General features: G+C 37.8%; 1 protein-coding gene across 2 annotated transcripts; it reads right to left on the bottom strand.

The window, feature by feature from the left end:
• Positions 1-1262: 1262 nt before the first annotated feature.
• Positions 1263-81852, bottom strand: SP4 (Sp4 transcription factor). 2 transcript variants are annotated; one of them, XM_069586648.1, is made up of 6 exons: positions 81318-81852; positions 80788-80903; positions 78739-80290; positions 37717-37945; positions 27414-27613; positions 1263-4685 (listed from the first exon to the last, which is right to left on the bottom strand). In XM_069586648.1, the coding sequence occupies exons 1-6, from the start codon at positions 81322-81324 to the stop codon at positions 4438-4440; spliced, it is 2352 nt and encodes a 783-aa protein (XP_069442749.1). In that variant the 5' UTR covers positions 81325-81852; the 3' UTR covers positions 1263-4437. The 2 variants fall into 2 exon arrangements, with proteins under 2 accessions (XP_069442749.1, XP_069442751.1); XM_069586650.1 differs by having other exon boundaries at positions 80788-80898; positions 81318-81539.
• Positions 81853-121896: the final 40044 nt, after the last annotated feature.

Here is a 121896-nt window from a genome sequence, read left to right as displayed (position 1 = left end):
TGTGAACTGGACATTAGCATTTGGGCAATAAATACAGTAACGAAAGTCAGATGTACTAAATAATAAAGTATTTCATATGTTTTGCACGTATCTGAAGTCTCTGCACTCTTTTAAGCATCTGAAGTTTTAAATTAAAAAAAGCAAGCTATACAATCTTTTCTTTATATTTTGAAGTTATCATGAATAGCATTATAAACTATACCAAATTATACAGTGTTAGAACTGCTTCAACTTACCTAACTTATTATATCATCAGTTTTATGTAGGATAAGATAAAAAGCATTACTTTTTTGGGGTTTTCTTTGATTCAGTCTAGGTTCCTGGTTCCTGGTTGAGACTGAAGCTCCTAGAAGTCCAAGAATCAAACTCGTACTACCACATAAGAAGTTTACCACTTGCATTATCCCTTTAGTACACTATCATCCTGATGCTTCCAAATGTGAATTTTTCAAATAACTGAAATACATTTCTAGTTTGATACAAATATTTTGAAAAATTTAGTAAGACCTCTTTACTGGTCATTTGGCAGAATAAAATTTACCTGTTTTTTGATTCAGGAGCTGTTAATGAACATATATTATACACTAGCCATGACTTTACCTTACAGTTTTACTATAGAAGGCATCTACCCAAACACAATGTAGGCCCTGTAATACAGATGTAAAAAGAATTTTTGGCATCCTGTGGACCAAAGTATTAATACTTACCTGCTGCCTAAAATTCTCTGCTCCTCACATGATGATATGTAATATAGCCTGGGTTTGGAAATCTGGTAACTAAAGTTATAGCAGTACATTTATTATGTCAGTTAAGGTTCTGTATGAGATTTGCAGAGGTCTCCCAAGAGGAAAAGCAAATAGCTTTTGCTTTTAGACTGTGTCATCTACATGGCATGCATTGCTTCTTACTGCTTCTGTAAGCTTAAATAATATTTTAATTATGTTTTCATTTGCAGCTCTTCCTACAATTTCCTAACATTTACTGCTTAAAAATATCTAAGTAAAAAATGTACCTAAATCAAATTTTAATTTCCACAAACGTCTAGAGCAATGGCTACAAATTAACATGAAATTTGAATTGGTGTTCTTTGGTGATATGTTCAGAGAAATGGTGACCATATCTTAATACTAGGAATTATGAAGAGTTGCCAATACATTTTCTAGTGAGAACATTACTTTCCAGTGTTCATCGTTATAAGAAGGTTGATAGTTCAAACAATTTATTGCTGCTTTATAGTATACATAATTAAATGAAGAAACATGTTAAACTCAAGAGAATTTTTAATAGGTTACTTGCAATTGTTATTGCAGGCAACAACTTGTACATGATTTTATTTCCAAATCCACAAAAAACAAATTTTATACAAATCAGCACTGTAAAAATGTCAATTACAGCCCCAGAGGCTTTGCTGGCAGAATAATTGTCTAAATTCTAGGATATGGGAAACAAGTTCTTTTCTGGATTCATCTTTTTTTTTTTTCTTTCTTTTTTTTTTTTACAAAAAAAAAATTTACAAGTGAAATGTTACTACAAAACTTTTTATAAGGAATTTTTGCAAAACATTTACATTTTACCATCAACTATTTCTGTTTTAAAATCATTATGTAGATTTAATACCCTATGCTGCACATCAATTTATGTGGGATGACAACTTAGTGACATGCATAAAAAAACACCACAAGGCATTAAAATGAAGACTTAAATACAAATATTGTTGCAATAAAACAGTTATAAAATTGAAAAATAGGACCTAAACATCATGCTTATCTAAGTTTGACAAATTAACTTTTTCTCCTAGATTACACACTTTTATTACTGCTCTCATGAGAGTGTGATAAATAATGACTTAACATCAAGTTCTAATGTAATCAGCAACACATACACAAACCTAACCAAAGAAAGTATTCTGTAAGAAAAAACTATTCTAACACTGGAGTTCTACCATGATAAATACATAGCTTTGCACTGATAATTACAATAAAGAAAAGTTTTATAACAGTGGCAAAGGGAATGAACAGTGAAATGTCATTAAACAAGACTCTACTGCACATCTGTGCCCTATTACTTATAACAGCTATATCCCACTGAGTCAAATAAAGGACATTGAAATTTACGATTCTTATAAGACAGAAGAGTGGATTCAGAATGGTTTGCAGAACAGACTGTCAAAATATTTCTAATTTCAGTGGTGAAATGTGCACCTGCTAACACAAATTAATATACTTTATATGCTATAAAGCTATCCAGATTCAGTTTCTTAAATTTATAATAGGCCTCATTGTTGATTAAAAAATAACTTCCACTTCTGAGGCGCATACATAGGTATGCATTAAAAATGGTTCATAGAATAATGGTGCAGAGAGCTCACACTCAGTATTAACAACAACAAAAAGTGTCACTCTGAGGAAACATGATTCAAACATTAGGAAAGTTTCTTTGCATAAAAAAATTTATAGCACTGATTGTGTAGCATAATGATAGATAAAATATATATTTGATGTTTCAGCTCCTATATAATAAAATTAAAATTAACACTACCAAATGCTCCTCTGTACCAAACAAAACAACAAACTGATTCTGATGTTTTAAAGCCAGATACATCAGTTGTTAAGAGTACATTAAATAAAATATACAAAACAATTTACAAAATCCAACTAAAATTTAAAGACTTTGTTACAAGTCTACAAAAGCTTTAAGAAACTTGAAATTTATAACCACAGTGTAAAAATTTTTTTTCCTTTAATCTCAAAGCTTTTTTATACAAACTGAAAGCACAAAAGACCTTCAGTTTTATATAACGCTACAAAGGGCTGGCCTAAAGTGTACATAGTGTAAACAGTGATCATTACAGTATTTCTCCTTCATCAAAAATACAAGAAACATCACAATTTCAGAAGAGAATTCGCATGAGTAGTACTTTTTCTGAAATAATAGAGAATGTACAAGAAAATAACATACACCTATACTCAAACAGTCCCCAAACTAATGGTGTTAATTAACCAAGTATTTAAAAACTTCAGTTTTCAAATGGTGAATTCCAACTGCATTATAATTCACTGTAAATATATTTTTAAATATGAAATATCTTACTAATATTTAAGCTACTGGCATAGTTCAAATTTTTTTATAGGAAACTTTTGGCCATCTTTCCTATTAAGATCCTTGTACAATGAAATACATTTATTTCTTTAATCACTTATAACTGACTGATATTTTTAAAAAATACTTTTTGTTTCATAGCATCACATCTGTTATACATTTGTTAGGATGTCTTCTTAAGGAAAATTCAGTTACTGGTATAACATAAAGTCATTACTGTGTTATAAATCCTTAATCAGCCTCTAAAACAGTGCTAGAAATAAAATGGGATTGGCTAATTTTCAGCAAAGAGGAAAACAGAAATTATAATGTAGGTAAAAGATAATTTTCTGCTGGCCTTAAAAAAAGTGTGATAATTCTTTCTTTGGCTACCATGTCAAAGCATAAAGAATTTTGCACATTGTCAACGTAACTCATATTTACAGACTATGAAACTACAGGACAATTTAAACTCTATGCAAATATTTCCAATATAAACATTTAAAATGAACTTTGTGGTTCAACCTAGTGTTAGGAATATAATCAATCCTAACTTCAAAGCCATACCTGTTAAGTTGCCTCATTTTATTTTTCTGAAGCTATTATGAATTTTGTTTTAACCATTTTCCCCCCAGTATTTTCCTACAGTTTCAATCTAAAATTTAACCTAAGGTTTAGCTCTAAGTTCCTCTTGTGTCTCCAAATGGAGAAAGTAATTGGATTTCACTGATTGTCTGCATACGCACTACTACAATGTAGTGGTAATAAAGATCTGAGATGCCTCTCAGATTATGTTTTTGGAACTTACCTAATTTAACTGTTGAAGAATTTCTAATATTTAGAAAAGACGGCCAAACCTATTTTCAACTGATTTTCCAAAAATCAAGCTAAGGAAATAAAGCATTATCTCTATCATCAGTTAACTGTTTTCTGTGATTTGGGGGGAAAAATCCACATAAATATTACTGACTGAATTTATAACAAAGTACTTTCAAAGAAAACAAGTCCAATTAAGGTCCAGTCTGCAAACTACTGAGGTCTGTCTTTTTAAACATGTTAACACATGATGTTAAGAGAGGGGAAGATTCAGTTTAAAGATTATGTGATATATCTCCAAATAACTACAACGTACATAATATGGAGGAAATACTTTTCTATCTGTTTCCAGTATATCAGTTTGCTTTTGTATTTTTAAAAATTCAACACTTCATGTGCTGACCCAAAATCTTGGAATACTTAAAGAAGCCAAGAATGAAAACATGATTTCCTACTCTGTAATCCACTTGACCAGCCCATTTCCAGATTTTCAAAGGTGTGTAAACTTAAGTGCAGCACTAGAGGTCTCTATTATAAATAACTTCAGAATTCTTCCATGTTGGTTGAAACATTGGGAGTTGCTGGGTTTGAATCTTGAGAAATGGCTGCAACTGTGACAATTCTTGGGGAGCCAAGCACCTCTGTAACAGATGAGTCCAGTTCTCCGGAGGTAACAATGGCAAGAGCTGTCCCACCACCTTTTTTATTCTGGTGCGTTTTGACATGTTTGGAGAGATGATCACTCCGCATAAATCTTTTAGAACATTCTGGACATTCAAATCTCTTTTCACCTAAACAGAAAAATAGTAAATAAAAAGCAATTCACTTTATCTACATGAAATTATCATTTAAAATAATTTCTCTTCTTTTTCAACAGCTGCAAAATACTTTGTTTCTATTTCAAAATGCCAATAAACACACAGTGCAGTATAGGACAAAGACCAGGTGACTGGGAATAAAAGAACTGTGCTAAAGTCCTGATTCTGCTAAGAACTGAAAATAAAACTGTTTCCTCAGCTTCCCTATCTACAAAATAAGAAGGTTTCTAACACATGATCTCAAAAGTCTCCTCCAGTTATAACTGCATAATATCAAAGCTCATATCCACTCTTTCTTAAAAACTATTGTCAAAGTTTTGGACATAATGACCAGAGGCAGGAAATACCTTGAAACTACTTCAAATAAAATCAGTTAATAATTTTACAGTGTACTGAGTTTCTTTACAAGGTAAAAAATGAGAGTGGGGCAAACACTACATTTCAAATTTAATACAGTTTTTAGATCTTGCAGAATTAGACTGTTAGGTTCTGGTAGACAGAGTGATCCTTATCTCTTTAAAAGTTATAAGACAGTTCTATTGGAAGTAACTACTTCTGTATTTTAGAAAAAAATGATTTTGTTTTTATGTATAATAGTCAGGGGCACATAAAAATTCAGTTAATTGATATATCATCACATTTATAATGGATAAATGATTAGCTTTATTTCTCTCCATAAAATTATTATTTAGAGGAAAGAAGCACTATTTTCCCATAATAATAAAACTATTATCCCATAATAATAATAGAACTTAAGAAAATAAGAAAATCCAATTTGGCTTAATTCTTCTACCTGGCCCTCCTTTGGACTGACCAATAGAAAAATCTATAGGTTCAAGTGTCAGATATTATCCCCTCTTCTTTATGTGTTTGCTTTTATTTAAAAAAGAATTGCATGTGATTCACTGAAATTTCCTTTCTCTTTTCAAAGAAAAATTAAATGAATGGATAAAATCCTTAAGGTATAAATAAAGCCAGTTAAGTTTTAAGGCAAAATGACTTGCATTTTATGAATGCTAGCACTGAAGCAAGGACCAAAAAGAACAATTAAATGAGGGTTTATGTTTAGGATCAATCTTGAGCTCCTTTATCTTTCAGGCGTCCCATTTTATTTCAAAAGAAAAATTCAAAGTGTACAAATTTAAAAGCTGGAAGAAATTTAAAGGATCTTATTTTACATTTTCATTTTATAGGTAAGTTGAGCCTCAAAAATTAATTTGCTTGGGAATCCCCCAATTAGTCATCCAATTAATTAATAAAAGAGCAGAATTCAAGACATCTGATTTCTAATTCAGGTATTATGTATTAAATCACCTGTAGTAGAGATCTCTATTCTTTTATAGCAATGATAACCAAGAATAATCAGAAAGATATCAGGTAGTGATGGCTTGAAGGCATGAGCTTTATTCAGTAAACACTGAATCAATGGGTGACCAACTTGTACACACTGGCTGTTTAATAAACATGCGTTAGCTGTGGTATTTATTCACGAACTCAGTTATTTTTCAATAAGTATTAGACTGGTGCAAAAGTAATCGTGGTTTTGCACTGCTGAACTTTGCCATTTGATACTAGAATACATTCTTAAATAAACGTAGTTGCATTATACATCATTTTAATGTGCAGGTCTCGCTTTATTTGTTTTCTTTTTGCTAATGTCTTAGTACTTAATGTTTATATTTTAGACCAGACAAATGATGTTTGACAAAAAGCAAATTTGAGCGATTTTCTTATTCTAGTTTAAATGGGTAGTAAAGCATCAGAGACAACTCATAACATTAACAACATGTCTGGCCCAGGAACTGCTAATGAATACATAGTACACTGGTGGTTCCAAGTTTTGTAAAGCAGAAGGGAGCCTTGAAGATGAGGGGTGCAGTGGCCGGCCATTGGAAATTGACAATGACCAATAAAGAGTAATCATCAAGCTCTTACAACTACATGAGAAGTTGCTGAAGGACTCAGTGTCGACGATTGAAACAAACCGGAAAGGAAAAAGGAAAAAGCTCGGTAAGTGGGTGGGTGCTTCATAAGCTGACCGGAAATGAAAAAAATGCAGGTGACCCTGGTTTGATTCCTGGGTGAAGAAGATCCCCTGGAGAAGGGTAGGCTACCCACTCCAGTATTGTTGGGCTTCCCTGGTGGCTCAGCTGGTAAAGAATCTGCTCGCAATGGGGGAGACCTGGGTTCCATTCCTGGGTTGGGAAGGTCCCCTGGAGAAGGGAACAGCTACCCACTCCAGTATTCTGCCCTGGAGAATTCCATGCACTGTGTAACTTTCACTTCACTTTTCTTATTTTACAAAACAACAAGGAACCATTTCTTGATAGGATTGTGACATGCAACAAAAAATGGATTTTAGACAACTGGTGACGACCAGCTTAGTGGCTGGACTGAGATGCTCCAAAAGTACCTCCTAAAGCCAAATCTGCACCCACAAAAGGCCACGGTTACTGTTTGGTGGTCTGCTGTTAGTCTGACCAGTCACTACAGCTTTCTGAATCCCGGCAGAACCATTACATCTGAGAAATATGCTCAGCAAATCTATCAGATGCACTGAACACTGCAATGCATGCAGCCAGAACTGGTCAACAGAATGGGCCCAATTTCTCCAAGACAATGCCTGACTGCATGTGGCACAAACAATGCTTCAGAACTTGAGCAAACTGGGCTACAAAGTTCCGCCGCATCTGCCATGTTCACCTGAGTGCTCACCAACTGATGTTTCTTCAAGCACCTCAACAACTTTTTGCAGGGATAACGCATCCACAACTAGCAGGAGGCACAATACTTTCCAAGAGTTTGCCAAATCCCGAAGCATGGATTTTTAAGCTACAGGAATAAACAAACTTACTTCTCATTGGCAATAATGTGTTGACTGTAATAGTTCCAATTCTGTATAAAAAAGATGTGTTTGAGCCTAGTTATAATGATTTAAAATTCATAGTCTGAAACCACAAATATGTTTGTACCAACCTAATATTTGTGTTGCTCCAACACAATATTTGGAACAACTGCAGTATGACAGGTGATACAAAAATGAACAAGTCAGAGTCTCCGACTTTAAGCATCCATTATCTTGAGAGAGTCATCTGTTAACCACATGAAACTATTGGTACGAAAAGAGAAAGGAATTCAAGTCCCCAGCTACTCAGTACCAAACTTTAAGATAAATGAGAAATGATGGGAACATGGCTTTTGTGTGGACTTTCTAGTCTACTCCCAAGTGGTGTGGCTATCCAGTTAATTTCAAGCAATAAAAGTTGGCTAGAATCGCAAAATAAGTAAATTATGTTGTACAATTAAACTATCATTAGGGGAATGACATTTTAGTTCATTATCCTTTTTCCACAGAGAAGTGTGTCTTCTGTGGTGTAAGGAGACAATTTCCTACCTCTTTGGCAAACATTATCATTATACTTTATAAAATATAAGGAGGCAGAGAGTTCTTATACTAACTATATATCCTACAGTATCTTTTTTTGTATTTATATTTAGAATTATTTCAATAATTATTTTAGTAGGGTTAACACTTTTTATACTTAATGCAACTAGTTATCAAAACTGTCGATATTAGTTATTAATACTTACAGTGGGCAAAATGCCCCAACTCCCTAAAAAGATGCCCGTGTCCCAACCCCTGGAATTGTGTGTACGTTTCTTTTTTTTTTAATTTAAGGATAATTGCTTTACAGAATTTTGTTGTTTTCTGTCAAACCTCAACATGAATCAGCCATAGGTATACATATGTCCTCTCCCTCTTGAATCCCCTACAAAGATGCCTGGAATTCCAATCCCTGGAATTGTGTATACATTTTATCACATGCCAAAAGGGATGTGACTGAGTTTAAAAAGGTTACTATAGAGAGACTGCTCTTAATTATCGAGTGGGCCCAATCTAATCACATGAGCTCTTGAAAGCAGACAGCTTTCTTCAGCTGGAGTCAGAAAAATGCAGCAGGAGAAACTAGAAGTGTGAGAAGAACTTGACCTGTTGCTGCTGGCTGGCAGTGGGGGCAGTTTCCACGTGGAAAGTATGAGAAGGAATGTGGGTCACCTCCAGGAGCAAACATCAGCCCCCACTGACAGACAGCAAGGAAACAAGGACCACCATCCTACAACCGCGAACACTGAATTCGACTGTCAGTGAATATGTCTGGAAGCAGATGCTTCCCCAGAGACTTCAGTTGGGAACATGACCCAGTCAACACCCTGATTTCAACTTATGAGATGTTAAGCAGAGGACTCAGGCTGAGCCTACTAAGACTTCGGACTTAAACAGCTATATAAAAAAGTGTGTTTTAAGCTGCTAAATTTGGGATAGCTTGTCTTGGGAGCAGTAGCAAACTAATAAAGATAACACCTTGAAAAGATAAAGCATAATTCAAAAAGTAAATTACAGGTGATCTATAATATGGATCAAGATCTATAAAATATCTTCAAGTTTCAAAAGCATGTCAAGAAGAAATTTCAATTTTTTTTTCTCTAAGAAAATCTAAAGGATGTAACCAAACTGACTTTGGTTTAATAAACTGAATATTAAAAAACTGCATATCTTATCTAGATTATTAATAAAATGCCATGCTGTATGACATGATTATTCAAATATAGTAGTATTTATATATACTATATATATTTATACATATAAAAAGGATGTAAGTAGAAGATGCAAACTTAGAAATTATACAGATTATTTCCTAACATGATATAACAGCGTTTCTCTCAGAAAAAAAAATTAGCTGAGATTTTCAAATGGAATCATAGATTTGAAGGGATGAATGGAATAAAACATCTTTTAATTTTTATTTATTTGAGGTACTCCATCAAGAGCCAATCATTTAGCTGTCAGAGTCCTACCTATAATTTCATTTTCATGTTACACTTAAACCTAAGCTAATACAATGTAAAAAACACATTTATGAATATTTTTCAAAGCCTGCCATTTGATAACATATCTGCATATTCATCAACTAAAATAATTTCAAGAGTGACCTAAGAGATTTTATTAGTTTCCAAGGGCTACTATAAAAAACAAAACAAAAACAAAAAACCACCAACTGTGTGGCTTAGAGACAACAGACTCACAGTTATGGAACTAGATGCCAAAAATCAAGGTGTCAGTAGCACAATTCTCCCATCAAAGGCTCTAGAGAAGAATCCTTCCTTGCCTCTTCCCAGCTGTGGGTGACTTCTGGCGATCCTTGGTACTGGTTGGCTTGTAGGTGTAGCTCTCCAGTGTTTCCCTCTGCCTTCACATGGCCTTGTCCCTGTGTATCATCTCTTTATGATACGGATGTCTGTCCTTGGATTTAACGTCCACTAGGTCCTAAATGCTAGGCACTAGGAATAGTTATAACTTCCTCTTAATGCATCTCATCTGCAAAGAACTATCTCCCAATAAGGTCACATTCACAAATTCTATGGAGTAGAAACTGTCTCTCTGGGAGACACAATTCAACCCACTACAGGGACATTTTTAAATGTATGGCATTTGTTATAGCAAAGCAAAAAACATACCCTTTGCTCAATGGATAACTTCAATCAAACATCCATTTGTAGCATCTATACAATTTCTTTCCAGATTTTTATATATAATTCACTTTACAGAAATTATATATTGATTTGTTCTTAAAAACCTAATTATTCAAACTGAGAAACCTGTAGTCCCTGGATCCCTCCAATGCCTATTGGATAGTCCTATCAGTCCCCCCTGGACACCTCTTCATGAGTACCCTTAATTCTCCCCTATCATTACCTGGGGATAAAAGTAAATTAATAGAGGGAGAAATGATAATTTGAGAGAAGTTATGTGGCTTAAGTTTTCTTAAAGACAGATAAAGGAAAGTTAAGTGGGAGTAACAAGAAATAAGACTTGAGGGTGCTAAAGTATGAGAGTGAAAATATTAAGAAACCTATGAGTCACATGGCTGTTATCATTATTATTGATGCTGAATATAATGATTTTATTTTTAAAATAAAACTGTTAAATAATGTGCTAAAAAAAAAAGACTTGAGAAGGTTTAGATAATTACTAAGGCAATGTGAAAGCTGAAGAAAAGAGTAAGATTGATAAGATGTTCTGAGAGACTGGCTGAGATTTGAGACCATGAAATTTGTAGACATCAATCTACATCATGAGAATTTTTTCATTTCCTCCTTCAGCAATTATCTGCTCAAACAGAGAAGCCCTTTTGGTCATTTTCTTATTAATACTTGTTTAAAAGGCAATCTTATCTACTCTAATGGTTTTAACTATCATTTATAAATTGATGGCTACATCAAGATACAGAGTCCTAAAATAGGAATTTGATCTCCCAGATATGCCATAGAATGCATCATTCAACATGTCACAAAAAGAACTCATTAACTTTCCTATCCTTATAATTCTCAGAAATAAAAGGGGAATTCCTCTCCAAAATATGAAAGAGACAATATTAGTAAAGAGAGTGACCAAAATTTAACTCCTCTGTGAAAAGACTCAGAAAACTGGGGGAAAAATAAACAATCAAATCAACTCATTTGGACTCTGTAAATTAATCAAGGGTTCCTGTAACTCAGGGAGTGTTTTATAAGGAAAATGGCTAATTCTTGGTAAGAACAGCAAGTTTTGTGGTGTTCCCAGCAGCCTGGTAGCCACCAGAGGGAGCAGAACAAAGTGAGAGCCCTTTCAAAACTTCTTTCCCAAACAATCATCATTGCTTCTTTGGAAGACTTAAAATATTGTTGCAGTCAACATTCCTTGGAAGTGCTCCAATGCAAAAAGTCTTCCTCCAGGAATAGAGAAGAGCATGTATTTGTCTAAAACAATTATAGACAAGTATTTTAACTTCATGGATACCTGAAACAATGACTAATACTTGGGCCAAATAATATACAGATAAACAAAAAACTTAAAAAGCTCAGAGGTATGAGATAGCCATAGGGGCTCTAAAAAGTTCTGACATACTCCTTGGAATGTAGAAGCCACGTACATGCTTAGGGCTGTGAACATACTCAGGAGAAGGGTTGAAAAGAACCAAACTCTCACTTTTAAGGCCTACCTATCCTTTGAGGCTCCGTAAGAGAAGGAAGAGAACAAGCATTGTCTGGCTGAGAGCTGAGGGTCCCCCAACATGCACACAAAGCCTCTCAGAAAAGAGGGAGAGATTAATTGGTCTGAAAATTTCCCAAATTTGATGAAAAACATTCATATACACATGGAAGAACCACAACTAACTTTAAGCAGGTTAAATGAAAAGAAATTCACACTGAGACACATAATAATCGAACTGTTTGAAGTTAAAAAAAAAAGAATCTAGAAAGCAGCAAGAGAGAAGTGACTTATCATCTACAAAGGATCATCATAAAGAAAATCAGCTGATTTGTTTTTCATCAGAGATCATAGAGGTCTGAAAGCAATGGGATGATATATTCAATGAGGTGAAAGGAAAAGACCTATCAACCAAGAATTTTATATACTGCAAAAACATCTTTCAAAACTAGGGAGAAACTAAGATGTTTCCAGATTGATAAAAACTGAAGGAATCTGTCACACCTATAAGAAATGTTAAGGGAGGGGGGGGTGGTCCTTCAGGCTGAAATGAAAAATACTAAACGACAACTAGAATACACATGAGCAAATAAAGAATGCCACGTGAAGTAACTATACAGACAAACACAAAAGACAGCATAAATACGCTGTTTACTCATTTCCCCCCATCTAGTTTCAAACAAGACTGCATAAGGCTTATAAATCTGTGTTGAGGGGTACACCATATACAAAGATGCAATTAGTGAAAATAACAGCATAAGCAGAGGCAGAACTATGTAGGAGAAAGTTTTTGCATGCTACTGAAATAAAGCTGGTATTAATCCAAATTAGACTGTTAAAAGATGTGAACTGTAATACTCAAAGCAGGAACCACTAAGAAAACTACATATAGATATAAAACATGTATATATATTAATATATACACATACCTATATACATACCTATACCTACATGTATCAAAAAAAGATACAAAGTAATTAAAATAACACATGAGCAGTATTTAACACAAAATGTCAACAATGGAGAAACTCAGGAACAAAAAAGAAGACATGAAGACAAATAGAAAACAAATACTAAAATGGCAGAAGTCTTTATCAGTAATTGCCTTAAATATGAATTAAACTCTCCAAAAGGCAGAAATTGACAGGATGGATTTTAAAAAATGACACACCTTTATGCCATCTAAGAGAAACTACCTTTAAATTCAAAGACATGAGGAGGCTAAAAGGATGGAAAACAGATATACTGTGCAAACAGAGTTTGAATAGCTATACTAAAAATTACTTATTAAAGATAAAAATTACTACTGGAGATAAGGGTACTTTATAATAATAAAAGTATCACTCCACCAAGAAGCTGTAACACTTAGAAACATGTAAGTACCTACACCAAAAGAGCTCCAAACCACAAGAAGCAAAATCAACAGAAGCGAAGGGAGACAGACATTCCACACTATACCAATCCTTTTCCTGAATTCTCCATTTCAACTGCAGTAGTCATCATTGATATCTCTCATCTCTCTTCTCACATTTAATCAGTCACCAACTACTGTTAATTTTATTACACAGACATCTCTTAAACTGGTCCCAAGTATACCTTACAAATTCTGTTTTATTAGAATCTTACCAAAAGTTCCTACTGTCTTTACTAACTGGTCTCAAAATTATTCCCTAGAAATCTGTCTTCCATACAAATATCAAATGGTTGAAAATGAAAAAGTGACCATCTGATTATTGAAAATTTCCAATGGTTCCTCATTTCCTATAACTGCAGAAGAAAAATCAAATATATGTAACATCCTATTGATCTCCGCCTACCTTTTTTAATCTATTGTCACAAACATCATGGTTCCCAAACACTGAACTGCTTGTATATCCTGACATCATATCTTCTTGTATAAGTGGCTTCTAGTTCAAGATAAAAATTCTGACTCTGCTGCACTGACCAATCATGTAATTCCTGGCAACTTCTCTCTCCAATTCTCAGTTTCTTCATTTTTAACTGGGAATAGCAGAAATACCTATTTTATGTTACTGTTCAAAGGATGAAATGAGAAGGTGTATTTTAAAAAGCATTCAGAAACCCAGCACACTGAAGGAGATCAGTTATGTTAACTACTGCTGACTGTCACTGCTTGTCTGAACTTATTGCTTCCATGGCTCTTTCTAACTCATCACTATGTAACTCAACTTGGCTCAAGGAACTAAGTTTCAAGGCTTGATAAGGAAGTCAATCAACCTCTTAAGACTTACGTTTAGTCCTTATTTATAAAATGGTGGAACTACACAAAACTCTTTTCACGAGTCGCTCTGGCTCTAGACACATTGCATGAGGCATATGTGTGAAGCTGAGCAAGAAATTCATTGGAACTGTTAAAATAAAAATTAACTAGAAAATCTCCCTCAATTTTTAGACTGCAATTTCTCAAAGGTAAGTACTGTCTCACGCTTTTGAAAATGTTCCAATTTGCATACAGTTCTACATAGTTCTATGAGTTTTGATAAACACATTAAGTCACGTAGCTATCACCAAAATTCCAATATAGAAGAACTGCTTTCACTTAATAAAATTTCTTCTTGATGGTTTTTCACAGTCAAACTCTCCTCCATCACACATTAGGAAACACTGATCTGTTCTCCATTTGTACAGTTTTGATTTTTTTATTCCATCATGTAAATGGAATCATTCAATTGGTAGCCTTTTGAAGCTGGATGCTTTCACTTAGCATATGCATGTAAATTTCATCCATGTGGTTTTGTGTAGTAATAATTCATTCCTCTACTCTGTGGAGCAGTACTCCAACATATGGGTATACCACAACATTTCATCCATCTACCAGCTGAAGAATATTAGGGTTGTATACAGTTTGGGTGATTACACATAAATCTGTCATGTATATTCAAAGCTAGGATGAATACTTGGCAGGGGATATGGTTAGGTATCTGTTTAACTTTTATAAGAAAATTCCAAAATGTTTTTCAAAAGTGCTGTCATTCTGCATTCCCACCAGCAATGAAGTTCCAGCTCTGTAATTTTGTCAGTACTTCTAATTGTCAGGAGTTTAATGTTCTTACTTTTTGTTTTAGCCATTCTAATAAGTCACAGGTATCTTGTGGCAGTATTAATTTGCATTCCCCCAAATAAAAGATGACGCTGAGCATCTTTTCATGTGCTTATCTGTCACATGTATATTCTCTTTAGTGAAGTGTCTAGATCCTCTGACAATTCTTAACAAGTCTTCATCTAATAATTCTAACATGTGGATCATCTTGACAGGGTGGATACATAGTACGCTGAGTAATTCTGGATTGCCTCCTGGACATTTTTTATACTATTTCATGGTGACTCTGGGTTCTATCACAAATCCTCTAGAGAACAGTTCTATTTTAGCAAAACAATCCCTTTAGGTTCATACTAAAAGCGACAGCTTGCCTTCTTTGATCAGTAATTTCAATATTAATTTATTTTTAAAGACTTCATTATGCTCTTTGAGTATGCCTAGCACATGTCAGAGATTAGGCGGTGGTTTATTTCAGTCTTTGAGGCCTCTGCTATGGTTCTTGGGGATTGTTCTGTGCATGTGCAGTACAGAGTTGAGTCCAGAACTTACTTTATTCTGTACAGAAAATAGGGGATCACCTTTTATAGATCTCTACAAACTTATCCTCATACTCTCCAATCCCCAAGTGTCCTTTCTTTCTGGTTTCTCTGGGCAGAAAGCCAGTATTCTGGGGGGGGGGGGTTCCTTCACTGTCCTGCACATGCATCATGGTTGGCATTACCTTCAGAGTGAAATGGCAAAGAAAGAAAAAAAAAAAAGTAATTCCCCTCATATTCACTGAGGGCCCAATATTTCCTGATTCCTCTAACCAAACATAAAGGTATTTTCTCAATATTTTAGCAGCTTATGCAGACACTACTACAGTGCAACCCACAAACAGGCTGGCCTTGGAGTCAAGCGTCCCTTTTCTCAGTTCTCTTGCCAGATATACATGGTTTCTCCTAAAGTATTTGCTGTTTGTACCTGCTAATCAGGGCCCACAGGGTCAAAGTTGGTAGAACAAAAGGAAAAAAAGTCCTGTGAAACTCACTTCTATTATGCATTGTTATGTAAGTTTAACTGGATCACATTTCTGCAAATAAGAATAGAGATTATCAAGGAAGAGGATATGTTCTAGAAAAGAGCCAATTTGTTTCTTGTAGAACTCTGTAGAGTATGGAACTAAAATAATAAGAGGGAGATATGGAGTATAAAACAGTAAACTGAAGCCTATACATGGAATATTAGCCCTACTGTTAAAAAACTGGGGCAAAATATTTGAGAATTTCTATCTAAAGAAATATGGTCCCACATTGTAGTACTACATGTTGATAATTAGGTCCCTTTCAATATAACACACTGTGCCCCTACTCAATTTCCTAAAAAGAAGGCCACCAGTTAACAATGATTTCACATTCTTTCACTTAAACATATTTGTCAGTCACCTTCATCATTGTCATGATCATCATCATCACCATCTATTTAAACAAAAGCCTGGGATCACTGGACAATGCACGTAAGCCTACCTCGGAAAAAGCGAAATACAGACAAAAAAATATGACCCTGGAGGAAACATGAGACTTCCAGTAAGCTCCTGTATTCATACAATAAGAACAAGATGCAACAAAAAAGAAACAAAAATCACTCTTAGAAATTAAAAAACACTTCAACAAAAATACCTGAAGCTAAAGTTACGGAATTTCATTGAAAATATAAGAAAAGGTAAAAAGACAAGTAAAAGAAAAGGTGCAAAAAAAAATCAATATAGGGAGTCCAACATACATCTAGAAGGAGTCCAAAATGAGCAAAACATAAAAAAGGGTGAATGAGTGGATGTAGGGTGGTGAGGGAGGACCCAGAGTTGAAAATTCCATCCAGAATTGTATCATAAATGAAAACCTACGCTTACATACATTTTATGAAATTCAGTTCAGTTCAGTCACTCAGTCGTGTCTGACTCTTTGCAACCCCATGAATCGTAGCACGCCAGGCCTCCCTGTCCATCACCAACTCCCGGAGTTCACTCAGACTCATGTCCATCGAGTCCGTGATGCCATCCAGCCATCTCATCCTCTGTCGTCCCCTTCTCCTCCTGCTCCCAATCCCTCCCAGCATCAGAGTCTTTTCCAATGAATCAACTCTTTGCATGAGGTGGCCAAAGTACTGGAGTTTCAGCTTTAGCATCATTCCTTCCCAAGAAATCCCAGGGCTGATCTCCTTCAGAATGGACTGGTTGGATCTCCTTGCAGTCCAAGGGACTCTCAAGAGTCTTCTCCAACACCACAGTTCAAAAGCATCAATTCTTCGGCGCTCAGCCTTCTTCACAGTCCAACTCTCACATCCATACATGACCACAGGAAAAACCATAGCCTTGACTAGACGGACCTTAGTCAGAAAAGTAATGTCTCTGCTTTTGAATGTCTAGGTTGGTCATAACTTTTCTTCCAAGGAGTAAGTGTCTTTTAATTTCATGGTTGCAGTCACCATCTGCAGTGATTTTGAGCCCCCCAAAATAAAGTCTGACACTGTTTCCACTGTTTCCCCATCTACTTCCCATGAAATTAACAGAATACTAAAGATTATAAGAAAGCTTAGGATGAGGGCATATCAAAAGGATGGAGGAGCCAATCTGAAACAACTTTCAATGGCCAAAAATAGAACAAAGTGAGGAAGATAATGAACACAGAAATAGCTGGTTTTATAAAGCTTTGCTTTACTGTGCTTTGCAAATAACTGTTTTTTAAAAATTGAATGTTAGTGGTAACCTGTATCCAGCAAGTCTATCAGCACCATTTTTCCAACAGCATCTGCTCACTTCATATCTTTGAGTAACATTTTGGTAACTGCAATATTTCACATTTTTGCATTACTTTATATTTGTTAGGCTGATATGTGATCACTGATCTTTGATGTCACAAGTCACTGAAGGCTCAGATGACACTTGACTTATTCTTTTTCAGTAATAAAGCATTTTAAAATTAAGGTATGTACATTGTTTTTTAGAATGCTGCTGTTGTCAGGCACTAAGCTGTGTCTGACTCCTTTTGCAACTACAGGGACTATAGCCCACCACGCTTCTCTGTTCATAATTTCCCAGGCAAGAATACTGAAGTGCATTGCCATTTCCTTCTCCAAGATGTAACACTTCTGTATGCTTAAATAGACTACAGTATTATGTAAACATAACTTTCACATGCACTGCGAGACCAAAAAATTAGTGTGACTGGCTTTACTGAGATATTCACTCTTCACTGAGGTCTTCACTCTTCACTGAGGTCGTCTGGAACCAAACTGGGACTATCTCTGAGATGTGCTTGTAACAATGAAATTGGATGATAACTCAAAAACCAAATATTCATGAACAAATATCATCAGTTCAATTCAGTTGCCCACTTGTGTCTGACTCTGGGTCGCCATGGACTGGCGCATGCCAGGCCTCCCTGTCCATCACCAACTCCTGGAGTTTACTCAAACTCACGTCCATTGAGTTGGTGATGCTCATCCTCTGTTGTTCCCTTCTCTTCCAGCCTTCAATCTTCCTCAGCATCAGGGTCTTTTCAAATGAGTCAGTTCTGCACATCAGGTGGCCAAGTGTGGGATTTCAATTTCAACATCAGTCCTTCCAATGAATATTCAGGACTGATTTCCTTTAGGATGGACTGGTTGGATCACCTTGCAGTCCAAGGGACTCTCAAGAGTCTTCACCAACACCATAGTTCAAAAGCATCATCTCTGGCGCTCAGCTTTCCTTATAGTCTAACATCCATACACGACTACTGGAAAAAAACATAGTCTTGATGAGACAGACCTTACTTGGCAAAGTAACATCACATTTTAATATGCTGTCTAGGTTGGTCATAACTTTTCTTTCAAGGAGTATGCGTCTTTTAATTTCATGGCTGCAGTCACTATCAAGAGCAATTTTGGAGCCCAAGAAAATAAGGTATCTCATTGTTTCTCCATCTATTTGCCATGAAGTTATGGGACCGGATGCCATGATCTTAAGTTTTCTGAAAGTGGAGCTTTAAGCCAATTTTTTCACTCTCCTCTTTCATCAGTTTAGTTCAGTCGCTCAGTCGTGTCCGACTCTTTGCAACCCCATGAACCGTAGCACGCCAGGCTTCCCTGTCCATCACCAACTCCCGGAGTCTACCCAAATCCATGTCCACTGAGTCGGTGATGCCATCCAAACATCTCATTCTCTGTCATCCCCTTCTCCTCCTGCCCTCAATCTTTCCCAGCATCAGGGTCTTTTCAAATGAGTCAGCTCTCTACATCAGGTGGCCAAAGGACTGGAGTTTCAGCTTCAACATCAGTCCTTCCAATGAACACACAGGACTGATTTCCTTCAGGATGGACTGGTTGGATCTCCTTGCAGTCCAAGGAGTTCTCAAGAGTCTTCTCCAACACCACAGTTCAAAAGTATCAGTTCTTTGACGCTCAGCTTTCTTTATAGTCCAACTCTCACACCCATACATGACTACTGGAAAAACCAAAGCTTCGATTAGACAGACCTTTGTTGGCAAAGTAATGTCTCTGCTTTTGAATATGCTGTCTAGTTTGGTCATAACTTTCCTTCCAAGGAGTAAGCGTCTTTTAATTTCATGGCTGCAGTCACCATCTGCAGTGATTTTGGAGCCCCCCAAAATAAAGTTTGCCACTGTTTCCACTGTTTCTCCATCTATTTGCCATGAAGTGATGGGACCAAATGTCATGATCTCCGTTTTCTGAATGTTGAGCTTTAAGCCAAGTTTTTTCACTCTCGACTTTCACTTTCATCAAGAGGCTCTTTAGTTCTTCACTTTCTGCCATAAGGGTCGTGTCATCTGCATATCTGAGCTTATTGGTATTTCTCCCGGCAATCTTGATTCCAGCTTGTGCTTCATCCAGCCCAATGTTTCTCATGATGTAGTCTGCATGTAAGTTAAATAAGCAGAGTGACAAAATACAGCCTTGATGTACTCCTTTTCCTATTTGGAACCAGTCTGTTCAATGTCCAGTTCTAACTGTTGCTTCCTGACCTCCATATAGGTTTCTCAAGAGGCAGGTCAGGTGGCCTGGTAGTTCCATCTCTTTGAGAATCTTCCACAGTTTGTGGTGACCCACACAGTTAAAGGCTTTGGGATAGTCAATACAGCAGAAATAGATGTCTTTCTGGAACGCTCTTGCTTTTTTGATGATACAGCAGATGTTGGCCATTTGATCTCTGGTTCCTCTGCCTTTTCTAAAACCAGCTTGAACATCTGGAAGTTCATGGTTCATGTACTGTTGAAGCCTGGATGGAGAATTTTGAGCATTACTTTACTAGCATGTGAGATGAATGCAATTGTGCGGTAGTTACAGCATTCTTTGGCATTGCCTTTCTTTGGGATTGGAATGAAAACTGACCTTTTCCAGTCCTGTGGCCACTGCTGAGTTTTCCAAATTTGCTGGCATATTGAGTGAAGCACTTTCACAGCATCACCTTTAAGGATTTGAAATAGCCACCTGGAATTTCATCACCTCCACTTGCTTTGTTCACAGTGGTGGTTCCTGAGGCCCATTAGACTTCACATTCCAGGATCTCTGGCTTTAGGTGAGTGATCACACCATCGTGATTATCTGGGTTGTGAAGATCTTTTTTGTACAGTTCTTCTGTTTATCCTTCCCACCTCTTCTTAATATCCTCTGCTTCTGTTAGGTCCATACCATTTCTGTCCTTTACTGAGCCCATCTTTGCATGAAATGTTCCCTTGGTATCTCTAATTTTCTTGAAGAGATCTCTAGTCTTTGCCATTCTATTGTTTTCCTCTATTTCTTTTTTCCTTTTTTTTTTTTTTAGTTTTTATTTTTATTTATTTTTTTTTTTTAGTTTTTTTATTTTTTAAATTTTAAAATCTTTAATTCTTACATGTGTTCCCAAACATTTGCACTGATTACTGAGGATGGCTTTCTTATCTCTCCTTGCTATTCTTTGGAACTCTGCATTCAAATGGATATATCTTTCCTTTTCTCCTTTGCTTTTTGCTTCTCTTCTTTTCACATATTTTGGAAGGCCTCCCTAGCCAGCCATTTTGCTTGTTTGCATTTCTTTTTCTTGGGGATGGTCTTGCTCCCTGTCTCCTGTACAATGTCACAAACTTCCACCCATACCATAGAGGTGAAAATAAATGATGGAATAAACAAATCATTGGGGAAAAACGTATAAATCTTCATTACACAAGAGGCACAACTAAAAATTATACCAACAGTGAGGGGAATAGTAAATAGTCTTTAGCACATCACAGTAACATCACACAGAACATTACATTGTATCTTCAGGCAAGATACAATGAGGAATGCTAAAAGTGAAAATAGTATTTTTTTTAAAGAAAAAACAGGACATTTGTGTAGACTCAAAGAATAGCCTCCAACATATTTACTAACTACTATGGTTAAGTCCACAAATTCTTTGATGCACTTCCCTCTAGGCTATGGAGCTTAATAAATTTTCCCCTTGAACACTGAATGGACTTAGTCACTTGCTTCCAATAAATAAAACACGGAAAGGAAAAAAGAAAAACTTTACAGTGGATATACCTAGCAAGTACTATCTTAACTAACTCATTAATATTAACATCACCAATAATAAGATATACTGACATCATGTACTCCCTGATATGATGCAATTAAACACAGACAATTCATAACTTCAGTCTAATCATGAGAAAATATCAGGCAAACACAAAATGAGGGATATTCTATAAGATACCTCATCTTACTTTAAAGTGTCAAGGTAAGAAAAAGATCAGGGGAAAAAAAATGAAATTTCACAGACTTCAGGAGTAAAGGTCTATGACAAATAAATGTAATGTGGTACTCTGGACTGAATCCTGCAAGAGAAAAAGTATATTTGTGGGAAGCCTGTAGTTTCATTGATAGACCTGTACCAATGTTAATTTCTTAACACTGTATTATGGTAGGCATTAGCAATAACGGAAGCTAGATGATGCTGAAGCTGAAACTCCAATACTCTGGCCACCTCATGCGAAGAGTTGACTCACTGAAAAGACCCTGATGCTGGGAGGGATTGAGGACAGGAGGAAAGGGGGACGACAGAGGATGAGATGGTTGGATGGCATCACCAACTCGATGGACATGATTTTGAGTGAACTCCAGGAGGTGGTGATGGACAGGGAGGCCTGGCATGCTGTGACTCATGGGGGTCACAAAAGTCGGTCATGACTGAGCAACTGAACTGAGATGAAGGGTATTTGTGAACTCTCTCTACTATTTTTGCAACTCCTCTGTAAATATAGAATTACTTCAAAATAAAAAGTTAAAATAAGCTCTTAAAAGCTAGTGGGGAAAAATTAGGTCACCTACCAAAGAATAAGAGTAACAGTAACTTATCATTAGTAAAACAGTTGCAAGAAGACAATAGAGCAGTGCCATTAATGCTTCAAGAAAATAGTTTTCAGCCTAGAATTCTGTGTTAGCCAAACTATCAGTTAAGTTGAAAAGCAAAAGTAAAGGCATTTTCAAACACATTTACTTCCCTATGCCTTTTTGTAGGAAGCATTTCAGAATGTTTTCCAGAAACAAAGGGAATAAACTGAGAAAACTGAGGATGTAAGATCTTGAGAACTGGATCCAAACCAACAGAGCAGGGATGAAAGGTTTCAGGATTATAGCTGTGCAGCAGTCCTAGAGAGCAATCAGTCAGTGTTTGATCAGAAAGCTGGAGACCTCCAGGAATAAGGAGAAACTGGATGGAGTTGATACTTCTCTTGAAAAGTTAAAATAACAAGAGGAGGTGATAAAGTTAACCAATGCAAGGGGGAAGAAGGCAATGTGAATCTTCGGGTGAAAAAAAAATATACAGGAAACAACATGCAACCCACATAATCATAGTCTATTACATAACCACAATTATTTATTAATTTTCAGTGTTAGAACTAAGTTATATAAAACAGGCTGCTGCTAAGTCACTTCAGTCGTGTCCGACCCTGTGCGACCCCATAGACAGCAGCCCACCAGGCTCCCTCGTCCCTGGGATTCTCCAGGCAAGAATGCTGGAGTGGGTTGCCATTTCCTTCTCCAATGCGTGAAAGTGAAAAGTGAAAGTGAAGTCGCTCAGTCATGTCGACCCTCAGTGACTCCATGGACTGCAGCCTTCCAAGATCCTCCATCCATGGGATTTTCCAGGCAAGAGTACTGGATTGGGGTGCCATTGCCTTCTCCGATATAAAACAGGCAGTGGTTATTAAAGAAAATGTAAGCATTTTAACATCAAGAGAAAGACGAGAGAGTAAAAGTCTAGGTGAGAGAAGTTAAAAGGCGGAAGAGATGGAAGCTGAAGGACAGACATGGCGACACGCTGTTACAGAGTGGTGTGCCGTGATACAACATGTGGCCTACACGCAATCAAAGAAAAGATTCAGAGTCGTTGCTGGTGTGAGGTGAGGTAAATTATTTTGGGAGGAGTGTTGAGTTCTGACAGTTTGTAACTTGGTGTCCCTTTTTTAAGACAGAAGTATATTGATGTACAGTATTATATAAGTTATATAGGAGCATAATATAGTGATTCACTATTGTTAACGTTATACTTCATTTATAGTTATTACAAAATATTGGTGATACTTCTTGTGTTGTACAGTATATTCCTGTAAGTTATTTTATACCTAATAGTTTGTGCCTCTTAATCTCCCACCCCTAAACTGTATCTACCCCCTTCCCTTTCCCTATTCTTAACCACTAGTTTGTTCTCTATACCTGTGAGTCCGTTTCTTTTTTAAAAAAATATTCACTAGTTTGTTGTATATTTTACATTCCACTTATAAGTGATATCATACAGTATTGATCTTTATTTCACATCACGTATTGATGGACAGTTAGGCTGCTTTCATTTCTAGGTAAGTGTAAATCATGCTGATATGAACACTGGGGTGCATGTATCTTTTCAATTCTTTTTCCCAGAACATATACCCAGGAGTGGAAGTGCTGAATCACATGGCAATTCTATTTCTAGTTTTTTGAAACCTCCATACTATTTTCCAGAGTGGCTGTACCAATTTACACTGCCACCAAGAGTATACAAAAGGGTTCCCTTTTCTCCACATCCTCACCAACATGTTTTCACTTGTGTTCTTTTAATGATAGCCACTGTCACAGTGAGGTGGTTTTGATTTGCATTTCCCTGATGATCAGCAACATTGAGCAGTTTTTTATGTGCCTACTGGCCATCTGTGAGGTAAATTCTTAACTCTCACTGCACAAAGTCAGTAGTGTTTAATATTGATATCAATAAATAACAGTATAAGCATATTTTATAGATACACTGAGCCATCACAGGACTAATAAAAAAGAATGCAGAAACAGTTAAAACACATGATTTACTCCAGGGAGCAGAACAGCGTGGGGAGGAGAGACTTGGATTAACAGCTGAAGCTCTTCCACATGATTTCTTTTTTTTTCAAGGTTTTTTTTTGTGTTGACATAGCCAAATAACAATGTTCTGATAGTTTCAGGTGAACAGCAAAGGGACTCAGCCATACATACACACGTATCCATTCTCCCCCAACGAGCTGATTTTTAAAATACCATATGTATGAATCATTTGGAAAATTTTTAAATTTATTTTACAGAAAGCAAAAAGAAAAAAAATCTTCACCACCTTACTTCATTTACAGTAAGGTGATGACTGAGTTTCTACTTAGTGCACTGGTTGGGTATTAAACACTGTTCTTGCCATGAAAAACCAAGGCTTTTAGCTTAACACATTAAATACTTAATCAATACTAATTTATTTCAAAAGATTGTTTCATATTATTTTCAACAACTTTAATAAACAGAGGGAAAACTACTGATATTATGTCCTTAAAAATAATAAGTATCTGATGCTAAGTCAAACATTTTTCAAAATAACATGTTTAAATAAAAAATTTCATGAATGATATATTCAAGATGTTTGAAATACTGAAAATAAACTTTAAGTACATTAAATTCTGAATTATTCAAGTTATTAGAAGATGATAATGATGGGGACCATTTAAAAAAAGAAATTATGCCTCCAAAGAAGTAGGAAAAAAAAAAGAAATAAATTATGCCTCCAAATCATTAAATCTTTTGAAGTAAATGTTTAAATAAATTCTTCAATAAATTAATCTTATGTAATCTGTATGAGTATGGATATACAATAGAAAGGAACTTGAGAAAATCACTGTTTCTCAAAAATGATGAAATCACAACGTGAGAGGTTCCAAATTTTCTCAGCTTCCTTAATCTGTCTCATTGCTAAGCCAAAGTGGAAATACTGCATCCAGTAACTCTGGCAGAGTATTTTTCTATACAGATATCAATATTGCTATGGGTTTAATTTTTAATCACAATACATTTGTCAATATGAAAGGTGAGGTGGTATTACAAACCCCAGTGCAATATACTACAGAAAGCTTTTAAAACTTTAATTAAAAGTCTTATTTTTAATACAATGCCAACTCAGTGATTGAGCCATTACACTAAGATTCATCTGTATTACTAACTTGTGTGCATATCAAACTAAGTAATTTTTATTTATCACTTCAAAGAGATCTAACAATCATTATTTCTTCTCTGAGATTATATTCTAATGGTATGGGGAGGGAGGTGGGAGGGAGGTTCAGAATTGGGAACACGTGTACACCCATGGTGGATTCATGTTGATGTATGGCAAAACTAATACAGTATTGTAAAGTAAAAGAAAAAAAAAAGAAAAAATATATATATAAAATAGAGCCAACTTCCGGCTTACAATGCTTTTGTTAGAATCAAATGAGATGATTTTTTTGAAACACCTGATATTCAGTAGCCGATCAATAAATGTCAGTTCCAGTTCCCCTTTCATCCTTTATGTACCTTGATTCAAGTTAACTGTTAACGTCTAACCGAAAAAAACCGACCGAAATCACTGCTTTTATAAATAATTAAATAGAGTCCCCAAAATATAAACTATACATGTTCTAAATACAGCATATCACTGTTACATGCCCCCCAAAAGGGAAAACTGCCCAACATGATATCACGACTTAATACAAGCTTCTATTAAAACAGTACAGTATCGCTATAGGAAGAGACAAATAGATAAAACAGAGAATCCAGAAATTGAGCCATTCTTAAATGGAACATCAATATATGAGAGAAATTCCATTACAAATCAATGAAGAACGAACTAAACTATTCAAAAAATGGCTTTCCACATGGAATAAAAATAGAATTATATTTCCTTTTTAGGAAATCATCAAAAACACTCTGGGCTAATAAAAGATCAAACTTATGGAAAGAAAACCTTAAAGCCAGCAAGAAAAACATGTTTTTAAAAACTTTATGATCTTGGGATATAAGAAAATCTCATAAAGTAAAAGGGATATATTTACATATTGTTATATTTGACTAAATAAAAATGTAAAACTTCCATATGACAAAAGATGGCACCAAGATAATCACTAGCAGTATGTGAAAACCTTTTGCAAAATATAAATCAGTAAGAAAAAGGAAAACAATAAAAAAGAGCAGAAAACAAAAGATAAACGACCAATAAACATATGAAAAGATGCTTCATCTCACTATAAGCAGGAAGAATGCTAATTTAAAAACTCGGAAACCATTTTAGACTAACAAAAAGTTTCAAAGCCTGAAGCTACTGAGTACTGGTGAACACACAGCACAGTGGAAACTCCTGATCAATCCCTAGAGTAACAGAGATGGTGACAGCCACTTTGGAGGCGCCAGTGTTCATCTAGCAAAATCAAACATACACATTCTCTAAGATCCAGTAATTCTACTTCTTGTACATGTTCACTGTATTTTCAAAGCAGTAAAGTCTGTGACAGCAAAAAACAAACTGGAAGTCATCTAAAGAGTGTGGGGACTGGATTACACAGTGTAGTGAAGTTGTGATACAATGCCACACAGCAGTTCAAAGAAGCAGACATGTATTCAGACACACGCATGTATGTGTGTTTGATATGAACATGGACAGATTACAAAACGTAAGTGAAATTATGATACAGTAATATATCATTTACATGAAGTTTTACAGAACACACAAAACAGTATTTCATATATATATATATATATCTCCATGAACAAAATACGTAAGAGTAAATTCATGGCAGCTATTGTCTTTGGGAGGTAGAAGGACAAAGATGATGTTAACTTTATATGACTTGTTTTGTTAAAAAATAACATGTTAATAGCTGTCAGTTTTGGAAAAGAGTTTAGGTAGGTATTTGTCATGGTTCTTGATACTTCACTCAATTATCTGGATTATAAAAAAACTAATTAAGATCACCAATAAGATGGTAATTCAACTCTTTTAATTTAAACTGACAAAAAGTAATATATGACAGTTCAACACACTAAGAAGAAAAGGAATAAATGGAATAAAATTCCAAATGGAATAAATGGAATAAATTCCAAGTCCTTTAAATTATGCTGATAAACCTTACAAAAAATAAAAAAAAATATATCTCAGAAATAAGGTAAAAAGTTTTGATCTTAAAAATCTTTCATTTAATCACTTAAGTGAATAATCTCTAATTTTTTTATTTTCAATTTCATAGCTCACTATCACTAAAAGTTCCATCTAAGCATTGAGAAAAGAAGTAACAAGACTTAAAATAAACCAACGAACCTGTATGAGTTCTTCTATGTCTCTGAAGCTCATCACTCCTTGTAAATCTTTTGCCACAAAACATCCAGTTGCATATAAAAGGTCTTTCTCCAGTATGCCAGCGAAGATGTGCTCGTAGGTGAGATGTTTTGCCATAAACTTTTCCACATCCTTCAATATGACAGATATGCTGTTTCTTTTTTCCTGGTTCATTACTGCCTCTATCAAAAAAAAAAAACAAACATTAATTACACTTCCAAATGTCATGCTTATAAATTAAGGAAAAATAAAAGGGAATTAAGGTAATTAAATGATGCTTTCTAAATGGGTTTTTGAAATCATGTCACAACTACTGTTAAAAATCAGAAAAATTTCAATTAATGAAAACAGGGCTGTGGAATAAACTCAAAAGTGCAATGAAAACACGTTAATTTTAGAAAATTCTATGTTCTGCCACAGAATTCCTGTTCATTTCCTAGCAGCTTCCTCCCCTGGTAAAAAATCTTTAAGCTTTTCAAGACATGTGAACATTCTTCTCTAAAACAGCAAAATATGGTAATCCTCATTTAAAAGTATAGGTTCAGAGTTTCACTTCCAACAAAAACAGCGTGAAGACCTCTATGGACCTATTCCCCAGTGAAACTAGTGAAAATGATAACAAACAAAGCAAATACTATTTACAATGTCTGGAAAATGGCCCTATTTGAGTATACAACAAATAAAGAAACATTGATTCACGAAAACCAAATAGAATTTGGTACAAAGAGTGAGAGTCTGTTGTATTTGAACCAGTACTCACGCTGTCTCTCCTTCCTCCTTCCACCTCCCTGGATACAGAAACACTACAGACTGGTGCAATCAACAACACTGTTCCCTCTGCTCCCACCTTCCAGTTGGTGGGTTATCACCTCAACACGGGCAGGTCATCAGTATTTCTCTATCTACCTGCTGCTGAGGCTAAGTTTCAGGTGAGTGTGGCTGACAGATGAGGAACAACCTTCTTCCACCCAATTTCAATTCCTGAGACACAGGCTGGACCTAAATACTGAAGTTCAGATTACACTAGAACCAGCTCATATGTAGTTCATAAATCAGAGGTTCCAAGCCTGGCAAGATATAAAATCTAAGGCTACTACTGATCTCCTTGTTCCCAAGTGCTCATCTCCTGGGGCATGGAATGCATAGGGAGAAATGTGCCATTGTCCCACTATCGCAGTTCATCCACCATGACACAGATTTTGGCCAGAAGGAAAGCATACCATAAAACATCAGGATCCAAATCTCTTCCTAAAAAACTGATTTCATTTGCAACTAAGTGTGGAAAGGTCTAAAGATGCTCTTAAAAACAGAATAGACAGGGAGGAAACTAATAGATATGTTGGTGAAGTAAGCTAAACTGCAGACTGTTATGCTGCCAGAAACAACTGAGGGATAGAGGTAGCTGGTAGGAGCCCTACAGGGTCAAAATAAATTTCAGATAGAGACCTAATGTTTGCCCTTTTAAACTATGACTGATCAGTGTGTGTAGCAATATATGCTTCAGGGCATTATTAAAAACAAAAATCAGTAGAGCTGAACAGCTGTGTGTGGTCAGAGAAGGAGACACCCCAAAAGACCCATACCCAAACCGCTGTCATTCCAGGGTAACTAAGGAACAAGAAGATTCATATTTGGGGGGCGGGTTTCACAAGAATAATTCAGCTAGTCACTAAAGAAACAATCAAACAACAGTAACAAGCCAGGGGCAGGAGGAGGACAGAGGGCAATACTAAAAGTTGCTACAATATATTATTTTAACACTAAGTTTCCAACAAAAATTATGAGACTCCAAAAGTCACAAAGAAGGAAAACATGACCTGTACGTGAGCCAAAAAGCAGGCAAGAAAAGTGCCTGTGAGAGACACCAAATTTAATAAGACTTCAAAGTAGCCATTATGAATATGTTCAAAGAAGTAAAGGATATTACGATTAAAGCAGAAAAGCAAGGTATAATGACAATTTCACATCAAACAGAGAATATCAATAAAGAGCTAGAAATTATTTTTTAAAGAACCAAGGAGAAATTCTTGAGATAAAAGGTAAAATTGAAATGAAAAATTCACAAGAGGGACTCAAAAGAAGGAAGAAATAGTGAAACTGAAGGCAGTTCACAGGAATTATGTCATCAATTCGAAAAGCAGACAAGAGACAGAACAATGAAAAAACAATGTCAGAGAAATGAGGGACACCAACATATCAATGAGAATACCAGGAGGAGAGAAGAGGAAAAAGGGGAACAGGTGATGAAGCAGAAAAAATATTCAAAGAAATAACCGCTGAAAACTTATGAAAAACATTAATCTATACTTTTAGGAAGCTCAACAAATTGCAGGTAGGATGAAGGTAGAGATCTACAAATATTGTACAGTAAAAGCATTGAAACCTGAAGACAAGGGCAAAATCTTGAACAGCAAGAAAGATTAAATGCTGGCTTCTTGGCAGAAACAATGGAAGTCAGAAGGCAGTGAGAAAACAGTCAAAGTACAAAAAACAAACACACACCTAAAACCAGAAAGCCTCAAATGAGAATTCTATATCCAGCAAAGTTATCTTTCAAAAATGAAGGTGAAATAAAGATATTCCCAGATACACCAAAAACTAAGAGAATTTGTTGCCAACAGACTTGCTTTGCAAGAAATATTAAAAGAAATTCCTTAAGCTGAAAGCAAGTGAAACCAGGAAGTAATTCAAATATATATAAAGAAACAAAAGTGCTCTAGCAAAGGAAATTATGTAATTATAAAGGACAGTTTAAGTATGTATTTCTTCTCACTTGATTTAAAAAGCAATTTTATAAAACAGCGTGTATAAAATGTATTGTCAAGCCTATAGAGAAACACAACGTATGCAACATACATATGCAACATAGTTGCCAAGCACAGCACAGAGGAGGTGGGTGGGAGCAAAGCCACATTGAACTATAAGGAAATGACCTCAAATTCAGGGGAATAAATGGAGAACCAGAAATGATAAAGTTAACACAGCAAAAGCAATATATACATGCTCATTTTTCTCCACTTCTTTAAGAGATAAATTTATAGAAAGCAATAATTATAACAATGTATTGTGGGGTATGTAACACTTGCAATATCTATGTATAATAAAAATACCACAAAGAGAAGCAGAGATCTACATAGGGGGAAAATTTCTATAACTCACTGGAATTAGGTTACTATCAATCTTAACTGACTATGATAAATTAGGCTATACATGGTAAAGCCTACAGCAACCATTAACAAAATATGTAAGTACAATGAGAAAAATCGTTAATGAAATTAAAATGCTATATTACAAATTAAGATGATATATTATTAATTTAATTCAAAAGAAAGCAGTAAAGGAGGGATAAAGGACATGAGACAGAAAACAAAATATAAAATGGCAGGCATAAATTTATTATGTCAATAATAATATAAAATGTGAATGGATTATATATATATTCATCAAAAGGTAGGTTCTGTCAGATTACATTTAAAACAATACAAGAGCCATTATGCAATGTCTCTAGCTGACACACTTTACACTTAAAGATACAAAAATACAAAGAAATTGAAAGTAAAAAGGTGGAAAAGGTCTCATGCAAACAACCACCACAAGAAAGCTGGAGTGACTATACTAATATTAGACAAAATTAGCTTTAAAACAAAAGACGCTATTAGAAATAGAGAAATTTCTTAAGGATAAATGAGTCAATCCATTAGGAAGGTATAATAATTATAAACATACATTCACTTAAACAACAGAAACAAGAGAGGGCCAAAAGAGAAGTAAAAATGGACAGAAAATGAAAGGAGAAACAGATAATCCAATGCTAATAATTCCAAGTTTCAATTAACTTCAATTATTTCCACAAAACAACTAGGAAGAAAATCAGTAAGGAAGTAAAAGACCTGAATAACACTATAAATGAATTAGATCTAACAGACATCCACAGAACACTTCATCCAACAGAAGCACTCTTCTCAAGTGCACATGGAATACTCTTCATGATAGATCATATCCTACGATGTGAAACAAATTTCAATAAATTAAACAAAACAGAAATAACAAAACTTTCTGATCACAATGAACTGAAACAAGAAATCACTTATAGGAGTAAACTGGGAAATTCATAAATACCTGGAAATTAAACAACATACTCCTAAAGAATCAGTAGGTCAAGGAAAAAATCAAAAGACACTGAGATGAAGGAAAACAAAAACACAACATACCAAAACTTGGGCCATACACATAAACTGATGCTCAGAGGAAAACTTAAAGCTGTAAATACCTATATTTAAAAAGATCTTACCTCAAGCATGTCAGAATGGCTATCATCCAAAAGACAATAACAAATAACAAATGTGGAGAAAAGGGAGCCTTCATGCACTGTTGTTGGGAATGTAAATTTGTATAGCTGCGATGGAAAACAGTATGGATACTCCTCAAAAACTTAAAAATAGAATGACCCTAAGCCCTGGAATGCCACTCCTAGGTATTTAACCAAAGAGAATGAAACACTAATTAGAAAAGACACAAACACCCTATGTTAACTGTATCATTATTCACAACAGCCAAGATACAGAAGCCACCACAATGCCCATCAATAGATGAGTGGATCAAATCTATATATATATATGAATATGTGTATACACACACAAATATAATATTACTCAGTCATCAAAAGGAAAGGAATCTTGCCATTTGTGACAATCCAGATGGACCTCGGTGGTACCACGCTAAATGAAACAAGTCAGAAAAAGACAAATACTGAATGCTTTTACTTATATGAGGAATCAAAAAAAGTAAACAAATTAACAAACATAACAAAATAGAAACATAGTTATAGATAAAGAGAACAAAGGGGTGGCTGCCAGAGTGGGAGAGGGGAAAATGAGGCAAGGGAGACTGAGAGGCACAAGCTTCCAGTTAAAAAAGTAAATGGGTCAAGGGGATGGAATATTCAATGTGAGGAATATGGTCAATAGCTATGCAATAATTTTGTACAGTGATATATCATAGAATTGTGATTATTGTGAAATGTACAGAAACTGTTCAGTCACTTAGCCTCATCTGGCTCTCTGCAACCCTATGGACTGTGCACACCAGGCTTCCCTGTCCTTCACCATTACCAGGAATTTACTCAAACTCATGTCCACTGAATTAGTGATGTCATCCAACCATCTCCTCCTCTGTCGCCCTCTTCTCTTCCTACCCTCAATTTTTCCCAGCACCAGGGTCTTTTCCAGGGAGTCAGCTCTCCACATCAGGTGGCCGAAGTATTGGTGCACCAGCATCAATCCTTTCAATGAATATTCAGGGTTGATTAACTTTAGGATTGAATGGTCTAATCTCCTTGCAGTCCAAGGCACAACCACAGTTAGAAAACATCAATTCTTCCGCACTCAGACTTCTTTATGGTCCAACTCTCATATCCAAACATGACTACAGGAAAAACCATAGCTTTGACTATACAGACCTTGATTCACTATATTGTAAAACAGGAACTAACATATAGTGTTGTAGGTCAATTATACCTCAAAAGCAAACAAACTCACAGAAAAAAAGAGATCAAATTTGTGGTTACCAGAGGATGGGGAAATGGATCAAAGCAGTCAGAAGGTATAAACTTCCAGTTCTAAGATAACTAAGTACTAGGATGTAATACATGATAAATATAATTAACACTGCTACATGTTATATATGAAAATTGTTGACAGTAAATCCTAAGAATCCTCATTGCAAGGAAATTTTTTTCCTATTTAATTTTACAGCTATATAAGATGATGTTCACTCAACTTATTATGATAACCTTTTCATGACATATTAAGCCATATTATTATGCTGTACACTTTACATTTATACAGTGCTGTATGTCAATTATATCTCAGCAAAACTGGAAGGAGAAAAGATCATAAATAACCTAACTTTTCATCTTAAGACAATGAAAACAGCAAATTAAATCTGAAATAAAGTAAGCAGAAGAAAGAAAATAATAAAGAAAAGAGCAGAAACTAATGAATTAGAGAATACAAAAACAGTAAGCAAAGAAAAAAATGAATGGAACCAAAAGCTAATTCTTTGAAAAGGTCAACTAAACTTACAGCTGTTAGAGGGATTAACAAAGAAAAAGGAGAGAGAGAGAGAAGACTCAAATTACTAGAATCAGAAATGAAAAAGGGAACATCACTACCAACCTCACAGAAATAAAAACGATTATATGGGAATACCAAGAACAACTGTATGCCAATTACTTAAAAACTAGCAGATGAACAAATTCTTAGAAATATACAAAGTACCAAGCTGACTCAAGAACAAGATACAATTCAAAACAAGTAAACAGGATGAATTAGCAGTCAAAAAAGTATTCACAAGAAAAGCCCAGGATCAGTGAGCTTCACAGGTTCACAAACACTTTTAAAAATTAATACCAGTTCTTCACACTCTTTCAAAAAAAATCAAACTGGAGAGAAGACTTCCCAATGAATATTCTTCCCAATGAACATCCTTCCAATAAATATCTGGGGTTGACTTCATGTCAATCCCCAAGGAAATCAACTCTGAATATTCAATGGAAGTACTGATGCTGAAGCTGAAGCTCCAAAACTTTGGCCATCTGATGCAAAGAGCTGACTTTTGAAAAGACCCTGATGCTGGGAAAGACTGAAGGCAAAAGGAGAAGGCGGCAGCAGAGGACGATCTCTGTTGAGATACTATCACTAGTTCAATGGACATGAATTTGAGCAAACTCCAGGAGATAGTGAAGGACAGAGGAGTCTGGCATGCTGCAGTTCACAGGGTTGCAGAGTCAGACATGACTTAGTGACTGAACACCACCACAAACTCTTTCAAAAAATGTTCTGGACAAGAAAACTTTCCAACTCATTCCAAGAAGCCAATAATACCCTTGCCAAAACCAAAGAAATTATAAGAAAACCACAAACATATCACTCATGGACATGGATGTAAAAATGCCCAACAAAATAGTGAAAAAACAAATCCAGGAACATATAAACAGAATTACATAGCATGACCAAGTTGTATTTATCCTGTAAATGCAAAAGTACTTTAACATCTGACAATCAGTTAATGTAATATAATATACTGATATAATAAAAAAACAAAACTACATGATCATCTCAACAGATGAAGAAAAGCATCCGACACCATCAAACATGCTTTCATACTGGGTGAGCTGGAAGACTCATACGCCCAAATGTTAAAAGTTACCACAAAGCCAAAGTCATCAACACAGTGTGGTATTGGTATAGAGACAGACATATAGATCACTGAAATAGAACTGAGTCTAGAAATAAATCTATATGTCTGTGATCAACTGATTTTTGACAAGGGTGCCAAAACTATTCAATGAATGAGGAAGGAATAGTTTTTTAACAAATGGTGTTAGATGAACCCTTACTTCACATCATTTACAAAAATTAACCCCCAAATGGACAAAAGACCTAAATGTAACAACAAAAACTATAAAACTCTTATAGGAAAACATCAGATTTGAGACATCAGATATGGCAATGGATTCTTAGATATGACACCAAAAGCAGAAGTATCCAAAAATAAGACTGGACTTCACAATTAAACACTTTTCTGCTTCAAAGGATACTAAAAAAAGAAAGTGAAAAGACAACTCACAGACTGAAAAAAAAATTTATTTCAAATCATATCACTGATAAGGAACCTGTATCAAGAATATATACATGTTAGAATGTCATTCTCCCAAATCATCCCACCCTCTCCCTCTCCCTCTGAGTCCAAAAGTCCATTATACACATCTGTGTCTCTTTCCCTGTCTTGCATACAGGGTCATCATTGCCATCTTCCTAAATTCCATATATATGTGTTAGTATACTGTATTGGTGTTTTTCTTTCTGGCTTACTTCACTCTGTATAATCGGCTCCAGTTTCATCCATCTCATCAGAACTGATTCAAATGAATTCTTTTTAACGGCTGAGTAATACTCCATTGTGTATATGTACCACAGCTTTCTTATCCATTCATCTGCTGATGGACATCTAGGTTGTTTCCATGTCCTGGCTATTATAAACAGTGCTGCGATGAACATTGGGGTACATGTGTCTCTTTCAATTCTGGTTTCCTCGGTGTGTATGCCCAGAAGTGGTATTGCTGGGTCATAAGGTAGTTCTATTTGCAATTTTTTAAGGAATCTCCACACTGTTCTCCACAGTGGCTGTACTAGTTTGCATTCCCACCAACAGTGTAGGAGGGTTCCCTTTTCTCCACACCCTCTCCAGCATTTATTGCTTGCAGATTTTTGGATCGCAATCGCCAGTCTATGTCTGACGCAGGATGCAGCATGCTTGGGGCTGGTGCATGGGGATGACCCAGAAAGATGTTCTGGGGAGGGAGGTGGGAGGGGGGTTCATGTTTGGGAATGCATGTAAGAATTAAAGATTTTAAAATTTAAAAAATAAAAAACTAAAAATTAAATTAAAAAAAAAAATAAAAAAATAAAGGTGATGACCTATAAAGCAAAAAAAAAAAAAAAAAATCAACTATACTTCAATTAAAAATGATTTCTCTCCCTCAAAAACATAGGGAATGAAGATTCAATTCACCAGAGATATCAATAAGAAATGAACATGTAAAATTAGTCTATTTTCCCAGTACTGAAACGAAATACAAATTAGACAAATCAATAAATAACACTAGAATTCAATTTTGCGCATCAAACTTGGAAAAGTAAAAATAATCACAATGCTCAGTGCTAATACGGGAGGTGGTATGGTAGAAAATATCTTTGATTTTTGTGTAAAAAATTATATAGTTTTTCTGAAAAGCAATTTAGGAAATTTAAATGAAATCTCTTAAAGTGTTCATACATTTCGTCTCAAGAACTCGGTGTTTCTAATTTAAACCAATAATCAGAGCCTTAGACAAAGATTTCACTTATAAACATATTCAGTGTTGTATCTCTATAGTGTCAGAACTGGAAACAATCACTAATGAATAACTGACTAGGTCAATTATGACCTAAGTCTTCAGAAAATATCATGTAATCATCTAAGTCTTTTTTGAAGAAATGCTATTGAATAACATCCATGACATAATATTAAAATTAAAAAACAAGAAAAAAAAAAAAAAAAAAAAAAGAATATATAAAGAACTACTCATACTATAATTCAATAATAAAAACAAATAATTAAAATGAACATGAGATCTTAATAGAGAATTCTCTGAAGACGACACACAAATGCCCAATAGTACACACACAGAAGCATACTCTACACTATTTGTCATCATGGAAATGCAAATCAAAAACAAAAACTTGTGTAAGTATTTGCGTGCGTGCCTGCTTAGTTGCTAAGTTGTGTCTGATTCGTTGTGGCCCCATGGACTGTAGCCAGCCAGGATTCTCTGGCCAGGGGATTTTCCAGGCAAGAACACTGGAGTGGGATGCCATTCCATAAATCCAGGGGATCTTCCTGACCCAAGGATCACACCTGTGTCTCCTGTACTGCAGGCAGACTCTTTACAGCTGCTGAGCCACTGAGGAAGCCCATACATAACACAGATAAGAATATTTATAGTAGCATAACAGCCAACAGATGGAGAAATTCCAGTCCACCAACTGATGAATGGGTAAGCAAAATCCTGTTTTATCTATAAAATGGAATATTCTGTTCAGTAAAAAGAATGAAATACTGACATATGCAATAGCACAGATAAACTTTGAAAACATACAAAGTGGATGAAATCAGTCACAAAAACCACAGATTATGTGCTTCCCTTTACATGAATGTCTAGAATAGGCCAAACTGTAGACAGAAATTAGTTCAGTTGTTGCCTCAAGCTGGGAGGGATGAGGGAGTGATGGCTAAAAAATACAGAATTTGTTGTCAGGGGAATAAAATTGTTCTAAAATTGTGGTGATGGATGTACAACTCTGTGAATACATTAAAAACCATTGAAATGTATAGCTTAAATGAGTGAATCATATGGTATGTAAGTTTTACAGCAATATAGTTGTTATAAAATTTTACAAAATAAATGAAAAAAGAAAACCATTAAGACAAAGTATAAGACACATGGTAAAGAACCACTGAAATCCCATTCCTAGAATGGTTCTATTCAATTCCTTTCATAACAATATTATATCTCAACTCTTGGGTTAGAAAGCTAGTGATGTTCCAACAGTCAAAGCACTCAGCCAATGGCTTGGTTTTAACTAACATCCTACGTGCCTTCATTACATGTAACTGTTCATTACATCTTAGTTATTATTATACGAGTTTCCACGGAGTTGGGTGGTGGCAACAGAGCATTTACCTTCCTTCTCCTTCCCTACAATTAGGACAGGAACAGGCAACTCTTCGAAGTCTCTTGCCAGGCTGCACTTCTTGATCAGAAGCCTGCTGGCCTTGCTGCAAATGCACTTGTGTGAGTTGGTCAGGACTAACAGCACCTATCGTTGCATTAGCAATTCCTCCAACTGCTACAGTTACAGGAGCTATGGTAGCTTGTTGGACTTTCACTCCATCTTGTCCTTGCTGCTGACCTAAAAATGAGAGGGGGGAAAAGAGTATTACAATGTTTTATATTCCTAAAAAAAGGATTAAAAAGATTTCCATATGGACACTTAAAAACTATGATATTTATTTTAACAGATAATCTGTGTAAAGTACAAAAGCAAAAGTGTTAATGATTTATACTATGTCAATCCCCCTAAAATTTAATATTATAACCTTAGCAGCTCAGGCTGCCTCTATGTCTGGTTGATGGGACCATACGTAAGTCATTAAATCCTCTTGGGGCTTAATTTCTCCATCTACAAAATGAAGACTAATAATCCTCGCAACTTACCTACCTCACAGAATTGTTGTGAGGATCTATGTGACGCAAGATCCTTGGATGAAAGATGTTACATAAATAGAAAGTATTATTATTACCATTTTCACAGTCAGCAACATACCTCATTCACTCCATGAAATCACAAGAGTAAAAAGTAACTGAACAAAGGATTTAGTTTTATGGACATTTCTCATTCCTAAATACTTTAAATTAAGCAAACAACTCTTTATTGATGAGTCTTTTTATTGATGAGTCTTTTTATTAAGTAGTTATTAACTAAATGCAAAACCATGCATGATTATTAGATTCTATCACTAAAACCACAGATTTTTCTCTGGTGCTCAAACAAATTGAGCTCATTCCCTTCTTAGGGCCTTTGCACACACTCTCCAGTCTGGGCCAAGATGCCTCTGCACCCAGATCTTTGCACAACTGACTCCTTAGTAACAGTCTGATCATAGTTCAAATCTCTCCTCTTTAGAAAATGCCATTCCTGACCACAACATCTAAAATAGCTTCCCCTCAGTCTGTTTCTGTTTCATCATCAAGTTTTGTCTTATTTAAATTATCATGTCTTTTATTATTTTTTCTGTCTTCACCTCACTCCTGGATGTTACAGGTGACGGGAACAGAAATCCTGCCTGTTATGTTCACATAAAATATGTTCACATAACATATGTTATGTATCCTCAGATGTAGGACAGAGCCCAACACACAGCAGCCACTAAACTGTTGTTCAGTTCCTGAGTTGTGTCTGACTCTTTGCGACCCCATGGACTGCAGCATGCCAGGCCTCTCTGTCTCTGACCATCTCCCCGAGTTTGCCCAGGTTCCTGCCCATTCCAGCCGTGATGCCATTCCAGCCATCTCATCCTCTGTCGTCCCCTTCTACTGCCCTCAATCTTTCCCAGCATCAGGGACTTTTCCAGTAAGTCAGCTATTTGCATCAGATGAACAAAATACTGGTCAATTTAACATAAGCCACTCAATAACATAAGCTTAACGAAGAACATTTTAAAAGAAGAAAACATTTTAAGGCCATTCTGATCATACCACTTCCATGCTCAATAAAACTCTCATTTATTCCCCACTGACCAGTCTGCCATTCAAAGGACTCTACCACAGGGACTTGGCTCCTGACTCACTAATTTCTTCCTAATGGCCAAATCCAAAGTGCACTGTCTCAATGCATATAAGTAAGACTGCACTGCTGCATGTTACACCACTGACCACGCCATCCTTAAAACTTGGCTGTTGGAGCTAGGTCCCTACACCTTCAGAAGCTTGTCCTCTGTTAGCTCTCCCTAGCAGCACTTAAACCTAAGCTGACATCACATTCTTAACAGATTTACCTACACTCCTTTATTCCTCACTGCCCATTCTCTTCTTAAACTACTGAAATTAGGTGTCTGACCCATCGCTCTGCTAAAATGATGATGGAACGAACAATTTCTCTGACGGTAGACCCCAAATACTCTTCCCTTTGTTCTTATTTCACCACTGGAGCACCTGCAGCTGCTAATCCCACCCTCTTCTTGAAATGCTCTCCTCGTGCTTCTCTGATTCTACTCACCACTGGCGTTCCTCCGACTTCTCTAACAATTCCCACATAATTCCAACTTCTCATTCTAACTTGCTCCTCTGGTTACTCACCCACTTTCATAATTTTTACTACTATCTATAAGCTGATGTCTCCCAAAACTGCACATTTATGCTCAAATACCTCTCATGAGTATCATAATCTTGTTGTCTGCCAAGGAACATTTCCACCCAGATTTCTCACAGGCAGTCTTTCTAGGAATGAGACAGGTTATCCCACAAAAATGGTGGTCCAATCTACCATTTTCTCTTGCTTGATTATCACAACAGCTTCCTAACTGCTCTCCTGATCACCACTGTTCTCTATAAGTGCATCTTAACACAGTTTCCAGAATCATTCACTGTAATAGGAGTACTCTGTAATAGTCAAAAAGAATGAAAATCTTTATGTACTAACCCAAATAAACCTCTAAAAATATATAGCTGAATTAAAGGAAGTTACTTTTTACATTCAGTTCAGTTCAGTTGCTCAGTTGTGTCCGACTCTTTATTTCCTACACTGATTTTTACACTCACAAATAAATTGGAAAAAGTCTGAAACGATATATAACAAATTGATTACGAGTGCTTTCTTCTAAAAGGGCATCTGAGATTGGAGTGTAGTTAGCAGGAGTGTTCGTCTTACTTAAACTAGATGCACTTTTTTTTAAACAAAGAAAATGTTTCCATATATTACTAACATATTAAAAACTAATTTTAAAGGAAAAATCCTGCTAGTAATTAACAGACCCAATCTGGAACTTCATTATTGCCTTCATCTGCATTTACTTGATTCCCAATAGAACTGAACATGTTTTTCAAATACATACTGGCCATTTGAATATCCTTTCTGAATTGTGTGTTCCTATCCTTTGCCGTTTATCTACTATGGCTTTTTTCCTTTTGTGTAGCTTCTTAATAAAGGAGCCTCTTTGTTTTGCTTAAAATATTTCCTATGATGTATAAATTTTAACCACACACATTAAAAACAAAGGACATAAGGCTTGGTCAAGCCTTGTGAAGTCAGCTATAAATGACATTTTAAAAAACACTGATGCCTTCACAACAGTTAAACACAATAGGAGCACATGGGGGAAAGTCGAAATGGTAAAAGATGAGGTACAACCTTATTGCCCATTTCTTTGGACTGTACTGATTTGATTCTTTTAGTATTTCATACCATCCCTTTGAGGGAAAGAGGACAGAAAATATTTTTGTTTTATAAATGAGAATATAATCTAATTGGTCCTTATTTCTTCTTAGGGGAAAAATAATTTGTCAACTTTTTTTTTTTTTTTTTTTACAGTGAGTGATAGGTAACATTACTGTGTAGGTAAAATAGACCTATACTTTTGAAAAATAAAAGAAGTCCCAATTATCTTATCTGTAAAAAAAATTAATCCAACTACCAATACACTGAAAATGATCTATTTAATAGCAGTCAATAATAATTTAATAATAATGAAGAAGCAGGTTCAAAATACCATTTTAAGTACATGTGTCTCACAACTATGTTTTTACACATAGTCTAGGATGTAAGATTATCTACTAGAATTGATCAGGAAAAATAAAAATTGTTGACTTCTGTACTATAAAACTTGCTGTGGAGGGCTAGATGGACTTCTTACTGTTCTGAATAACTTCAAAAGGTTTCTTAAATCAACCTATTTTTGCTTATTTTCTCTACAAATTAAACTTACAGTCCGTCTAAACAAAAGCCTCTGAAGGAAAGAAGGTACGTCTCCTTACATTGATGCAAATAATTTTCAGCAGCTACACTCCGAAACAGGGTTTATTATAATAAAACAGACAAGAAGGCTGTGCATTCCTAAACATAAAAAGATAACCAGGTATGTCTATGGTTGAGGAGGTGGGGTAGAGATGGAGAAAAGAAATGGGAAGTGACTGCTAATGTGTCACGGGTTTCTCTGAGGTTATGAAAATGTCTAAAATTATATCACGGTGATGGATGCAGTTCTTTGAATACATACTCTAAAAGCCACTGAATGTAAACTTTAGATGCCTGTACTATACGATATATGAATCAAACATCAGTAAAGCTGTTAAAAATTAAAAATTCTACTATTGTTGGTTTTAAGTCTGTTTAAACTAGTTGATTCTCACTTGGCAGTATTTTTATCTTACAGGGGATATTTGGTAACGTCAAAAGATATTTTTAGATATCTCTCCCATCAGGAAGCTTCCACATGCCTCTCATCCATCAAAGGGCAGAATGAAAACCACAATCACAGAAAACTAACTAAACTGATCACAGCCTTGTCTAACTCAATAAAACTATAAGCCATGCCATATAGGGCCATCCAAGACAGATGGGTCATGGTGGAGAGTTCTGACAAAACGTGGTCCACTGGAAAAGGGAATGGCAAACCACTTGAGTATTCTTGCCTTGCAAATCCCATGAACAGTATGAAAAGGCAAAGATATGCCACTGAAAGATGAAGGTTGGAAGGTGCCCAATAGGCTACTGGAGAAGAGTGGAGAAATAATTCCAGAAAGAAATGAAGAGACGGAGCCAAAGTGAAAACACCACCCAGTTGTGGATGTGATTGGTGATGGAAGTTAATTCCAGTGCAGTAAAGAACAATATTGCTTAGGAACCTGGAGTGTTACATCCATGAATCAAGGTAAATTGGAAGTGGTCAAACAGGAGATGGCAAGAGAGAACATCGACATTCTAGTAATCAGTAAACTAAAATGGATTGGAACAGGCAAATTTAACTCAGACGACCATTATATCTACTACTGTGGGCAAGGATCCCTTAGAATAAATGGAGTAGTCCTCACAGTCAATAAGAGTTCGAAATGCAGTAATTGGGTACAATCTCAAAAATAACAGAACAATCTCTGTTGGTTTCCAATAGTATCACAGTAATCCAAGTCTATGCCCCAACCACTAATGCCAAAGAGGCTGAAGTGGGTGAAGGGTTCTATGATGACCTACAAGACCTTATAGAACTAACACCAAAAAACGATGTCCTTTTTCATCACAGGGGACTGGAATGCAAAAGTAGGAAGTCAAGAGATAACTGGAGTAATAGGCATGTTTGACCTTGGAGTACAAAATGAAGCAGGGCAAAGGCTAACAGTTTTGCCAAGAGCAAAAAAAGTTATGACCAACCTATAGAGCATATTAAAAAGCAGAGACATTACTTTGTCAACAAAGGTCTGTTTTTTCAAGGCTATGGTTTTTCCAGTGGTCATGTATAGATGTGAGAGTTGGACTATAAAGAAAGCTGAGCGCCGAAGAATTGATGCTTTTGAACTGTGGTATTGGAGAAGACTCTTGAGAGTCCCTTGGACTGCAAGGAGGTCCAACCAGTCCATCCTAACGGAGATCAGTCCTGAATGTCCACTGGAAGAACTGATGTTGAATCTGAAACTCCAGTACTTTGACCACCTGATGCAAAGAGCTGACTCATTTGAAAAGACCCTGATGCTGGGAAAGATTGAGGGCAGGAGGAGAAGGGGATGACAGAGGATGAGATGGTTGGATGGCATCACCGACTCAATGGACATGGGTTTGGGTAAACTCTGGGAGTTGGTGATGGACAGGGAGGCCTGGCATATTGGGGTTCATGGGGTCACAAAGAGTTGGACACATGAGCAACTGAACTGAATTGACACCAGGAAAAGAAGATTAAGAGTATTCTAGTAACTGCAAAGATTTCTCTCTTAGCGTATACTTAAAACAAAACAAAACAGTATTTGAGTTTATAAGTCAGTCCTGTGAATCCTAAGTTTACGCATCAATTTCTCTAGAATCAGAACCTGAAAACCCTCCTGAAATTGCAAAGCTATAAGCTAAGTCATAGATCTATTTTTCTATCAAAGAACACTTTAGGAAACCCTACCCTAAAAGAGGAAAATTACTACACCATCTTAAATAAGTGTATATACATACTTCAGTAATTCATTAATAATAAGTACATTTCTCTTTAAATGTTAGTTATTTCTATGTACCCTGTCCCTTATCTAGACTAACAGGGCCACTCTTTCAACTCCTTGTCTGTATAAGGAAAAGTTTATGCTGTAGAAACCCTTCCCAGTAAGCAAGCAACTGACCCCAGAAGGAATGGAGTATTTTCTTTAAACAGAATCTATTTCTTTAAGAAAAATTCTCATTTTCCCTCATTCCACTCATTCTTTATTGAAACATACTAATGTAAGAGGGTGGTGGAAAAAGTCAAAGGAAAACTGGACTACTTCTATATGGAATGTTAATAGTTTTTAAAGATGTAAAACTTTTTTCAGTCCTTCCGAGGTAACAGAATCACTACAGGTAGGCCTGAACTGATAGGATCTCTATCACAAACTTTATCCCACATTAGGCTCTCACCTCCTGAAAACAAAACATATTAGTCTTAATAACCTGAAAAATCTGCAACTGGAAACCTCTGAGGACAGGAAAAAGAGTGCACAATCAAATCTGAGTCTCGGGAAAACGCTGGAATGTCAAGTATGTGACAGAGAAGCTACAGGCAGACAAGCCAGTTAAGAAGAACCTATTTACCTTCTAGATGATGAACACAGAAAGAACTCAATATAAGAAAAATAATTATAAAATATAAAACATATAAAAATATATAGATATACAAAATATTAAAAATATAAAATATTAAAAAAATAGTAACAAAAAATGGTTGCTATCACTTAGTGAAAACTCTCCTGTGCTCTAAAGTGTTAGTCGCTCAGTTGTGTCCAACTCTTTGCAACCCCATGGACTGTATGTAGCCTGCCAGACTCCTCCAACCATGGCATTTTCCAGGCAAGAGTACTGGAGTGGGTTGCCATTTCCTTCTCCAGGGGATCTTCCCAACCCAGGGATCGAACCCAGGTCTCCCACACTGCAGGCAGACTCTTTACCAACTGAGCCACCAGGGAAGCCTAAGGACTGTGCTCTCTCTAAGCACTGTGCAAACCACTTTATATTTATTATCTCATTAAAGTAACATGATTATTACCATTTTACAGATGTGGACATCTTATCCAGAAAAACACTTGATTGGCATCTAGGTGGTAAAACCAAAATGTGAATCAATGTCTGTCTAATTCTAAAGTTCAGGCATAAAGCTACAAACCTTAGTGATTTTAGCCACACTACATCACTACAAACTCTGGCTAAGATTAAGTCGGTCCTTAAGAATCCTGGTCTGGGTCACAAGGAAGAGAATGAGCCCATCAACTGAGATAAAGGAATTAAGAAGGGAAGCAGGCCAGGAAAGGAAAATCAGTTCTATGCTCAAGGCATCTCCTACAAGCAGAACCTCAGCTCCAACTCTGTCATCAATTAGAACTGCTTTATGTCCAAGTCAAGTTCCATATGCTTCTTCTCTCATTGATTAACCTGCCATTTTCACTCCCCAAATTGTGAACTTCAACCTCATCCTCACCTTGTTTTCTAGTAATCTGACTGGAAAAAAACACTGGAAAATTCAGCAATCTTTTCTGGCTTCATTTGGCATCCTTTGCCAATTATCTCTTGCCTCTTCGAACTTGTCATGTCCGTTGGTTATTCCCGTCAGAAATACCTCTGAAAACAATCTGGTGTTTTCTACTGCCTCAGAAATCATCTCTCTTCTCTCTCTCCAGGCTTTTCCTCTCCACTAGTTGTATATTCCTAGTGAACCAATCTCCTTGAAATCAGATTAGTCTCCTCCCATCCAAACCCATAGTGTGCAACCTAAAATGTGTATTTGACCACGGTATTCTTCTTAAGGTCCCCTGAAAGCTCCTCCAAGCTTTTAAGTGCTGTATCATGACAAGGGAAGAATCTCCATGTCCTGGAATTTGCCACCATGACCAGTGCACATAAATTCTTGGTACGAACACATAAAAAACCACATGGGTTTCCTGGTCACATCATGCTATTACATGACTCTGACCTTTTGCCTGGAATAGCCTTTCTTTGCCAACCTGGCCACTTTCTTGTCATCCTATACCACTTCCTTGAGAAACATTTCTTGCCAATTCTCTCACTGGATTATACAGTACATTATCTGCAGGGGATGCTCCACAGTAAGAAAAGATACTGCAAGGAGGAGCCCAAGCACTGCAACGAAGAGTAGCCCCTGCTCACCGCAATTAAAAGCATGAGCAGCAATGAAGACCCAGCACAGCCAAAATAAAAGTTAAAAAAAGTTTCAAGCACGAAATCCAATGAACTTATATCAACACTCACTCTCCAAGTCACCTTTTCAATATCCGACATTCTGAGATTCCTCTTAGTTGCTGCCATACAATCTTGTCCTCTTCCTATCTCCCTGACTGATCTCACTTCTCGACTCAACTTTCTTCTTTGTCCCCAGAAGACTGAGTGTAAACGTAAGGCTAGTTCTCATTCTACTGCACTTCAAACTCAAAACTGTTTCCCTCATCAATTTCACATATTGCCATAACTTCAACTACCATCTCTATGTAGAATACTCTCCCCAAATCCAGAATGACAACTATGATCCCTCTTCTCAGATCCAATCTCCAAATATAAACTGGACATCTCCAACGGAATACTGTACTTTTAACAACCTTAACAAATAACAAAACTCAAGTTCATCACTTTGTTTTTCTCAATGTCACTTTCTTTCAATGGTGTAATCATTTTCATGGTCAACTGGGCTCAAATTCTCAAGAATTACCTTAAACTGATTATTTATTCTCTATATTCATGCATTACATCCTGTCAATTGTTCTCTTCAAGTCTCCTGAACCACATTTTACACCCAAGTTCAGATTTCCCATCACTGATATCAGAACTACCTATATGGTCCCAAAATTGGCTTTCCAGTTTTTCCAATGTCTGCTAGATAATAAAACTAAAATAACTTCATAAATGAAACTTCCTCTATCCCTCCAAAAATTAACACATTCACACACTGTTTCAGTGACTTGTCCAATCTTTGGTCTGACATTCTCAGTCTATAACCAAACTTCTACCAACCTTGCCAAGTGCACCTTCTACCATTTTCCTCAAAACCTTCACTAAGAATCTTTACCAATTCCTTCTTAAATAGGTAAATCACATTTCCGCTTCTTCTCTTCTGCCCCGGCTGTTTCTTTGGCCCATAATGCATTCCTTCTTACTTCACACTTTAGGGAGAACTTTCCCTTCCTTCAAAAAACATTTCAAGCTTCCTAGGCTTCAGTTCAGTTCAGTCGCTCAGTCGTGCCATGGACTGCAATACACCAGGCCTCCCTGTCTTCATCAACTTCCGGAGTTTACCCAAACTCATACCCATTAAGTTGGTGATGCCATCCAATCGTCTCATCCTCTGTTGTCCCCTTCTCCTCCTGTCTTCAGTCTTTCCCAGCATCAGGGTCTTTTCCAATCAGTCAGCTCTTTGCATCAGGTGGCCAAAGTACTGGAGTTTCACTTCAACATCAGTCCTTCCAATGAACATTCAGGAATGATTTCCTTTAGGATGGACTGGTTGGATCTCCTTGCAGTCCAAGGGACTCTCAAGAGTCTTCTCCAACACCACAGGTTGAAAGCATCAATTCTCTGGTGCTCAGCTTTCTTTATAGTCCAACTCTCACATCGATACATGACCACTGGAAAAGCCATAGCTTTGACTAGACAGATCTTTGTTGGCAAAGTAATGTCTCTGCTTTTTAATACGCTGTCTAGGTTGGTCATAGCTTTTCTTCCAAGGAGAAAGTGTCTTTTAATTTCATGGCTACAGTCACCATCCACAGTGATTTTGGAGTCCAAAAACAAAGTTTGCCACTGTTTCCCCATCTATTTCCCATGAAATGATGGAACCAGATGCCACGATCCTGGTTTTCTGAATGTTGAGCTTTAAGCCAACTTTTTCACTCTCCTCTTTCACTTTCATCAAGAGGCTTTTTAGTTCCTCTTCACTTTCTGCCATAAGGGTGGTGTCATCTGCATACCTGAGGTTATTGATATTTCTCCTGGCAACCTTGATTCCAGCTTGTGCTTCATCCAGCCCAGCGTTTCTCTGCATATAAGTTAAATAAGCAGGGTGACAATATACAGCCTTGATGTACTCATTTTCCTATCTGGAACCAGTCTGTTGTTCCATGTCCAGTTCTAACTGTTGCTTCCTGGCCTGCATACAGATTTCTCAAGAGGCAGATCAGGTGGTCTGGTATTCCCATCTCTTTCAGAATTTTCCACAGTTTGCGGTGATCCACACAGTCAAAGGCTTTGGCATAGTCTAGAAAGCAGAAATAGATATTCTTCTGGAACTATCTTGCTTTTTAGATGATCCAGCGGATATTGGCAATTTGATCTCTGGTTCCTCTGCCTTTTCTAAACCAGCTTGAACATCTGGAAGTTCCCGGTTCACGTATTGCTGAAACCTGGCTTGGAGAATTTTGAGCATTGCTTTACTAGCATGTGAGATGAGTGCAACTGTGCAGTAGAGCATTCTTTGGCATTGCCTTTCTTTGGGATTGGAATGAAAACTGACCTTTTCCAGTCCTGTGGCCACTACTGAGTTTTCCAAATTTGCTGGCATATTGAGTGTAGCACTTTCACAGCATCATCTTCCAGGATTTGAAATAGCTCAACTGGAATTTCATCACCTCCACTAGCTTTGTTCATAGTGATGCTTAATAAGGCCCACTTGACTTCACATTCCAGATGTCTGGCTCTAGGTGAGTGATCACACCATCGAGATTATCTGGGTCATGAAGATCTTTTTGTACAGTTCTTCTATGTATTCTTGCCACCTCTTAATATCTGCTGCTTCTGTTAGGTCCATACCATTTCTGTCCTTTATTGTGCCCATCTTTGCATGAAAAATTCCCTTGAAAAGCCTTTATTTCCATCTTGTCTCTCAGTGACATCCTCCAACTTTTAATTTCAATGTAACTACCTCTTATCATTTAGCTTAATTTTACTATGTGCCACTATTTATTATTCCTATGCACCATCTATAATTTTAATAAATATTCTGTCTCCTCATAGAACAGAAGGTTTTTTTGAAGGCAGGGACTATGTCTTATACCACCTTTGATGTTCTAGGAAATTAGCCCTGTGCCTACACTTAGTAGGAAGTTAAGGACTAATCACACAGAAGATATGTAGTTGAGAGATAATAATAAGAAAAAGAGAAATCAGCAACCAAGAATGCTAACAACTCAGTGATAGGAAATAGGAGAAACAAGTAATCTGAGAGGGGAGAACATGTGCAAAGGCAACCACAGAAGCAGGCATTAGTGCACTGGCATCTGAAAAGAGCAAAATTTTCTAACAATGATCAACAAAGTATGGAATTTTTCTGTTTTACACGCAGTTCACCCAAACAAACAATAAACAGGTATTAATAAAATACAGGGTTTAGATTTTAATTATCTTCCCCCACCAATGATATTTATTTTAATAAAACATGGTATGTCAAAGCAAACTAGCCTGTGTAGGTTGGTGTGGATTCCTAAAACTTCAGAATGGCAAGTCTTTAAAAAAAATTTTTTTTTTCTTTATTTGGCTGCACTGGGTCTTAGTTGTGGCAAGTGAGACCCAGTTCTTGGACCATGAATTGAACCTGAGGCCCCTGTAAGGGGAGCATGGACTCTTAGCCACTGGACTACTAGGAAAGTCCCTTGAATGAGAGCCTTAAATGCACTTAAGTTTACAGTTGATCTGTCCAGGCTGGGAAATACAGAAGTGGCACTCAGCGCTAGCAGGGTACAGTATGCTCTGTCAGTTCTTAGGCTCATGGCTTAAAATAGTTGCGCAGTTCAGGGCCAAAAGAGGCTAGGTCAACACTGTTAGACTGTCATGAATCAGCCTAATCCCATATAGACAGCTATTCTAAGACTCATCTCTAATAGGAAACTGAGCAACCAGGAAAGACCAGCTTTCTACTTACAAGTGTATATAAACCTGCCACAGCTTCTCTAGAACCACAGAGCATATCATTCTAACCAAGTAACAACCATCCTACATCCTCTGAAATGTAATCCAGCCCCATCTTCAGTTGAGGGCAATTCTGTACTAGTTACCTCTTTTCACTTCCAATTAAGATGAGACAAATATGAGCACACCTTCGGAGGAGTAGGGGGAGAATTTTTAAAACTATATTGACTTTCTTGAACTGAAATAACATTTGGCATATTTGTGGGGGAATTAGAACACAGGCAAAGAAAAGGTTCTGTTCGCTTACAAAAATTCAGAGTATGATTAACTTAAAAACTCATTTATAGAAATAAACCTTAAAAGACAGAACTGTTTGCTCATTTGATGGAAGAGACTAACTTAAATAATTTAAAGATGTGTGCAGAAAAGGAAATGAATGAACTCCACTGTAAAATTATAATCAAAGCCTAATTCTTAACAAATGATCTCTGTTTCCTCTTCAAAATAGTTCTAAGAATTAAGTTTATATTGTCCTTTAATTTCTTCACCACAATAAAGCTCCAAAAGGCCATGCATGAATTTACAAGATACCTGTATTTCATTTAAATATTCACAGCTAAGGTGCATCAAGATTATTTCTACACTTAACCATGATATACAGGAGTAACTATGAAATAAATTATATAAAGTTAAAGAAAGAACTAATTTAAAAAAACCCAGTGGTTCACATTCATATTCCTATCCCCTTTGTCACATTAGGGAGTTTAATTATTATTTTCTATTTCTACTTTGCTGTCCCTTGGAAAAATTCAATATACATTATCAGCTTGGGCAGACAATGATCTATTCATTACTAAGGAATACTCCTGCCTGCTTACCTCTGATTTTGAAAAGGAAAGGAACATGCAAGTGTTCTTATTTCTAGACCTAGTAAATCCTCTAAAAACAAAGACAGCTTGGAAATAAAACTACATTTAGTTATATTCTTCCAAAGGCCACTAGTAGTTTTGTATTGCTTAAAATTTTTAATTAATAAACAAAGAATTATAAGTGATTTTAATATCCTAAACAACAAAGTGTAAAATTTGGCCAGATTTATCTTATCTGGACTATGGCTGTCCAACGTTTATCTAACATTTTAGTACCAAAAGGAACTATAATGCTAAAACACAAGGAAAAACTGTTTAAGGTAACTTATATTAGCAATTACAATGAATACAAAAACTCAATAATAGAATGTCATTAAATAAAATCAAAAGATTTTACACCAATACAGAATATTGAGATTTTCACACTACATGACATAATAAAGTATTTTATTCAGTTAACAAAAAAGGCAAAGCATTCTAACAGGTGAAATCCAAAGTTTCTCTATGCTTATTTTTATTACAGTTAAAATGAATATCAGTCCTTGAAACAGTTGACAAATTTTGAAAAATGACCACGTACTATATAAAAAACAAAATCAAGTATTTTAAATACAATTAAAAAAAAAACAGACCTGCATCTACTGAGTCAAATATTTATTAAGCACCAACTATCAGCAGGGGCTTCCTTGGTGGCTCAATGGTAAAGAATCTGTCTGCAAAGCAGATCTGGGTTTGATCCTTGGGTCAGGAAGATCCCCTAGAGAAGGAAATGGCTACCTACTCCAATATTCTTGCCTGGAAAATCACATGGACAGAGAACCCTGACAGGCTACAGTTCTTGGGAGCTGCAAAGTCAGTCGGACACTACAGAGCAACTAACAAGTAGACATCTCAGGCTGTAACTATATGCAAGGCACTGTCTATGCACAGAGGAGGATGCAAAGATAATCAGGTTACTATTAGAAGCACTATAGACAACCATTACTTAGCTCCAACTTACAGCCACATTTTCAATTACAAAAGCTGAATGCTAGGCAATAACAGCATTTCAGAACCTCTAGCAGATCAGGTGCCAGAGCTGGCAAGAAAAAAGGAGATGGGAAATCTGGTAGGAAGTGGGAAAGAAATTTAAGTCCATGAGTTCCCCAAATGTATCAGGTTATTATTCAATATCATTCCTCCATGATTTAAGGTTGCAGTATATAGACGTTGCTAAGTGCTTTCTCTCAAAATGACAGAATGATCTCTGTTTGTCTCCAAGGCAAACCACTCAATATCGCAGTTATCCAAGTCTATGCCCCAACCAGTAATGCTGAAGAAGCTGAAGTTGAACGGTTTTATGAAGACGTACAAGACCTTTTAGAACTAACACCCCAAAAAGATGTCCTTTTCATTATAGGGGACTGGAATGCAAAAGCAGGAAGTCAAGAAAACCTGGAGTAACAGGCAAATTTGGCCTTGGAATGTGGAATGAAGCAGGGCAAAGAGTTTTGCCAAGAAAATGCACCGGTCATAGCAAACACCCTCTTCCAACAACACGAGAAGACTCTACACATGGACATCACCAGATGGTTAACACTGAGATCAGACTGATTATACTCAATGCATCCAAAGATGGAGAAGTGCTATACAGTCAACAAAAACAAGACCAGGAGCTGACTGTGGCTCAGATCATGAACTCCTTATTACCAAATTTACACTTAAATTGAAGAAAGTAGGGAAAACCGCTAGCCCATTCAGGTATGACCCAAATCAAATCCCTTATGATTATACAGTGGAAGTGAGAAATAGATTTAAGGGACTAGATCTGATAGATAGAGTGCCTGATGAACTAGGGAAGGAAGTTCGTGACATTGTACAGGAGACAGGGATCAAGACCATCCCCATGGAAAAGAAATGCAAACAAGCAAAATGGCTGTCTGGGGAGGCCTTACAAGTAGCTGTGAAGAGAAGAGAGGCGAAAAGCCAAGGAGAAAAGGAAAAATATAGGCATCTGAATGCAGAGTTCCAAAGAATACCAAGAAGAGATAACAAAGCCTTCTTCAGTGATCAATGCAAAGAAATAGAGGAAAACAACAAAATGGGAAAGACTAGAGATCTCTTCAAGAAAATTAGAGATACAAAGGGAACATTTCATGCAAAGATGGGCTTGATAAAGGACAGAAATGGTATGGACCTAACAGAAGCAGAAGATATTAAGAAGAGGTGGCAAGAATACACAGAAGAACTGTACAAAAAAGATCTTCACAACCCAGACAGTCATGATGATGCAATCACTAATCTAGAACCAGACATCTTGGAATGTGAAGTCAAGTGGGCCTTAGAAAGCATCACTATGAACAAAGCTAGTGGAGGTGATGGAATTCCAGGGGAGCTATTTCAAATCCTGAAAGATGATGCAGTGAAAGTGCTGCCCTCAATATGCCAGCAAATTTGGAAAACTCAGTAGTGGCCACAGGACTGGAAAAGGTCAGTTTTCATTCCAATTCCAAAGAAAGGCAAGGCCAAAGAATGCTCTAACTACCGCACAATTGCATTCATCTCACATGCTAGTAAAGTCATGCTCAAAATTCTCCAAGCCAGGCTTCAGCAATACGTGAATCGTGAACTCCCTGACATTCAAGCTGGTTTTAGAAAAGGCAGAGGAACCAGAGATCAAATTGCCAACATCCGCTGGATCATGGAAAAAGCAAGAGTTCTGCTTTATTGACTATGCCAAAGCCTTTGACTTTGTGGATCACAAGAAACTGTGGAAAATTCTGAGAGAGATGGGAATACCAGACCACCTGACCTGCCTCTTGAGACATCTGTATGCAGGTCAGGAAGCAACAGTTAGAACTGGACATGGAACAACAGACTGGTTCCAAATAGGAAAAGGAGTACGTCAAGGCTATACATTGTCACCCTGCTTATTTAACTTATATGCAGAGTACATCATGAGAAACGCTGGACTGGAAGAAACACAAGCTGGAATCAAGATTGCCGGGAGAAATATCAATAACCTCAGATATACAGATGACACCACCCTTATGGCAGAAAGTGAAGAGGAACTAAAAAGCCTCTTGATGAAAGTGAAAGAGGAGAGTGAAAAAGTTGGCCTAAAGCTCAACATTCAGAAAATGAAGATCATGGCATCTGGTCCCATCACTTCATGGGGAAACAGTGGAAACAGGGTCAGACTTTATTTTCTGGGCTCCAGAATCACTGCAGATGGTGACTGCAGCCATGAAATTAAAAGACACTTTCTCCTTGGAAGAAAAGTTATGACCAACCTAGATAGCATATTCAAAAGCAGAGAAATTACTTTGCCAACTAAGGTCTGTCTAGTCAAGGCTATGATTTTTCCTGTGGTCATGTATGGATGTGAGAGTTGGACTGTGAAGAAGGCTGAGTGCCGAAGAATTGATGCTTCTGAACTGTGGTGTTGGAGAAGACTCTTGAGAGTCCCTTGGACTGCAAGGAGATCCAACCAGTCCATTCTGAAGGAGATCAGCCCTGGGATTTCTTTGGAAGGAATGATGCTACAGCTGAAGCTCCAGTACTTTGGCCACCTCATGCGAAGAGTTGACTCACTGGAAAAAACTCTGATGCTGGGAGGGATTGGGGGCAGGAGGAGAAGCGGACGACCGAGGATGAGATGGCTGGATGGCATCACGGACTCAATGGACGTGAGTCTGAGTGAACTCCGGGAGATGGTGATGAACATGGGGGCCTGGCGTGCTGCAGTTCATGGGGTCGCAAAGAGTCGGACACGCCTGAGCGACTGAACTGAACTGAAGTGCTTTATTCTATGATAAAAAAATTTAATATTTCTTACTTTGGAAAATAACAGGATCCCTGGGGAGCCGCTGACATGCAATTCTAGAACAATCTGACAGGTGTGTGCATGCTAAGTCACTTCAGTCATATCTGATTCTTCACAACCCCATGAACTATAGCCCACTAGGCTTCTCAGTCCATGGGATTCTCCCATCAAGAATACTGGAATGGTTGCCATTTCCTTCTCCAATCTGACAGGTAGTTAATACATAAAAAATTCTGAAGGGCAGAGGTTTAAATCCTCCCTCAATAGGTTGTGCCCTATTTAGTTATTTACATTATTACAAATGCATTTCTTTAAAGCTAATTTTTTCCTTTCAATCTAATTCTATCACATTTAGTTCCGTTTACTGAGGAAATGGAGAACTATCACTACTGTTTGTGTGGAGGACCAACTTAAAGCCGCCTCTCCTTTCTAATCCTAAAGGCACTACCAGAGAACTACCAGAGCTCATCGATTAATCCGGTAAGGTTGCAGGATATAAAATTAATACACAGAAATCGCTTGCATTTCTACACACTAACAATGAAAGATCAAAAAAGAGATTAAGGAAACCACCCCCACTTAACACTGCATCACAAAGAATAAAATCATAGGAATAAACTTACCTAAAGAGGCAAAAGACCTGTACTCTGAAATCTGTAAGACACCAATGAAAGAAATCGAAGATACCACAAACAGATAATGACATACCATGTTCTTGGATTGGAAGAATCAGTATTGTCAAAATGTCACAACTGTACTACCCAAGGCAATCTATAGATTCAATGCAATCCCTATCAAATCAAACGGCATTTTTCACAGAACTGGAACAAAAAATTTTTTAATTTGTATGGAAACACAAAAGCCTCCAAACAGCTAAAGCAGTCCTGAGAAAGAACAACAGAGCTGGAGGACTTCAAACTATATTCCAAAACTATAGTCATCAAAACAGTATGATATTTTCACCAAACACACAGAGATCAATGGAACAGGATAGAGTGCCCAGAAATAAACCCATTCACTAACGGTCAATTAATCTGCAACAAAGGAGGCAAGACTATAAAAGGGAGAAAAGACAGTCTGTTCTGTAAGTGGTGCTGGGAAAACTGGACAGCTACAAGCAAAAGAATGAAACTAGAACATTCTATTAACACCATACACAAAAATAAACTAAACATGGATTAAAGATTAGAAATATCTAATAATATCTAATAAAACTCTTAGAGGGAAACACAGGCAGGACACTTTTTGATATAAATTGCAGCAATATCTTCTGGGATTCACTTCCTAAAGAAAATAAACACAAAAATAAGCAAATGGACCCTAACTAAACTTCAAAGCTTTTCAACAGCAAAGTAAACCATAAGCAAAATGAAAAGACAATCCACAGAATGGGAGAAAATATTTGCAAATGAAATAACCAACAAGTGATTAATCTCCAAAATATACGAAGAGCTCATGTACCTCAATATCAAAACAAAACAAACAGCCTAATCAATAAATAAATGGGCAGAAGATCTAAACAGACATTTTTCCAAAAAAGACATATAGATGACCAAAAGGCACATGAAAAGATGCTCAACATGCTAATTATTAGAGAAATTCAAACCAAAACTACAAGGAGGTTATCACCTCGCACCAGTCAGAATGCCCATCATTAAAGAGTCTACAAATAGTAAATGCTGTAGAGGGCACAGAGAAAAGGGAACCATCCTACACTGTTGGTGAGAATCTAAACTGGTACAATCACTATGGAAAACAGTTATGGAGGTGGTTCCTTAAAATGTAAACATAAAACTACCCAGTAATTCCACTCTCGGGCATATATTTGCAGATCACAATTTGAAAAGATATATGCACCTCAATATTCACCACAGCACTGTATATGTTACAATAACCAAAACATGGAAGAAACCTACATGTCCATCAACAGAGGAACGGATAAGAAAGATGTGGTTACAAACATCACACACACACACACACACAATGGAATATTAGTCATAAAAATTAATGAAATTTTGTCATTTGCAGCAACATGGCTGGACCTGGAAATTATCATACTAGGCAAAGTAAAAAAAAAAATTTATATCATTTACGTGTTTATTTACAAAACAGAAAGAGACTCATAGACTTCGAAAACAACCTTATTACCAAAGGGGAAAGGTAGAGGAAGGAATAAATTGGGAGTTTGGTATTAATATATATAGACTTCCCTAGTGGCTCAGAAGGTAAAGAACACGCCTACAGTGCAGAAGACCCAGGTTCAATCCCTGGGTAGGGAAGATCCCCTGGAGAAGGAAATGGCAACCCACTCCAGTATTCTTGCCTGGAGAATCCCATGGATGGAGGAGCCTGGCAACTACTGTCCATGGAATTGCAAAGTGTCAGACAGAACTGAGTGACTAATACTTTTCTCTTTCACATTAACATATACACACCACTATATATAAAATAGATAACAAGAACCTACTCTATAACATAGGGAACTCTATTCACTATTCCATAATAAACTACATGGGAAAATAATCTGAAAAACAATGGATATATATGTATATATAACCTAATAACTTTGCTGTACACCTAAAACTAACACAACATTGTGGATGAAGCATGCTCTTAATATAAAGTAAAAACTAAATTAAAAAAAAACCCCACCTCTCCTTTCTATTTCAAATGTGAAAAAGCCAAACTTGATTCAATATTTACATCAAGACCCAGCAGAACAGAACACTGCAGAAAGCTCTTTCACCCCACACCGTGTATGTTTACCTCTTACCTCGTTAGCCAAGGTAGGGGGAGGAGGGGGGCTTAGAAAACTCACCGAAACTCCTCACTCACTTTTTGTCCATTATAAATTCACTGATCTCATAATTTCTCCTCATATTATCTCAGTTCATGAAATGATTATTTGGCCCAGTCAAATTTGTCATAAAAGTATAAACACTTTAGAAAAATGTTTACAACAACGTATCGAGCACAACAGCTGTTTCAAGTTTCTAAGTCTGACAATCTTAACAAAAGTCAGACAAGAGAAGAGGAACTCAGATAGAAAATGAGTGAATTTTGGACACAAATATCTGGATTCTAGAATTTAAAAGTTTATGAAGTAAAACTGCTTCATAACTATATTCAATTTTAGTTCTGCTAAATGAAAAAATTGTAACAATTGGAAGTATTACTTAGCAACCAAACCACTGCCTCTTGGGACATGAGAAAATAAAATTAACTTTAAGACCTTATTCCTTTGAGAAAGGGAAGAAGCAAGAAAAACTTGCCAACAATTTTCTTCCTAATAAAAATGCTTATGACACCTGCATTAGTCTATTTAAGCCTCAGGGAGTTAGACATGGGTTATCCTGACTTTGCCAATAACTAAAGATGTGATTTGGGTAAATTTACATATCCCTTTGGGTCTTAGTTTTTTCTCTTATAAACAAAAAGATGATCTGTAAAGGTCACTTACATATCAGAATTTCTGTAATCTTCCAATATGGTTAAAAAAAATTTTTATACACATGAACATATGTATATATTCACCTGCACACATACGTACCTTGATACCAGTCCAAATCTCTGTTTTAGTTAGTTCTAAAGAAAACTTTAAAACTTTGTATTAAATACTATTTCTTGGTAATCAGACTCGTAGCACTAAGAATTTAAAAAAATAAATCATCGGTCTACTATTTTAGATCTATTTTCAAATATCATTAATAGAAAATTCAAGGTATAGAAAGATGAGAAGACCGTCATTGAAAAGACAGTTAGTCAGTTACCAAGAGAAGGGGCACACCATGCCCCAGAAGGCCACACAGGGAAGCCCGGAGCGGGTAAGGAGGCAGAGGGACAGGGAGGAAATGTGGACGGGGGCCTTCACTGTGGTTTCCACAAACAGGAAAAGGTGTGAGCCAGGAGAAACAGAGGCAGGGGAAACAGACTTGGGATTGGCCAGTCTGAATACTTTCAAATGGCTCTGGGGCATAAGGGCCGTCCTTTTTGTCTGGTACCTGGCATTGTGACTTGAGTAGGTAGACAGTAGCCTAGCCTGAGGGCCACAAAGATTGTGGCTGGTTGGGAATGGGCTCTGCAGTGGTTTGTATTTGAAAAGCACACTCAAGGTGGAGTTGCTTACTATCTCCAGGAACTTCTTAATCCTGGAAAGGGCAGTTCCTTCAAGATCAGTGAGGCCCCAGATGTCAAAGCATCAAAAAACAGAAAATGAAACCCACAGTTTATATCGCATTTCTTTCTGGCTGCTGCTAAGTCGCTTCAGTCGTGTCCAACTGTGCGACCCCAGAGACGGCAGCCCACCAGGCTCCCCCATCCCTGGGATTTTCCAGGCAAGAACACTGGAGTGGGTTGCCATTTCCTTCTCCAATGCATGAAAGTGAAAAGTCAAAGTGAAGTTGCTCAGTTGTGTCTGACTCTTTGCAACCCATGGACTACAGCCTACCAGGCTCCTCTGTCCATGGGATTTTCCAGGCAAGAGTACTGGAGTGGGGTGCCGTTGCCTTCTCCGTCACTTCTTTCTACGGGGTATTTATTGAATACTTACTATATTACCAGAACTGTAGTTTATGTTGCAGAAACAAAAATGAACATGTAATAGAAAATGAGACTGCAAAATGCTAAACACACACATATTGATTCTAGAAGAAAAGCATTAAGGATAAATTTATAATAATAATAATTCACACCTAAATTTTTGGTATTTACCAAATATTTTGTGACAAATACAAATGTTTTGGTATTTACCAAACATTTTTACATGCTACTGCATTTAATTCTCAGGAAAACCCAGTGTAGTAAGCACTTTGTTATCTTCATTTTACAGGTGATTACAACTACGGCTCAAGAACGCTAAAGGGAGTCCTTTAACATTGTCATGTCACAGACAGTACCTGGCAGACCAGGGCACTGAGGGCAGGTCTTGACTCCTGTCTGTTTCACCAGCACATCTGCTTCATTTTAAGTTAAACCTACAGTATTATTTTTTTTTATTTTTTTAATTTTTATTTATTTATTTATATTTTTTATATAGTTTTTTATTTTTTAAATTTTAAAATCTTTAATTCTTACATGCGTTCCCAAACATGAACCCCCCTCCCACCTCCCTCCCCATAACATCTCTCTGGGTCATCCCCATGCACCAGCCCCAAGCATGCTGCACCCTGCATCAGACATAGACTGGCGATTCAATTCTTACATGATAGTATACATGTCAGAATGCCATTCTCCCAAATCATCCCACCCTCTCCCTCTCCCTCTGAGTCCAAAAGTCCGTTATACACATCTGTGTCTTTTTTCCCGTCTTGCATACAGGGTCGTCATTGCCATCTTCCTAAATTCCATATATATGTGTTAGTATACTGTATTGGTGTTTTTCTTTCTGGCTTACTTCACTCTATAATTGGCTCCAGTTTCATCCATCTCATCAGAACTGATTCAAACAGTATTCTTATGCAGAAAGGAATAGTTAACTATGCCTAAACAATGAGGATTGACTGCTCAATGGCCTTTACTATAACAACTGGGCTAACATATTGAAAAGCATGCAGGATTCTTAAGAACATAAAATAAATAAATAAATATTTTACTAGTGGTGCTTTTAAGTCATATCTAAAGGCACAATTTTTATTTTTTAACTTCGGTATAATTGCTGAGTGCCAAACTTTCCGCAACCTTTTAAAAGACTTGATTATTGATTACCAAAACAACTCTTTCGTTTCTCAGTAATCATGGGGAATATAAACTTTTAAAAGTGTTTCTACAAATTCAAATTAACTTTTTACCAAATGAAATCCAAGCAAATATTATATTAAAATTGCTTTTGAAATGCATTTGTTTTAAAAATCTTGTCTTGTTATATATTATTTTTTAAAAATCCCTCATAGAAGTCATTCTACAAATGCATCTTGACATCAGCACAACCCACCATTTAAAGAAGCACTTTCCTCCCAAGGTAGCAGCTGGAGTCTAAATTAAACTCCCCTTTAGTACCCTGGTGGCTCAGACGGTGAAGTATCTGCCTAAAATGCGGGAGGACCCAGGTTCAATCCCTGGGTCAGGAAGATCCTCTGGAGAAGGAAATGGCAACCCTCTCCAGTACTCTTGCCTGGAAAATCCCATGGACAGAGGAGTGTGGTATGCTACAGTTCATGGGGTCGCAAAGAGTTGGACATGACTGAGCGACTTCACTCACTTGCCAATAGTTGTGAGGCTGAAAATGGAGTTCTTCCTACTTTAATACCCCTAGCAGAAAAGTCTTAACGTTCAAGCAGATGAAAATACAAGTGCTCCTGTGAGATCTCTTTGGACTAAAAATCAGATGTCATATTCTTCACCTTCTAGCATAAGAAGTAAGATATTTTCTCCTTTGAAACTGAGACAAAAAAGATCCACCTAATTCTTCTACTTCTAAATTTGTAGATTTTACACTATTTTCCATGAGACAGGCTGACTAGAAACCTAAGGCATGAGGTGCTAAGGTAATAAAATGGTCAGGTCTGTCGGGATGGTTACCGTAAAGTTAGAAAGCAGGAAGGGAGCAAAAACGACAGTAAAATCTCTGGCCTGAATATCAGGAACTAGCTTTTGAAAGGTTAGGAGGTAACACCACCTAAGAGGGTTCTCAGCAGTATTTATTCTCACAAGGCTATCTATGCTGCTTGTCAGCTATTGAGAAGCTCAAGTCCAAGCAAGCACACTTCCTGTCTTAAAGGGCAGCTGGTCTCTGACCAGGCATCTTCAATGTCTGTATCCACTGGCAAGGGCATTCTGAGTAGTCATAGGAGGTCCCAGATGGCAATATGAATGCCCCAGGGTTTAGGGGCCTGGCCCTCATCTCTGCTGTTGCTGATGGCTAGGCATGTGTCTAGTTTAAAAAGACGGCAGCGAATCATTTTCTAAAAAAAATCGGCAAATCCTTAGTAATGACTCAAACTTAGATAAATGACCTTCTTTAAAGGGCAATAGTGTAGATTCAATATTAGATTTGATTTCAAAGATTTGCCAAAACAAGAACAAACTCTGACTTTTTTTAAAAATACTGACATATTCAGAGTTTTACTTTAAAAAGTAATTGATTTGATTTAAAAACTAGAAATATTGTTAAATGATATTTTTCCTGAATTTTCCTCTTGGTTCACTGAAATAAAATTTAAGTCCAAATTTGTTTCCATACATTTGTGTTTAAAATGACAGAATTTTAAAAATAAACAAAAATACCTCAAATATTTAATTTTACAAAATACATACATATCCATGTATTTCATTGTAACAAAAGGAAAAAAAAGACTTCTTAAGTATATCATAGTTACCTCTACTCATCACAAACTGCTTATGGGATGAAACATGTTTGCCTTAAAGTTTGAAAATTATACACAGTTATCACTGCCAGCTCAGACAGCTGCCAAAGAATCCTTTTAAAAAGCACTGAGAGCTGTCTGAATATTTTCATTTCAACAATTAAGTTTTCTTTGTGACTTGGTTTGAGGGTGGAGTATGAGGAGGCCTGCTAATTTTTTAGGATTACCCCCAAATGGGCTGGTATCCTTAATTACAGGGTAGAGTTAGGGAAATAAGGAAGGTGATGAACAGGTCCACAGGCATAGAATATAATCCCCTTATGTAAATGTATATATATAAATTGTACATACACAAACTCACAGACAGACAAAATGAACTCAATCACATCTTTTGAAAATACACACTAAATTTACTCCATTCTCATACACTGTAAATTTACTCTGGTGTATCAAACTCTTATAAAATGTAAATTAGCATTTAATTCTCTTTGGTACTTTGTTTCTTTAAAACTGAGGGGGGGGGGGCACTTTTAAAACTTTTTCATGGTAACAACTCCCTTGTCCCTAAGAATTTAAACATGATTAACAATCAAACAATAATTTTGAGTCTAGGTGGAATCTGAATTCTTTCCCCAAAATTTCCATGTTAATTCTGTAACACTGGGCAAGTTCTTTACCATTTCTAAGCCTTAATTTTTCTCATCTCTATAAAAAAAGCTACAGCACAAGATTGATATAAAACAAACCTCATGCAGCACAAAGTATAGGTTCCATGAATAGAGAAGAATATGTCTGTTTCCCCAGCACCTAGAACAACATGCAGTACATAGAGGCAGATATTCAAAATATCTTGTTTATTATTTATCTACTAAACCACCATAATAAATTTATAGCATCACTCTTGTCAAATGAGTTAATGCTACATAAAAATGACATGCAGAATTATCTGAAGAATACACATTCTATACACATAATTCCTATGATCTCTGGGTTTTTAAAAGTTATTTTTTAATGATATTTACTTCAGAAAGTAGATAAACTTGTATCTATACTGACACATCACATCCTGATCAAGAAGCAAGTCATGAAATACAGGCCTTATGGTATATCTTTCAGTATGCTTGATAACTGTTATTAATTTTGTATTAAATATCAGTGTGTATAAATTAATATAAGACATTAATATCAATATATGCTGATATTGGGTTGGTCAAAAAGTTCATTTGAGTTTTCCCATAACACTGTATAAAAAAGACCAAATGAATTTTGGCCTAACCTGTATTTAATAATATTGCTTACTACAAAACTAACATATTAAACACTAATAATAATAGTTTACAAATATTAATGAAAATGAAATAAGACTCCTCTGTAGCTTATATTCTTAGAATCTGTTTTTCAAAATTCATTCAAAATTGGTTTACGGTATGTACATATTTACTAAAGGAAATGTTCTTATTAGTTTCAAATTCCCTATCAACACCAAATACCATAAAGCAATACATTTTTTTAAATTATAATTTTCTCTGTGGTACCTATGTCCTATGCCCCAAAGGTTGATAAACAGTAGAGGGCTCACCTAGAGATAGAGGTATCAGTGGCGTATTGAACATACTATAACAATTATAGTAACATAACTTAAAATCATACTGTTTAGCTGTAAAGACAGTCCTGTTCACCTAGAATAGTCTTACGAAGTATTTCACTTACTAGCTGCCTAACATACTGGCTGTATGCCCTTGGCCAAGACACTAACCTCTGACAGCCTTGGTTTCCTGTGCTAAAAACTGAGGTCACCATCATTATCTGCTTCAGAGGACTGCCAAAATCAAATGAGTTAACATACATATAATGCTTAAGCACAATGTCTGACACTTTGAGACAATGAATTGTTTCCACAACTGATTACAGGAAATACACTGCACAGTACATGGGGAGTTTATGGTGAGAGACAAGTGTAATGGTTACAGTGCCAGGGTTCTAGACAAAATGTGTATGGAGATCAGATGACCTTGAGCAAATTATTTACCACTCTAGGCCTCAGTTCTTACACCTGACAATACTTAACTTTTAGGGTGTTCTAAAGAATAAATGAGTTAATATGTCAAGTGCGCTGCATACAGTATCTGGGATACTCTAAACATGCAGGAAATGTGAGTTTAAATATAAAACAAACAATAAGGGTTAAAGAACACTTTTACTTCTTGTTTCATTCATGAAAGGAAACAGAATTATTTATTTTCCTATTAGAACATTATGAAAGTGGAAGTTCGGCCCCATATATCATTCAATCTCATAAGCAAGGTATCAAGCCTCATAATACGGACACTGGCTACATATTTGCTGACTGAATTTATGGATGCAGTCTGCCAGCAGGGAGTCCACGAAATGGATGAAAGTCTATCAAGAGGTCACTAAAACCATTTACTGCCCTATCATTAAGATCAAGTTAACTACTGACATCCTACCAATGCGGACAAAAGGTGAAATTCTAGAAATAAAAACACAATGTACTTTAACTTTATAAAACTATAAAACAAGTAATCAATAGGATTATTTATAAAATAAATTTTTCCTTCAGTAAGGATACTGTCATAGTTCCTAGTATTTATGACAAGTATCTGTCAAATGTTAGTTTCAAATTTAAATGCAGATTTAACTATATGGGGAAATGGGTAAGATTTACATACCACTTTAAGTGTAATTGTTTATCCTATATAAATTCTGTTAGTACACGTCATCATATGTATCTAATCTCTTCCCCTTTCTTCTTCTCCCTCAGGTCCCTGGCCTAGACACCCTCAACTATAACAAGGATTGCCCACCCTCCCGCCCAATCCCACACCAGGCACAGGAGGCACCCACTTACCACAGCACAGATCACTATCTGGTTCCTATACTTCTGTGCAAAAGCAGCTCCGCTTCTGTGAACAAAAAGCTGTGGTGACTTGACTCATTTACACAACTGGACTAAACTCTCTCGGGCCACATTATGAGGCACCTACATGATAACTTCTGAGGGACAGAAGCAACCTTGAGACTTTAAATATCTTTGACTTCCCCTTAAAACTCTCCTTACTGCTAAGATTCTCATCTGCAACTGTCTCTCAAAACAATCAGATGACTGAAACAATTAGATATGCAAGTTCCTCTTTTAGTTCGTTTTACTAAGCACTTTTTCTTTCATGATCATAAACTCATTCCTTTTCAAGTATGCATCCTGACTCTTATCCCAAGGATCTATCCATCCCATTCTTCTGTGAAATCAAAGCTTTCCTCCACCTGCACGCCTTCCCCAATGTTCCCTGATGTGTGAAAAAGAAAAAAAATCATACACATAAGACACAGCTCCTGTCTACAGGAGGTTTACAATTCAACTTTAATGTATAATAATATTCCTTTATCTAAGCCTAAATTCTGCATTGTTTATAGAAGACTCTTTAACTGCATTTCCAACATGAAAAATCCAGCATAACTTGAAATGACGGTCCTCATCCCAACCTTGCAAGCTTTTTAGTCATCTTTTTAAGGTCCTGCTCAGTTGTTAACCCTCTCCATGAAAACACTCCCAGAACTCTACAATCAGGAGTCTTTCCTTCCGCTGGCCTTCTGGAATACCTCATTGACAGCCTTTACAAACCACGTTGTACTTTAATAAACTATATATTCATCATATTCCATTAAGTCTGAGATGTAAATGATAAGAAAGAAAAACAATTTTGTTAATTTAACTATGACATGCCTTTATAAGATGCATTTCAATTTCCAAGATGTTAAATTGTTAAAAAAAAATTATGTCTTAGAAACAAAGTGATTCGGAAGGTTCCACAATAGGGAATATACTGTTAGGGAAGCAAATTTCTCACTTCATCTTTGGTGTCTCAATGTCTATTACCATACTTATTACAAAGTAGAGACAAGAAACCAGCAAACCTGATGTTTTTACATAGTCCCTTCACACTTATTTCATGTTACCATTCTGTGTCTTAAAGACAGGTTCAACAAACTATCTTTTCAACTTCATTGCCATAGCCTTTATCAACACCACTGTGAATTCACTTAAATTACCCCAATAACATCCTTTCTTCTAGGCTCCTAATTTCTAACTTCTCCACACTTTTATCTATAGAGAAATGTTCTAACAGCATCACTTGCAACATTCAATCCCTTCTATCCACTAGATTCATGTTTTTCAAAATTATTACTACTTTGGCAGAATCTCTTCTTCAAACAAAATGTTAAGTACACAATCCAAAAAGACACAGAACTTCTCTGGCTGAAGCAGGGGTGGCAGGCTGTGCACTGGGTGTGCCCTGAGCTGTTCTGGGAGACCACTATGCCTCTATGAAGCACACAGATGAGAGAACACAACTCTCTCTGTTAGCTGTAAGCTTCCCTGTGAGTACTTTCCCCTTTTCATTCCAAGTTCAGCTGGCTTAACACATCCTCTCTCTTCACCTTTCTACCCTCGAAGTTTCAAATACTTACTTCCTAAACCAATCCTCACCACAGAAAGCATTCCTTGTTTACTGCAAACCTCTGATCTCACTTGTCTCTGAACTCTCCCAGTCATTCCCCTTACCTCAAAACCCAGCAGTTAAGGGTAAACTCTCATATGCAATTGCAGCAGTCATGTAATTGTTTCATGCACCTAAGCTTTATCTCCCTAACGTAAGTACCCTTTAAGACAAGTACTTTCAGAGCTTGCAGAGACAGCACGCAGCACCCATTTAGTTCTTACTACACTGAAACGCACTGCTTCTTTTCCACCGGCACACACACCCTTCCCCATATCCTCAGCTGCACTTCACCATGGCCTTCAGATACCCCTTTTATACACATCTCTCTTTTAATTCTGATCTTCTAAAAATATTTATTTTTAATTGATTGAAGACTGCTTTATAATATTGGTTTGATTTCTGTCATAAATCAGTATGAATTAGCCATAGGTGTACGTATGCCCCCTCCCTCTTGAATCTCCCTTCTACCTCCCGTCCATTCCCACGCCTCTAGTTTATTACAGAGCTCCAGTTTGAGTCCCTGAGTCATACAGCAAATTCCCACTGGTTATCTACTTCTGATCTTTAATTCAAGCTAATATCCATATTGAAAACTACTTATTCTCCAACTTTACTATCTCACACTCTTTTAGTGGGTGAGAGTTGCTAGGTACAGGTTTTTGACTAGGTTACCAACTTACATACACGGTTTTCTTTACAATATCCAAACCCTTCTTACACGTTTTATCTGATCTGATCTTTGCAAATCTACGAGGTAAAAAGGGAAGGAATTAATTACACTATTTTACAAATGAAAAAAAGGATTAACGCTCCAATTATAACATGTTTGCCCTGGATGGAGCAGCTAACAGAGAGTACTGCCCACCAATAAAAAAGTTCTACTTCCCAATTCTGTTGTATTATATGTTTTAAAATATCATTTTCTACTGCTGCCTGAACATTTCCACAAGCAGGCTGTGAGCACCGCACCCAGGCAGTCAGGTGTACCAATGTGATAAGGGTGGCTACTTGCCATGAGGTTTCCCCCTACCTTCCCCTGTGACTGAGCAACATTTAACCACACCAATGAAATCCCCTCACACCCTGATCCCCCAATAAAGGCATCTGTCTATGGGTTCTTGTCCTCTCTGTTCCCCAACTCCTGGTTTGAGCCAGCTTCCTTGACATCACCTCCCATGTGACTCTTTCTCAGTGCACACTGACTGTTTCTCTAGGACCTGTGTGTATAATAACCTTTTTTCCTGGGCCTCTCTTGTGCCTCTCATGGCTGCAAATGACTGATGATCACCTAAAAGAACAGACCTGTGATCTAGGAAGCCTCCCAGTGCATGTATCTGCAGTAACAGTAAGCCTACTCCCTGAACTACACTGCTGGTCAAGCCCAGACAGTCTCCACCTCTACTTTACTGGGGCTTCCATGGTGGCACAGACAGCAGAGTCTGCCTGCAGCGTGGGAGACTTGGGCTCCGCGACTTGGTTGGGAAGATGCCCTGGAGAGGGAGTGGCTACCCCTCCAGTGTTCTTGGGCCTTCCTTGTGGCTCAGCTGGTGAAGAAACCGCCTGCAGTGAGGAAGACCTGGGCTCTAGCCCTTGTTTGGGAAGATTCCCCTGGAGAAGGGAATGGCTACCCACTCTAGTATTCTTGCCTGGAAAGTCCCATGGATAGAGGCTCCAGTCCACGGGGATACAAAGAGTCGGACACAACTCAGTGACTAACAACACATCTGACTTGATTACCACACCTAAGGCAAAGAGAACCTTCATCTACCTCAATTATTGCTTTTTCTATTCAAAAGGGGCTAGGGCCTCAAATGGTTTTTAAGCACCTTTCAGCTAAATATTCTAAGCCAAAAAGAAAGACCTACTAGGTTTGCTTACTACACAGAGCACATTAACAGACTGCAAGTTCTAAGTGCTTCCCAGAGTTTGAACTACATCAGGATCCTGGATTTTCCAACTGCTCTCCAAGTCCACTCAAGAAAAAGTAATCCCATTGTTCATACTAAAGTGACATTATCAGATATATGACTATGGTTAAAGTACTGAGATAAAATATCCTAACTATAAATTCAATGTTGGGCACTTCAGTGTATGTTTAAAACACGAATGCTTTGTGTACAAATAGAAGTACAAATAACAGGGAAATGGCATCTAAGGGCACAATCACTAAGTCTAACAAATAATGAAGAACAGAAAACTATTAATTTATGAACTAAAGCATTACATTAATTACTTAATAGAAATCATCTTAATCACACCTCCTTTGTACTAAGAAAAATGCTAAATGTGACTCTCAACCCCGACCTCCCCCAACCAAATCCCTACTTAATCAATCATGTAAGCTTAACAAGACTTATAGAGAGCTCTCACCAAATGCTGGATGAAAGTACCCAGAATAGACTATGTACTCAAATATTCATAGAATCCTAAATTTTAGAATTAGAAAACTCACAGATTACCTAGTCAAACCTTCTCTACAATATAGGAAATTCTTCTATATTTTAGGGTCTCTGATACATGGGCACCCAGGGTCTAACACTAGGAAGATCACCACTTCATGAAACAAACTATTCCATTACCACACAGGATTGTATGTATGTGTGAAAGTCACTCAGTCATGTCTGACTCTTTGTAACTCCATGGACTATACAGTCCATGAAATTCTCCAGGCAGGAATACTGGAGTGGGTATTTCCCTTCTCCAGGGGATCTTCCCAACCAGGGGATGGAACCCAGGTCTCCCACATTGCAGGCAGGCATGTGTATATACATATACTGATTCTATTGGTGTCCCAGGGACAAAACATAACAGAATTTCATCAATTAAAAATGCTCTTCACGTTAAAGGTGTCACACTTTCTCTTTTGATAATAACCCCCCTCTCTCTGAATACTGTTAGTATGAAACGCTTTCCACACTTTTCAACCTGGGACTCCTTCTTGATATGCTTGCCATTTCGTCACTGTCCCATTCAATGTGCCACACCCAGTCCTGCACACAATACCGCATATGGCCTGATAAGTACAGAATACAGGAGCTTCACTCACGCTTAGTTTGTGTTAAGCCAGTAAATCATCTTCACACGTCCTGCTGCCACACCATGTTTTCCACCTTGTAGGTATAAAATCATGCCCCCCAAACGGTCAACTTTAAACAGAGGATCCTAACTGTTACATTTCCAAATTTGCTGGCATATTGACTGCAGCACTTTCACAGGATCATCTTCCAGGATTTGAAATAGCTCAACTGGAATTCCATCACCTCCACTAGCTTTGTTCACAGGGATGCTTTCTAAGGCCCACTTGACTTTACATTCCAGGATGTCTGGCTCTAGGTGAGTGATCACACCATCGTGATTATCTGGGTCGTGAAATTCTTTTTTGTACAGTTCTTCTGTGTATTCTTATTACCTCTTCTTAATATCTTGTGCTTCTGTTAGGTCCATACCATTTCTGTCCTTTATCAAGCCCATCTTTGCATGAAATGTTCCCTTTGTATCTCTAATTTTCTTGAGGAGATATCTAGTCTTTCCGATTCTGTTGTTTTTCTCTATTTCTTTGCACTGATCGCTGAAGAAGGCTTTCTTATCTCTCCTTGCTATTCTTTGAAAGATGATGCTGCACTCAATATGCCAGCAAATTAGGAAAACTCAGCAGTGGCCACAGGACTGGAAAAGGTCAGTTTTCATTCCAATCCCAATAAAAAGGCAATGCCAAAGAATGCTCTAACTACCGCACAATTGCACTCATCTCACACGCTAGTAAAGCAATGCTCAAAATTCTCCAAGCCAGGCTTCAGCAATACGTGAACTGGGAACTTCCTGATGTTCAAGCTGGTTTTAGAAAAGGCAGAGGAACCAGACATCAAATTGACAACATCTGCTGGATCATCGAAAAAGTAAGAGTTCCAGAAAAACATCTATTTCTGCTTTCTTGACTATGCCAAAGCCTTTGACTGTGTGGATCACAATAAACTGTGGAAAATTCTGAAAGAGATGGGAATACCAGACCACCTGACCTGCTTCTTGAGAAACATATATGCAGGTCAGGAAGCAACAGTTAGAACTGGACATGGAACAACAGACTGGTTCCAAATAGGAAAAGGAGTACGTCAAGGCTATATACTGTCACCCTGCTTATTTAACTTATATGCAGAATACATCGTGAGAAACACTGGGCTGGAAGAAGCACAAGCCGGAATCAAGATTGCTGGGAGAAATATCAATAATCTCAGATATACAGATGACACCACCCTTATGGCAGAAAGTGAAGAGGAACTAAAAAGCCTCTTGATGAAAGTGAAAGAGGAGAGTGAAAAAGTCAGCTTAAAAATCAACATTCAGAAAACGAAGATCATGGCATCTGGTCCCATCACTTCATGGGAAATAGATGGGGAAACAGTGTCAGACTTTTATTTTTTTGGTCTCCAAAATCACTGCAGATGGTGACTGCAGCCATGAAATTAAAGGACGCTTACTCCTTGGAAAGAAAGTCATGACCAACCTAGATAGCATATTAAAAAGCAGAGACATTACTTTGTCAACAAAGGTCTGTCTAGTCAAGGCTATGGTTTTTCCAGTGGTCATGTATGGATGTGAGAGTTGGACTGTGAAGAAAGCTGAGTGCCAAAGAATTGATGCTTTTGAACTGTGGTGTTGGAAAAGACTCTTGAGAGTCCCTTGGACTGCAAGGAGATCCAACCAGTCCATTCTAAAGGAGACCAGTCCTGGGTGTTCATTGGAAGGACTGATGCTGAAGCTGAAATTCCAATACTTTGGCCATCTCATGGCAAGAGTTCTCATTGGAAAAGACCCTGATACTGGGAGGGAATGGGGGCAGGAGGAGAAGGCGACGACAGAGGATGAGATGGCTGGATGGCATCACCGACTCAATGGACATGAGTTTGGGTAAACTCTGGGAGTTGGTGATGGACGGGGAGGCCTGCCGTGCTGCGATTCATGGGGTCACAAAGAGCTGGACACGACTGAGCAACTGAACTGAACTGAACTGTTACATTTACATTGCTAGTTCTGGTTTAGCATTCTAGTCTAGTAAGATCACCATATTAAAGGAAATCAGTCCTGAATAGTCACTGGAAGGACTGATGCTGAAACTCCAACACTTTGGCCACCTGATGTGAAGAACTGACTCATTTGGAAAGACCCTGATGCTGGGAAAGATTGAGGGCAGGAGGAGAAGGGGACAACAGAGGATGAGATGAGTGTATAGCATCACTGACTCAATGGACATGAGTTTGAGTAAACGCCAGGAGTTGGTGATGGACAGAGAAGCCTGGCGTGCTGCAGTCCATGGGGTTGCAAAAAGTCAGACACAACTGAGCAACTGAACTGAACTGAAGATCACTTGGCATCTCAATTCTACGTCCTTTCATAACTATTAGCAATACCCCCTAGCTTTGTTTCATCTCTGAATTCAGTAAATACATAATCCTTAGGTATGAAATTTGAAAAAAAAAAAAAAAAAGTTCAACAGGACTGTGTCAAGTATAGAACCCTATGCCACAATACCAGAGACCTTTACTGAGGAACACAGCCAACGTTGTGTTGATGTTATTTCCTTTGAATACTCATCCAGAAATTCTAAAGCACGAATCTGTGAACCTAGTTCTTTGGCAAACTCCTACTGGCTCCCAATGATTTCTGAATTCTTTTCAATATTCAGAAGGCAACTATTCCATAATTCATTAAAGGACTCTGTTATGGGCAGTTATCAAGCTCATCTGTCTATTGTGTGGGGTGTTTTCAAAAAGTGAGGCGCTTATTTATGCTCAATTTCTCCATGCTGTGTAACTTTTAAGTTGTTGATATGGCCTGAGATGAAGCCTGAAAGTTCTTTCTGACCTTAGGCTAGCATTCATCTGGACCATACTGACTTCCAAACAGAAACTAAACGTCCCCTATCTCCTCACTTACGTTGGATAAGTATCTCAGAGTGACTTAATAGCTCTAGTCATTTCCACTGGAAGTGCATTTTCCTCACTGGTTAACAGAAGCCAGGTGGATGCAGAAGCTCTGCCTCTCCTTATTACACCAGTTTCGTCAAGCAATGACTGTGTGCTACAGAGCAGATTCTCGTCAGTTATCTATTTTATATATACTATTTCATATATAGTAGTATGTATATGTCAATTCCAAGCTCCCAATTTATCCTTCCCCCACTTTACCCTCTAGTCACCATAAGTTTCTTTTCTACATCATTTGTACCATCTTTTAGATTCCATACATAAGTAAACCTCAGTGAGATTATCTGTAAAATAAGCACAATAATCTCAAGGATACTATGGGATACACTGAGATAACATAAATACCTAGCATCTATCACATACTAGGAAAACAGTGTTTGTTTCCCTCCTCAAATCTCATTTCAAAAAAAAAAAAAATTCAAGAGTTAGAACTTGCTTATCTACATATAGCATTTACTAATCTCTTTAGTTCTGAAATTGCTCTTTCAAGGGACAAAAAATTACTACTGAGGTTTCACCATTAAAAACAACAACAAAGAGACAACAAATTGCGTTTTTCACCAATGCTGTATTCAATATATTAACACTGAGTATCAGGGATAATAAACACATTCTATCTGGGAAGAAGACAAGGCAAGCTGGATTCTCTCCCTTTATGGTCCCTAAACCTCAGCTACATTTACTCATTACCAAGCAAAAGTTAACAAAGGCAGAAATACAGGAGAAAGACAACTCAAGCAGAAGCCAAGATTCTAGTCCTCACTTGGCCACAAAATACAAGAAAGTCACTTAAGCTTTCTAAACTTCAGGCTCTTTTGTTCTAAAATACCACTAGGGGATGCAGGAGGAGGAAGAATGCTCAGTTAACTTTGGGTTGCCTGCCTTAACTACAGCTTTAGTAAGGCTTTATCTCACCACACATACTTACACTAGCAACAGGTTTCCTTTGCCACAACTTGCTCATTCACTAGGTAACAAAATGACAAACATAAGGAGTATCCAATCTTACTCATACCTAGATTAGAAGAGTACAGGAGAGCCCACATGGACATCTGGATATGGTCCAATTTCAGGCCAGGTTGCCCCTTTTACTGTCAATCCTTACTACGTCATCCCTAAAAGTATGCAACGTAGCACTGCAAAATCTCTGACCCATGTTTCTGCTTTCACTTATAACAGTAAAATCACAAAATTCCTTTATAAATAGACTTTAACAGCAATAACAAAAGGCCAACTGGTAAGCAATAATCTCAAAGACCATTTCAAACTAAAAGTTTATCATTTGCAAATCTGTGTTATTTGTACAACTTTTCCCCATCTTCTTGCTTAATCAAGCTTCTTTTCTTTCTCTTCAACTTGCTTTTATGCCAGCTCCAATATTTAAGTATTACTTATTATATATTCCCTGATTTAGATTTGAAAAGCAGATGATTAACACTCTATTTTCCCTCACTCTATTATCTTGAAATCCCTCCCAAAGATGCCCTTTTAAAAAATTAATGTGGCTCTACAGGAGTACTTTTTTATCTTCCATGAAAAACTTAAAAATAGGCAACAATATTGTTACATCATCATCAACAGATCTTAAAGGTCATGCTATACATCTTATAATGGGTAAAACTAACTTGGTAGTTCAGAATCCAAATCACTTGTACACGACACAAGATGTAAGTTTCTTAATGAATGCCAATCTATAACAAAGAGTATTAGAAGATTTTACAAAAAGAAAATTACAGGAATAAACATGACTTCTCTGAAAAAGGAAATAACATAGGAGACATATGCATACAAATAGATACATGTATGTTTATATATGTACATATACATATGTGTGTATATGTATATAACATATGTGTATACATTATTTAAGATGCCTACTATGGAAATCCAAACTAATACAACATATGGCAGAGGAAAACCATATTTGTATTAAATATCCAGTCAATTTTCTACTTTTACTAGCTCTGGAAAAAAGTTTGGTGTAAGAAGTTGATTCTACTGGTTTTGTTTGGCCTCTGTTTTCACCAACAATGACTCTATTTTCACCAAAACTGACTCTTCCATTCCTGGTTCTGTTAATCCCAAGGTTTTATATTTTAAATCTCCAAAGAAGTTAAGGAAGATAGAGTTCTTGAAGTGCAAGCAACATTTCATGTCTGAACTACCTTTATGCAAGAATTTGCACAGAAATGTTAATTTCCACTAAAACTGACAAATATCCATCTATCAAGCAAAAGCATGATCTATTACCATATATGATCAGGGCCAAAAATAAATCAAATTGCTGGCCAGTGCAAGTTAATTACTAATTAATCAATGGTCCCTACATGTTCTAAATTCTTTAAAGAGAAATAACTCCTAAAGTTCATTTTATCTAGGACACTTTGGCTACCAGAACACACTGCAAAAGCAGGTAGTTCTTTTTCGAGGAAAACATCATCCATTATCCTCACTTAGTTAAAACAAAGGATATTCTTAAGCCAGCAGCATAACTAGTTCTTACTGTTGTTTTAGTTGCTAAGCTGTGTTCCACTCTGCGATCCCATGGACTGCAGCCCACCAGACTCCTATGTGCATGGGATTCCCCAAGCAAAAAAACTAGAGTGGGTTGCCATTTCCTTCTCCAGGTGATATTCCCAACTCAAGGACTGAACCCACGTCTCCTGCGTTGGCAGGCAGATTCTTTACCACTGAGCCTGAGAAGCCCATGATTAGTTATTATATTTGCTATTAACCTTTTTAAGAGGATTTCTCATCTTCTTGAAACTCCAAACTCTAACAAGGAAACAAACAATACGGTTCATAGTAATAGCACAAAAATTTAGTTCCCACTACAATTCTAACTAGCTAGATGCTCAACCTGGAACTCAGGATTCAAGTTGAGACCAAATCACAGAAACACAATCTGAATAATTATCAAGGAAAGAGGCTTCCTGTAGCATATCATTAACATTGCTATTTCATAAAATCAAGTATGAAGCTCCTCAGCTTCAAATACTAGTTTCATTTGATTTATCTTGAATAATTTTTTTTAAAATTTTTCTGTACATATCATCCAGAACCTTTCCTATACTTTCTGAAGAACATCAGGATGGATGGTGGAGAACTCTTAGCCCTTTGTCTTGAGCCAGCCAATACATTCTGTCAAAGCTAAATCATTTTTTCAAGTCCTGGTAATAGCTGTTATGAATATTAAGAACAAAAATTTCCCATAAATTAAACACCACCACTGGAGGCGGGGAGAGGCATGAAACAATCAAAAAGTACTAAAAAGCAAATGAGAACACAAAGTAAAAATCTGAATTTTCAGGACTCATTTACAGAAGGGAAAGATCAGGTCCTTGCTGCTCATTCCCCGCTTCCAGAGCCGGGAAAGTACCTGCTGTACCACTCTTAATGTCTTAAATGCTCAAAGTCAAAACGAATGAAAACAGCCAATTCCTTAGCTTCATTAAGACCACTCCAGGGCTTCCCTGGTGGTTCAGCAGTAAAGAATCCACCTGCGACGTAGGAGACACGGGTTCAATCCGTGGCCCGGGAGAATCCCACGTGCTACCGAGCAGCTAAGCCGGTGCACAACTACTGCACCCGCAGTCTAGAGCCCAGGGGCCTCCAGTACTGAAGTCTGCGAGCCCAGAGCTCCTACTCCACAATGAGAGAAGCTACCGCAACGAGAAGCCAGAGCACTCTAACTGGAGAGCAGCCCCCCACTCCCAACCAGAGAGGTCTGCGTGCAGCGATGAAGACCCAGCAGTCAAAACCAAATAAATAAAATTATAGAAAAAATAAAAAGTGAAACCACTCCAGGGTGCCACTCCCAATTCTAAATTGCCATCTTCTCTATCACCATTTATAACTTAATTCAGCAAACGTCTGTCAAACACCTATTATGCTAGGAAGTAAAGCAAAATCTGCAAACGAGACTCAGATTAACTGCACGGACTTGTTGAAATCAGCATACATTTCTGGTCTTCACAGCATGGCTATCTTCTTAGAACAACACAGCATAGCTATTAAAAATTAACGAAATTTAAGATATTTGATTTTAGGAGAAAAAATCCAACTACATAAAGATCAAATTTTCTAATACACATGTATCCCTCAAATCATATAAACTCTTTAAATTAAAAAATTATCCCAGAAAATGCAAGATTTAACACACCTACTGAGAGTGCTCAACACATAGCTAGTCAATGTTTGTGGAATAAAAATTATGAATTGTACTTGCCACAGAAATCTATTCTCTGAGCCACTTATGAACTAGGCTCAGAATCCATCTCCTCCGTATTTTGCCTTATCAGTTCAAGGCTGACAACTTGATCCCTGGTTCTCAAACTTTAATGAGATTTACAACCACTTGGAAAGTTTGAAATCCTTGACCAAATCCTTGATCATACTCCCTAAAAATTACAGTTTCAGAAAACAGATTCTGCATTTACAATAATGTATCATTCAAGTGGGCTTCCCTGGTGGCTCAGATGGTAAAGAATCCACCTGCAATGCAGGAAACCTGGATTCGATCCCTGGGTTGTGAATGATCCCCTGGAAGAGGGCATGGCAACCCACTTCAGTATTCTTGCCTGGAGAATCCCCATGGATAGAGGAACCTGGCAGGCTACAGACCATGGGGTTGCAAAGAGTCAACACGACTGAGTGACTAAGCACAGCACAGCAAGTGAATCTGAGGCGGTCAGAAGATCCTACTCTCAGTCATGCTGGTTTACCTTCACAAGAGGCGAAGAAAAAACTCTGGGTCATAATTGGTATCAATGAGGGAACAGAAAAACTGAACATCTTTAGCCAAAACTAAAAATTATTCAATTCTCTTAATTAATCATAATTCATTAACTATATGCTTAATAGGCAAGAATAAAATATAACTGAAACAACCTTTGCTTTGACCTACCCAAAACATTTTTCTGAAATAACGTATTGTCAATGCTCAGAAAAAGAGTAGAAACAAAGGAAGCTGAGGACTGTACTTCATAGAAACAGGCATGAAATTGTGCTGTAATAGTTTTAGGGGAAAACGTACCACACTCAAAACACTCTGTGATTAGTTACTGTTCTGTCAATATAAAAGCCACTAGTCATGTGTTACTATTTAAATTAAAATTAAATAAAATCAAGTAAAATTAAAAATACTTCTACCTCATCAGTCATAATGTAAATACTCAATAGCCACATGTGGCTAGTGGCTAAATACTGGATAGGAGAGACATAGAACATTTCCCTTGTCACAGAAAATTCTCTTGTGATAGCTCTGGCTTAGAGTCAATGGGTATCTAAATAAAACATGTAACCTCCATTCTCCTGAATCAGAGAGCTCTATTTGACAACTTCTAAATTTTAAATATATAACTCTACTTTAGGTAGTGACTGTAAAACAAGAACCCTAGCATAATTTATCTGCAACTTGTTTCAAGAAAAGTTATCCAAAAGTGGTATGTTTATTCATTTCTGATTCTCAAAACAGAAATAATTTAACTAAAGAGGTCTTAAGTATCAGGCATCAAAACCACAACTAGGTTTTCATAATCAAATGAAAAGTGTTTAATTACTAGAAAACAAAAGGCATCAGATGCAAAAAGACTGATTCCCAAAAGATTAAAACACTTAATAAGACTTGTTTTCCAACTACTTCAAAAGTTTCTGTTCACATGGCTCAGATGGTAAAGCGCCTGTCTACGATGCGGGAGACCCGGGTTCGATCCCTGGGTCGGGAAGATCCCTTGGCGAAGGAAATGGCAATCCACTCCAGTACTACTGCCTGGAAAATCCCATGGACAGAGGAGCCTGGTAGGCTACAGTCCATGGGGTCACAAAGAGTCGGACACGACTGAGCAACTTCACGTTCACGTTCACATATGTAACAAATAACCTTACAACAAATTCAAATTAGTGACATTTTACTGTCTATAGTTTAATTGCCTTCCACTAATTTCACACTAAAAACTCCTATAAATAATTTAACCACCATAGATTTTAAATGTAATTTTATAGGGGACTATTCACTGAAAGTCCTGAGCAAATCTTGGTTTTAGTAGAAAAGTGGACATAAAAGTTAATGAAACAATTTGCAACTCAAAATCATATCTCTCAACTGCATGAACATCTAGTTTTGTATAATAAAATGCACAAGCACAGGCAACAAGATGCAGAAGCGTGAGGAGTTAACAGAATTCACACTGCAGCACATCTGTAACTGTATTATTTCAGCTTTAAATCGACTTTCCCTTAAATAAGACATAAACATCACTTTGACTAGGGTTCTTTCAGAAAAGCTCAAGTATACACAAATTTGATCTCTAAATTACAAAAAAAAAAAAAAATTCTTATCCAAAAGTCTGCTCTGCAGAAAAGAAAGTTTAGAAAACTTAACACATAAAACCTAACGCTAAATACTGTAAAGAGAAATGGGTCATATTGATGAATATGGAGTTATGGTAGTGAGTCTAATATTCCTGTGTACTTTAGCTTCTTTATGATCATCTGCTCACTTACAGGTTTACATCAAATCTAAGAGTCAGCAAAGGAAAGCAGTAACTTGTTACTAAAAACAGTATAAGAGGATCTTTAAAGAGAAAGACTGTAAAGTAACTTACCTGCCACACTGGTGATTGTAACTGGAACTCCTTGCACTTGAACGCCCGCAGCACCCAGGTTGGCAACACTCACTGTCTGAAGGTTAGGCACTGATGCAAGCTGGGCAGTATTCAAAGTTATTGGGGCACCAGCAACAGCCACAGGAGCAATCTGAGCAAGGGTTGTGCCACCACTTGAAGACACTGGGGTGATGGTTAATTGCTGGGATAACCCAGCATTCTGAACTTGCAAATTTGAAAGACTCTGAATATTCTGAACCTGGACAGTTTGCCAGCTGATTTGCCCTGAAGGTGTTAAAGTTGGAGCCCTGATAAGCACCTGAGTCGGATTTACTGCTTGAAGCTGAACATTCTGCAAAGGCTGCTGCTGGATGGTCTGAATCGTCTGCCCTGACTGGAGTTGAAAAGACTGGGGTGGAATAGCTTGAATTATCTGTTGCTGAGGCTGTTGGATCTGGATCTGTTGCAAGATAGGCTGGCCTACAATTTGCACCTGCTGAAGAGAATTTGATTGATCCTGTGTATTCTGTATTCCATTAGACTGAAGCTGGCTGGAGCTCTGGGCTTCAGACTCTGTAGCAGCAGGTGTCTGAGAATCTTCAATGGTGCGTTCAGAACTACTGGCTGATGTGCTTGCATACTGGCCCGTATCTGCTGAGCTCACTAACGTGTCACTGCTGGTCAGAGATGTTGATGCAGTGGTTGTACAGGTAGTGGAGGAGGAGGGAGATTCCGGCATACTGGCAGAAGCAGTGGTGGTGGTAGGTGTGGAAGCTAACTGACTCCCATTGGAAGTCCCACTATCAGTAGTAGTAGCAGGCTGGCCAACCTGTGCAGTTCCTCCTCCAGCAGCCACATTGTTTATCACTGGCAAAGCTAAAGTCACTCCTCCAATGTTGATTGGTAGGGTTGTTACAACTTGAGCCTGAGTACCAGGAAGGGTCTGTAACTGCAGTGGTATTGAAACACCAGGTCTAATTTGGACTGGAACTGTCTGATTTGCCAGGTTTTGAGCAAGAATATTCCCAGAAGCTGTCCTGTTAGCAGCTGTGAGTATAGCTTGATTATTACCTGCAGAAATAAGCTGAATTTGACCCTGCAAATCCTGTAGAGATGAACTACTAGTTGGATTGATTTGAATTTGTTGACCTTCTACTGTTTGAAGTTGTGGAATCACTTGGTACTGTACACTACCACTTGGATTTTGTACTTGTATGACTTGAAACTGACCAGGGGAAGAAGAATTACCTGATTTAGTTTTTGTGGGAGATGCACTCCCATTATTACTGGTGGAAGAACTAGATGAACTAGAAGCTGGTTGAGAAATGTTATTTTCTTTTGAAGCAGGAGGAGTGGAGGCAACAAGTTGCCAAGCATTCCCAGCAAGTTGTGTTGTTACCAGTTCTAGCTGTTGTGGTTGATTTTGAAGTTGCACCAATCCTTGGCTTGGATCTATAATAATTTGTTGTTGTCCAGTTGCTTGATTTTCACCAGGAGTCCCTATTTTGCTGCAAGTAGCTGCCAGTAAAGCCAGAGGAGAGGGCTGAGAGTCCTACCCAAAATGGGATAGTAAAAGGGAGAGGGGAAAAAAAAGTGGGAGGATTTAGTGAAGGCCAGTAGTTGGGAGGGGTTTATTTATTTATTTTGACAGCTCTACATTTCAGAACTTACTCAGGAAAAGGAAGAAATATAAATATTAACAAAAGCAATAAGATTCAGGAATAAGGAAGCAGGTCCCACAATATAAACTATATATAATAAGAAATTTCTAACAAACTTTCTTGAAGTGTTATTTTACTAAACTCAAAACGCCCTTGGGAAAACACACACCTTTCTCTTAGAGTCTGAGTTCCTGGTGGAATTTTAACCACGATATCCCAAACATGTGAAATCCGTATGAATTTACGATTTAACTTCCTCACTCTCAGAAAGATGCTTTGAGTGGATAAATATTTTTGTTCTGTTCTTCACTTCTGGGCATTTAAAGGGCATAACTCCCTCTTTCCCCTTACGTTTCGTGATGCCTTTTTTTTTAATGTTTGCCTTTACCTGGGAGCCTGAGGTTTTGGGTTTTTTATTGTTATTCTCTGGCTCAGAGGTTTTCCCTCCTTCTGTAGCCATCGCCGCTGCCTGTGCCGCCTCCTCCTCCTCCTCCTTCTTCTGATCTGCAACAAACCCCCCCCACCCCGCCGTACACGACAACAGGTTATTAGGATTATTATTATTCGTCTTCCCCTTCCCCTCTCCTCCCCCTCCCCCCGAACATTAATCTCCATAAACCCGCGATCCACGCACACCGGCAGGGGGTGGGGGAGAAGGAGGGAAGGGAGGAGGGGGATATCACAAAACGTGGTTTGAAACCCGACCCATCGGCTCCAGAGCAACACCCAGAAGGTTGTTCTCTCTCAGACATTAAGACAAAACACAACCCTCCTTCCCTCCCCTTGATTCCCTCCCTCCCTCTCCTCCTCCCCTTAAAGCATCTCAGCGGCCCCGGGGGAGGGGGGAGAACAGAGCAGGGTCTGGGGAGGGAGGGAGGGAGGTGGTGAAGGAGACCGAGGGGGGTGGAGAATACGTACCGCTCATCCCGCATTAACAGGACAAACCCTCAGATGGAGACACTGGGATAGAGGTGGGTGGGGGTGGGGGCGAGGCGGGAGGAGAGGCCGGTCCCGCCCGCCCGCGGTGGCTCGGAGGAGGCTGTAGCTGGCACAGGCTCTGCCTCTTTTTCCGCGAATGGCCGCCGCTGGGCTGTGGCGTAGCAGCTCCTCTCTCCGCCCGAGCCCTGCTGACTCGCCCTTGATTGACAGCGGCGGCGCGCGGCGCGGGCGGCGGTGCGGGCCGGGGGCGGGGCCAGGGCGGCGCAAGCAGGGCCGACTCCCCACCCCCCTCGGCCTCTCTCTGCCAGAGCCGCCGACTCTCCACCCCTTCCCCCAGCGGATTGGCCGCCGACCTGCCGGGGGCCGGGGCGTTGGGGCCGCCTTCTCTCCACCCCCTTTCTGGGGGTTATTCTTTCAGCAGCTTTTCTTTTCCTCCCGCGGCTCTTCTGGTGCTTGTTCTGTCGGCGTTCTAGCTCAGGCGCACTGCCGGTAGGCCTTTCATACAGCCAAACTTGTTGTCTCAGGATATCCCGCCCCCTACTCATTTCCCAGCGCCCTCCCCTCAAAAACCGGCTCCAGCATCCTTCGGAATTGTCACTAAAGAAAAAAAGTAAGGCTCTCATTCAACAAAAGCGAGAAGAGCGGACAGTGGGGAGCGCGAGCCACCGAAGTCTAGGCACAGCCGGTGAACTGCCCGCTGCCCCCGCGCAGGGAGCATGGCTTTCCTGAGGCGCATCCGGACCCGGGCGCCCTTTTTCCCTGGCTCGGTCCCCATTGGTTGAGCGCCTGGGTGACGCGCGCTGAGTGGTGGGAGAAGTGGGGCGGGGCACTACCGCAAAGGCTGTCGGCCCTTGTAGTTTCCGGTGGCCGCGACGGCCCCTCCAAGACACCGCCTTCCTTCCCGCCCCCGACTGAGGCCCGGCCGCGGAGCGGAAAGCTGCCCGAGGGGGCGGTGGCAGCAGGGCGTGGCCGGGGCCGAGTGGGAGTTGAACTGAGCGAGGGGGAGGGGGAAGGGGTGTTGTTTGCCTGGGCCTATCCGCCGCTCAGGGCTGCCCAAACCACCGCTGCCGCCGCCTCCTCAGCTCCAAGCCGCTCCCCGCGGGGCGAGCTCACACCCGGAGCGCTCGGCGATTGAGCGGGCGGCGGCGTGGGGAGGCGGGGTTTGCTGTCCTCCGGGTTTGAATGAACCCGGCTTCTTGGAGCTGCGCCTTCGCCTTTCCTTTCTTTGCTCACCTCCCTAACTCAGGCCCCGCGAGTCAGATCCGAGGCCTGCATTCCCTCGGAGAAAGATCTTCCATTTTGTTGTCTCTGGCTGGTTGCTGGAGCAAAGCAATGACCCGCCCTTTCAGGTTGCGTTGCGTCTTGCCGAATAGTCCGCGTGGTTGTCGGACTTCTCTGTGAGTCTCAAAAGATTCTCGAGTGGAAGAAAAGCGCAGTTCTTTGGGTCAGCCCTGGTCACGGTTCTGCATAAGCTTCTGGGCAGGTGAAATTCGTATCTGGCTGCACAAAGCATCTTGTTAAATTAACTTGAACAGCCTCCTGACCCAGCTTTCCTCCAAAGTCCTGAAGTCAGGATGATGCCATGCATTGTAATAATGCCTGATTAAATGTACCAAAGGTGGAAGTGAATCGCTAATATAAACACGCCTTGGGACTAGGCGCCCTTACATACCTAGACTCACAGTCACCCACTCCCTCTTTACCTGGGCTTCACACACAGCCTAGAGCATTTTTGGCTCTTGCCTGAGGCCTGACGTGTCACAAGAATGAGGAGGTCCCAGGTGCTTCACTTGACTGGCATTTCCTTTGCTTGTTAAAGTTATTGCAACACTGGCTGATGACAAAGCCAAGCAGTGCAACAAGACAAAGAATTCGAGTAAAAAATTAAATAGTATTGTCTACCGCTTCCTAAAAATGAGCCTAAGATCCTTAAATCACCTGCCTTTCCCCCACCATATACAATCTAGAAAGCTCAAAAGTGCTTCTCGCATTTACAGATACACCGTCTATCCTTCAGTCTTTTTTCCCCCAATTCACCGTGATGAATGAAGGAAGACATTTTGTAATCTTATGAATTAGGGCATTCCTTGTAGTTTTTCTTACTTTGCAAAACCTGCCTCAGAGGGGCAATGTCACTAGCTTTAAGTATGAGTTAAATAATTGTTTATCCATTCAGTATAGGTCTAAAAAGTGTCCTAAATATTCTGTGCCTAATAGATAAGTGGTAATGGTAATTCATGAAACATCGTGTAGGGGAAGAAAAATAATTTCCCCCCCACCCTTGTTTTCTTAGCTGAGACACAACTCCCGCCCCAAGTAAAAGATTAACGAGAAAAACAGTATTATTAACATGTATGCCTCAAGTACACATGTGAGATACCCAACAGCAAAATGAATACTTACTCAGTGTTTAAGAATTCAAACTTAAATGTCATCTTAGCAGGGAAAAGGGAGAAGGAATGTAGACCTCTTAGGGGAGAATAAGTAATGTTTAGGAAAGATGAATGGGCTCATATCGAAATAGTCTATGACAAAGTTGTCTGGGTTTGGTTCTAGTCCCTGCGTTAAGAGTCAGTCTTGGGGACTTTCCTGGTGGTCTGGTGGTGAAGACTCCACACCCCCATATCAGGGGGCCCCATTGGATTCCTTGTTGGGGAACCAAGATCTCACATACGAAAACTAAGCACATGTGCCTTAACTACTGAGGCCTCATGCTCTAGAGACTGTGCAAAACACCTGTGCACCACAACCAAGACCCAGCCCAATCAGAATTCTTTAAAAAGTCAGTCTTCCTTGGTTGATGAAACTAGGGGCAGGTGACCTACATTAATCACTTCTCAGGCACCATCATTTTATCTACATAATAGTTTAGCTAGATAACATAGTTCCCAAATTACACTCATTCGTACCCCCACCTTTCTAAGTTAAGCTATACACAATCTATATTGTGGTTAACTTAATGTTTTTCCTTTAAACCAATTGATTTCTAACAATTAATTTCTAACACGATTATTTCTAACATAATTTAAGAAGTTGATATTACCAAGGTAGGGCTTCCCAGGTGGCATTACTGGTAAAGAACCCACCTGCTAATTCAGGAGACATAAGAGATGTGGGTTCTATCCCTCAGTCGGGAAAATCCCCTGGAGGAGGGCATGGCAACCGCTGCAGATTTCTTGCTTGGAGAATTCCACAGACAGAGGAGCCTGGCAGGCTACAGTCCATGTAGTCGCAAAGAATTGGACACAACTGAAGCAACCACGCAGGCAACCTCTGTCTGTTACTAAAAGTGCATTCTTCTACAAGTGACTTTATCCCCTGTGAACCTCATTCTTTCATCTATAAAACAGCAAAGGTGATAATATCACCATTTCGGTCTCTGGCATGTGGTAAACTCTCATCTGTCAACCTATGGTTTTTATTATTATTATTAATATTATTGTTAAGATACACTAGTTACAACAAGCCAAACTAGAGATATATAAGTGACTAAAAACTGTTTTAACTGACCTCTATTCCAAAGATTAAAGTTATTAATAATAACCGATGGGCAAATCCTTTCTCACTTTTATCTGACTCACACAGATTTATATATGTGTGTATAATTTGTTAAGGTAAAATTTTGTACACACTTGGACACACACATACGCGAACATACAGATGTATATATATGCAAACTTGCCTTTTTTTTAACCATAACATATAATAACCATGTCTCCAGGTCAAAAAATATAAATCAAAGTCATTATTTTCATAGAATTTACTACTTGGTATGAATATATTTTATTCAATAAAGATACCCCTATTATAGTCACTCAAGTTTGTATTGTTTTTCAGTTCAGTTCAGTTCAGTCGCTCAGTCGTGTCCGACTCTTTGCGACCCCATGAATCCGTAGCACGCCAGGCTTCCCTGTCCATCACCATCTCCTGGAGTTCACTCAGACTCACGTCCATCAAGTCGGTGATGCCATCCAGCCATCTCATCCTCTGTCGTCCCCTTTTCCTCCTGCCCCCAATCCCTCCCAGCATCGGAGTCTTTTCCAATGAGTCAACTCTCCGGATGAGGTGGCCAAAGTACTGGAGTTTCAGCTTTAGCATCATTCCTTCCAAGGAACACCCAGGGGCTGATCTCTTTTAGAATGGACTGGTTGGATCTCCTTGCAGTTCAAGGGACTCTCAAGAGTCTTCTCCAACACCACAGTTCAAAAGCATCAATTCTTCAGTGCTCAGCTTTCTTCCCAGTCCAACTCTCACATTGTTTTTACCCTACCATAAATAATTTGCAATAAACTTATTTGTACTGGTACTTGCAAATATATTCTTTTATGTTAGTATTTTTATTTTAGTAGAAGGATTTCCAACAGTGGGATTGCTGACACTAAGTGTGTGCATATTTAAAAATTTTAATACATACAGTAAGATTACTATACAGAAAAGTAATTTTATTTTACATATTTTCCTGGTAGTATGAGTGCTCATTTCCCTATAATTTCACCAGCAGTGATTGTTCCTGACCTTGTAAATTATTGCAGATCTGATGGGTGAGGAGTGTATTTATCTGACTGCTAGCTTGAGCCTCTTTGCATTTGCTTAGTGGCAAGTGATTTCTACTGCAGCAAATTGCTTACTACTACCCCTGCCTTTAATTTCCTATAGTACTGTCTTTCACTTATCAATGAAGGAGCTCAATGTACATGATAATGTTAATTCTTTGTCACTTGTATTGCCAATATTTTTTCAACCTATTCTCTTTGGTATTTTTCCATGTATTCTGTATAATATACTCTGAACTCTATTTCATCAAGGATAATATCAACCTAAATGACTGCTTTTCATAGTTCATTAAAATATGGTTACATACAGGAATAAGGTACCTTTCGTACTATATAGGTAAAATTGTTCTCTTCACTAGACTAGGACAGAATTATTGTCTCCTTACCCAACCCTACTCCTCCACAACCCACCCTTCCCCTGTCCCTTACATACATAATCCTAAATGCCTGGAAGGGTGCTTGGACCATTGGAAGCATTTAATACATATTTATTGAGTCAAAAAATATATATTGAAAGTTTTAGTACATAATCTATACAAATAAAATTACAAAAATACAAAATACAAATATACAAATACAAAATACAAATACAAATATACAAATACAAAAAAATACAAAAATACAAAAAAATCACAGCAAAACTTCTGGAATAATTTTTTAAATCAAATTTGGAAGATATTTCAAATAGTTTGAAATAAAAAAACTATCAAATTCACCAGAAGTGGGGGTCGAGGCATGTATACCTAAGAGAGCACCCCATATATTATAAGCAGTTATTCTCCCTAGCACATGCAGGAATTGATTTGTAATGATGATTATGAAAAGTGAAAGTGTTTGTTGCTCAGTCTTGTCCAGCTCTTTGCAACCATTTTGGCTATATAGCCCACGAGGCTCCTCTGCCCATGGAATTCTCCAGGCAGAATATTGGGAGTGGGTTGTCATTTCCTTCTCCAGGGGATCTTCCCAACCCAGGGACTCTATTCAAGTCTCCTGTAGGCAGGCAGATTCTTTACTATCTGAGTCACCAGGGAAGCAACGATTGTTATAGATTCTCTCAAAGAACCTGAAGGCAGCTAATAATAATATTCAGGTCTATTTCCTTATTTACTTTAATTGATAACAATTTTCACAAGGACCTGAATCATATATAATAAAATGTGAAATTTAAATTTAAAAATGAAATGGTGAATACAAATATGACCACCAACAGTGTCAACAGATTATGTTTCATCTAAAGTTTAATTTTGATTCCAAAGTTCCTAGAGCAAGAGTAAATGAATAAACATGATTGGTTCTATAGTTCTCATTTTCAGAAAGTTGAAAAAGGACAGTTTCTCCAGAAAAGCAAAACTCTAGCTAGCTCCAAAAACTAACAGCTATTTTGTTTTCTGGGTTTTTTTTTTGTAAGCTATTTTGTAAATGCCACTTGCATATTAGGTCTATAATTCACCATTTTAGGCATTTTCAGTGTTTGGAAAAATATATTATGTTTAACAATATGGTTTGAAATATTTAATGAATTTAAATTAATTTACTCTGAGGTTTTTAGAAAATGTTAATATGTTTATTTTGAGATTAATAGAGCATTAAAAAAGATCAAGGAAAATTAATTTTCTTATTTTATTCAAATAATTTGAGAATTAAAAACTGACCATAGAGATCTGAAAAGTGGATTTGAAGGCTTGAGGAAAAAAAAATTGTTGTGAGTTTAATTAACTGAATGTTAACTGAAATTCCAAAAATCTGTTTGTTCCAAAAATTCATTGTTCCAAAATGTCAATAAGGGTCCTTTGGACATTTAAAACAATCATGCTAACAACCTTAAGATAACTAAATGAATCAACTCAAAACCAGATATCTAAGAATTTCTGTCAATGCCAAAGTTTTAGTTTTTAGATTTTAGTTTCCTTCTTTCTAATATTGAAGCAATTACCTGCTAGTGCTACTCTCTTTTGTGGTAACACCAAATCCTGAGTCTATCAGCCAAACAGGACTCAGAGGAACAAATGGCCAGTTTAAGAGTGAATTCAAAGTTTAAAGATACAGTATAAACCAAGTTCTTGGATTGGGAGAATAAATATTGTTAAAATGGCCATACTGTCCAAGGCAATCTACAGATTCAATGTAATCCCTATCAAAATACCAAGGGCATTTTTTATAGAACTGAAACAAAAAACTTTAAAATTTGTATGGAAACAAAGAAGACATCAATAGCCAAAACAATCTTGAGAAAGAGGAACTGAGCTGGAGGAATTACATTCCCTGATTTCAGACTGTTCTATACTATAATCCAAAGTTACCATCATCAAAACACTATGGAACTGGCACAAAAACAGACACATAGGTCAATGGAACAGGATAGGGAGCCCAGAAATAAACCCATGCACTTATGGTCAATTAATCTACAACAATGGAGACAAGAATATACAATGGAGAAAAGACATTTTCTTCAGTAAGTGGTGCTGGGAAAAATGGACAGCTACATGTAATATAATGAAACTCGAACATTCTCTGGTATGAAACTATAGCAACCCTGGTAGCTCAGCTGGTAAAGAATCCACCTGCAATGCAGGAGATCCTGGTTTGATTCTTGGGTTGGGAAGTTCCCCTAGAGAAGGGATAGGCCACCCACTCCAGTATTCTTGGGCTTCTCTGTTGGCTCACATGGTGAGGAATCTGCTTGCAATGCAGGAGACCTGGGTTCGATCCCTGGATTAGAAGATTCCCCTGGAGGAGAGCATGATAATCCACTTCAATATTCTTGCCTGGAGCATCCCCATGAGCAGAGGAGCCTGGCGGGCTATAGTCCATGGAGTCACAAAGAGTTGGACACGACTGAACGACTGAACTGAAGTGACTGAGTGTATGAGCATGCATGCACCTCCCCCCGCCCACCCCCCACACCGCCACACTACCTACAAGACTGAATGAGGAGTTTGCCCAATACAGGGAAAGGACATAATGGAGATGTAAGGGTCTCTTCGGTAGATACAAGGCAATGTGGAAGATGAGTATGGGGAGAGGCAGGGCAGAGACAGTAACAAGGCTGAAACCTGCAGGGAAAAAACACTGTCTGGCTTCTTTCCAAAGGGGATACGCTCCTTTAGCATAACAGAGGCGTGAGCTTTGGGATGCTTCTCTATCTCTACGTTGCTGGAGAACGCGATGAGCTTTTAGACAGGACAAAGGGAATACTAGGGAAAACAAAGACAAAGCAAAAGGATTGAGAGGAAATTCATGTAGAAAAGAATATAAATAGCAAATGCGATGAAACAAAGAAAAAACATAATAATTATCCTGTTCAATGAGCTCTTCCCATGAAGATGTTTTTTCCAAATGTGAAGTGTCTTGAGAAAACTTAGATTAAGAGCGTGATCATGGAGGGAGTAATGCCCGCCAAGGGATGTAGACATGGTGGTGTGTTGTATATAAGGATAGCTGCAGATGAGCTGTCTTCCTACTGAACTTGTCTGCAATGTGTAGGAAGCCTTCTTGCTAAGTCTCGACAAATCCACCTCCTAACAGATCATTTGATGTGCATGACATCATCACATGAAGAGTACAGAGCATCTCTCAGGACACTGAAGTCTGGGGCAGGAAAAATATGAGCATAACATGATTGGGCAAGCTGCAACAGTGAGTTAAATATAATAGCAACAATCATTTCCCACAGTGATAAATAAATGCAAAGTCCTCGACAAATAAATAGAGCAAATGACTTGCTTTGCTCTCTGTCAGTCAAGTCAAACACGGAATACTATTTAAGAAGGACATCCACAACTAGTGGAGAAGGTGATCCAGGATGGAAGAGCTGAGGGATGGATATAAGCATTGTGATGATTTGGGAAAAGGTCCTGTAACAGCCTTCAAATACTTTCAGACCTGTTAGAGGAAGAGGGATTAGGTTTACTTTATGTGGTTTCAGAGGGCTGAACTATAATCAATAAGTGCATGTTGTTAGGAGGTAGATTTTGGCACAGTCTAAAAAGAACTTCTGAAGAATTAGAACTGTCTGACATGAAACAAACTTCCCTGTGGGGTGGTGAGCTCTTCTTAAGTGGAGATTTTCAAGCGCAGGCTGAATTACTCCTCATTGGGAATATTGGAAAAAAGGGTTTACACACCTGACAGCAACAGAAGCAGATCGAGATTTTGCAAAGCCCAAAGTTTTAAAATTTGGGGAGCTCCTTTTAAGAACAAAGAATACAAAATTATGAATAAAAATCAGAGCGCCTTTGGAAGGCACATTTATAAATAAGAAATCCTCTAAAACTTAGGCTTCATTAGCTGTGTCATAAATACATGGCAAGGGAGTCAGTTGATATCAAATAAATGTGAGATTTGAATTTGTTTTTATTTTTTTATTTTTTTCCACACTTTTATGAATTTGTTTTTAAATAATGAATAATTTTTTAAATTTTAAAAATAGTCATTCTGTTATGTATGGCACAACGTGGAGGGAGTAGAAAGAGAGAAGTGAAATGAGATTCACATGGGTTCCTAGCTAGCCTCTGTTTTCATAGCTGGGTAACCTTGGGCAAATTACTTAACTTCTTTGAGTCCTAATTCCTTCATCTGTAAAATGGAGGTGATGATCTCTATATTGTTAGGGAAGATCTAAATGAAAATGTATATAAAGCGCTGGAATACAGAAATTGTACACTTAATGACAGCTAATTTGAAGGACTAATAAAATTTGAGTAATCAAAAGGAAAAGGTTTTTAAAATGTCATATGGCATTATCTGTCATTATCTGAAGATAATAAATGACATTGTTCCACAACCCCTAATGTAAGGCATAAGGCAACAAGGTTCATGAAATGTTTGCAATATTCACATTAGGTTTATTTCAAACAATTCTTGCTTATGAACAGATGGGAAAAGTCTCTCACAGAACTAACTGACCAAGATAAACACCTTTATTCTCCTAGCCCCCTTTTCACTTACACAGAGTTTGCGGTCAGAATCAAGGACTAGGACATTTCTTGTCACCCCACTTCTAAGAAGCAGGCTGGCCAAGTTCAAGTGTATGGAGATGGACTACATGGTCAAGAGGGGAGTAACTTAGCAGAATTCCTGTGCGTCACACAGCTCACGGTCACCAATCATCTAGAAGGTTCTTGCTTCTCTAAGTAAGGTTCTAGCCAGCAGCAATGGGATAGCCAGACAGCTTGTTAGAAATGCAGAATCCCAGACCTACCCTTGTATTTTAACAAGACTACTGGGTCATTTGATGCACAGCAAAGCTTGAGAAATGCTGATCAGATTACAGCATAACTCACTTTCCCACATGGTGCCCTACAGTTGAGGTTCCTTCGTCTGGGCTCTTGGGATGCATTTTCTTTTATGAGAAAGGTAAAGAATGAGGGATCTGTCTGCTACTCCTTGAGAGAGGGCTCAGTCCACCTAATTCTCATTGATCTTTCATTCTCTGGCTTCTTTTCTTGTCATGTAACTCATGAGGATACTTCAAATTTGAGGCAAGTTAAACCTGGCCAAAGGTCCGGCCATCTTTCTCCAACTGCCCCATCTCTTTCTAAGAGGTAGAAGACAAAAGATGAGACCAGGGGTTGTACTGCACTCCAGAGAGAGGCCGAGTTCTCTCTAAACAACTTCTCTCCTTCCTCCTTCCCTTCTCCTCCTGTCTGCCCTTGTCTTCCCATCACTCTTCTCTATTTGATGTACAAATACACCAAGGGGCAAATTCTACGGGAATGTCTCCTCTAGCACTAGGAAGATCCAGGCCCAACCAGCACTGGGACTCACTCTTTGCAATTTTTCTATCTGATTGGTGTGTTCAGAATCCACCTTTCCTAGCCTTGACTGTGGCCTTACAGAAAAGGGTAAAGAGGAGGAGAAATCTATTGAAGTGAAAAAATGAAAGATTGAAAAAATGAAAGTTTTAGTTGCTCAGTCATGTCCAACTCTTTCTGACTCTTTCCGACTCTTTGGGACCCCACGGACTACAGCCCACCAACCTCCACTGTCTGTGGAATTCTCCAGGCAAGATTACTCAGGTAGGTTGCAATTCCCTTCTCGAGGGCATTTATCTTCCTGACCCAGGGATCAAACCCACATCTTCTGCATTGGCAGGCAGATTCTCTACCATGTGAGCCACTAGGGAAGCCCTTACAGAAAAGGGTAGAGGAGAAACCTATTAGGCTTATATTCCTTTTAAATCTCTAGCCTAGGCAAAATGAGTCCTCCATCCATCCCAGAGGTGCACTGGCTTTCAGGAAGGTTTATCTAGTACCTAATGACATGGCTTTGCTGGCAACGGCTCTATGCATATATTAATAGAAAGTAATTATTTAGTACTCTCAAAGACTGGAGATCTCGTCAGGAAAATTTGAGATATCAAGGAAACACTTTTCCCAAAGATGGGCAAAATAAAGGATATAAATGGTAGAGACCTAGTGGACACTGAAGAAATCAAGAAGAAATGGAAAGAATACATGGGAAAAACTGTATAACAAAGATCTAAATGGACCAGATTGTTATGATGGTGTCATCAGCCACCCAGAGCCAGACATTCTGGAGAGCGAAGTCAAGTAGGCCTTAGGAAACACTGCTGTTAAAAAAGCTCGTGGATGTAACGGAATTCCAGTAGCACTGTTTAAAGGATGATACCATCAAGGTGTTGCATTCATTGTATCAGCAAATCTGAAAGACCCAGCAGTGGCCACAGGACTGGAAAAGGTCAATCCTCATCTTGATTCCCAAGAAGGGTAGTACTAAAGAATGTGCTAACCATCAGACAGTTGCTCTCATCTCCCATGCTAGTAAGGTCATGCTTAAAATCTTGCATGCTAGGCTTCTGCATTATGCAAACCAAGAACCTCCAGATGTCCAAGATGGATTTAGACAAGAAAGAGGAACCAGAGATCAAATTGCCAACATTTGCTGGATCACAGAGAAAGCTAGGGAATTCCAGAGAGACATCTACCTCTGTTTCATCGACTAGGCCAAAGCCTTTGACTGTGTGGATTATAACAAACTGTGAAAAGCTCTTGAAGAGATGAGGATACCAGACTATCTTACCTGTCTCCTGAGAAACCTGTATGCGGGTCAAGAAGCAACAGTCAGAACCCAGTATGGAACAACTGACTGGCTCAGGATTGAGAAAGGAGTATGACAGGGCTGTCTGCTGTTACCTTGTTTGCGTTATCTATATGCTGAGCACATCATGAGAAATGCCAGACTGGATGAGTAACAAGCTGGAATCAAGATAGGCAGGAGAAACATCAATGACCTCAGATATGTGAATGGCAGAAAGTGAAGAACTAAAGAGCCTCTTGATGAGGGTGAAGGAGGAGAGTCAAAGAGCCGGCTTAAAACTAAATATTTTAACAACTAAGATCATGGCATCCGGCCCCACTGCTTCATGGCAAATAGAGGGGTGGGAAAGGTGGAAGTAGTGACAGATTTCCTCTTGGGGTCTAAAATCACTGTGGATGGTGACTGCAGCCATGAAATCAGAAGACATTTGCTTCTTGGCAGGAGAGCTATGACAAACCTAGACAATGTGTTAAAAAGCAGACATTAGTCTGCTGACAAAGGTCCATATGGTCAAGGCAATGGTCTTGCCAGTGGTCATGTATGGTTGTGACAGCTGGACTGTAAAGAAGGCGGAGCATCAAAGAATTAATGTATTTGAACTGTGGTGCTGGAGAAGACTCCTGAGAGTCCCCTGGAAAGCAAGGAGATCAACCCAGTCAACCTTAAGGGAAATCAACCCTGAATACTCATTGGAAGGACTGATGCTGAAGCTGAAACTCCAGTACTTTGGTCATTTGATGCAAACAGGTGACTCATTGGAAAAGTCCCTGATGCTGGGAAAGACTGAGGGCAGAAGGAAAAGAGGGTGTCAGAGGATGAGATGGCTGGATGTCATCACCGATGCAATGGACATGAACTTGGGCAAACTTCGGGAGATGGTGAGGGACAGAGAGGTCTGGTGTGCTGCAGTCCATGGGGTCACAAAAAGCCGGACATGACTGGGAGACTGAACAACAACAACAACGCTTGGTATAAGCATTTCACATGTATCAACTCATTCAATCCCCAGGTAGCCTTATAAAGTAGGTATTATAGCAGGTATATATAGCAGGTATATTATACTAATAGTACCTGGGGTTCGTATCCAGGCCACTCCCATCAGAGGCCTTGCTCTTAACCTGCCTCTGACACATTTCTTCAAGAACTCTGTAGGGAGGGGTTTGTGTCTGGCTTGGGTGTCCCCACTCCCCCAGCCAGTTACCCTTCTAATCGCATTACCACTCCCTACAGAGCTCCTTTGTCAAAGCCCAGCAACAGACTTTAAACCACAAAATCATGTCTGGCTGCGGTTGCTTGTTTAGTAGACCAACCAGATTTACAAGTGAGAAAAGGAAGCATATCCTGGGCTCAAGAAGACTTTCCATAGCACTAGGAATTAAAAATTTAAAAAAGAAGGCCACATAAGATAAATAGATAATCCAATCAAAGCAAGACAAAGAGTTAGTTTTTCCTGAAGTGAATTTTCTAAGGGTAAGATTTTCAAAACCAAGCCAATAAATTTGTTTCCTGTTCTCAACCACAGTTCCTTGCTTTGGGTGAAACAAGCATGCTGTTTACAAAGTACTTTCACAGATGTTTACTCCCAGATCTTTACAGCACCTCAAAGAGTCGAGCGTCTTGCCTAAAATGACACATAAACTAAGTGGTGGAGTTTAGCCTGCAGCCTGGTCTCCTGACATAGATAGCAGAGCACCATAACCTCACTGCTTGCTCTCTGTTCCTCAGTGACTGGAGTAGAGTGAAAAGCATTCTGAGAACCTCATACTGTAAGTCTCGAAACTTCTGGTCACTCAGAAATAGCAGTGAGCGAACGCTGAGGGCTTTATCATACACCCAAAGCTGACCTAAGAATGTCACATGGTATAATCTATTTAGTCCCCACAACAAATCAGTGAGAAGCAGGTTACTAGCAGATAAAGAAACCGAGTGTGGAAGATTTTTACAAATCTTACTCAGACTCACCCTTCTAGGAAGTGGCAGAGCTTGTATCCAAACCCAGACATCTGATTTCAGAAGCTGTTCCTTCATCCACCAACCTCTCTGGCCTCTGCTGAAAAAGTAAAATTGAATTATTCAACAGAGAATGCAACATATCAGTGCTTAGAAGAATCTGTGAATAGAAAAGGGAAAGTACACAATATTATAGCACTTTCATTATATTAAATAATCATTAGAAGGTAAACAGAACTATCCTCTGGATGTCGGCATAGAATATTAATGATTAACAAATTAAACTGTATCAATTTATGTGAATACCTTCTCTGGGTAAGGGTCTGTGTCAGGCAATATGGCAGCTCCAAAGACAACCAAGCCTGTCCCTGCCTTCATGAAGCCTACAGGGAAGCTAGAGAGATAGCAAGGCACCATCACACACATGTTATATATAACCCAGAACGTATATGAGTTCAGTGCAGTCACTGAACAGGGTGTGAATCTATAGTCAATTACTGCAATAGGAGTTCAAAGCAAGGAAAAACCCCTCCAGGCTGGGGCTGTAGAGGAAAACTTTGTGGAGGATACAGCTGGATCTTAAAGAATGCCAAAAATAGGAAGAGTTCTAGGGGAGGGAATGGTATTCCAGATTCCAGACAGAGGGAACAGTGTGAGCGTAGGTATGGAGGCAAGAAAGAGAAGTATAATCAGTCCAAAAGTACAATCCAAGGGATGTCCGCTCTAAGTTTTTGGAAACTTTAAAGCCAGCAAATGTTACTGCACCTCCCATCCCTGCCATTGTCTTTGGAGACTTCCTGAAAAGTAACTTCTTTCAGTCACCCCCTTGCTGTCATCACGTCTCCAGACTATTTTGGGCTTCTTACCAATGACCTATGCCTAGTGTCCCCGCAATACCTCTGAGTGCCCACTGGAATGTCATTGCCTGCCAACAGCTCCTCAACATGTACACACTCTTCCCTCTCTCTCCCTTTCCCTGCAGTTGCTCACAAACTCCACATGGTTATGGTCAAGGTCTTTCTCAAAACCCACTGCTATGCTACTGCTAGTGTGTTCATGCAAAAAAAACAAAACAAAACAAAACTTTTATTTATTTATTTATTTTAAACTATGCCTCCTATAGAATTTAGCAGTGAGCAATCACCAAAAATTGTACCTTCAGTAGCTTTTATTCTTGGGAGGGGATTTCTAAGGGGAAAAAAAGGAAACATATGTATAGTTAGATGGTGATGAATACCATTTAAGAAATGAAGCAGAGGTGGAGAACAGGGACTCCTATAGGAAAAGGCACAGAAGAAGATGAGGAAGGTTAAGCAGAGATTGGAAGAAGATGAGGGAGGCCATGGGGGGAAGACCTTTCCAGGCATAGCAAATGGCAAGTGCAAAGGCCCAGAGGTAGGGACAAGTAGGTCATGTTGAGGACAGTCAAGAAGCTGGTGTGGCTGGGAACAAATAGTTCAGTGGTAAGGGAGGGACTCAAAGAGGAAAGGTAGGCAGGCCAGATAGTGAAGACCAGGGTATAAATACTGGAATTAATCAGAGGGAGGTGGGAAGACATGGGAGGGCTTTGAACAGAATAACAAAAATAAGAAATACATTAAAAAAAATTAACCCAGCCATTATATGAAGAATAGACAACAGAATCAGGGAGATAGGTTCCAGAGCAATCTTCCATTCTTCTGAATGGTCTTCTCCATAAGACTTACCATCAACTAGGGGAATTTAGTGTACATGTGGATGCTCCATTCATTCACTGGCTTCTCAGTTCACTGATTCCCTTGATTCAAAGGTAAAAATAACTTCATTTTCCTAATTAGTCGCTCAGTCCCATGGCTAGGTCTCAATCTTATCATCACCTGGGCTTGATTTGCTTCTGAAATCACAAAATAGCACATTCTATGCTCAAATCTCAGTTTCCTATCTTTACAATTTTGTTATTTATACCTAGTTGAGCTGGTCTCAGATTCATGGAAAATACCAGTCTGTTTGCTGTTCAGTCCTTCTACAGTCGTTATGGCTATTTCTAACACTGTTTATACTCTGCAAACCATCTATCCTCCTATTTGCCCTGTCATTGACTTTGAAAATGAAAACCATCAAATTCCTGCCAACCTCTCCTTCACACCCATCTTCGCTTCTTCCTTCTAATCCCACAGAATGAAGCTAAAACCTTCACCTTGTTCACCTTCTCAGTCTTTCCCATATTAGACATCTAATTCCATAGCTCATCTTTCCAACCAATCCTGGCTCTGGCTTCTTCCCTTCACTGTTTAAATTTGCTCACATCTCTCTTATTTTGGAAACACACACATGTAACAACCCTACACACTTCCCCCAGTACACATCCCCTTTCAGCGTCTTGCCTTATCTTTCTCTCCCTCTTGACAACCAAGTTTATGGGGAAAGTGTTCTATCTCTTTCCGTGTCCACTTCTTCACTCATCATTTAATGTGGCCCCACCTTCCTCAAATCTCTTTCTGCATTCACCAGATTCCCTTTCTAATCCTCATCTCTCTGTAGCCAACCTTACAGAGGCACAGATAGGCCAAACTCATACGTGGGATAATTTTTTCTCCACTACACTTGTACTCATCCTATTTGTTTCAGAAACCTTTCTGGCCTCAGGAAAGCCATTTCTAACACATTCCAACCTCCTATCCCTAAATTACTGAAGAAGTTGCCCTACGTGCCAGCAGAGTATCTTGTGCTTAATCTTCATTTACATTTACCACGTGTTTGGAAGTTTCTGGTTCACTCATGAGCCCCCTTTGCTAGATCATAACCACTTGAGGTCAAGGTCTATGTGTATATCACAATTTCTCAGTATATATTCTTTTTAATTAAATTTACAGAGAAAGCTGAATTATGAGTAATGGCATGTAGAATCTGGGTTTTCATCTTTGCACTCTAAAGATAATTGAAAGTTGTCAACCAAAGGTATGACTTGGTCAGGAGGGTAATTTGTAAGAGTCTCTTCCACTTCCCAGTTCTTTTTGCATTCATAAACCTTCTCATTTCATTGGGCTCCAGGAAATCACTGTTCTACTGTATGCAAAATTAAACTATCAAAGGATTTTTTTTTTCATTTTCCAAGATAGGGAGTAGAGGATGATAAGCTGGATGGAGAAGGAGTGGTGTTGGACAGCTGAGTTTGGGACATGTGTGGGACAGTTATGTAGAGATGTCCAGTGGGCAGCTGAAGAATGGGTTGGTGCTCAGGCAAGGACTGAGCCGTGAACATGTATTTTGGTTTCAGCAGAAAATACATACATGGCAGCTGACACATGAGAGAGTGTGCACTCTCCAAGAGACAGCATGTAGCACAAGAAGAGCAGAGGGCTGGCACGTGGAGCACCTGAGGACCTAGACACTGGATGGGCGGACAGTGGAAGAAGGGTGGCGAAAGAAAGAAGACAGTGCGGGAATGGTCAGAGAGCAAAGAAGCCCAGGAAGAACCTCTGGTGGCCAAGGTCGACACCCTGGCCTTCAGCCCCTGCGTGCCAGTCCTCCAGCCTGTCCACTCCAGACTTTGAGCCGAAGATTTCTGCTCCTGCAGGCTGGATACTTCTGTATATGCTCACAATCCAATTTTAATCAGCTTTTCACCACTTGACAGAAATGGTTTGTTATCTTTGGCCAGTTCCTACCATATTCACTCCAACAGCCATCCTAAACCATCACCTTCCCAAGGACTCTAATCATTCTCCACCCTCACTCTTTTTTTTCAGCAACAGCTTTATTGAGATACAACCATTCAATTCACCCATTTAAAGTATATAATTCAATATTAAAAACATGTATTCACAAAGTTGTACAACTGTCACCAGAATCCATTTTAGAACATTTTCTCACTCCCAGAAGAAATACTGTACCCTTGAACCATCACCACACAAACCCTATTCACTAGCACTCCAGTCCTAAAAAACCAATGATCTATCTCTATAAACTTGCCTGTTCAGAACATTACACATAAATGGAACTAGATAATATGTGGGTTTTGTGACAGGCTCTCACTTTGTGTAATGTTTTCAAAATTCATCCACTTCATAGTAGGAATCAGAACTTGATTCCTTTTTATGAAGATATATATCTGAAAAATGCTCCACTGTGTGAACATACTACAGTTTTAAATCCATGTATCAGCTGATAGACATTTGGGTGTTTCTAACTTTTGGCTATTGTCAATAATGCTGCCATGAACATTTGTGTATAAATTTTTGTGTGGACATATGTTTTATTTCTCTTGGGCATATACCTAAGTGGAATTTCAAGGTTATTTGTTAACTCTATGTTTAATCATTTGAGGAACTGCCAGACTATTTGTCTAAGTGATTGCCTCATCTTAAATTCTCACCAACAGTATAGGATATGAGGGTTCCAGTTCTCTATATCTTTGCCAACTCCTGTTTCCTGTCTTTTTGATTTTAGACATCTTAGTATATATGAGTGGGCTTCCCAGGTGGCACTAGTTCTAAAGAAGCCACCTGCTAATGGGGGAGACGAGGGTTCAGTCTCTGCGTCAGGAAGATTCCCCCAGAGGAGGGCATGGCAACCCTCTCCAGTATTCTTGCCTGGAGAATCCCAGGGACAGAGGAGCCTGGCAGATGAGGTGGTTCAGTTGTAAAGAATCTGCCTGCCAATGCAGGAGATGCGAGTTTGACCGTTGCGTCGGAAAGATCCCCTCGAGAATGAAATGGAACCCACTCCAGTATTCTTGCCTGGAAAATCCCATGGACAGAGGAGCCTGGCGGCTACAGTCCATGGGGTCACAAAAGAGTCAGATATGACTTAGCCACTAAGTAACAACAAAAGTATACATGAAGAGGCACCTCATTGGGATTTTTATTTCTAAGATGATTAATGATATTGAACATCTTTCATGTATTTGTTTGCCATCTGTACATCTTTGGAAGATACATGTCCCCTTTATCAGATATATGATTTTAAAATATTTTCTCCCATTTATTTCTTTGTTTTTTTCACTTTCTTGATGATGTTCTTTGAAGCACAATTTTCAATTTCTATAAAGTCCAATTTATCTATTTTTTTTTTGGTTGCTTGTGCTTTTCATGTCATATTTTTAAAATCACTATCTAATCCAAGGTCATGAAGATTACTCTTGTCTTCTCTTATGAGTTGTTTTACTATCATATTTTGGTACTTAGGAACACCTACTTTAAAGTACTGAAGCACTGGATTTGAGCCATGAGTTCCCATTTACCAGTTGTCTAACCTTAGGTAAACTGTATTCAACTTTTTTAAGCCTTGTTTCCTCTTCTCTAAAGCGGAATGAGTTAGTAAAAGCAATCTATGCCATAAGAAAATTTTTAGGCTCCAATCAATTAGTGTTTGTCCAAGCTCCTAACATAATGTCTGGCACCTATAAGTGCTCTATAAATGTTAGATACCACTGATCGGAGATTCTCAGTGTTTACTCACCTGCATCTTCAAACATTTCTGTGTTTTTACCTTCACTTCTATATTAGAGCAAGGGTATAATTGACTTTCACTTTATTTATTTCTAATACTATATAATCACAATTGTACTGTTTAATGTACATTCCATTATCTAAAATTGTGATTCACACTTTCTAAGATCTAGCTTTTGGGTGCATTCCTATATTTGTGTTATGCAGGATGTCATATTATATTGATCATTTTAGCATTACCATACAAGCTGTGTTTTTCACAAAATGTAATTATGGCAATTTTACATTGCATTATATAAATCACAATGTATTACAACTATTAATATGGATAATAACAACAGACTATTTATACAGAATAGATGAAAAAGGAAAAATCCACCAAAACACTTTGCTTCCATGTAATTATACAATCTATTCACAGAATAAATGACCAGCCACAGTGTAATCTACACTAAAGCTATGGTAATTCTTCATGAACTTGGTTGAGAGTTCTTTTGGGAATTACTCTGAGAAACAATTACATTTTCTTCTGACAGATCAATAATATGAACCATCACACAGGATATTTCAAGAGTCTGGCTAGTGAACTTCATTTCTAGTCATCTCTGGATTAGCAGTTTTCAAACTTCAGTTGTGTGAGAATTACTTGGATAGTTTGTTAAAACACAGATGCTGGGGCTCTCCCCAGAGTTTCTGCTTCAGTCATCAAGGGGTGGGATCTAAGAAGCTCCAGTTCTATAAAGTGCCTAAAGGTTGCTGATGCTGCTGGTTGAGTCCATGCTTTGAGAAATATTGTTTCAGTACATAATTAATATGCATCAAGGATATAGGGTCTACATTTCTAAGTTGGTCAGAATCCAGGGAATTTCATGGGTCTTCCAAATTCCATCAACTTTACTGGAGCTCCCTAGAGATCCCATGAAGCTACAGACATTTCAAAAATCTTTTGGACTTCTACATAAAGATGTAAACATTTGAAAAACTGTGGGGGGGTTGAGGGTAGCAATGATTTGGGGTGGGGATAACACTTTTTAATGTCTAGGAAAGCTTCAGGCCCTTGGAGGACCTGCTGACTCTTGAGTCCAGACCATAGGATTTTCCTGGAGTCTAACTAATTATGTGCTTGGTTTTCTTTGACTTATTCTCCTCTAATAGAACAGACCATGTAATAATTTTAGTGTCCCACCCCTGCCCAATTAAGCCTTCTTCATGTTACAGGTCTACTATGCACACTCCTAAATTCACAGTCATTTCAGTGAGTTTGATGATGATTATAATTTGCTTTCTGTTCCCTATTGTACTAACATTCTGAGTGACTAGCAAGTTGTCCTTCTTTCGCCCTCGTTCAATAGTTGGTTTTATTTTAGTCTGCCAGCAGAGGTAGGTGTGTGTGTGAGACTTGGGCAGTTCCCTTGGTTATGCTTTGGGGTTGCTGTTAGAACCACCTCAAGCAAAAATCTGTGGGGAAAGTTTATCTTGCATATGGATGCACAGTGTGGAAAAGTATAAATCAAAGTATTATCTCTGGAACATGGAGAACATACAAAGAGATACATACAAAGAGAAATAGAACCAAGAGAAGAGAACCTGATAACATGTTTAAGGATTAAGTCATGTCCAAAACCAGAAATATCCTAGTCTTTCTCAATTATTTGAGCTGACAAATTTCTATTTTAAGTTAGCTAGTTTAATTTGGGTTCCTATCATTACTAAAAAGTCCCAATTACATTACTCCTGAAGTTAACAACTCTATAGGAAAAAAATTCCTGTATATCTCCTCTACTCTCAATTCAATGCTCTAATCATGGAATAGTTTACTTTTGACTCTTCCATTCACCAAATGTGTGTGGATTTCTCTCCCATACTAAGCAATTCTCTGGTTCTCCAGACACCATCTCACAATTAAACTGACACTGTCTACCTGGAGTTACCATAAAATCCCACAGATTATGGCTTTAGTCCCACAATACCGTTTCTAACCCCACTTTAGATATCAAACACAAAGCCAGGTTGTCATCTGGGCATCTGACCTTCTGACCGGCTATAACTCTGAGGTTTCCATGACCTACTCTTTAGGCTCAATTATTTCCTAGAATGGCCCACAGAACTCAGAGAAACAGTTTACTTACCATTGCTTATTTTAACAAAAGATACTTCAAAGGCTACAGATGAGCATCCTGATGCAAGAGATGCACAGGGCAGAGTATAGGGGAAGGGTTTAAAAGGTGCTTTACCGGGCCAAATTTCAGTCAGGCTCCCCTACACTCCCCATCAAGGCCCATCCCTGCATTTCCTTGCAGAGTCCAGTTTCAGTAAGAATCCTGCTAAATCAGTTTAGCAAGAATTCCCACTTTTAGTATCCCATCAAACTTCTCATTTCTGCCACCTCCCCCTGATCAGCCTGGCTGCCCTCAGCAAGAATCCTGTTAAGTCATTTCAGCCAGACTTCCCCAGACTTGTCTCCTTGTAGTAATTTTCCATCTACCGATGTCCCACCCAAACTTACTGCTTGGTTATAAATCTATACTTGTTCTGGTTGTATTTGGAATTGATTCTAGCTCTATTCTGTAATCTCTCTGTCCCTACTGTAATATTTTTTTAAATGTATTATTATTTATTTAAAATTAATTTTATTGGAGTATAGTTGACTCACAATACTGTGTTAGTTTCTACTGAACAGCAAGTGAATCAGCTGTACATATATCCACTCTTTTTCAGATTATTTTCCCATATAGGAAAAGAGCATTGAGTAGAGTTCCCCGTCCTATACTGTAGGTTCTTAGTAGCAGTAGTAGTGTTAGTCACTCAGTGGTGTCTGACTCTTTGACACCCTGTGGACTATAGCCTGCCAGGCTCCTCTGTCCATGGAATCCTCTAGGCAAGAATACTGGAGTGGGTTGTCATTTCCTTCTCCAGGATATCTTCACAAACCAGGGATCAAACCTGGGTCTCCTGAACTTCAGGCAGATTCTTTACCATCTCAGTCACCAGGGAAGCCCTGTAAGTTCTTATTAGTTACCTATTTTATATATATATAGTAGTGTGATAAATTGGGAGACTGGGATTGACAAAGACATACATATGCAATAGTTTTTTGAATAAAATCTATTTTACTGCTTTAACTTACTGTCCAGCTCTGATTCTCTTTTTAGCAAGACATGGAACTCCTATGGTCTATCCAAGTAAACCACCTGTCCAGTACCTTCCATATGTTCAGCATTCCAGAATTCTTTTTTTTTAATAATTGAAATAGAGCCGATATATAATATATATAAGTATAGGGGTATAATACAGTGATTCACGAATTTTTAAAGCTTATATTCCATGTAGTTATTAGCAAATATTAGCTATTTCCCCTGTGCTGTAGAGTATATCTTTGTAGCTTATTTCTGTCATATATAATAATTTTGTACTTTTAATCCCCTATCCCTATCTTACCCCTCCCTGGACTGGTAACCACCAATTTGATTCCTGTATCTGTAAGACTGTTTCTTTTGTTATATTCACTACTTTATTTTATTTTTAAATAAGATTCCACATGTAGGTGATAGCATACACTATTTGTCTTCCTATGTCTGACTTATTTCACTTAGCATAATACCCTCCAGATTCATTCATGTTGTCACAAATGGCAAAATTTTTCTTATATTATGGCTGAGTATATGGGCTTCCTGGTGGCTCAGATGGTAAAGAATCTGCCTGCAATGCAGGATACCTGGTTTTGATCCCTGGGTTGGGAAGATCCCTTGGAGGAGGGCATGGCAACCCACTCCAGTATTCTTGCCTGGAGAATCCCCATGGACAGAGGAGCCTGGTGGGCTACAGTCCATGGGGTCACAGAGAGTTGGACACGACTGAGCGACCGAGCACAGCACGGCACAGCACAGGGAGCTAAAATAAGTTACAAGGAGCTCTCCTTTCAAGTAACATTTTATTTTTGCGAGCAAATAAGGGCATAAAAATTTTCATGGTGAATACTTCATTAAAAACAAAAGATCAAATGGAATATTTATACTCCTGAATAGGAACTTCTCTGTAAATACTGTGTGATTCCTGAGGAGAAACACTCCCTACAGCAGGTCAGGAAATGCCTTGATCAGCCCAAAACAGCTTATATATTAGACTGAGAGTTACTTAAGACATTGATAAAACTGGATCTTCTAGAAGAAAATTTAATATTTTTTACTTACACGTTGCCACAGTGAGGGTACAGAAGAGTAACTAAAGTGGCGTCTGATTGTTATTTATATTGTGATTGTAAAGAATCAGTAAGACCTTACTGAAATTCTCAAGTAAACTATAGATGGGGATGATAATTTCTATGTGAAATCATCACTGGTATTCCCTCAACTTAATTTCTTCCTTTATTAAATTTTTCAATAGAGTTTAGTGTGTGAATTCTTTTGCTCTCACATATACATATTTAAATGAATAATTTAAATAAAGGAATCAATTCATTATATGCAGTATTACCTTCGAAGAGTTTATCACAAACTGTATTCACTTCCTAAACTGAAGGAGCCTCTGTAATGTTTTGTAAATATAACACTGATTATATTTAATTATTTTAAGTAGCTCTGCAAAATATTTTAGAACTTAATACCATCTGCTATTTTATTATATAGCTGCTAGGCTGCTACTGCTAAGTCGCTTCAGTCGTGTCCAACTCTGTGCGACCCCAGAGACGGCAGCTCACCAGGCTCCCCCGTCCCTGGGATTCTCCAGGCAAGAACACTGGAGTGGGTTGCCATTTCCTTCTCCAACGCATGAAAGTGAAAAGTGAAAGTGAAGTCGCTCAGTCATGTCTGACTTCTAGCGACCCCATGGACTGCAGCCTGCCAGGTTCCTCCATCCATGGAATTTGCCAGGCAAGAGTACTAGAGTGGGTTGCCATTACCATCTGCTATTTTATGATATAGCTACTTCCTGGGTAATTTTTTTTTCTTGCATTTACTAAGACTGGGCTGCAAACTATAATTTTGGCTTATTGTTATTAATTTAAAAATCATAATATATGTCTAGTGGCTACTGTTTGCCTTTGACAACATTGGTAATTTTCCCATTTGCCTTAATCCTAAACCCTTAATTTTGGGCCACAAAACAAGAATAATTAATTGAATTATCAATCGGAAAAGAAAAATGCAATGATTTTAGTCATTTAAGTTTCTATTTAATAAATACAGTGCTAATTTGGTACTCTTATGACTATTTCTAGCTGTCATAATACCACCACCTAAACTGAATATTTTGATTCTCTGCTGATTTGCTTAGTTCAAACTGAATTTATCCAAGGTACTTTGTGTTTAACAAGTGGGTGAGTTCAAGGTCAAAGAAAGAAAACAATCCATTCACTCATAGGTACAATAAAACCATAAAATCATTAAGATAAATAAAGCAGGTGCAATGTAAGTAACAACTGAGGTGGCCAACAAGACAATTAGGTGCTAGGAAACACGGTATAATGAAAACTATATAAATTCAGTGCTAAATTTGACTCTGTACTTTGGGAAGAACCAATGGAAAATAAAATTGTGATGTGCTATGGGGTCATACCTCTGTATTAAGATGAACAACATTCTCTACCTTGTACTTTGGGAGGTATATATTCCATCAGATCTTGACTGGCATAATAAAAGCCATTCAAAAGTGTTTCTTAAGGAGAGGACAATTTTATTCCACTAAAATCTTAATCCCACTAATGAATTGCATAAAATGTTGACTTGTGGCTCTGTGAAATTTTGGGGGGGAACTAGTTTTATCCAGGTTGACAGATTACCAGTGAATTGTTTTGTACAGGTAAAAACCTTAGAGAAACTAGGGTACTGGTCCTTAGACATTTTTATTCTCCTAAAATAATTTGGAAAAATCATATGCCCTTTAAACGTTTAAAAACTAGTATCTAAGAATTTCTATGACAAGTTTAAAAAATTTTTAAAGGATATAATTTTAGCATACTTATCTATGGCGTTTTAAAATTAAAGCTTTAACACCATATTTAAAAGCACACTTATGGATCATTTAAACGCCACACAGATTTGATAGCATCATTATCCATTTAAAATACATGGACAGATTTTCTTTAGTAGCCAGAAATTTTACATTGTTTCTTATTTTCTATGAACTCCTATTTCTATTCTACTTTCACTATAAAATTCCCTTACGGGATGAATTATCACTGATGTAACTATTGGCATTCAATTGCTCCCAACAACCATTTGCATAACTATCTAGAAATTATTTTAATTATAATTGGTAAATATGGCTCTTTCCACCTGTACTTCCCTCCTTCACACTTCCTGCTTTAGCATGTATTTTTCAAATGGTTGTGAGCATTTTGGGGGAAAAGTTGAGGACACATTTGGTGTGTATCATTGTTTATATTTTTATAAGGTTGACAATTACTTCTGTATGTATCTATGTAAGTTAGAAATGTGTGAGACACTGGGTACAGTCTGAATATTTGCATCTCCTCCAAATTCATATATTTAAATCCTAATGTCCACTGTCATGGTATTAAGAGGTGAGACCTTTGGGTGGTGATTATGTCATGAGGGTGGAGCCCCTATGTGTGGATTAAAATTCCTTAAAAAAAAAGAAACCCTACAAAGTTCTCTAGCCCCGTCTAGTATGCAGGATACAAGCAGAAAGTGCTGGCTATGAACCAGTAAGAGGGCTCTCACCAGGAGTCCCCCATGCTGATATTTTGATCATGGACTTCCCACCTGATTATGGACTTTCCACTTCTCTGAAACTGTGAGAAATAATTTCTGCTTTTTATAAACTACCCAGTCTGTGGTACTTTAATAAAGATCAGCCAAACTAAGATCAGCACTTGACCAAAACATTATAATATTTTAAGATTTAGAAATATTTGTGTTATTCCTTGGCATAATAAAATTTGTAATGTAATTTGTAATGCAATGTTCAGTTTTTCATGCTAAATATTTACATTCATATATAAATTTGCATACCTTTTCTTAAAGTGCCCCTCCCCTCTCCACAAAGTAGATAAGCCTCAAGCCTCATAAAAACTGCCTATACTTTATTTGACCTAATTATGTACACTGTGCTTGAAATTATGTGTTTTCTGAAAAAAAGGGCAAAAATAATCTATAGTTTTTATACTAACAAAAGCACAATTATAATTTTCTATTAAAACCAGGATCCATTCTTAAAAAGTAATCAGGTTACACAGTAAGTGGTTCCTGCCCCATCCTCTAGTATATCCCAATCACAAAATGCACCAAATTAGCAATTTCTAATATACAAAGTTCCCTCAATGGAAACACAATTAAGTCAAAGAATAAAGCACTGTAGAACCTTAATTAGGGATGTTTAACAGACACTAATTGTTTTGGTCTCATGAGTTATTTTTTAACTTTTTAAATTAAAAACTTAAAAGATATGTGAAAGTCACAAGTACAGGACAATAACCATTTTACTTCACCTAGATTAACCAATTGTTAATATTTTACTATGATGGCTTTCTCAAATTAATTATATTAATAGTATTGTTGAAAAAAATTGAAAACAAGTTGCAGAGTTATACTACTTGAACCACTAGACATCTCTTCAAGAACATTACAGATACTAAGGGAACATTTCATGCAAAGAGGTGAATAATAAAGGACAGAAATGGTAAGGGCAGAAGCAGAAGAGTATACGTAGAGATGGCAAGAATACAAAGAAGAATTGTACAAAAAAGGTCTTCATGACTCAGATAATCACGATGGTGTGATCACTCATCTAAAACCAGACATCCTGGAATGTGAAGTCAAGAGGGCCTTAAGAAGCATTACTATGAACACAGCTGATAGTAGAGGTGATAGAATTCTAACTGAGCTATTTCAAATGCTAAAAGATGATGCTGTTAAAGTGCTGCACTCAATATGCCAGCAAACATGGAAAACTCAGCACTGTCCCCAGGACTGGAAAGGGTCAGTTTTCATTCTAATCCCAAAGAAGAGCAATGCCAAAGAATGTTCAAATTGTGCTCATTTCACATGATAGCAAAGTAATGCTTAAAATTCTGCAAGCTAGGCTTCAACAGTATGTGAACTGAGAACTACCAAATGTTCAAGCTGGATTTAGAAAAGGCAGAGAAACCAGAGATCAAATTGCCAACATCGGTTGGATCATAGAAAAAGCAAGAGAATTCCAGAAAAACATCTACTTCTGCTTCATTGACTATGCAAAGGCCTTTGACTGTGTGGATCACAACAAACTGAGGAAAACTCTTAAAGAGATGGGAATACCAGACCACCTTACCTGCCTCCTGAGAAACCTGTACACAGGTTGAGAAGCAATAGTTAGAACCAGACATGGAACAACAGACTGGTTCCAAATTGGGAAAGGAGTACATCAAAGCTGTGTACTGTCACCCTGCTTATTTAACTTACATGCAGAGTACATCATGTGAAATGCAGGGCTGGATGAGTCACAAGCTGGAATCAAGACTGCTGGTAGAAATATAAAAAACCTCCGTTGTGCAGATGATACTACCCTAATGGCAGAAAGTTAAGAGGAACTAAAGAGCCTCTTGAGGAAGGTGGAAACAGAGAGTAAAAAGCTGGCTTAAAACTCAACATTCAATAAACTAAGATCATGGCATCTGGTCCAATCACTTCATAGCAAATAAATGGGGAAAAAAATGGAAACAATTACAGACCTTATTTTCTTGGATTCCAAAATCACTGTGGACAGTAACTGCAGCCATGAAATTAAAATATGCTTGCTCTTTCAAAGAAAAGTTATGACAAACCTAGACAGTGTATTAAAAAGCAGAGATACCACTTTGTCAACAAAAGTCTGTCTAGTCAAAGCTATTGTTTTTCCTATAGTCATGTATGAATGTGAGAGCTGGACCTTAAAGAAGGCTGAGTGCCAAAGAATTGATGTTTGTGAACTGCGGTGTTGGAGAAGACTCTTAAGAGAGTCCCTTGGACACTAAAACCAGTCAATCTTGAAGGAAATCAGTCCTGAATATTCGTTGGAAGGACTAATGCTGAAGCTGAAGCTCCAACACTTTGGCTGCCTGATGCAAGAAGCCAACTCTTGGAAAAGACCCTGATGCTGGAAAAGATTGAGGGCAGGAGGAGAAGGGGGTGACAGAGGATGAGATGACTGTATGGGATCACTGACTCAATGGATGGAAGTTTGAGCAAACTCTGGGAGATAGTGAAGGGCAGGGAAGCCTGACATGCTGCAGTCCGTTGAGTCACATAGAGTTGAAAATGACTGAGCGACTGAACAACCACCACTTGAACAAAAACTTAACATCACAGAAATTAGCTTTATTAGATTAGAGCAAAAGTAATTTTGGTTTCACATTGTTGAAATTTGTCATTTTAATGTTGGAAAGGTGAAAGTGTTAGCTGCTTAGTTGCGTCTGATTCTTTGTGGCCTTGTAGACTGTAGCCCTACCAGGTTCCTCTGTCCATGGAATTCTCCAGGTAAGAATACTGGAGGGGGTTGGCATTCCCTTCTCCAGGGGACCTTCCCAAGCCAGGGGTTGAACCCAGGTCTCCCATATTGCACGTAGATTCTTTATCATCTGAGCTACCAGGGAAGCCCATAACTCTTGATATTGGAATACATTCTTAAATAACTGTGATTATGTTATGGTTGTTCAGTCGCTAAGTTGTGTCCAACTCATGCGACCCTATGGACTGTAGCCTGCTAGACTCCTCTGTCCATGGGATTCTCCAGGCAAAAATACTGGAGTGGGTTGCCATTTCCTTCTCCATGGTTATACTAAACATCATTTTAATGTGAGTTTCTTGCTTTATGCTTTTTTGCTAACGACTTATTACTTGATGTTTATTTTATATTTATTTTAGATTATGGAAATGATATTAGACCAAAAGCAAATTTGAGCAATTTTCTTATTTAAGTTTAAAATGGGTAGTAAAGCAGGGAGACAACTCGCAACGTTAGAAACTGCTAATGAACATACAGCGCAGCAGTGGCCCCAAAAGTTTTGCAAAGGAAGTGAGTGAGAGCCTTGAAGATAAGAAGCTCAGTGGATGGCCATCGAAGTTGACAACTATGAATTTAAAGCCACCCTTGAAGATGATCCTCTTACAAATAAACGAGAAGTTTCTGAAGAACTCAACATCGACCCTTCTACGAAGGTGAAAAAGTTCGGTAAGTGTGTGCCTCATTGGCTGACTGTAAATTTTTTTTAAAAAGTCATTTTTAAGTGGTGTCTTCTTTTATTCTAGGCAACAAAAAGAAACAGCTTGCTATTAGATGGTGACGGGCAGTGGAAAGCAGATTTTATACAACAACCGGTAATAACCAGCTCAGTGGCTGGACTAAGAAGAAGATCCAAAGCTCTTCCCTAAGCCAAACTTGCACTCAACAAAGGTCATGGTCACTGTTTGGTGGTCTGCTGTTCAGCTGATCAACTACAGCTTTCTGAATCCTGGTGAGACCATTACATCTGAGAAGTATGTTCAGCAAATGGATGAGATACACTGAAAACTACAATGCCTGCAGCCAACGTTGGTCAACAGAAAGGGCGCAATTCTCTTCTTCGTGACAATGCCCAACCATAGGTCACACAATTGATGCTTCAAAAGTTGAACAAACTTGGCTACAAAGTTTTGCCTCATATGCCAGATTCACCTGACCCCTTGCCAATCGACTACCACTTCTTCAAGCATCTCGACAACTTGTTGCAGGGAAAATGCTTCCACAACTAGCAGGATTCAGCAAATAATATCTAAGAGTTTGTCAAATCCTGAAGCATGGATTTTTACACTACAGGGATAAAAACTTATTTCACATTAGCAAAAATGTGTTGATTGTAATGGTTCCTATTTTGATTAACGAAGATGTGTTCGAGCTTAGTTATAATGATTTAAAATTCACAAAAACCACAATTATGTTTGCACCAACCTAATACTTGTTTTGTCAAGTGATGAGGAAAGGTTATTATCTTATTTCTCATGTCCTCTCAAAAGCCAGTATACTTAAATGTGAAAAATCAGAACCTTGAATTGCTATCCATCTCTTTGCTCAGCATGCTGAAAATAGGATCAGCATACTTTGATCCCATTCACAATTTTCCCAGCTTCTCTAAATTATGAATTAATATCTAGAGACATATTTTTATCTTCCTGCTCTTCTTTACTGAGAAAGCAGCCTGAGGACTATTGGCACTTGGGGTGAACTTCCTTTTATTTATGTACTGACATCCTTTCTTGTTCCACATGTCATGGGTACATATGACACTTTCCAATTCATATCATGGTTTTCAAATAAATAATTAAAACAAAACAAAGCTCTCTTTTCTATTAGCATTGTGAGCTAGGGGATCTGGCAGCCTACAGAATGGGAGAAAATGTTTGCAAATGATACAACAAACAAGAGCTTAATTTCCAAAATAAAAACAGCTCATACAACTCAACAAGGAAAAAATGAACAACCCAATTGAAAAATAGGCAGAAGACTTAAACAGACATTTCTTCAAACAAGACATACAGATAGCCAACAGACACATGAAAAGATGCTCAACATTACTAATTATTAGAGAAATGCAAATTAAAATAATGAGCTATCACCTCTCACCTGTTAGAATGGCCATCATTAGAAAGTCTACAAATAACAAACGCTGCAAAGGGTGTGGAGAAAAGGAACCCTCCTATACCACTGGTAGGAATATAAGATGGTGCAGCCATTATGGAAAACAGTATGGAGGTTCCTCTGAAAACCAAAATTAGAATTATTTTATGATCCAGCAATCCCACTCCTGGGCATACATCCAAACAAAAACTCTAATTAAAAAAGATACATGGGATTTTCCTGGCAGCACAGTGGATATGAATCCATCTGCCAACGCAGGGGACAAGGGTTGGATCCCTGGGCTGGGAAGATTCCCCATGCTGTGAAGCAGCTAAGCAGGTGTGGCGCAACTACTGAGCCGACACTCTAGAGCCCACGAGCTGCAACTACCAAGCCCACATGCCACAACTACTGAAGTCTGCAAGCTCTAGGACCCAGCAGTGCAGTTCAGTTCAGTCGCTCAGTCGTGTCTGACTCTTTGCGACCCCATGAATTGCAGCACGCCAGGCCTCCCTGTCCATCACCAACTCCCGGAGTTCACTCTAGGACCCATGAGCCGCAACTAACAAGCCTGTGGGCTGCAATTATTGCAACCTATATGCCTAGAGCTGCTGCTCCACCACAAGAGAAGCCGCTGCAATGAGAAAGCCGCAAGCCAAAGGAAGAGTAGCTCCCACTTGCCCCAACTAGAGAAAGCCTGCCCAATGCAACGGAGACTCAGTTCAGAGAAAAAGAAAGAAAGAAGATATATGGAGTCCTATGTTCATAGCAGCACTACTCACAATAGTCAAGACACAGAAGCTATCTAAATGTCCACAGACAGGTGAATGGATAAAGAAGATGTGTTAAACATATACAACGAAATACTACTCAGTCATAATAAAGAACAAAAACATGGGTGCAACTAGAGATTATCATACTAAGTGATGCAAGTAAGAAAGAGAAAGACAAATACCATATGATATCACCTAAATGTGGAATCTAACATATGACACAGATAAATCTATCTATGAAAGAGAAACAGACTCACAGATATAGAGAACAGGCTTATGGTTGTCAAGGAGGAGAGGGGTTGGGGGAGGAATGGAGAGGGAGGTTGGGGATAGTAGATGTAAGCTATTATGTATAGAACAGGTAAACAACAAGGACCTACTATATATATATTCAGTACCCTATGATAAATAATGGAAAATAAAATTTAAAAATATGTATATATGTATAACTGAATCACTTTGCTATACAGCAGAAATTAGCACAACATTGTAAATTAAGTATACTTCAATAAAAAGAAAATATTTCTTTAAAGATTGAGCATTATTCTCACAGAAATTCCATGACCTGTTTAATAATTGCTGCTTTTGCATATTTTATAGAAACTGTATTAGTAAGTATATCTCTGAAAATATTTTCATGTTATTTTTTAATATCTATTATTTTGCATTTTTTGGGTTTCTCTGCTGGCTCAGATGGTCAAGAACCTGCCTGCAATGCAGGAGATCACGGTTTGATCCCTGCATTGGGAAGATCCCTTGGAGGAAGGCGTGGCAACCCACTCTAGTACTCCTGCCTAGAGAATCCCATGGACAGCGGAGCCTGGCGGGCCTCAGTCCATAGGATCACAGAGTCAGACATGACTGAAGTGACTTAGCATAGCACAGCACACGTTTTGCATTTTATTTCGTGCTATGGTGCTTTATCCCCAAGTCTCAAAAATGATCCAGCAGTGCCTCACTGAAGCATGAAAGTAAGATGGCAATAACAACAATCCCAACAACACAGAAGAAAGTAATAAAGAAAAGTAAGTGACATAACCTTTCAGTGAAATCTAAATGTGAGTCTTTCTGGCAGAGGAAATGAATACAGAGTGGACTGGTTTCACATAAGGAACTGAAAAGGAAAAGGGCACATGGGAAATGCCATTATGGATAACTGAAGGCTGCATTTTACTGTACAGGCAGTCCGTTTACCTCATCCTCTCTAATGAAGCTTTGTCAAAAAATAACATGAATTTCTCCATACTTTTGCTTCATTTTCTAAAAAAGTACAGTTTTCCTCAAAAGCTGAAAATTAAGCCTAAATTAAAACTAAATTGTTTTTCCAGAACTGAATAATATTTTCCAACATAAAGTTGATAATTTATATTACTTAAACCAAAACTAACAAGATCTTCTTCAACATTGAAAACTTCACAGCAAAAACAGGCACAAGTCATACTGTTGCTAACAGGCTGGTAAAACTAGTCATAAAAATTAATAATATACATTTTGCTCAGCAACAAACAAATTTTGGCAAAAATCTGTGCCAAATGACACTATGGATATTGTCCAACATTAACAGCATAATTGTTTAAGGAGGTTTGGTTAATTTATAATATTATATTAGTTTCAGCTTTTCAACATAGTGATTTAAACTTTCATACACTTTATTACATTCAGCATTATTATAAAATATTGGCTATATGCTCTGTGTTATATAACATACCTTTGTAGCTTATCATTTTATATATATAGTTTGTACCTCTTAATCCCCTACCATCATCTTACCCTTTCCTGTTCCCCCTTCCCTCTCCTCACCAGTAACCTCTAGTTTATGCTGTTAGTCTGTTACTATTTTGTTATATTCATTTGTTTATTTTTTAATAGATCCCATATATAAGTGATAACATACAGTATTTGCCTTTCTCTGTCTGAATTACTTCAGTAAGCTTAATAACCTCCAAGTCCATCTCTATTGTTGCAAATGTCAAATTTTAACTATTTTTTATTGCTGAGTAGTATTCCATTTGTGTGTGCGTGTATGTGTATACACCACTTCTTTGTAAATTCATCTGTTGAAGCATACTTAGGTCACTTCCATATCTTGGCAAATACAAATAATGATGCTATGAACATTAGGGTATGTGTATCTTTTCAAATTTGTGTTTTCATTTTCATCTGAAGAAATAACCAGGAATGGAATTGCTGGATCAAATTTTTGTATTTTAGCTTTTTGAGGAAACTCAATACTGTTTTCCATAGTGGCTGCACTAATTTCCATTCCCGGAACAGGGTTAAAAAGTTCCCCTTTCTCCACATCCTCACCAATGTTTATTATTTGTAGCCTCTTTGATGACAGATGTGAGGAGATATCTCACTGTGGTTTTGATTTCCGTTTCTCTGATTATTAACTATGTTGAGCATCTTTACATGTGTCTTTTGGCCATCTGTATGTATTATTTGAAAAACTGTCTATTCAGGACTTTTGCCTTTTTTTTTTTTTTGCCCATTGCATTGTTTATTTATTTTTGATGCTGAGTTCTATCAGCTCTTTATATATGTTATATGTTAAACCCTTATTGGTCATATCATTTGCCAATATTTACTGTTATTTCACAGACTGTCATTCCATTTTGTCAGTGGTTTCCTTTGCTGTGAAGAAGCCTGTAAGTTTGACTGGGTCTTATTTTTGTTTCTATTACCTTGGGAGACTAACTTAAGAAACTATTGGTACAGTTTACATCACAGAATGTTTTGCCTATGATCTCTTTTAGGAGTTTTATGTTTAGGAGTCATATTTTATGCTTAAGTTTTTAAGTTTGTTTTTGTGTATGTTGGGAAGGTATGTTCTGACTTCATGCAGCTATTCAACTTTCCCAACACCACTTGCTGAAGAGATTGTCTTTTTCCCACAGTACATTCTTGTCGATTTTGCCAAAGATTAACTGACTGTAGATGTGTGGGTTTATCTCTTGGCTCTTTATTCTGTTTCATCGACCGTATGTCTGTCTTTATGCCAGTACCATGCCATTTTGATTACTGTAGATTCGCAGTATTGTCTGAGGTCTGGAAGGGTTATATTTATTCTTTTTCTTCAGGATTGATTTGGCAATTCTGGGCTTTTATGTTTCCATATAAATTTTATGATTATTTGTTCTAGTTCTGTGAAAAATATCCTAGATAATTTGATAGGGTTCACATTAAATCAGTAGATTGCTTTGAGTAGTATGGCCATTTTGACAGTATTATTTCTTCTAACCCAAGGGCACAGGATATCTTTTCATTTCTTTGAATTACCTTCAGTTTGATTAACGTTTTATAGTTCTCAGCATATAAGTCTTTCACCCCTTGGTCAGGTTTATCCCTAAATATTCTATTTTGGGGGGTTCGATTTTAAAAGGCATTGTTTTTGACATTCCCATCCTGATTTTTCATTGTCAGTGTAAAGAAATACAACTGATTTCTATATGTTAATCTTGTATCCTCCTCTCTTGCTGAATTCATTTACCAGTTCTAATAGTTTTTCTGTGGAGGAGTCTTTAGGGTTTCCTATATATACTGATAATATCATAAACAAATATTTTATATAATTAACCTTATACTTCATTTGAATACCTCATGTGAATAGAGTTTTCTTCCGTTTTTCTTTTCATATGGACAGACAAGTTGCAAACCATGTGAGTCAAGTATACGTATCATGATTACACTTTAAAAACCTCTGTTCTAGATAAAAATCTGACCTATAGTTTCAGGGGTCATAATTTCCAAATATCTATTTCAATCTCTCCCTTGATTAGGAGTGTATCTTTCTGTACATCTCCTTTTGGATGCTGATATGTGAATGAATCTCATAACTGCACCAAAAATTTCAATGTCCTAAACATGCTCAGCCAATTTGTTTCTGGCAACTATTCAGGAAATTGAGAATTACTTAGAAATTCTTCCTTTTCCTTCATACTTCACTTACAATCATCTGCCAGATTTGTCAGTTTATCCTCTAAGTATATTGAACCTGACCTTTTCTCTCCATCTTACTGATACTGCTTTTCTAGGATTGTGTAATTTCCTGCTTTACTGCAGTCCTTTCAATTTGGGGTTTGCCTTCTTATTCTTCTCCAATTTATGTTCAGTTTTGAATACAGGGCAATGTGTTTTAAAACGCAAAGATTATTATGTCTTATCTCTACTCAAAGTCCTTCAAAAGCTTCATACTGTTTTCAGGAAAAATCCAAGTCCGTGACACCACATGGAGGTTTCACCATGATCTGGCCTTGCTCTACTTCTCTGTCACTTCCTCAACACGAACATAATGAACTTCTGACATCTGTGATTCTTGATAGTCTATGCCATCATTGCTTTTGCGTACACTACTCCCTCCAGCATCCTCTGCTTTTCTCCCAAATCTGCTTTTACTTGGCTGACTCCTTTATACAAGATACAGGTAAAAACTGACATCTCATTCAAACAGCCTGCCCCGAGATGCCCCGACTTCCACCATATTTCAGTTAGATACTCCCCCCATAACTAATTACATAACTTGATCATAGCATTTTAAATACATCTTTTTTAGGAAAATATGTTCAATTTTATAAGAAATCAGGAAAATGGCCAAGAAACCTCTAAGATATAGTTTTATACAAATCAGACTGATGAGACTTAAAAACCTATCCACATGGAACACTGCAAGTGGTGGTAATAGCAATTTTCATCCACTGCTGTTGAGAGGTATGAATCACTTTAGAAAACAATATACATCATCAGCAATTCCCCTCCTAGCAATTACCCTCCCAGTAATTCCCCTTCTAAACCTTAAACTCTTACACAGATAGAAATATTCACAGTAGCAACTGTTTCCAGGGACCAAAAATTAGAAACATCTCAAATATTCTTTAATAACAGAATGGATAAATTGAGAATATTCATACAATGAAATGTTACTAAATGGCAGTGAAAAGAACTGAACTACAGTGACATGAATTGTTATGAATGAACCTAAAAAGAAAATGTTCAATCAAAAAAGCAAGCTGCAGAAGAATACACAAAAATCTAAAAAATATATAGTTTATTGAAAAAAATTGTATAAAACTACAAATAAAAGGTTAACAGAAAAACTCAGAAAAATGGTTACAGTGATAAGCTGGTATCTAAAACTACTGGATTTCAAAAAGATAAGAAGCTAATAAGTTGATGAGACTGCCATGTGAATATCAAGTCTAAACCTGAGATTTCAAGATTAATTTAATACTATAATATAAAAGTGAAAGTTGCTCAGTTGTGACCAACTCTTTGTGACCTCATGGACTATACAGTCCATAGAATTCTCCAGGTCAGAATACTGGAGTGGGTAGCCTTTCCCTTCTCCAGGGGATCTTCCCAACCCAGGGATCAAACCCAGGTCTCTTGCATTGCCGGTGGATTCTTTTCCAGCTGAGCCACCAGGGAAGCCCAAGAATACTGGAATGGGTAGCCTATCCCTTTTCCAGCAGATCTTCCTGACCCAGGATTCAAACCGGGAGGTTCTTTACCAGCTGAGCTATCAGGGAAGCCACACTATTTGCCACGTTATTGACTTGGACCTGTTTATCATAATTGTAAGGTATTTTGCTAACTTTAACTGCATAAGATGCTTAGGTGAAAGTGAAGCCACTCAGTTGTGTCTGACTCTTCGTAACTCCATGGACTGTAGCCTGCCAAGCTCCTCAGTCCATGGGATTTTCCAGGAAAGAATACTGGTGTGGGTTGCCATTTCCTTCTCCAAGGAATTGTCCCAACCCAGGGATCAAACCCAGGTCTGCATTGCAGGCAGACTCCTTAATGTCTGAGCCACCAGGGAAGTCACATAGCCTAAGATGTACACTAATTAGCAACTTTAAGGAGAATGCAATGCAGGAGACCTTGGTTCGATTCCAAGGTCAGGAAGATCCCCTGGAGAAGGGGATAGCTACTCACTCCAGTATTCTGGCCTGGAGAAGTCCATGGACTGTATAGTCCATGGGGCTGCAAAGAGTCAGACATGACTGAGTGACTTTCACTCACAAGATAAAACATTATGATTAATAACTTCTAGTTAATTCTAGGTGATTTAAGCTTCCAAAAGAACCCAATATAAAGATACTAGGGTGAAATCTAATGTCTCAAAGTAATTTGGAAACAACAGGTCTACCCCTTTGTGTGAGATTAGTTCCCAAACATAAAATAGATGCTTTTAAGGTAAAGTGTCTCTTTAAAATCATTCCTTTCTTGTATAGAAGACTATAGATAGGACAGATATGAATAAGACTGAAAATACCACTGATTGATTCAGTTATCCATTGTTGACACTTTTTCATCTTTATCTGCACTGATAGACTGGGACCAAATGTATGTAAGTGTTTAATTAAGCTATGAAGTTTTTATTTTTGAAAGACTAATCATTCAATCTATCCATCAATTTTTAGACAACATGGTATTTAAATTAATAACTTTTACAAATAAATATCTATGCCACTCTTTCAAATTTATAGTACAGATTATACAGCATCCCTAAAAAACATTTACTAAGGCATAATCAGGGCTAATTTTTCCTCAGAAAGGAATTTGACTGATGATACTGCAGGATAAAGAACAGTAGCACACAAAAGCCTTGCTATGAACTTATTTATTAATGGGAATGAAATTCCATCTCTGTAAAAATAACAAAAAACAGCAACATTAAAATGGATCAGCCCTAAAGGGATCATCCTCCTACACAAGTCTCAGATGCATTCAATTTACCAACACGTTATTGTAACAAGGGCATTAACTGGGTTAGCAATTTATGATGTATGGAAAATACTTCTATTAGAAACTAAACAATGCTGATCCATTTCCCATAAGCAACTGCACAATAATAAGATGGCAGCTGTCTGGTCACTATTAGCCTTCATGAGACAAATCAATCTCAAAAATAAAATGTCCCATGTCTTGTTACAAGTTTCCTCTCCATTGAGCTGCTCTTCATCTGACAAGGCTTCCTTCCATAAGCAAAAGAATCCACTCCAGTTGAAAATGCTCATAAAGACTTCAACTAATGAATTCAGGATATCAATTAGTTTTCTGAGTAGCTTTTTAAAGTTCACTCTTCACATAATTTTTATACTATGTAAGCAGTCCTTAACTCATCTCATCTTCTTTCACTTTTTTGATTGTTATTTGTTATGCTTTAAGATTATGAAAAAGGACAAATCTGTTTGCTTTATATTTGTGTGCCTTTATAAAAAAACAGTAATGACTTTAAGAAAAAGCAATTAAATAAGGAGATTAACTAGATTTGTAATATTTCCCCCTAAACCCAGGATTTCCATTGTCAAGGACTTTACTAAAGACAAAGATTTCAATTTGTTACAATTTAAGTTATTAAACATAAATTGGAGGCACCATCTATTCTCTGTTGCTTAAATTACCTATCCTGAGATGTTATCAGGCTTCAAATCTAAATTTTAAACATTCTAACTCACAGTTTTTAGCTCTGAAGATAACTGCCAAAATGCCAAAAATAAATTGGCATTTTTTTGTGTGGTTGGAGATTCCTAAAAGGAGAGGCAGTTTGCTTTTCATGTTTTAGAAAGGATCCTCAGATGAATTTTATTTTATAGGAAATTCTTGATACGACAGAATCAAAGTGTTTTAAAAATTGACTTTATGTTATTGAGCCCTGCATACGAAATATATACAAGTTAAAAAAAAAAAAGAACGCTTGTAGAGTAACAAACAGATTACCCATTAGCAAGTTTCAATTCTACAAGAAAGGTGAGAGGTAGATGATGATAAGAACATACAGCAGTATAATCAAGGAGCAAAACTGTACCAGTAGAAGAAACACAGAGAAACTTAACATCAAGTGTCTAATACACTCAGTTTCATGGAGTCTTGTAAATAAGCATTTGCATTAACATTAATATAAGAATAGTCACTTATTCCTATTTTGATGAAGGAAAAGTGACAACTCAACTGATTGAGTCCAGGGCTATATGTGGAGCAATTTTCATTAGGAAACTACCAAGTTATTATTAGCGTTGGCTCTCTTTTGAAGTGCTAGCTTGTATCAGGAAGACAAAGGTGAAGGGCATCTCTAAACAATAACTTTGGAAAGAAAGCTACATGTTTAAGGGATATTTTTTACTTCTTAATTTAATATACATAAATCAGGCTACATTCCCAAAACATTAAATAATTTTACCACCAAAGGGTGCTGAACTTTGTTTAAAAATAAAAATATTTTGACTACTATTTGAATGGTGTACCTTTAGATGTTTTTATATTTAAAATAAGTTTCTTGTTTTGTCTGATCTACACTCTCCGTCCTCTACTGTGTTTAGAGTATTTACTTGTAAAGTACTGATACAGTTAAGTTAAATCTACCATGTTGCTAATTGTTCTCTATTTGTTCCATGCCATTTTCTAAAAATGGCACACAGCACGCATTTCACATGCTAGCAAAGTAATGCTCGAAATCCTTCAAGCTAGGCTTCAACAGTATGTGACCCAGGGACTTCCAGATATACAAGCAGGTTTTGAAAAGGCAGAGGAAAAAGAGATTAAGTTGCCAACATATGCTGGATTATAGAAAAAACAAGAGAATTACAGAAAAACATCTACTTCTGCTTCATTGACTATGCTGAATCATTTGACTGTGTGGATCACAACTGTGGAAAATTCTTTTCTTTTTTTAATTTAAATTTATTTATTTTAATTGGAGGCTAATTACTTTACAATATTGTATTGGTTTTGCCATACATCAACATGAATCCGCCACGGGTATACACATGTTCCCCATCCTGAACCCCCCTCCCACCTCCCTCCCCGTACCATCCCTCTGGGTCATCCCAGTGCACCAGCCCCATGGGAATACCAGACCACTTTGCCTGCCTCCTGAGAAATTTGTATGCAGATCAAGAAGCAAGTTAGAATGGAACATGAAACAACAGACTGGTTCGAAATTGGGACAGGAGTGCATCAAATTGTATATTGCAACCCTGTTTATTTAACTTATATGCAGAATACATCATGTGAAATGCTGGACTGGATGAATAACAAGCTTGAATCAAGATTGCTGGGAGAAATATCAAAAACCTCAGATAAACAGAAGATACCACCCTTATGGCAGAAAGTGAAGAGAAACTAAAGAGCCTCTTGATGAAGGTGAAAGAGGAGAGTGGAAAAGCTAGCATAAAACTCAGCATTCAAAAAACTAAGATCATGGCATCTGGTCCCATAATTTCATGGC

This window comes from Ovis canadensis, chromosome 4 (assembly GCF_042477335.2).
Source record: "Ovis canadensis isolate MfBH-ARS-UI-01 breed Bighorn chromosome 4, ARS-UI_OviCan_v2, whole genome shotgun sequence".
NCBI lineage: Eukaryota > Metazoa > Chordata > Mammalia > Artiodactyla > Bovidae > Ovis > Ovis canadensis.
The sequence above is the reverse complement of the archived record's forward strand: the minus strand, read 5'-3'. Positions and strand labels throughout refer to the sequence as shown.

Bases quoted from the DNA above. Each gene is read 5' to 3' on its own strand.
- SP4 (XM_069586648.1), bottom strand. The intron at 80,291-80,787 runs GTAAAGGCAAAC...CATTTTGGGTAG, and splicing joins CCAAAACCTCAGGCTCCCAG to GACTCTCAGCCCTCTCCTCT. The intron at 37,946-78,738 runs GTAAGTTACTTT...TCTCATTTTTAG, and splicing joins TACAATCACCAGTGTGGCAG to GTCAGCAGCAAGGACAAGAT.